At 42.8% G+C, this 144,179-nt stretch overlaps 4 protein-coding genes, 1 long non-coding RNA gene and 1 pseudogene across 5 annotated transcripts; 2 read left to right on the top strand and 4 right to left on the bottom strand.

Annotated features, from left to right (window-relative positions):
* Positions 1 to 46,265: 46,265 nt before the first annotated feature.
* Positions 46,266 to 47,808, bottom strand: LOC119826743. Its single transcript, XR_005287470.1, has 2 exons — positions 47,658 to 47,808; positions 46,266 to 46,564 (listed from the first exon to the last, which is right to left on the bottom strand). It is a non-coding gene; the product is annotated as an uncharacterized LOC119826743 (long non-coding RNA).
* Positions 47,809 to 73,945: 26,137 nt separating this feature from the next.
* On the bottom strand, positions 73,946 to 78,197 carry LOC119826021. Its single transcript, XM_038347066.2, has 4 exons — positions 77,383 to 78,197; positions 76,797 to 76,844; positions 76,167 to 76,367; positions 73,946 to 75,476 (listed from the first exon to the last, which is right to left on the bottom strand). The coding sequence occupies exons 1-3, from the start codon at positions 78,144 to 78,146 to the stop codon at positions 76,178 to 76,180; spliced, it is 1,002 nt and encodes a 333-aa protein (XP_038202994.2). The 5' UTR covers positions 78,147 to 78,197; the 3' UTR covers positions 73,946 to 75,476; positions 76,167 to 76,177.
* A 9,752-nt stretch (positions 78,198 to 87,949) lies between these two features.
* On the bottom strand, positions 87,950 to 128,529 carry LOC119826646 (translocation protein SEC62-like). Its single transcript, XM_042055990.1, is given in 7 exon segments — positions 87,950 to 88,008; positions 89,703 to 89,795; positions 100,565 to 100,678; positions 100,681 to 100,771; positions 120,508 to 120,613; positions 122,080 to 122,185; positions 128,245 to 128,529. Coding segments are annotated over 7 exon segments (594 nt in total). The 5' UTR covers positions 128,281 to 128,529; the 3' UTR covers positions 87,950 to 87,960.
* On the top strand, positions 93,389 to 95,007 carry LOC119826645 (non-POU domain-containing octamer-binding protein-like). Its single transcript, XM_038348073.1, has one exon. It carries the CDS (start codon positions 93,497 to 93,499, stop codon positions 94,943 to 94,945), a length of 1,449 nt encoding a protein of 482 aa, XP_038204001.1. The 5' UTR covers positions 93,389 to 93,496; the 3' UTR covers positions 94,946 to 95,007.
* LOC119826644 lies at positions 109,844 to 114,096 on the top strand. Its single transcript, XM_038348072.1, has 4 exons — positions 109,844 to 111,984; positions 112,523 to 112,570; positions 113,000 to 113,200; positions 113,892 to 114,096. The coding sequence occupies exons 1-3, from the start codon at positions 109,997 to 109,999 to the stop codon at positions 113,187 to 113,189; spliced, it is 2,226 nt and encodes a 741-aa protein (XP_038204000.1). The 5' UTR covers positions 109,844 to 109,996; the 3' UTR covers positions 113,190 to 113,200; positions 113,892 to 114,096.
* Positions 128,530 to 134,487: 5,958 nt separating the features above from the next.
* Positions 134,488 to 139,980, bottom strand: LOC121677355 (annotated as a pseudogene).
* Between the last annotated feature and the right edge of the window lie 4,199 nt (positions 139,981 to 144,179).

Genomic DNA, 144,179 nt, shown 5'->3' with positions numbered 1-144,179 from the left:
ATGTATTAGTTACTTTTCTATTCTTGTGATAAAACACCACGGCCAACACAACTTGTAAAAGAAAGCATTTATTTGGGCTTCTGCTTCCAGAGGGTTAGAGTTCATGATGGCAGAGTGAAATCATGGTGGCAGGAACAGCGGAGAGCTCACATTTCAAATGGCAGAGAGCACACTGGCATGAGTCTTTTGAAACTGCAAGGACTGTCCCAGTAACACAATACATCCAACACACTTCCTAATATGTCACAAACAGTTCCACCAGCTAGGGACCAAGTTTCCAAATATATGAACCTATGGGGACCATTCTTACTCAAATCATCACATTAAGAAAATAAGAAACTATATTGAATTTCTTAGGTGGTAAGCTACAACAAATTTAAATAGAACGTGGGTATAAGAGAATGTTACCAAAGGACTCCAGGTTTGAAGGGAAACCTGCAGAGACAGAAACCATGCAACGTTTTCATTTCTATAAAAGAACCATCTCATCTGATGCATGATAATGTACCCTATGTAGTCTATGTGTCAGTAGAGAGATCCCAAGAGCCAATGCACCAGGGCAGGGGTTCTCAGCCTTTCTAACACTGCCACCCTTTAGTACAGTTCTTCATGTGCTGGTGACCCCAGTCATAAAATAATTTCATTGCTACTCAGAACTGTAATTTTGCTACTGTTATGAATCATAATGTAGATATCTGTGTTTTTTGATTGTCTTGGGTAACCCCTGTGAAAGGGCCAAAGGGGTCATTACCCACAGGTTGAGAACTAATATTTTAGAAGATGGAGTTTAGCTTTGATTTCCTATAGCCACCCTTTGACAAGGCACTTTGCTCCAAAGGTCATCTTTCTAAGTCTCTGTTATATCCAGTTTCTGTCTTAATTGATGTTTTAAAAAAATGGAATAGCATGGGTTTCTAAATAGCATTAACTAAATCAGTATATTGTCTTTCTGTCACTATAACAAATAATATATACACTCAATTCATAAAGAGAAATGGTTTATTTTGGCCCACAGTTTTGGAGGTCTCACTTAATGAATTGACCTCATTGCTCTTAGGTCTGTTAGGAGGCTATGCATTAGGAGGACTGTGTGATATAACAAAACCACTTATGTCATGGCCTAGAAACAAAAGAGTGAACTCCTTCAAGCGGACATTCTTAGTGACCTAAAGACCTCCCTGTTAGCCTTACTATGAAAGTGTCTCCTTCCTCCTACTATTGCAACCTGGTATTATAGGCTTTAACAAGCAGGCCTTTGGGAAATAGTCAAGAGCCAGTGCATAGCTATCAACCGATACCTCCACACCAGCAAATTAATTTGAGTTCTATGATTTTTTCTATGGTTGCCTACCCTCTGTTTCCACAAGTAATTTCCATTTTTAAATATGGTGATATGCCCTTATTCTCAGTCAACGATTTTCTGCATTTTAGTTATTAATCACAACCAACCATGCTTAAAAATATTAAATGAAAAATTTCAGAAATTAGTAATTGATAAGTTTTAAATCATTGGATGTTTTGAGTGGAATGATATAATCTCATGCTGTCCTCCTTCCTCCTGCCAGGACATAAACCAATCCTTTGTCTGGTATATCCAATCAGGAACCATTTTCATTTCAGACCAACTGTTAAGGTATCTGTAATAGTCTGTACTGTTCCTTTAAGAGACAAGCCATGCCCACTCCCTCTGGTTTCTCTCTCTCTCTCTCTCTCTCTCTCTCTCTCTCTCTCTCTCTCTCTCCTTCCCCTTTCTTGCCTTTCCTTCCATAACCCACTAAATAAATATCCAACTTCACTCTGCATAGGTGCCTATCCCTCTCAGTCTCTCACCTGCCACACAGCTTCCTGTCTGGGACCTGTCTGCCTTCATGGCCTGCCATGCTGTTACTATAATGTTTCAGTTTTTTGCAATAGGGCATTTAATCTATATACCCACAGCCAATATATTTTTAACGCTCTTCAAGTCCTAGAAACCGTCCCACGTATTGGGACTAGCAATAAGCAAGTTAAAATGCTATTCCAGCAAATTCAAAATGCCAAGCAACAAAGAAAGTTGCCATACTTTGTAGGGCATATTATCTATTCCACCCTGACAGATGGACAAGATATGCAAGCGTACTTCTGCTCCTTCCTTTGAAACAGGAGGTTTGACCTTACGAGTGGCTGCCTTCAGGATTCTTGGTCTAGCTGGGTTCACTGCCTAAATAACAGAATGCTAATGAATGGATCAGTGGCTTAATGGCTCAAAGCCCCTATTTTTGTCAAAACTGCTCTCCAACACTATTTCCCTTAGGTAGTCCTCTCGTGCTTTCATGTCATATGTACCCTTTACTCTCTCCTCCATCACCTCCCTATTAGATAGAATACCAAAGCCATAATAAATCAGCAGCTGTGTGCTGGGAAAGGAAGCGACACACAAGTCCCTTCAGATGCTGTGTATTAGGAGAAGGGGCCTTGAGACCATGATCAGTTAGGAAGGAGAGCATTACGTGGAAATAGTCTAAACATGATGGGGCCCTAGAAGGAGGAGGGAGCCTTTTTAAGTATGAAGAGGAGCTTCAGTCAAGAGAGAGACTGAGGGTGGGAGAGGGAGCCAGTGAGACTAGACGGTAGGGTGGGAAATGTCCTTTTAGAATGAACTAATCCCCAGAACATTTTCTCTGCTCCCCTCCCTGCCTCTCCCATCCCCCCTCAATCTTCTCTCAAGTTCCCCATGCTCCCAATTTACTCAGGAGATCTTGTCTTTTTATACTTTCTACTTCCCATGTAGATTAGATCTATGTAAGTCTCTCTTAGTGTCCGCATTGTTGTCTAAATTCTCTGGGATTGTGGTTTGTAGGCTGGATTTCTTTGCTTTATGTTTAAAAACCACCTATGAGTGAGTACATGTGATAATTGTCTTTCTGTGTCTGGGTTACCTCACTCAAAATAATGTTTTATAGTTCCATCCATTTTCCTGCAAAATTCAAACTGTCATTTTTTTCTGCTGTGTGGTACTTCACTGTGTGAATGTACCACATTTTCCTTATCCATTCTTCAGCTGAGGGGCATATAGGTTGTTTCCAGGTTCTGGCTATGACAAACAAAGCTGCTATGAACATAGTTGAGCACATGTCCTTGTGGTACAGTTGAACATCCTTTGGATATATACCCAAAAGTGGTATTATTGGGTCTTGAGGAAGGTTGTTTCCTAATTTTCTGAGAAATTGCCATACTAACATCCAAAGGGGGTTGTACCAGCTTGCATTCCCACCAGCAATGCAGAAGTGTTCCCTTTCCCCACAACCTCTCCAGCATAAGTTGCCATCAGTGTTTTTGATCTTGGCCATTTTTACAGGTGTAAGATGGAATCTCAGAGTTGTTTTGATTTGTATTTCTCTGATGACTAAGGATGTTGAACATTTCCTTGAGTGTCTTTCAGCCATTTTAGATTCCTATGTTGAGAGATCTCTGTTTAGGTCTGTACTCCATTTTTTAAATTGGATTATGTGATCCTTTGGTGTCCAGTTTCTTGAGTTCTTTGTATGTTTTGGAGATCAGACCTCTGTCTGATGTGGGGTTAGTGAAGATCTTTTCCCATTCTGTAGGCTGTTGTTTTGTCTTGTTGGCTGTGTCCTTTGCTTTACAGAAGCTTTTCAGTTTTAGGAGGTCCCACTTATTAATTGTTTCTCTCAGTGTCTGTGCTGCTGGGGTTCTATTTAGGAAGTCGTTCCCTGTGCCAGTACGTTCAAGTGTACTTCCCACTTTCTCTTCTGTAAGGTTCAGTGTGGCTGGCTTTATGTTGAGGTCTTTAATCCATTTGGACTTGAGTTTTGTGCATGGTGATAGATATGGGTCTGTTTTCATTCTTCTACATGGTGATATCCAGTTATGCCAGCACCACTTTCTGTTTTCCATTTGATATTTTTTGCTTCTTTATCAAAGATCAGGTGTTCGAAGATGTGTGAATTGATAGCCGGGTCCTCTATTCGGTTCCATTGGTCCTCCTTTGTGTTCTTATGCCAATACCAGGCTGTTTTCAGTACCGCAGCTCTGTAGCAGAGTTTGAAGTCAGGGATTGTGATGCCTTCAGAAGTTCTATTATTGTGCAGGATTGTTTTGGCTGTCCTGGGATTTTTGCTTTTCCAAATGAAGTTGAGTACCGTTCTTTTGAGGTCTTTGAAGAATTTTGCTGGAATTTTTGATGGGCATGTCTAATTCTTAATAATTACATTTGTAAGATATATGACTTCAACTCAGGTAGATAAGTTGGGACTCTTCGATTGCAAGCAAAAACTGGTTTTCTCTAAAGTTAAAGAAAAAGTGGAGTTTAACGGAGGAGTATGAAATGCATGCAGCAGCTGAGGGAAAGGAGAAGACGATGCAGAAAGGAGCCAAGCAGACTCGGACATCTGAACAACAGACATGGTCCTCGTCACAGAAGGTTCAATTTCGGGTGGCCTGATTAGTTCTTTATCGGGGCTGTAATCAGTTTTTCATTACTACAGTGGTAACTTTGAATGGGAAGGGATTTCAGCAGTTCTGGAGGCTAAAATTCCAAGCAGCAGCTCTTGTGTGTGCCCCTTCATGGCCACATCATTTTATGGCACTCACATGCACACATGGGAAACTGTGTGAGGTCATATAACCAGTGCAGGGGACCTGGTGAGTATGAGTATAGTGAGAGACTGCTTCAAGACAAGGTGGATGTTAAAGAATGACACTCAAAATTGTCCTGTAGTCCACACACACACACACACACACACACACACACACACACAAACACACGCATGTACAGGCACACCTGCACTCACCTGCACTATATTTCTTCCCCAGCCCCCCCATACACATACAGATGCATTCTCCCCAAAACTGAGTGTATTAAACTTTTATTGTTTGTTTGTCTTGGTTTTGATTTTTTGAGACAGGATATCTCGGTGTAGCCCTGACTGTCCTAGAACTCACAGAGGTGCACCTACCTCTGCTTCTCCGGTGCTGGGATTAAAGGTGTACACCACCGCACCCGCTCAAACAAAAGTTTTTCTTTGTTTGTTTTGAGAGACAGGGTCTCACTATGTGGCTCTAGCTGTCCTGGAGCACTTAGAATGTAGACCAGGCTGGCTTCAAACTCACAGAGATGAGGCTTGCCTCTGCCTCCAGAGTGCTGGGATTAAAGGTGTGCGCCACCAGGTCTGGCTGAGTATATTGTACTTTTCAGTACAATCTATAATTTTTAGCATATTTAATTGAATTTGTAACCAGAAACAAGAACCAATTAAAACTATATATAAAATCAGTTTTAGTTGCTATTTTTGTGAGTACAATGATAAAAGTTATAAATTGCTAGTGCCAGAACCAGATGGGATGGAAATGTCCTGGGAGGATGAGAAACTTCTGAAAGAACAAGTACTAGATTTCTTTAAGACATGATTGATTAAAGCTAAAATTATAACACATTGGACCATATTGTAGAACAGAGGTTCTCAGCCTGTGTATCAGATATCCTGCATATTAGACATTTATGGTATGACTCATAACAGTAGCAAAACTGCATCTGTGAAGTAGCAAGAAAATAGTTTTGTGGTTGGGGTCACCACAACCAGAAAACCTGCGTTAAAGGATAACAGCGTCTGGAAGGCTGAGAAGCACTGCTCTAGAGTAGGTGTTGTATATGCAAATGAGGTATGTAGAATAAACAAAAGGTAGGAAGTAGGAGAAGCATGCTGTTGAAAAGTTTGACATTTTGCACTTGGTAGTGGGGAAGTAGTGCCTTCCAGACACAAGAAGGCTGATGCACATATGAACTCAGAGAATGTTGTAGCATGCATGGGGCTAAGCAGACGAGGTCCCAGTGCTGGGAGAGGAAGTGGACACAAACGCCCATCTCCAACCCCAAAGCTATTTCTGTCAACCACAACCAAAGGAAACTTAGTTTTCTGCAGGGAGCCTTGCTGAGTGCACAAACGACTCTTAGGGAGGCCCCAGGCCCAGCAGTAGATGGCTAGCACAAAACAAACTCCGTGATATTATTGGAGATGTTTTGTCTCATATGGCTTTTTTTGGATTTAATTTTTTTTTTACGTATCATTTACTTATCTGTTATGGTTTCTGATCTTGTTTTTAAGGGTTTTGTGTTTGTACATGTGTGTATGTGTGTGCATGTGTTTCCCTTTTTTAATCCTATGTTTGTTTGCTCTGTTTTCTTATGACTTGTTTTTATTGGCCTGTTAGTTTTCTAGGGAGAGAGAGAGAAAGTGTGGAGTTGGATGGGTGGGGAGGTGAAGACGATCTAAGAAGAGACCAGGGAGGGAAACTGTGATCAGAATATGGTCTATGAAAAAAAATTATTTTTAATAAAAAAGCTTTAAAAATTTTGCTGGAGAGATGATTCAGTTTGAGTTCCAGAACCCACATAAATAAATTCATATGTGATAGACACCTGTAATCAAGTAGTGGGAAGACAGACAAGTAGATCTCTGGGGCTTGCTCATTAGCCAGCCCTAGCCTGCTTGCAGAGAGATCCAGACCTACGAGAGACCCTATCTTACAACCATCACCAACAACAACCACCATCACCACCACCACCACCACCAACCAACAAGAACAACAACAACAAAACAGCAACATCTCCACCCCATGCCACACGGCTGAGGCTGGAGGATCTCAACCTAATGCAGCCCAGGCTTTCTTGCCCTGGCCCACGAGAGGACTCCAACAACACCTCCCCTCCAACAATACTTCCCCACCAACAAGGAGCTCTCCCAGCACTACTATGATCCCTTTGTGACGAGGAAGCATGGTCCTGCCCAGCACTATGACTTGTCTCCAGTGTGGTGATGGAATGGAGAGAAAGATGTCCTATGCCCTCTCCCTACAACTCTCAGCTGGCGAGGGAGCTGACCCTCCTTTTTACCAACTGCAACTCTGGAGAAAGTGGTCCCTGCACCTCATCTGGGTAGCACAGCAAAGCACAGCAGACCCTGTTTTCATGGGTGCAGGTGAGCCGGGCCCCAAGAACATGGGCATGCCTGAGGTTGGTGGGAGAGCTGGCCCTGAGGTCGTAAGAACGGGAAAGCTATCCCTGCCTCTCGTCAGCTACAGCACTCGGGAAGAGTGACCCCTGTACCTCACCAGGGCAACAGGTGAGGGAAAGTTGACCCTGAGGACATGAAAACAGGAGAACTGGCCATGCCCCTTGGTCATTACTGCAAGGGGTGAACTCGCCAGGGCAATGCAGGAGAGCTCACCCCAGTGGTGCGGACAAGGGAGAACTAGTGGACTGACCAACTCTGCAGCTTCCCAGACCCAGAACCATGGTTATGTGTTGGCTCACCCCAACATCCACCCCATCTGTGATCTACAGGAGCCAGTCCTGCAGACCTAAAACTGCAGGATCTCCACAACAAAGGGCAACAGCAGGATAACCAAGTGGAGTCCCAGTGAGGGACCAGCATCGATGGTGTAGCAGAAACCAGAGCCCCTGAACCAGACCAACGACTCTTTGCAATGAACATTTGCACGTAATATGGATAAAAGGGTTTTCTATGTGACTCACTGTGTCACACTACAATTCCATGAAGAAATTTTTTCTTTTTTTCTTTTTTGTTTTAAATTTTATTTTATTTGGGGACAGAGGTTGCAAGGACGGAGAAATGAATGGGATGCGGAAATGAATGGGATCGAGATGCATGATAGGAAAGAAACAAAGAATAAATAAAGAGAAAGTTAAAAAACAAAACTAACCAAACAAAAAACAAAATGAAAAGGAAAGCAAAACAAATCCAGGTGTATGATGCCTGAGAAGCAACACCTTAGACTGCCGTTTCCAGTCAGGAAGCAAGAGCACCACACAAGAGCTGTGATGTGCTCTTGTAATTTCAGGGATCCATGGCATCAGTGTGGCATTTGTTTGGGATATTAACCTTGAAGCCTTGGTTAATGTAATACCATTCATGATTCTCTGGCATTTTCCCTTTCCATGGTTTGTTTATTAGAAACAAAACCACAAAGTCTAATATGTATTGAAGAAGAGAAATTAAAATCCACCTCTTACTGGAATGAGCATCAAATAATTTGTGGATATTTTGAAGAAACACCTAGATTAGTAATAAATATGTTGAGGTACATATCCAGTCCTGTTTCTTAGTACCTGTTCACCTGTTGAATTGTTATTGTGGTTTTTGAGGAGTGGTATTCCATTGCTATTGTCTTTTCTTCATTTTTTACTTGAAAGTCTTTAAAATTGTTATATTTATTTATTTTGGCATGTAAGCAGTGTGTCACAGGTACACATGTAGAGGTCAGAGGAGAACTTGAAGGAGTCCTCTCTCCCCTTCCGCTATGTGGGTCCTTAGGATCCAACTCATGCCTCAGGTCTGCTGGCAAGCGCCTTTACCTACTGAACTATCTTGCTGACCTTTGAAATTCTTCTTAAAGATTTGCTACCAAATTAACTTTATTTATTTGGATCAGTATGTACTCCAGGGTATTTATTTTATCCTTTGGTATGCATGCCAACAGCATGATACTTTATCTTGTTCACTTTGGCCACAGGATAAGGTCTTGGTCGCTCTGTTTCCCCTTTCCTCCCTCCTCCCTTCCTTCCTTCCTTTGTATCTCTCCCTTTGTCTCTTCCTCCCTTCATTTCTGAGTTTATACACTACACCCAACTCGTCTTGTATGTTCCCTTCCCAGCCCCATGGTCAAATAGTTTGCACTTGCAAATATAATGATATAATCTTAACAAAGATCTGGTGCTACCAGGCCTGCTTCCAGACCCTTTCAATGGGCAGTGCAAAAGAGCTAAAGGTAGATGTATAAAACAATGTACCTTCATGTGTGTTGGGCATTCCCAAGAGTGCCTAGGTTCAAAATCACCATTCTCATGACTAGAAAGCAAAATAAGCAAAGAGAAAAATCATCTTGAAATGAAACCTGGAGGAGTTTAGTGGGAAACTTGGCCCGGTAGTTGGCCACAGAATGCAGAGTTGATTGCTCCAGCAGTGTACCATGACTACCCAGTAATATTCATGGTGTTGTCTACCGCGGAAGTTTGCCTGAGCCTAGAAATTCAGAGTTCTGATTGGGAGTCAGTCTTGTACACTCCCAGAGAAAGTGGTTTCTAAAGTTCCACATCTATGAAAGGAAAGCGTTTTGCACAAATCACACTGATTGCACAGATTATCTTGATTGCACACACTGTCTCAACAAAATACTGCAGGACTTCAAATCTCCCAGTATGCAAAATGCTCATCAGAACATCTCAGGAGCCAAGCAAGGGTCAGCCAGGAATGGGTCTTTTGGAATAGGAAAGGTTTGAGTAATAGTCCTCCTAAACTAATTCTTCATTGCACATTCATCTACACATTTATTTCATTTGATCATCGACATATTAAACAAGAGTTCATACTCATATTTCTGGCTAATACAAGATTTATTCTGCACTCTCATTGCTTGCTTCTCTGACAGTAAGATACAGTGTTCCTGTCACCTACAATGTATTCACTTGTTTAACTCTAATATATATGTAAAGTAGTTTTGAAATTGCCAGCATGTACTCTTCTGAGAAACACCAGGTAGGATACTGTTTTATTTCTTTTTCTTTTTCTTTTTTTTTATTAAAAATTTCCACATCCTCCCCACCTCCCATTTACCTCCCTCCCTCTCCCCCTCCACTCCCCCTCCCTCTCCTGTCCATAGAGCAGTAAGGGTTCCCTGCCCTGTGGGAAGTCCAAGTTCCTCCCTCCTCCATCCAGGTCTAAGAAGGTGAGCATAAAAACAGGCTAGGCCCCCTCAAAGCCAATGTATGTAGTAGGATCAAAATCCAATGCCATTGTTCTTGGCTTCTCAGCAGCCCTCATTGTCCGCCATGTTCAGGGAGTCCGGTTTTATCCTGTGCTTTTTCTGTCCCAGTCCAGCTGGCCTTGGTGAGCTCCAATTAGATCAGCCCCACCATCTCGGTGGGTGGGTGCACCTCTCGTGGTCCTGACTTCCTTGCTCATGTTCTCCCTTCTTCTGCTCCTCATTTGGACCTTGGGAGCTCAGTCCCGTGCTCCAATGTGGGGCTCTGTCTCTATCTCCATCCATTGCCAGATGAAGGTTCTATGGTGATATGCAAGATATTCATCAGTATGGCTATAGGATCTGGCCATTTCTGGCCCCCTTTCCTCAGCTGCCCAAGGAACTAGCTGGGGGCATCTCCCTGGACCCTGGGAACCCCTCTAGAGACAAGTCTCTTGACAAACCTAAAATGGCTCCCTTAATTAAGATATATACTTCCCTGCTCCCATATTCACCCTTCCTATATCCCAACCATCCCATTCCCCCAAGCTCTCCCCATCCTCCCCTTCACACTTTTCTCTCCCCATCTCCCCTTATCCCCATCCCACCCCGCCCCCAAGTTCCCAATTTTTGCCCGGCAATCTTGACAACTTCCAATATCTAGGAGGATAACTATATGTTTTTCTTTGGGTTCACCTTCTTATTTATCTTCTCTAGGATCACGAATTATAGGCTCGATGTCCTTTATTTATGGCTAGAAACCAATTATGAGTGAATACATCCCATGTTCATCTTTTTGGGCCTGGGTTACCTCACTCAGAATAGTGTTTTCTATTTCCATCCATTTGCATGCAAAATTCGAGATGTCATTGGTTTTTTTTCGCTGAGTAGTATTCTAACATGTATATATTCCACAGTTTCTTCATCCATTATTCCACTGAAGGGCATCTAGGTTGTTTCCAGGTTATGGCTATTACAAATAATGCTGCTGTGAACATAGCTGAACAAATGCTTTTGTAGTATGATAGGGCATCTCTTGGGTATATTCTCAAGAGTGGAATAGCTAGGTCCTGGGGTAGGTTGATCCCGAATTTCCTGAGAAACCGCCACACTGCTTTCCAAAGTGGTTGCACAAGTTTGCATTCCCACCAGCAATGGATGAGTGTACCCCTTACTCCACAACCTCTCCAGCAAAGGCTATCATTGGTGTTTTTGATTTTAGCCATTCTGACAGGTGTAAGATGGTATTGCTTTTGTCGTCTTAGCCTTCTAGACTCCCATTAAAACTCTGCTTTCAACAGTTGCTTAGTTCAGCCGATTTCTCCTGAGACTGCTGTAGTGAAGCTATATATCTATAATCCAGTTGGAGTCTTTCATTATAGTCTGTGTTGTATCTTCAAATTCTCCAAAATACTGATTGAATTCTAAATACTGGCCCATAATAAGTTTTCCTCCATGTCACACAGTTTGGTGGCTTTTGCAAATGTATAAGCCACACAGTTCAGTCATATCACCCTAAAGCTCCCTTTCTTGTCACTTAGTAATCAAATGCTTTCCCATTCTCAATCCTCTAGCAGCTACTGACTTGTTTCCCATCTTTGTAGTCTCATATTTTCCAGAATATCATATAAATGGAGTCAGAAACCATACTAGTTTTCTTAGCCTTTCTGGCTCTTTTATCTATCCAAAATGCATTTAAGATTAATCCATCTAGACATACAAATCAATTCTGTTCCTTTTTATTGAGTAGTATTTTGTGTTCTGAATGTGTTGTGTTTATCCATTGGCTGAAGGATGCTGTTCAGTTTTTAGAGAGTATTCATAAAGCTACAAGCGTTTGTGTATGGAACTTGGTTTATGAGTTCTCATTTTCATTTCTCTCAGAAATATAACTGGGATTGGGATTGCTGGGTCCTGTATTGAGAAGGAACTGTCCACATGTTTTCCAAAGTGGCTGTGCAGTCTCAAATGTCAGCCATGAACGAGCACTGGTTCTACATTCTTATCAGCATTTGTAATAGTTTTATTTTGGCTATTCTGTTGTTAGTTTTTCTTGTCAATTTGGCACAAGCTAGAGTCATCTGAGACGAGGGAATCTCAATTGAGGAAATGCTTCTATCAGGTCAGCGTGTTAGCAAGCCTGTGTGGGGCATTTTCTTAATGACTGATATGGAAGGGCCTAACACACTATGAGCAATGCCATCCCTGGGCAGGTATATATCCCTGGGTGTATAAGAAAGCAAACCGAGAAAGCCAGCAATCAGAACTCTTCCATGGTCTTGCTTCAGTTCCTGCCACCAGGTTCCTGCCTTGAATTCTTAGCCTGACTCCCTTCATGATGGACTGGAACTGTAAGGGAGGCAAACCCTTTCCTCCCAGCTTTCTTTTAGGCATGGCATTTTATCAACAAGGCACAACTGATATATTGCATTTTTGATATATTGTTTGTATACCCATTATAACAAAGGTGCCGCTTCTTTCCATGTAGCTATTGGGTTTGAGCTCAGATCTCTATGTACAGTCTTATCCAGCCGTTTTCTCATTGTTCATAAGAGCCAAGATCAGATTTGCACTTTAAACTCTCTCTTAGTTTGTGCCTTATCCTTTCAGTCTTAGGTGTATTTTGGTCACATCCTTCTCCCTCACTCCCTTTTCAAATGGTGCTGCAGATTATGGGGCCATCTGCATGCCAGGCAAACCCTGTACCACTCAAATATATCTCTAGCTCAAGCTAGTTTTGAGAAAGTTCAATTTATTAGTTTGTTCAGCGAGTGTGTTTGTGTGCACGTGTGTGTGTGTATGTGTGTGTGTGTGTGTGTGTACATATAGGTAGATGTCAGAAGTTAACCTTGGTATCAGGCCTCAGAATCTGTTCACCTTATTTTTCGAGACACTATCTCTCATTAGCTGTAAGCCAGACTATCTGGCCAGAGACATGCTTATCTCCACCTCCCCAGCGCTGGGATTTTAAATGTATATCACTATGATACTATGCCTTTTAAAATTTTTTAAATTTATTTTTTATTTATACCCTTTTTTCTATTTTTCTATTATTTATTTTTATTCTTTTATCTTTTATTCTTTTTATTTATTCTTTGTGTCTTTTACATAATACATCTTGACCCCATTCACTTCCTGTCCTTGTATATCTTCCCTCTGTCCTTGCAGCCCTCTCCCCGACCCTGAATAAAATTTAAGAGAGAAAAGAAACCAGAAGAGCAAAAAGGGAGAAAGAAATCTTTTCATGGAAGCTGTGGTATGACACAGTGAGTCACACAGTAAACCATTTCATGCATGTATCTTTACTTACAAGTGTTCATTGTAAAGAGTTGTTGGTCTGATTTGAGGCCTCTGGTTTCTGCTACACTATGGATGCTGGGCCCTCACTGGAACTCCTCTTGGTTATCCTGCTACTGACCTGTGTCGTGAAGATACTGCAACTTTGGGTCTGCAGGACCAGCCCCTTTACGTGTTCCAGCAGGTCACAGATGGGATGGACATTGGCGTAAGACAACCACTGATCCTGGTTCTGGGCCTGGGTAGTTGCAGGATTGGTTAACCAGTCCACTCTCTCTTGTCCTCACCACCAGGGTAAGCTCTCCAGCATTGTCCTGACAGGTTAACTCCTTGCAGTGATGAGCAGTGGGTGGGGCCACATGCCTGCCCTTGTGTCCTCAGGGTCAGCTCTCCCATAACTACACCTTCAGGGCCAGCTCTACTGTGTTGTTCAGGCACGGCACAAGGGCCACTCTCCTGAGAGTGGCAGCTGGTGAGGGACAGGATCAACTCTTCTACTCTTATGACTTCAGTGCCAGCTCTCCCACCTGCCTCAGGCACTGCCTGGTGGTGGAGTATCTTTCTTCCACTTATGCTACCACATGATAGGTGAGTAGTGGGGACAGCTCTTTCCATGCTCACAATATCGAGGCTGGCTCCCACACACCTTTGCCAATGGGGTTGGCTCTATTGTGCTGCCCAGGCATGGTGCAGGGCCTGCTATCCCAAGTGTTGCAGCTGGTGACCCTCCTGCCCTTCTATGGGGGAGAGACGGCATCTCTCTTTAGCCCATGCTACCTCATTACAGATGAGTAGTGGGGATGCTCACAACTTCAGGGCTGGCTCACCCACATCTCCACTAACAGGACTGACTCTCTTGTGCTGCCCAGGCAAGGTGCAGAGACTGCTCTGAGTGTTGCAGGCAGGCTGCCCCAACACCCCCTCATTGGAACCTATAATCTACAGGTCCCACTCCATCTCCAAACCCACCCATCTCTGGAGATCTCAGTGATACCCTGAGACACAGACAGCAACTGCAACAATCAGTTCAAGAGAGGATTCCTGAGACACACACCAACTGCAAGGATTGGACCAAGAGGCAAAGACACTGCCTGCACCTCAAAAGAGATAGGTATATGTCAATGCAAGAATATATTCAACAACCTAAAGAGCAATATGGCAACACCAGAACCTAGTGGTTCCACAGCAAGAAGACATGAACATCCTAATCCAGAAGAAGCATAAGAAAATGACCTTAAATATAACTTTATTAAAATGATAGAGATACTTAAATAGGAAATTAAAAATTTTCTTAAAGAAATAAAGGAAAAGACAAACAAAAATTGGAAGAAATCAATAAATCTCTTAAAGAAAGCCAAGAAAGTTAAGACAAAACAATTAAGCAGGTGAAGCAAATAGTTCAAGACTCGAAGACTGAAATAGAGGCAATAAAGAAAACATAAATCAAGGGGATTCTGAAAATGGAAAATCTGGGTAAACAAACAGAAACTATAGATGCAAACATAACCAACAGAATACAAGGGATGGAATAGAGAACCTCAGGTGTTTAGATTCATCAGTCAAAAACTGTTAAATCCAACAAATTCTTAACACAAAACATCCAGGAAATCTGGAATACCATGAAAAGTCCAAACCTAAGAATAATAGGGATAGAAGAAGGAGAAGAACTTGTGCTCAAAGGCACAGAAAATATATTCACCAAAATCATAGAAGAAAACTTTCCCAACCTAAAGAAAGATATACCTATGAAGGTACAAGAAGCTTACAGAACACCAAATAGACTGGACCAAAAAAAAGTACCCTTGCTATATAATAATCAAAATACTAAACATACAGAATAAAAAAAGAATATTGAGAGCTACAAAGGAAAAAAGCCAAGTAACATAAAGGCAGACCTATCAGAATTACACCTGACTTCTCAATGGAAACTCTGAAAGTCAGAAGGTCTTGGACAGACGTGCTGCAGACACTAAGCGACCCTGGGTACCAGCCCAGACTATTATACCCAGAAAAGCTTTTAATCACCATAGATGGAGAAAGCAAAATGTTCCGTGACAAAACCAGATTTAAACATACCTATCCATAAATCCAGTTCTATAGAAAGTACTAGAAGGAAAACTCCAACCCAAGGAAGTTAGATCCACCCATGAAGAAATAGGCAACAGATAACCTCACATCAGCAAACCCCAAAGATGAGAAACACACAAACACTACCATCAAAAAAGAACATAAATTAACAATCAGTGGTCATTAATATCTCTTAATAGTAACAGAATCAATTCACCTATAAAAAGATACAGAATGGATATGAAAACTGGATCCATCCTTTTGCTGCATACAAAAATCACACCTCAACTTTACCTTAGAGTAAAGGGTTAGGAAATGACTTTCCAATCAAATGGACCTAAGAAACAAGCAGATGTAGCTATCCTACCCTAATATTCAACAAAATAAACGTCAAACAAAAATCAATCAAAAGAGGTGGAAAAGGACACCTCATTCTCATCACAGGAAAAATATATAAAGTTGAAATCTCAATCCTGAACATTTATGACCCAAATATAAGAGCATCCATATATGTAAAAAAGCAGTACTAAAGCTTAAATTACATATCAAACCCCACACACTAATAGCAGGAGACTTCAACACTGACTCTCACTAATGGGCAGGTCTGCCAGACATATATTTAACAGAGAAATAAGAGAACTAACATGTCATGATTCAGATGGACTTAAAAGACATCTATAGAACATTTCACCCAAACACAAAAGAAAATACCTTCTTCCTAACCCCTCATGGAACCTTCTCTAAAATTGGCCACATACTCAGTAAAAAAAGCAAATCTCAACACATACAAAAAATTAGAATAACCCCATGTATCTTATAGGATCACCATGGCTTAAAGTTTGAACTCAACACTACTTGCAAAAAGCCTACAAACACTTGAAAGTTGAACAATGCTCATTTGAATCAGCCCTGAAATAAAGAAATTAAAGACTTCTTAGAATTCAATGAAAATGAGTGCACAACAGACCCAGACCTATGGGACACCATGAAAGCAGTGCTAAGAGGAAAGTTCATAGCACTCAGTGCCCACATAAAGAACCTGGAGAAATCTCTCACGAGTGACTTAACAGCACACCATTTGAAAGCTCCAGGAAAGAAAAGAAGCAGACTTACCCAGGAGGAGTAGATGGCAGAAAACAATCAAATTGAGGGCTGAAGTCAATAAAATAGAAACAAAGAAATCAATACAAAGAATTAATGAAACAACAAGTTGGTTGAGAAAATCAACAAGATGGACAAAATCTTATCCAAACTAGCCAAAAGGCAGAGACAGAATATCCGAATTAAGAAAATCAGAAATGAAAAGAGGAACATAATAGACACTGAGAAAATCCAGAAAATCATTAGGTCATACTTTGAAAACGTCCACAAAATTGGAAAATCTAAAATAAATGGGCAATTTTCTGGATAGGTAACACATATCAAAATTAGATCAAGACCATATGAACAACTTAAACAGACCTATAACCCTTAAGGAAATAGAAGCAGTCATCAAAAGTAAAAAAAGCACAGGGTCAGATGGTTTCAGCTCAGAGTTCTACCAGAACTTCAAAGAAGAGCTAATACCTATACTCCTTAAATTATTCCACACAATAGAGACAGAAGGAACATTGTCAATTTTTTTAAGAGACTACAATTATCCTGATACCCAAACCACAGAAAGACTCAACTTAGAATTACAAACCAATCTCCCTCATGAACAATAATGCAAAAATACTCAAAAAGAATCCAAGAACATATAACAAAAGTCATACACCATGATAAAGTTGGTTTCATCCAAGAGATACAGGGATGGTTCAACAAACAAAAATCTGTCAATGTAAACCACTATATAAATAAATTGAAAAAAACCCATATGATCATTTCATTAGATGCTAAAACAGTCTTCGACAAAATCTAGCACTCCTTTATGATAAAGGTCTTGGAGATCAGGGATACAAGGAGCATATCTAAGTACAATAAAGGATATATACAGCAAGCCAACAGCCAACATCAAATTAAATGGAGAAAACCTGAAAGTGATGCCAGAAATCAGAAAGGCTGTCCACTCTCTTCATATCTATTCAATATAGTACTCAATGTTCTAGCTAGAGCAATAAGACAACAAAAAGAGCCAATGGGATACAAATTGGAAAGGAAGAAGTAAAACTATCTTTATTGCAGATGATATAATAGTATATGTAAGTGAACCCAACAATTCTACCAGGGAACTCCTACAGCTAATAAACACCTTCAGTAATGTAGTAGGATACAAGATCAACTCAAAATAATCAGTAACCTTCCTATATACAAATGATAAAAGGTCTGAGAAAGAAATCAGAGAAACATCACCTTTTATAATAGCCACAAATAACATAAGATATCTTGTTGTAATACTAACCAAGGAAGTGAAAGACCTATATGACAAGCACTTTAAGTCTTTTAAGGAAGAAATTGAAGATATCAGAAAATGGAAAGATCTCCCATGCTCTTGGATAGGTGGGATCAACATAATAAAAATGTCAATCTTACCAAAAGCAATCTACAGATTCAATGTAATGCCCATCAAAATCCCAGCAAAATTCTTCACAGACCTCGAAAGAATAATACCCAATTTTATATGGAAAAGCAAAAAGTCCAGGATAGCCAAAACAACCTATACAATAAAGGAACTTCTGGAGGCATCACAATCCCTGACTTCAAACTGTACTATAGAGCTACAGTACTGAAAACAGCCTGGTATTGGCATAAAAACAGACAGGAGGACCAATGGAACCAAATCAAAGACCCGGATATTAATCCACATACTACGAACACCTGATTTTTGACAAAGAAGCAAAAAAATATAAAATGGAAAAAAGAAAGCCTCTTCAACAAATGGTGCTGACATAACTGGATGTCAACATGTAGAAGAATGAAAATAGATCCATATCTATTCCCATGCACAAAACTCAAGTCCAAATGGATCAAAGACCTCAACATAAATCCAGCCACACTGAAACTCATAGAAGAGAAAGTGGGCAGTAGCCTTGAACTCATGAACCCAGGAATCCACTTTCTTTTTATTTTATTTATTTTATTTTATTTATTCCAAGTTCAAAACTAATAACAGTAGTAACAAAAAATTTTCCTTAGTGTCTAACCATTAAATTTTCAGAATCAAGGTCATATGTGTTATTTTGGTATGAAACCGGATGTTATAACTAAGCCAATTTCAGAACATCTCCTTTTTACTAATTCCAAAAAAGTCTCTGATCCAAAATAGTGTAAAAGAAGCCTTCTGCAGTCTTGTTATTTTTACAGATGTAATTGCCTTAATAGAGGGGAATTAACCTCATTTTCATTGACAAACATTCCTACAATACAATGTGAGCAACAGACAATATTACTATTGCCAGTGAAATTCACATGGACTTTGAACTTCAATTATTGGTCAAGCTTCATAATGAAGCTCATGCTGATTATGATGAAATCACTAAATAAGTTTTTAAGTTAAATGTATGTAGATAGGTATGTGATGTTTTCACATATAACACCAGTAGCACAGACACTGAGAGCAACAGTAAATAAACGGGACCTCCTAAAACTGAGAAACTTCTGTAAGGCAAAGAACACATTCCATAAGACAAAACAACAGCCAACTGAATGGGAATAAAACTTCACCAACCCCATATCGGACAGAGGACTGATCTCCAAAGTATTTAAAGAACTCAAGAAACTAGATACAAATATACCAAATAATCCAATTAAAAAGTTGGTATAAAGATCTAAACAGAGAATTCTCAACAGAAGAATCTCAAATGTGTGAAAGACAAGGAATTGCTCAACGTCCTTAGCCATCAGAGCAAATCAAAATGACTCTTGAGATATTATTTTACACCAGTCAGAATGGCTAAGATAAAAAACACTGATGATAACTTATGCTGGAGAGGATGTGGAATAAGGGGAACATTTCTCTATTGCTGGTGGGAGCACAAACTTGCACAGCCTCTTTGGAAATCAGTATGGCAGCTTCTCGGAAAATCTGGAACCAGTCTACTTCAAGACCCACTAATACCACTCTTGAGCATATACCCAAAGGATGCACACTCATACCACAAGGGCATTTGCTCAACTGTGTTTATAGCATCATAATTTGTAATAGCCGGAACCTGAAAAACAACCTAGATATTCCTCAGCTGAAGAATGGATAAAGAAAATGTGGTATATTTACACAGTGGAGTACTACTCAGTGGTGAAAAACCAATGACACCTTGACATTTGCAGGCAAATAAACTGAACTAGAAAAAAACATCCCGAGTGAGGTAACCCAGACACAGAAAGACAATCACAGTATGTATTCACTCATAAGTGGATAATAGATGAAAAACAAAGAATAACTAAGCTATAGTCCGTGGTCCCAGAGAAGCTAGGTAATAAGCTGGGATGGGGAAATAGACAGGATCTCCTGAGAAAATGGGAGCTTGGGTGGGGAGGGGAGAACATGAGAGAATGGGATGGCTGAGATGGGGGAGGAACAGAGAGGGAGAGCAACTAAAGAGATATTTTGACTGAGGGAGCCATTATGTGATTAGCAAGAGATCTGACACTAGGGAAATTTTCAGAATTCTACAAGAATGACTCCAGCTAAGACCCAAAGCAGTAGTGGAGAGGGTACCTGAACTGGCCTTTCCCTATAATCAGATTGATGACTACCTTAATTGTTCTCATAGAACCTTCATACTAGCACTGGGCTGAGCTCCTAGAGTCCAGTCGAAGAGAGGGAGGAGTAGTAATATGAGCCAAGGAGGCAAGACCATGATGGGGAAACCCACAGACATAGTTGATCTGAGCTAGTGGGAGCTCACTGCCTCTGGACTGGCAGCAGAGGAACCAGAATAGACCCAAACTAAGCCCTATCAATATGGGTGACAGTTGTGTGACTGGGGCAGTATGTGGGGCCACTGGCAGAGGGACCAGGATTCATCCCTAGTGTTTGAACTGGCTTTTTGGAGCCCATTCTTTTTGGAGGGATACCTTGCTCAGCCTAGGTATAGTGCAGAGGGCCTTGGTCCTCCCTCAAAGTGATGTACCAAACTTTGTTGACTCCCCATGGGAAGTTTTACCCTCTCTAAGGAGTGGATGGGGGTAGGTGGGCAGAAGGTGACGGGGAGTGGAAGGAGAGTAGAGAGAGGGAACTGGGTTTGGTATGTAAAATGAGAAAAGGTTGTTAAACAAAAGAAAAAAAACTGAATAGGTAAAAAAAGAAGTTAGTTTTAAGAATCAATTTAAGGAGAATTGATATATTAATAATATTGAACCTGATCATCCATTAACAAAAAACATTTCTTGTTTACTTAGATATTAATTTTGTGTCAGAAATATTCTAGAGATCTCAATGTACAAGTTTTTGATATCTCTTTAGATTTATCTCTAAATATTTAGTGATTTAAAAATATCTCTTGAGTTTTGCTCCTAGTTCATAGATTTTTTTAAAATCTAGCATTTAGGCAGCCAGGCCATGGTGATCATGGCATCTGTCATCAAACAAGGAATCCTGGCAGGCCATGAAACAGATCTTTTTCTCTATATCTGAAATACAAAGTCTGGATATTAGCCACTCCTGTTGACAATAACCTCGAAAGAGCAGAACTCTCAGATCTAAATCTACGTGGGACCTTTGTTTGAGGTAGAAACAGACAATAACCTTGAAGGAATGGAAAGACATCTCAACACTCTGACCTGAAAATCTCTGACCTTCAGGCAAGGTGGGAAATAGGCTCACAGTTTTGGACCTTCATACTAAAGGGCCTTGCAACAGGTAGAATCTGCTCATGGTATTCTCAGGCCTTGTCCCCCGAAAGAAGTCACATGGTTCCTGAGATGACACCAAGAAAGCAAATAAAGAAGGATTTAAAAATAAGGGGCTGCTCTCTTGGATGGATTATTGAGTCTATTGGATGGTATGACTGAAGACTCATGCAGGTGTTTGGTGAAAATGAAACTTGTGTGGTAGAAGAATGCAGTGACCTATGATGATGTGCATGTGAAATTCACCCCGGAAGAGTGGGCTTTGCTGCACCCTTCCCAGAAGAATCTTTACAAGGATGTGATGCTGGAGACCTTCAGGAACCTCGCTGCTATTGGCTGCAATTGGGAAGGTCATGATATCGAAGAGTATTCTCAAAGTTCTAGAAGATGTGGAAGTCCTCTTGAATGGCATGAGAGGATTCACATGGAAGAGAAGCCCTGTGAAGCTCTTCAAGATGATGAATCCACTGCATGTCATAGTCGACTGCGACTATATAAAAGAGCACATACCGGAGAGAAGCCCTACAAATGCCATCAGTGTGGAAAAGCTTTTACATCTCCCATTGGTCTTCAAGTGCATAAAAGAACACATACAGGAGAGAAACCTTACAAATGTAAGCACTGTGATAAAGCTTTTGCATATCTTAGTTATGTTATAATTCATGAAAGAATACATACAGGAGAGAAACCTTACAAATGTAAGCACTGTGATAAAGCTTTTGCATATCTTAGTTATGTTATAATTCATGAAAGAATACATACAGGAGAGAAACCCTACAAATGTAATCAGTGTGCTAAAGCTTTTATAACTTCCAGTGATCTTCAAAAGCATAAAAGAACACATACTGGAGAGAAACCCTACAGATGTCATCAGTGTGGTAAAGCATTTACATATTCTAGTGGTCTTCAAAAGCATAAAAAAAAGCATACAGGAGAGAAACCATACAAATGTAATCAGTGTGCTAAAGCTTTTATAACTTCCAGTGATCTTCAAAAGCATAAAAGAACACATACTGGAGAGAAAACCTACAGATGTCATCAGTGTGGTAAAGCATTTACATATTCTAGTGGTCTTCAAAAGCATAAAAAAAAGCATACAGGAGAGAAACCTTACAAATGTAAGCAGTGCGATAAAACTTTTGCATATCATAGTTATGTTCTAATTCATGAAAGAACACATACTGGAGAGAAACCCTGAGTGTAATCAGTGTGGTAAAGCTTTTATACATTCCGGTCATCTTCATAGGCATTCAAGAACACATACAGGAGAGAAACCTTATAAATGTAATTATTGTGATAGAGCTTTTGCATATTCTCATAATGTTCTAACTCATGAAAGAACACACACTGGAGAGAAACCTTACAAATGCAACCAGTGTGGTGAAGCTTTGGCATATTATAGTGTTCTAATTCGTGAAAGAACACATACTGGAGAGAAACCCTTATGAAGGTAATCAGTGTGGTAAAGCCTTTTCACATCAGAATCTTCTCCAAATACATAAAAGTACCCATATGGGGGAGAGAAAAATTATCACTGTAATCAATGCGATAAAGCCTTTATATATCACAGTAGTCCTCTAAGGCATAAAAGAAGACATAACAGAAAGAAACCCTATGAATGAAATCAGTGAGGTAATACATTTGCAATTCATATTAATCTCCAAATATAAAGGAACACATACCGGAAAGAAACCCCATGAATATGACTAATGTTGAAAAACCTATGTATGTATCAGAAGTCTTCAAATTCATGAGAAAATATACTGTACAGACACCTTATAAATATAGTCAGTGTGATTTTTTTATTTTATGGTACTTTTTCTATAAGAATAAGGTTTTAGTGAAAAATTGGTTAAAATCTTTTCATATTATTCTTAGAGGAATACTGAAAAGATTCTAACTACTTCTGATTTTGTTAATTTGGATATTCTCTCTCTGCCCTTTGGTTAGGTTGGATAAAGGTTTGTCTTTTATTATGATATTTTAAGTAAAATCTTTTCCCACTTTCCATAGCACCCCCAATCTCCCTCCCTCCCCTCCTGCCATTCTACACTTCCACCCACCTCACCCTCATCCACTTCCCAGAACTGGTTCGGCTTCCCCATGGGGAGTCTACAAAATCTGACACTTCAAGCCAAGACCAAAGGACTCTGTCCTCTATCTAGGCTGAGCAATGTATCCCTTCAAAGAGAATGTGCTCCCAGAGGCCAGATCAAGCATTAGGGACAAGTCTTTGTCACACTGACACTAGTCCCAGAGAAAGTCCAAGCTTCATAATTGTCCCCCACTTTCAGTTGGCCTAGTTTGGTCCTATGTAGATTCCCCAACTATCAGTCCAGAGGCAGTAAGCTCTCACTAGCTCTGCTCAACTGTTTCTGTGGATATTACTAATGTGATCTTGACCACTTTGCTCATCACTCCTCCTTCCCTTGGGCTGGTCTCCAGTAGTTTGGCCCAGCACTTTGCTATAGATCTCTATCTGCTTCTATGAGTTGCTGGATAAACATTCTATGATGACAAGGAAGTCATCAGTTTGATTACAGGGAAAAGCCAATTTAGGCATCTCCTCCACTGTTGCTTAGGGATTTCGGTGGGGTTATGCTTTTGGATTTCCAGGAGTTTCCCAAGAGCCATGTTTCTCACAGGCCTTTCAACAACTCCCTCAGTCTAGATACCACTTTCCTTTCTCTCCCTCCCTGTTCTTCCCCCCTTTTGAGCATCCCGTTCCCTCATGATCTCCTTCTTCTTCTCACCTTCCCTTGCACTCCCTCTACCTAATTCCCCCCCCCCTCAGCCCCCCAACTCCCAATTTTCTCAGGGGATCTTGTGTGTGTCTCCTTCCCAGAAGGAACCATGTATATTTCTTTCTGGGTTCTTCTTGTTATCTGACTTTTCTGGGACTGTGGTCTATAGGATGGCTTTCCATTGGTTTATGTCTAATACCCACTTATGAGTGAGTATATACAGTGTCTATCTGGATCTGGGTTACCTTACTCATGATGATTATTGAAAGAAAATGTGGCATATTTGTACAATGGAGTACTACTCAGTGGTAAATAAAACAATGACATCTTGAAAAAAAAAATCTAGCATTTATTTGTTTGATATGTATGGGCGTTTTGTCTGCATGTATGATTGTGTACTGAATGCATGCCCAGTGCCTGCAGAGATGAGAAGAGGGCATTGGATCCCCTGGAACTGGAGTTTGAAATGTTTGTGAACTGCCATGTGAGTGCTGGGAATTGAACCTAGATCCTTTGGAAGAATAACCAGTGCTCTTAACAGCTGAGCCATCTTTCCAGCCTCTGTTATATAAAACTTTATTTTAAAGAACGATTAAATAAAAAAGTTCCACACCAAAATTAAGCAGACCTGAAGTGTGCACATCTCAACTGACCTTGATATAACAAGAATAGCAGTATCATTCCACCTTGCTTAAAAAAAATCATTAGAGGTTTGTAAAATCACCCGAAAGAATAGTAAGATAGCAGTTAAAGTATTTAAATGAAGGTAATCTGTGTTAGTGGGAAAGGACACTTCCAGGAGCCATAACTTTCTTGGGAAACAAAACAAACACACTACCAGGTTGAGCTACCTCTTAATAAATTAAAGAACATTCCCATTGCTGTTATTTGCATGCCCAGACTAAAAGTAAGTCTCTATTATTGAACACATCACATACTTTTGCTACAGGACATGGAGAAATCTGTCTGGTAATGATGTTTTAGTTAGAATTTCTATTTCTGTGAAGAGACACCATGACCACAGCAATTCATAAAGGGAAAACATTTAATTGGGGCAACTTACATTTTCAGAGGTTTAGCCCATTAGCATCATGGTGTGCCATGGTGGCATGCAGAAGTAGCTGAAAGTTTTACATTTTGACTTGCAAGCAACAGGAAGTGGTCTGAGACACCAGGTGTGACTTGAGCATATATGAGACTTCAAAGCCCACCTCCACAGTAGCACACCTCCTTCAAGGTTGTACTTACTCCATCTAATAGTGTCACTCCGTTTGGGGCCATTTTGTTTCAAACCACAAATGGGATCAAAGTTTCATCTTCTGCTGGCTACCCATTGTAATGCCAGGATGTGTTATATAATATGTTAGGAGAGAATTGTCACATGCTGGAGAAGATGTGCCTGGTGATATAATAGTCATACAACTGTTGTGGGTTAGTAACTCAAATTGGGTTCTCAGCACCCATGCCAGGAAATCAACAGCTACTGCTCCAGGGCACACGATGTCCTCCTTTGGCTCATAGGCACCCACATATATGCATGCAGTTTTTTAAAAGTCTTATTATTTGATATTTGACAATTTGTAGATAATGTCCAATAGTGAAATCATTTGGTTGAGTCTGGTCGGATTCTCTTGAGCTTCAGGCACCTAAATTTCAGGCACTAGATTTGGAAATCACTAAAATAAATGTTGTGTCCCTGTATTTCTTTCCTTTCTATAAATTTTAGAATATGAATGTTAGTTTTCCTGGTAGAATTACATAAATCTCATATTTCTTTCATTTCTTTTCATTCTTTTTTTTTTCTAGAGAAGGCTGATTGTCCTTCCCTCAGCAGTCACTGACTATCATTTGGTCTAGGTAGGGATGGACTATTGTGTAATATCTCCTGTCCAAGTCGGCATATCAACCAATAGTGTCATTATGCAAGCCTTGTTTACATAACCATATTGGTGAGATGTCATGAATACAGCATCCCTGTCATGTCCAGAAAGCATTGTCTAACAGTAGATGTCTGTTCCATTGGCTCTTACAATCTTTCTGTGAAGTTCCCTGAGCCTTATGTGAAGAGGCCATGTTATAGGTGTGTGAACTCTTTGGAACTGGACACCCAAGGTCACTTATTTTGTGCAATTGACTAGTCATGGATTTCTGTAGTATCCACTATTAGCAGCATAAAGGAGTTTCTTTGATAAGGAATGAGAGCTACATGTATCTGTGGGTATAAGGGTATTTAGAATACAGTTAAAAATTATATTGGATGGGCTAGAGAGATGGTTCAGAGGTTAAGAGCACTGACTGTTCTTCCGGAGGTCCTGAGTTCAATTCCCAGTAACCACATGGTGTCTCATGGTCATCTATAAGGAGAACTGATGCCAATACTGTGTATATAATAAATAAATAAGTAAATCTTAAAAAATTATATTGGTTTGTGAAAATGACAATAGCAGTTCTTCTCTGACTATATGACCATTTTAGCCATGAGTAGTTGGCTAGTATTATAATATCAGACATGAATTTTCTCAGATTTTCTTTATTAAACTTATTTTGGTTATATTAAGTTAATTTTTAAAATCAGTTTGAGAATTGATATCTTAATAATATTGAGTCCGCTCATCCATGAACAAAAAGTATTTTCAATTTATGTAGATCTTAACTTATGGCAGAATTTGTCAAATTCTACTGAGCAGGCCTTAGATCCAATTAGATGTTTCCTTCCCTCAAGATAGTGCCACTATTGCATCATTGGAGATATCTTGCTAGCCCAGTCATTGCTGGAGATTACGGATCTTATAGCTGTGCAGAACTGGCAATTGCTCTTTTCCCTTGGCAGCTTCCACAGCACTCTTAGATGCTACGAGAGCTGGTCCCCAGGGAAAAGGCTTCATCTCAGCTCCAGTTCAGTTGCCAAGCCCTCTGTCCAAAGTGTGTGGTGTCTTCAGTAGTAGGGCTTACCTTCATGTAGCACAAATTCCAATTGGTATTAATAATAAAAACCCAGAGTCAGATATAGTGGTTAATACTGAAGATCAGAGAAGCAGAGTGGCCAGCTACTAGGAGATCTTTTACCTGTACTAATGCTCAGATAGAAGGGGTGATTCTGTCCTTAGACTGCACCTCCTCATTGCATCTGTCCCACCAAACCTTAGATTGCATCTGTCCCCACCAAACCTCAGATTGCATCTGTCCCCACCAAACCTCAGACTGCATCTGTCCCACCAAACCTCAGACTGCCTAAGCTCCTGTCTCCTTCCACCTTATATTTCTCTCCACCTAGCCATACACTCCTGTCTCTGCCTCCCTAGTGCGGGGATTAAAAGAGTGTGATCACAAGTGCTGGGATCATTTTAGCCTGAGCTCTGTTTCTCTTTTAGGTAGATTCAATCTTGTGTAGCCCAGGGTGGCCTTGAATTAACAGAGATCCCTCTGCCTCTGTCTCCCCGACACAGTGCTGGGATTAAAGGTGTGTGCCACCACTTCCTGACCTCTAGTAGCTTAGCTCTGCACTCTGATCTTTAGGCAAGCTTTATTTGTTAAAACAAAACCAGCCAGTACAGATGTGAAGGTATAGTGATATTTTGTTTATGACACAAGCCAGAGTCATCAGAGAGGAAGGAGCCTCAGTTAAGGAAATTCCTCTATGAGATCCAGCTCCACAGGTATTTTCTCTATTAGTTATCAGTGGGAGAAGGCCCAGTCCATGGTGGGTGGTGCCATCTCTGTGCTGATGGTCCTGGGTGTTAGTATTCAGCTATCTGTATTGGCCTGCCCTTGGAATCCTCTTAGGACCCCAAGGCTCAGCTGTAGCCACTAAGAGCACCTCCTGGGCACATTCACTACATTCTCTTTTAAAAGGTGGGCCTTGCCCTCCTCCCATTTCTCTCTCTTTTTCTGTCTGTCTTTTCCTCTTTCTCTCTCCTTCTTCCCTCCCTCCCTCCCTCCCTCCCTCCCTCCCTCCCTCCCTCCCTCCCTCCTTCCCCTATCTCTCCCTCCCTTCCTCCCCCCTCTCTCTCCCCACCCTCTCTCTCCTTTCTCTTTTTCTCTGTCTCCCCCCTCTCTCTGCCTCTTTTATTCTGTTGCTCCTGTCCCCAGAGAATGGTCTCCCCTTTTCTTCCCTATTTTTATGTTCCCTTTCCCCTAATAAAAACCCCTATACCCGAACTCTGTTGCATAGGGCCTTTCTCTCTCATGGTGCTTTTAAAATTATAACACTGGGTTCTATAAGAAAGCAGGCTGGGCAAGCCATGAGAAGCAAGTCAGTAAGTAGCACCTCTCCATTTCTCTGCATCGGCTTCTGCCTCCAGGTTCCTGCCCTGTTTGAGTTTTTGTCCTGACTTCCTTCAATAATGAGCAGCAATATGGAAGTGTAAGCCAAATAAACCATTTCCTCCCCAATTTGCTTTTTGGTCATGGTGTTTATTTTATCTTAGCAATAGAAACCCTAACTAAGATAACATCTTAGGAGGCAATCAAGGGCAGCACAGTAACCAATATTGTATGGGCTCTGGTGAACTCTCCCAAGGACACACTGGACAGGAGATTTCCCATGCCTGGTCCTAGGGTTTTTGTTAGATTTGTTAGATAATCTATGACTCTTGTGGACAGCATTGTAATCCTTGTGTTAAACTCCATTTAACACACATACACACACACACACAAAATTAATAAAATCCTTAAAAATATTTCTATCTCTTTGTTGAAAATCACGTATTTTTTGTGATTTTATTGCTTATTTTGCTCCTTAGGTGTTTGTGAGGCTATTTTAAATTAGTTATTTTAATTAATTGTCAAACATTTTGTTACTTTCCATGTTTTTCAGTTTGGTTACTGGTCAAATCACTGTATTCCTTCAGTGGAGTCATATTTTGTTTTTTTCTTATCTCTTATTGCCTTATCTGATGTCTGTTTAATTGAATGGAGCAATTGTTATTTTTCAGTTCTTGTAGATGGATTTCAATGGAAGAGACCTTATCTGTATGTGGGTGTGAAGATGTTGGCAAGATGAGCCATGGCAGCTTTGGTTCTCATGAAGGACCAGTACCATAGTCTCTACCCAACTCTGTCCCTTGAGATTGATGAAGGTTGCATGGGTTCCCAAGACATCTCCAAGGATGTCCATGGTAGCAGGGACTTTGGAGGCCCTTGATAGGTCATTGGAATTCTTCTGATTTTTCTTTCTTCAATAGGGGAAGTCATGATTGGCGGTGTCTCTTTTGGTGCTGGGTCCAGCTTATTGGCAGTGATTGTGCCAGTGTCTGATGAGTGGTTCTTATGTGGCAGCAGAGAGCCAAGCAAGGTTTGGAACATGGACATGCGTATCTGAGCTGTAGAGGGAGGAGGTAGTACAAGTTTCTGGAAAACAGGCTCTCTTACTACTGAACTGGTAATGCCATGCAAGGGCGTGTGCTCATAGGAACATGGGAGAACCCGTATCTGAAGCACAGGTGCACACAGACCAGCTCTAGAGGCTCGAGTGGGTGCTTGTCTGATCTCCTGGAGCATTCAGTGTGGCCATTGGCCTGAGAGTCTGGAGCACAGATACACAGAGAGACAGTGGCCCTAGGCACAGGTGCAGGCTACCCTGCTGTGGCAGTGACTCTGACGTGTGAGACCTGGGTGTTCACTGAGTGTAGAGGGAGCTGCGGACAGGCCTGCTTTTTGTCCCACCCGGCTTCCGGCTGCCTGGCTAGCTTATGCCCTGAAATAACAACACACAAATTGTATTCTTTTAAACACTGCCTGGCCCATTAGCTCTAGCCTCTTACTGGCTAACTCTCACATCTTGATTAACCCATTTCTAATAATCTGTGTAGCACCACGAGGTGGTGGCTTACCAAGAAGGATCTCGGGTCGGAGAATCATGGCGACTGACTGACTCGGCTTTCTTTCTCCCAGAATTATGTTCTGTCTACTTCGTCTACCTAATTTTCTGTCCTATCAAAGGGCCAAGGCAGTTTCTTTATTAACCAATGAAAGTAGCTCACAGACAGATGATCCTCCTCCATCAACAGAGTGGGCACACTCAGAGCTGGGACAGTTGTATGGCCCAGAGAGGACTTGCCTGTAGCAGTAGCAGCTCCTGTGTCCACAGCAGGGGTGTACGCAGAAAAGCCTGGGCTCCAGGGCCCAGGATGCTCATGGAGCTGGGTAAGGTGTCAGTTTCAGGCGTGTGAGTGTTGCTTCTCTGCACTGTGTGTGCCGATGCCTACTTCTTTGTGGCACTCTTGGCAACAAGGTCTTTGGTTATCTCTGGGATGAAAATCGCCATTATCTGCTATAGAACAGGCCACTGGGGGAATGTGGTAGTGTGGGCTGATACCAATATCCTCCTTTTCCTCTGTTCTTCACCAGATATCTATGATGACAGGAGTCCCAGTAGTTTGTTCAATGTCCTTTTTCCTGCCTTTTGTTCTCCTCTGTTGCTGCACTTCTTAATTGGACTCTTGAGTCCTTTTGTGATTATTTTCACTTAGAGATAACTAATTACTTTGTTTTTGAAAGGAATGAAGCTGGTGTCTCCCACTGTGCCATATGCATGTCTTAAAATCATAGTTGTGTGTTTAATGGAAAAATGGGGATGACTAGCTCCATAGATTGAGAAGCAGATGTAAATTAGATACACATTGTAATAGCTATATGGCCACTAAAAGTTTAATCTGAAAAGTGTAAATAAAAGACAGGAAGATTAAAAAAATTTAAATTAAACAACTTATTTATATATTTAAAAAAGCAAGATAATAGAGACCCTGACTGTGATTTTAGCCAGTAGCTAGGAACTTTGAACACAAACCAAAAATCCTGGCTGTGATTGGAACCAGCAGGGAACAAAGTCAAACCCATAGGGTGTGTTCTGCTGGCTTTGCTTCCGTTTTCCTGCCTCTGCCTCATCAGCAAGGTGTGTGGGGGAGGAGATGGAGCATAGCCCTCTTGATGAGAGCCCTCTTGGCTTTGGTGGGCTCTCCATGGAGCCACTGATTTATCATTATTTTCTACCTCATTTGCTTACGGCCTGCCAATCAAAGTCTGGGCACAGCCTTTTGGCCACTCCAATCCCTCTTTCAGCCAGAGCCCAGCTTGCAGGTGGAGATTGCTTCCAGGTGTTCCTGCTCCTCGGAGGAAGACCCACTTAGCACCAGGCTGTCCAGCTCTTCAGAGCTGCCTGACAAGGGCACAGGAAACTGAATTTGATTGGATCCTCTGCAAAATCAGTGTATGCTCCTATCCACTGAGCAGTTTCTCCAGCTCTCCAAAGCAATCAGAGGCCAGTTTTCAACTAATAGTTTTGTAATTACTGAATGCTCACAAAAAAACCTTAGGACCTGTCTCACATCATATGCACAAATTGAGACCAATCATAGTCTTATACAAATTAAACCTATGAAACGTCTAAAAATATTTAAATTGTCTTTGGGGGTACGCATAAACTTTTTGGGCAGTATATGAAAAAGTAATTGTCATTAAAACAGCTTTTTTTGAGACAAGGTTTCTCTGTAACTGCCCTGGTTGCCCTGGAACTTGCTTTGTAGACCAGGCTGGCCTTGAACTCATAGAGATTCACCTGCCTTTGCCTCCTGAGTGCTGGGATTAAAGGCATGTGTCACCATACCTGGCTCAAAACAGATGAATCTGATCACATCATAATTAAACATTCATCATTAAGGACATAGAAAAATAAATACTATGGTTTTAGAGAGAAAAAAATCATCCACACACACATATTGATAGTTAATTGCATCTCACAAGGCTTAATAAACTACTTCCCTGTTCCTGATGCCACTGTGATCTATACTGTTTTCAAGTACAAAGTATCATAATGTTTTTCTCTATCTCATTTTATGTGCATTTTGAAGAATGTATTTATTTGCTTTGCTTTACAGTACACATAAAATAATCTTGAGATTATAGTGCTAGTGCAATTACATACTATATACTAAGTTCTAAAACTTTTTTTTTTGTCAAGAGAACAGATTTCACTCAGGATGTTTAGAGTACCCTGCTAAACTCTGCTAAAGTTAGTACCACATCTGCCTTTTCTGTTTGATTTCTTCTGTTAAATCATACATCTTAAAGGAATGCCAGTAACAGAAAACGATTGTCTTGCAATTCCCGGTGTCACAACTGACTCAAGTAAGAAGCATCAACACACGTTAAAATCTTGGTAAAAATGTGTTATAAGAGAAGATGTTCAGCTCTTTAAGTAGAGCACTTCTTATGACAGTAGTTTACAAGTTTTGAGGTCACCGCCTCAGGCAGATGACCAAATAGCAGCACCCATGTAGAACAGTCTGGCATTACTTTACCAAGTGCACTAGTAAGAATTTAAAAAATCACTCATAGAGGGTTCTTGTCAAAGCTTTTCAGATTAGTAACTGGGTGGTGACTGGACAAATCCAGAAAATGGGACATTTTACAAAGTTACTTACCTTAACTTTAAGTTAAGTAGTTACTTGCCGTCAGAACTCCATGATGTAATGAGACTCTTTCTAGACTGAGAGAGACCTCTGAGACACACCAGCAAGCACAAAGGAGAACATTTTACTAGATCCTGAGTTTGCAACTTACAAACGGCTTTTAATAGATGTCTGTTTGTGGCTGAGCAGTCTGCAGACACTTATTCTCTATGTTCTGACTAATTGTGAGTTTCTGTGTTATCCGTCATCCACACCCACGACAGCTTCTCTGATGAGGACTGAAAGCCCCACTACCCGTGGGTAAAAAAGGGTTCATATTTAGAGGGTGGTTTGATCCTAAGTCCATTAGCAAAACAGTAGTAGTGTTTCTGTCCTTCCCTGGAGTGTCTGAACTCCCAGCTATCTTAAATCTTTGTCAGGTTTCCTTCTTCTTAGCTTGTCTTAAATCTAATTAGAAAGTGATTGGTTACTCCATAATTAATACGCAAGCCATTTTAGTGTCTGTTATCTACTTGCAAAGTTTTAGCATATGCAAACACAAACACGTCAGGAGGAATATGGAAAAATAGTATTTATTGTAGCATTCTTTCATATTTTATGTATCTTCAAAACTTAAAAAGAATTGAGAAAAGCCTTCAGGACTATTGGGATTGTTCTGGGATGTTGACACCAGGGGGTGCTAGCGCTTTTCAAATAGAGCTGAACAGGCAAGCAGCTGAAGCAGACAGACCACGCTTAGGAACCATTTGGGTGGACGGAGCACAGTGTGCAACGTAAGCCTTTAATTTTGCAGCTCTCCACTCTGGTTTATATTATTTTCTTCTGTGTAACTTGAAGAATTGAAGGGATGCAGTTTCTCTGTTTCGCTGGGTCCCTTTTGACCGTTCTTATTCCCAGGCTTCTGTTAGCGTCTTCCCTGTCTAGGAGGACACTAAGATTCACACTATTGTCGAGCAGCTTCCTTGAAGATTTTCTCCTCTGCCAGCTCCCGCTTTCCTTTGGAATAGTTTCTTCTTCTTCTTCTTCTTCTTCTTCTTCTTCTTCTTCATCTTCTTCTTCTTCTTCTTCTTCTTCTTCTTCTTCTTCTTCTTCTTCTTCGTCTTCTTCTTGTTTTGCAGTGTTAGGGTTACAATAACCATTCCCATGAATTCTTGTTAATGCTTTTTATGAATCCTGCTTCTCCCGAGCCCCCAGGCTGTCGTGTGTAGAGGTCAGAGGACAACTGTTGCACTTTGGTGCTCTCTGTTCATCACGTGGGTTCTGGGAACTGACTGGATCACGAGGCTTAGTGAAAAGCACCTTTACCCCTGAATCTGAGGGAAAGGTTGTCCTCTGACTTCTATGTCACACACACACACACACACACACACACACACACACAGAGAGAGAGAGAGAGAGAGAGAGAGAGAGAGAGAGAGACAGAGACAGAGAGAGACCAGAGAGACAGAGAGAGAGACAGAGAGACAGAGAGAGAGACAGAGAGAGATTTACAGCAACCTAGGAACCGAATCTCTGGCATGCCAGTGAGAGTGCTTTCAGGGAGGTGTGACTGAGGGTGGAGGCATTGCTCTCTATGTGGGGGACACCATCCCATGGCCTGGGGTCCTGGACTGAACAGGAAGGAGGCTTTTAGTTGTTATTTAAAGTAGTTGCAGTCATCTCCCCTGCCTTCTTTTCCTTCCTAACTTCCTAACTAGCTCAAGAGAAGATATTAGCTCCTTTTCAGGATTCTCATTTTCAGAGATCATAACAAGCTTTCTGAGAAATGCCTGCTCTTGTTATCAATTGCTTGATCTATTGTTATTTTTTTGTGTTGTTCTACTATTGAATGAACGGTTTCTCTTTACAGTCTCAGGTCATGGAACTCTTAAATTGTTCTCCAGTAGCTCGTTCCTGGGCCACTGCCGTGCTTCCTCCCATGTGAATCTTCTTCTCAACACCTAACTGCCTTTCCTTCAGCTTCTTTAACACTTATTTTTACAGGAATAAACAACAACAAACTATTCCTGGACCCTCAGGACATGGGAAAGGAGACTCACTCTCCTGCCGTGTAGGAGGAAGAGTGAGGCTTGGTGCCTCCTACTGCTCCCTTCTACTTGGCATCTGCAGATCTCTTCAGTTCAGGCAGAGATGAACTTGTAACTCATTATAAATCAGAAGACTGTGAATTGGACATGCATTTGACACACCTACCAGATACTGTAGGTTACAACGCAGAATGCTGTCCTTTGTGGCCATTTATTCTCATGATCCCGGGGTTACCACACTGGCCACCACTGAGAGAGGGTCACACTGCATTATCACGAGGCAGAAAAATACCATGATTTGGAATTCAAAATGCAGATTCCCCTGCCTGCATTCTGCTTTCTCACTATTGTGAGAACCATCTGCTAACTCCAGCTTGGCCTTGTAGAAAGAGTTCATTTTCTGAAGCAAGAACATGCAAGGTGAAGTCTCCTAGCTACAGCTGAGCTCCTGCCTGCTGAACCTGCCTGGGATCCCTGGTGCCATCCTTCATGAGGAACACAAACATCCACTCACTGTAGAGGTGGAATTTATAGTGTGCAGTCCCTGATCTTCACTTCAGCGTTGGTCCAGCCAGTGTGCTAACTTATTTCATTGATGACACTGTCTATTTCTGTATTCTCTGCCCTTACTTTGTATTCAAACCTGGCACGCCATTGATATGAATCAGTGGTCCCCTTTTAAGCCCCATTGGATTGTGTTGTTCAGGATCCTATTTCCACCTCCCAGCCTGGACTGGCCACCTGCTCTCAGATCCCCCTGATCCCATTGGCTCTTGGACCTAAGTCTACTTCCAGGTTGTTCTCAGTTCATTTGCCAACCTTCCTGAGTGTTTTTACTTTGTTGCTCCTACTAAGACTTATCCTGGTGGCCAACTCTACCCTAGGGATCTTGGTATTCCTAGGTCTGTCTGAAGCTTGACAAAATCCTCCCTGCTAGAGCTATGGCTGTTCTTATTATTCAAATGGCATCTCACTTTTGACTGAACTATGTTATATGCTTCCAGCTGTTTCCACTGTGAGGAAACTGGCATAGGCTGCACTGTTAGTACAGGGTCTGGGTCCAGTGTAGTAAACCATGCAGGACCACATTGCACACAAGCACACAATCTCTTTCTTGTCTTCTCTCCAACTTTCTCTCTCTTTTCTCTTCCCCTCCCTTGTCTTCCTGTTCCCCTCCCATCCTCTCTCTTCCCTCCTAACCCCTCCCTTCCTTTTCCTCTCCTCTCACACTCTTTCCTCTGTAAGTCACTCAGCTTGGCCTGGAACTCATGATGCCCCACTCCAGACTCCAGAGTGTTGGGGCTACCAACATTGTTAACCTGCATGTTTCAAAGATTTAAAATGTGTTCTTTTTGTGTATGTATTTGTTATTTAAAAAAGATATGAAATACAACCAAAACAAAGAAAAAACCATGACACTTATACTGTTCAGAAATAATAATTCTTTAGCTCTACAGTTACCATATTTATGGAGTAATACACCTATTAAATTGAATTACATCATCTTATTCTTTTCAGCAATATATTGTTTTAAATCTGAATTTTATCAATAAATTACTTGAAGATAAGTGAGATTAAACAACACTAGAGAAGTTAAAATATAATGTAAAAGTCCCCTAAAAGGACACCCAGACCTCTCTAACATTTAGTTATGATATCCCTTCTGTACTTCTGAATAATTGGATCTTGAAATTTGTGTTCATAACTGAAATAATTGATATGAGCAGTCGCATAATAAATTTGCTTTCCAGTAAATAAATGTGGGGGATAGGTTAAAGAATTATTTTATGTATATGAATATTTGACTGCATGTATGTCTGTGTACCACATGTGTGCCTGGTGCCTGCAGAGTCGAGAAGAGGGAATCAGAGTTCCACACAGCTGTGAACTGCCATGTTTGATACTCAAACCAGAGGTCTGTGGACAAGCACCCAGTACTCTTAACTACTGTACCGTCCATCTTTCTAGCACTTTGTGGAGGCGAACTTTAATAAAATTACAACATTTTCTTTCACTTTTCAGTACCAAACTCACAGAATTCTTTTAAGTCTGTCACTGAATTTTGCATTTGACAGAAGAAATAACAGTAGCTACTGTCAACGACCCTGTTACATGTTTGCTGAGCTGAGCCTTTTACATCTTCATATTGTTACTGTCTAAAAACGAGAGAGAGAGAGAGAGAGAGAGAGAGAGAGAGAGAGAGAGAGAGAGAGAGAGAAGAAGGAGGAGGAGGAGGAGGAAGGTGCAACTGCTTCCTAATTGTGGTGGTTTAAATGAGAATGGCTCCCATAGACTCACATGGGAATGCCTAGTCACCAGGGAGTGGCACTGTTAGGAGGCGTGGCCTTGTTGAAGTAGGTGTGGCCTTGTTGGAGGGAGTGTGTCACTGTGGAGGTGAGCGATTTGAATGCACAACATCCTGCCCAGCATCTGAGTCCATCTCCTGTTGTCTTCTGATCAAGATGTAGCCAGCACCATGTCTACCTGCCTGCCGCCATGCTCGCTGCTATAAAGATAATGGACTGAACCTGTGAACTCTAAGCTGCCACCTCAATTAAATGTTTTCCTTTACAAGAATTGTTGTGCTCCTGGTGTCTCTTCACAGCAATAGAAACCCTAACTAAGACACATGGTCTAAGTAATTATATAGTATATAAAGTTTTTGTTTATTTGTTTGGTTGGTTAGTTTGTAAACCAAGCAGTGCCACCGACTGGGGACCCAATATTGAAGCATATGAGCCTATGGGGGCCATTATTGTTCAAACCATCACAATGTACAACAAAGACACCTGTACATCCATGTTTTCTTTTTTAATTTGTCCATGGCACTATTTACATGGGCCGTTTAGGAACCAGCTTAGATGCCCATCAGTAGATGAGTAAGTAAAGTTGTATATATACACCATGGAATCATATTCAACCATAAGATAAATGAAATTATGTTATTTGCAGGCAAATGGATGAAACTAGAGATCATCATGGTCAGAAAAAAACAGAATGAAAAACTCAAATACCATACATTTCTACATGGAATGTACATTTTTTTTTGAAGGAGAAGAGAGACTCTTTGAGAAGACAGGAACAGGGCAGGGATTGGATGGAGGACAAATGCAGGTTAATATACTTTACAACATGCATACATATGAGAAAATGTCATAATAAACCCTATCATCTTCTCTAACTACACACTAAAGACCAAAACCAAACACATTGTCTTTAAATAGTAAAAGATAAATTCATTATTTATTAAACTTTTGCATTTATTTTACATATACTTTATAATAAATTCATTTCTTAAAGAGGATAAGCAAATGTTGAATAATGATACAAAAAGAAAATGTATCAGTCATCAGGGAAATGAAAACCCTGAGTCCAGTTAAATAAATTAGTACATTAATTTAAAAAATAATACTAAAAAAGACCTTAAAACATCTCTTGTGCATATGATAGAGGTACATAACGAGGAACCAAATAAATCCCTTAAAAATATAAATAAGATGTTAACATCGTCCAAGAAAACACTGACAAAAAATTACCAACACAACAAAGTCAAAAGAAAGGAAGAATACATACATCATATATATGTATATATGTGTGTGTGTGTGTGTGTGTGTGTACATGCATGCATGCATGCACACACACATTCTCACACACACACATCACCACAACCACTATTACTACAGCAACAACAATAATAGGAATCATTGGTCATTGATACCTCTCAACCTCAACAGTCTCAATTCCTCAAACAAAGGACACAGACTAACAGAATGAATGCAAGTTCAGGCTCCATCCTTCTGCTGCATCCAAGAAACACACCTTAACATCAGGGATAAACATCACTTCAGGGTAAAGGGTTGGAAAAAAGACATTCCAAGCAAATGGACCTAAAACGCAAGCTGGTGTAGCCATTTTAAATCGGAAAGGAAGAAGTCAAAATATCTCTATTAGTAGATAATATGATAGTATACATCAGTGACCCTAAAATTTCCACTGGGGAACTCTTACATCTGTTAAACATTTTCAGCAAAGTTGCTGGGTACAAAATAAACTCACAAAAATCAGCAGCCCTCTCATATGCAAATGACAAACTGTCTAAGAAAGAAATCAAGGAAATAATACCTTTCACCACAGTCTCAAATAATATAAAATATCTTGGAATATCTCTAACTAAGCAAGTGAAAGATTTGCATGATCAAACTTCAAGTCTTTGAAGAAAGATTGAAGAAAATTTCAAAAGATGGAACTATCTCCCATCCTACCAAAAGCAGTCTACAGATTCAGCAGTTCCTATCAAAATCCCAACACAATTCTTCACAGGTCTTGAAAGGGCAATGTTCAACCTCATGTGGAAGCAAACACACACAAAAAGAAAAATAAACAAAAAATAAGGTAGTTAAAACAGTCATGAACAATGAAAAGAACTGCTAAAGGTATCAGTATTTCCAGTTTCAAGTTTTCTTACAGAGTTACAATAATAAAACCAAATGGTATTGGCATAAAAACAGACACATTGATCAATGGAATTGATGAAGACCCATTCATAAGTCCACATATTTATGGACTCTTGCTTTTTGATAAATAGTCCAGAATACATACTTGAGAAAAGTAAGCATCTTCCACAAATGGTGCTGGTCAAATTGGATGTCTGCATGTAGAAGAATGCAAATAGATCCACATCAATCACTGTGCACAAAATTAAACTCTGAATGGATCAAAAGCCTCAACATAAAACCAGACATACTGAAGCTGATAGAAGAGAAAGTAGGGTTGCCTTGAATGCCGTGGCATAGGAGACAACTTCCTGAAGAGAACACGGTTAGCACAGGAACCAAGATCAAATGATGTGTGAGTAATAAAAACTCATAGATGGGTATTGGGGTTCAACCTGAAGATTCAAAAAGCAAACCTCGATCTTAGTATGAAAATGGCGATCCTGCCTCCAGGAATCTCAAAATGAGACTGTGTTTGAGAGCTGTTTCCTCCTGTTTTATAATTTTCTCTAGGGCTGAGATTAAAGGCATGCACCTCCTGGTTTCTATGGCAACTAGTTTGGCTACTGGGATTAAACGTGTGTGTTTCCACTGCCTTGCTGTAAGGCTGACCAGTGTGGCTGTTTTACTTTCCCGATCCCCATGCAAACTTTATTAAATTACAATAGAAATGCTGCTACAACCAACAACAAATGAAACTGAAAAGCTTCTGTAAGGCAAAGGACACCATCAATCAGACAAAGTGGCCACCTACAGAATGGGAAAAGAGTTTCCTCAACTCCACATCTAGTAGAGGACAATATCCAAAATATACATTAAAAAAAACTCAAGCAACTAGATATCAAGAAAACAACCCAGTGAAAAGGGGGTACAGAGCTAAACAGAGAGGAAACTCAAATGGCTGAGAAACACTTAAAGAAATGTTCAACATCTTTAGTCATCAGGGAAATGCAAATCAAAACTACATTGAGATTTCATTTTACACCATTCAGAGTGGTTAAGATCACAGAACAAATGACAGCTCATGCTGTTGAGGATGTGGAGTAAGAGGAGCCTCCATCCATTGCTTGTGGAAGTACAAACTCATACAGCCACTATGGGAATCGGTGTGGCAGTTTCGTGGGTAGAAGGAAAACTACATTAAGATCCAACTATACTGCTCTTGGACATATACTTGAGGGACACTCCATTCTATCACAATGACATTTACTCAACTGTGCTCATTCCTGCTCTATTCACAATAGCTAGAAACCAGAAACAACCTAGATGCCCCTCAACAAATAATGGATAATGAAAATATGGTACCTTTGCACAATAGACTATTGCTTAGCCATTTTTTAAAAAACAACATCATGGTGCTGGAGAGATGGCTCAGCGGTTAAGAGCATTGCCTGCTCTTCCAAAGGTCCTGAGTTCAATTCCCAGGAACCACATGGTGGCTCACAACCATCTGTAATAAGGTCTCTTGCCCTCTTCTGCTAGGTAAATTTTGTTGAATGTGTAGATGTATATTTCTGCTCTTGATTAAGGTATTGTGTTTGTGCAGCTCATTTAAAAATGTAATGTATAATTAAGAAATACAAGTTAATAGTCATCTATAATAGTCATACTTGTAGTCATATTAGGTTTTCTAGATATATAGAGATATATTTCAGTTAGATTGGGATTCTTCGAATCTTTCAAAGTCCTTCAGAACATGGTGTTTAATATGTTTTAAGACCTTAGGACTTTTCATGACATTGAGACACATCTACTCCTGGCAGCACCAATCCTCTTCAAGAGGAAGATGGGCATTGAAGCGACTCCTCATGGAGTTTGTTACCCGTTTGGGCAAGAAACTGCTCTTGCCTGGACTGCTTGATGGTATGCTGTATGAACTGGACATGCAGGACCCACAGAGAAATGACTGCTGAGTTGCTTAAAAGTGAGATGATACTTTGGGGTTCCTGCTCCATGAAAGAGTCTGGCAGACATTCTGCTGGACACAGAAGAAAGTGACTGACAAACCGCCAATATAGGCAGAAGTGACTTTAAAATTTCCTGCTTTATGGAAAAGTCTGCTGGATATTACGGGTCTGTGTTTTATTTGACTCATTTCAGCAAAGGATGCTCAGGAGACAAAACTGTGGGAGTCAATAAGAAGTAAAGGGTGTGCCATTTAATCTTCAAACTCAAAAATGCTGTCTAAAATTTTAGCGTGCTGGAGTTCTCTATACTTCCATTTTATCTTTCGGCTTTGGAAAGGTTACAGATGAGATATTTTAACTTTTAAAATAGAAAGGCGGAAATTGACTGTGTTGAAACATTTGCTCAGACACTGACAGGAGCGACTTGTCCTAAGTGGGCTCTGAATTGGTAGACGAAGTAAGCAGCTCAGGGATCCCACCCGCACAGCGAAGGACGGGATCACCCAGACAGGAGGCTGGATTTGCCGTGTGTCTGTGCCTTTCTGCAATTACAGTTCTGGAGTCAGTGTGACCTTAGGACCTTGAGAAAAGGGCCTTTTAACAGAACACATCTCAAACACTGTGAGCAACTCAGATTTTCCCATAGGACGAACTTAGGTATTTTATTGTTCGAGTTTTTGCAAAGAAGCAGAAATAGAAACTATGTTATCTTAAACAGAAAACCTAAACTTAGCCACATTGCTGCTTATATGTTCTGACGAAGCAGGGAAGGCATGACGTCTATAAGCAAAGAAAGGGAAACCAGTTAAAACTATTTTTCAGAAACAGAAAGTGAGTTCCTGGAAGAGACCCCATTGTCGGCCATCTTTCTGTTCTGCTACCTGAGATGATCTGTCTAGGCAATAAGGGTTGATTTTGGCTCATGTCCACAAATAACTGGCCCCAAGGTTTTGGGCCTGTACTCAGGCAGGAGGCCAGTGAAGAGAAGAGACAGCTGTTGTCCCATCATCTCCTTTAAAGACATCCCCCAGGGACCTAAAAGCTTTTTAAGGGTTTGGTTAGCAGCCCCTAGTGACATTTGGGGGCCAAACTTTAACATTTGGGCTTTTAGGAGGACAGCATTGGAGATCTCAACTCTAACGGTATGTTTGATGGATATAGAAAAGTAAACTTTAGTTTTTGTTGTGCAAAATGAAAAGTAAAATAGAATTAGATAGAATCAGATTGCCCCTGGAAAGCAAATCAGTGTAGAATTTGTTAACTCTGTAGTAATAGACCATGTATACAAAGAAATCCATGTTTTTTGGATATTTCTGAATTATGTAATTTGGGTAACATCCAGGGAAATAGTTTTCCTTTTTTATTTTATTGACATGTTTTTGCCATTAAAAACAAATCTTCCAACAGGGAGCTGGGACCAATGAAAGAGTATTGACAGAGATTATTGCTTCAAGGACACCCAAAGAGCTACGGGCCATCAAACAGGTTTATGAAGAAGGTAAGCAGCTGGAGATTACTGCCTTCCTATCCTCATGTGGCTGTGGCCCCTGTAGTTCTGATTGTCGGCTGAATGAACTGTGAGTCAGTCAGGCTGTTCTTCTTCAATAAAAACAGACGGCAAACAAAATAATCAAGGAACAAACTTGACAACACCTGTAAGGGAGATGCAGTTTGTCTTTGCCTGCGACTTGCAGGCACTATAGGAATAGACTGGCCTTTTCTTCTATGTTAAGTTTCTTCAAACAAATTCAACTTTATGCTAGATGTTAAGAGCTATGTAGAAGACATTTTGGGGAACGGGAAGAAAGACTGAAACCCTTTTCCAGACTGGAGTTGTTAAGACATTGATAAAAGTATGCTCTTCATCTGCTGGGAGTGCTTGGCTAAAGTATCCTGTATTTTTGGATGTTATTTTTCATGTGATCTATTTTTTGTCTGTGAAAACAAAGTCTGTATTTTAGTCTAGTTCATATGTCAATTCTTTGAATGTATTCAAGTCCATGAAATAAAAAATAAAGAGAGTCTGATCTTGTTCGGTTTTTATGTTGTTGGACTCATCCTGGAATGTTAGCCAGTGGTCGTGGCTCTCTATGTTCAAAGTTTATAGAATTTAGATGTGATGTTGTTAACCCACCAGGTAAGAACAGTGTGAAATGTACAGTTACTAAACCATTACCTGAGTCTCTCTTTCCAGCTTCTCTTTGTACCAGAGATGGTCGCTCCCACTATGGCTGAAGTGACACATATATCTCAAAGTGGCAGGCAGTCATCTTCAGAGCTCTCTGTCTAGGTGTGCTGATGCTGAGGACTGAGCATCTCTGATGCTGTAATTGGCCTGGCTGCATCCTGCTTGGTGTGTTTCTGTGCATGGCTGTGTGTCCACTGCTGCCCCGAGGACATAGAAGGCATGCACAGCACAGTTCTTGTCCTTGGTGAGGTTAGAGTCAGTAGCTAAAGGATGATGAAATTTAGAAAGTCACACATGGAAATATTAATTCAGGATGCAGACAGGAGGGAGAGGGCATTGCAGCTTTTGGGCCTTCATAATACAAATGAGATATTTGGATTTCAAGAGTAGGTGACGTACTGAGTGTTCATTGAAAAATGTGTGGAAGGAATGAGTTGAACGTACACACAGTGCTGCGTTATCTAGCCTTAAATGCAGAACTTCCGACATTGGCGTAGCACAGGTCAACATGGAAGGCATTATGCAACCTAAGTGAAGTGAGCTGGTGCAGAAAGACAAACACTTCGTGATGTCTTCACTTGGGTAGGCTCCAACCAAGTGATAAAATGAGGGAGGGAGGGGAGGTATAGGTGGAGGGAAGGGGAGGGAAGGGGGAGAAGGAGGGGCGGGAAGGGGGAGGAGGAGCGGAGGGAGGGGGAGGAGGAGGGAAGGAGATGGAAATTTTTAAATATAAAAAAAAATAAACCATGAGAAAGAAAAAAAATAAAAAAAAACCTAATTATCCAAAAAAAAATAGGTAAAGCTGTAGAGTAGAAAGTAGTATGGTATTTGCCAAGGCCAGACAGGAGAGACGGTGAAGAGAGATGGTGGGAGATGGTGCTCACCAGACAGTGAGGTTGGGGGACAAGTTCTGGGGATGCGGCTGGAGCGTGGAGACTATTCATAGCACCGTATCGTACAACTGAAATTTGCTAAGGAACTAGAGTGTTATACCATTCACAGAAAACCACATGAGGGTGCCAGTAACCATTTCACAGTGTATCAAGCATGATGTATACCTTAAATACACACATTTATTTATTTATTATTTATTCCTTGTCAGTCAGCAAACTGTGGAGGAAAGGCTAAGATGGGTCTCCAGTACTAAAGGTAACTTTGATCATCAGTTAACATGGACCCTGTGCTGAGGAGCACAGACTGGGGGATCTAACGGAACCTGACCATAGGGAGGAGGGCACATGTGTGTGTGTTATGGGTTGGTAGGGAGTGTAGAGAATCTGCATGCCAGGAAGATAAACGTGGCTGTGAGTCAGTGGTATAGGGGCTGATCGAATGTTGAAGGAACAGTTGAAGGAGGGAAGGGGGTTTGGGGCTAGATGTGATTGGATCGATAGCTCTGTAGGGAGGCAGTGAGGAAGTTGTGTAGTAATTATGATGCCACCGAGGTTGCAGGGAGGTGGCGGCACAGAGTACAAATCAGAGCAGTGAATGTAGGGGAGGATTTGGTAACTAATTACGAGTACTGGAGTAGAGGAAAGAATCAGATGCTCACAGGCTTTGTATCTGGGTAGCTGTTTCTCACACATAGAATAGAAGGGTCGGGCTTTTAAAATATTCTGCTTTCAAGTGCTGATTAAATATTTTGATGCCTTATAGCAAGACCATTTTAAAATAGCAGCTTGAGAGTTAGCTAAAGGCTCCATGACTCAGAAGGTCTCAGTTCTTCCTTCCTGTGACCTCAAGTTGAGGATTTGGAACCTGAGGTGGGGGGGGGGTCATACTTTAAAATGTCATTGCTGTCTGTCAGAAGTAACTTAATCGTTGCAAAGGGAAAATATCTTATTAGTGGAAGATATGACCATGCAAAGACAAGAATTCTGAGGATGGAAAACATCTAGCAAAAAAAAAATCACATAAAACATTCGAAGAAGCAAAACTTCAGCTAACAATTACCATGCTTTTAAGCCTCATACTGTCCTTCTGTCTGTTCACTTACTAACATTTGGGGAGAGAGTTTCTAAGTGGCTGTCATAATTTAGGCTTGAGTGAATGCTTTTGGGGGATGTCAATAGAGCCCATTTTCATCCAGCCGCTCACTTACTGAATTTGCCATCCGTGTTTAGAGCACTCATTGATGGCATAGAGCAAGTTTTTGTTAATCAAATATACATGTCTTCCTGTATGTCTTGTTCATTTGGTAAATGGTTCAGGGTTTTTCTAGCTAAGAGATGCCATGACCAAGTGTGAAACCATTGTTTTGCAGAATATGGTTCCAGCCTGGAAGATGACGTGGTTGGGGACACCTCAGGGTACTACCAGAGGATGTTGGTGGTCTTCCTTCAGGTACTGGTAGAGACTTAACAGAGTTGACTAAGGGGCGGGTTGGAATGACATCCCATATTATGTTAAGGCCACTTCAAAATCTTTCAACAATTCCTGAACTGTACAGATTCCCACTCTGAAGCCCACATGCTGCCTGTACCTGTTTGCACTATAGAATATCTGATTCAGACTGCAAAGAGCCAAACATTCATTAATTTGGGGCAGCTATATGCAGCCTGTTCACTCATAGACTTTAGATTCAGCAAGGTTGTGCTGGTTTGGACACTGCTGTGTGCCAATGCAGCATGTTGTATGGGTGATATGATCTCAGCACTGTAGTGTTAATATGAACTCAGCACTGTAGGGTTGATATGATCTTTATATGATCTTAGCACTTAGGGGTGATATAATCTCAGCACTGTAGGGTTGATATGATCTCAGCACTGTAGGGTGATATGATCTCAACACTGTACGGTTGATATGATCTCAGCACTGTAGGGTTGATATGATCTCAGCACTGTAGGGTGTTATGATCTTAGCACTGTAGGGTTGATATGATCTTAGCACTATAAGGTTGATATGATCTTAGCACTCTAGGGTGATATGATCTCAGCACTGTAGGGTTGATATGATCTCAGCACTGTAGGGTGATATGATCTTAGCCCAAGCATAGTTTTCCTGGGAGAGAGCGTGCCTTGGCACAGGCATCAGGTGCATCTTTCCATCAGAACAAAGATGCTCTGTGGTCCAGTGTGTAATGTCCTTTCTCATAAGCAAATAGAAACTCAGATACTGCGATTGATGATGCTCAAGTTGAACTGGATGGTCAAGTAAGTAAGGTGTATTATATGACACTTTGTTATGACTTAGAAATAAAAAGAATTTATAATAATGAAAAATCACAACATGTATTTTAAGAACCTTAACAAATATATTTAGCATTGTATGTTTTACCTACAAAACATATAACCCAAAAAGGTACATTTTTCTTACTCTGATCTGGCCAACAAAATAATTGTATCCAAAGCTGAAATAAAATTATATTGCAAATTACAGCTAGACATGTTCTTTATCATCATTCACACAATAGAGAATTTTATTTAAAAAAAAATCCCTGTGTTACTGTTCCATTGCCATGATGGAGAAGGTATTTTAGTAGGATAAAATAAGGAAGAACAAATGAGGTGTTTATGGTACAATTGGCATTTTATTGCAATTGACGTGTTAGTTTATTTCAGCATTAGGAAATTCTGTTTCCCTTGACAGCATTGTAAACAGAATGACTGTTCTTTTGACAACTACTTTTTTTTTTATCAACCCCCCAAATGAAAAATTTCACGTCAGGGACTTCTGCATACCAGTGCGGTCTCCGTGTGGCTTATGAGACAGTCCCATGCGAGGAAGAAGGGTTAGGAGATGTGGAGCGTGAGCGCTGAAACCTGGCGGTTGGTCTTAGAGTCCTTGTGTTTCTAGACTCGTCCGCTGCAGCCCTGGCTCTGGCCTGCTTCAGTTACCGTGCCATTGAAAAGGGGAGATCTGGTTGATCACTCCATGCAGTTGACAGCAATAGTCATCTGGCTTTGCTAAAGAGGGAAAGGTTATATTTTGAGTGGCTGATTTCTTAACAGCTTCAATCATTGTGATCCCGCCCTCACTGGAGAAGAAAGGACGCATTTGCTGAGGGCTTCCTGTCCAGTATTTCACTCATGCCCGTCCTGCCTGGGAAATATCAGCTGTGCCATGTTCCTATCTAAGCCCTGCAAACTTAGGGGTTCCTTGTCCTCAGGATAAAGTCCAGACCTATGAATGTTTTTCCTTAAACCTTGTAATCCTTGTCTTTAGCCTCCCACCCCATCTTGAGTTCTTATTCCTTTTCCTGTTTCTACCCCGTCTTTTCAAAGGTCAGTCCCTTTTAGATGCTTCCAGTGTAGCCCTTCCTGACCTTGAAGGCATGAGTTAGGTGGCCCTTATGCAGAACTGAAGCACCCCAGGCTTCCTGTCCCTGTCTTCCTACCTCAGCTTGCCTATCTAGGGCCCCGTGTCAGTTCCTTGCCGGCCTTGGCTCCTACAATAGCGCTGGCATTCAGTCAGTCGCTGATGTGTAAGGGTCACACTCCGTCCAGGAGGCCTTTCCCAACTGTGATCAAGCCCAGGTCATCAGAATAACATTGGAGCTCTAATTCTCAGCCTGACTCTGTGACCCCAGCACCCTCTATCTTCCCCCAAACAAGCCTCATGGTCAATGTCAACTCCCTGTTCTGGTTTCTTATCTTATGAAGCATTTATTAACTATAGGTTAAAAGCTCAGATCCAACAACTCCACCTTCTCATAGAGGAACGGCAAGAACAGACATCGATTGAGTCATCGATCCCCCAGCTAGGGGCTTCACCCCGTTTCAGATGACCACATGGCTTTCCAGTCATGGGTTTCTTTAGGCTTTTGCGAGAGACAGTGTAGTTATGACATTCCTGCTCTCAGGACTAGGCGCTCTGGAGATTTTTCAGTGGCAATGGCTTGGAAAGCCAACTGTAGTCTCAGATGACAGAGGGGAGACCTACATTAGGGCTCCATGGGCAGACTTCCCAGCAGAGCTGATGTAATCGGCACTGTGTTGTGTGAGGCCTAGGGAAAACACTCCCCTTGAACCTTCTCATAGATTTTTTTTTTCCTCTCACCATATGTTGCATGGAACCGTCTCTCCTGTTCATGGGCTTCTGATCACTGGAGATCTTGGGCTTCAGTTCTGGCCCTTCAGGTCAGGGTGGGGCGATGGTTCTCATAGACTCCCAGGCACCAATGTCCTTATCTGGGGACTGTGTTGATTACCCAGCCTGTGGACACATCGGCTACCTGTCATGCAGCAGATGTGACCATTTAGGATACTGAAAGTGAGAATTTGCACGTGTGAATACTGCCTCATGGGGCGGACTTTACTATCCCCCGACAGAACCCAGGCTTTCCTTCCTTCACCATGGCCAGGACCAGCAGAGAGCAAGCTGCACTGGCCACGTCCTCTTGACTGTTCGCACCAGTGACCCAGCCTTGTGCAGTCTGCTTCTCTCAGGGCTGGGGAGCCACACCCCCTCTACCTGTTAGCAAAGGCAGCAAGACTGGCTTCAGAGGTGGGACCTGTGATGTCTCGGTGGGGCAGAAGTGGCGACAGAGGGCTTTGGAGGTTTTCTCTACTGATACTTGGCACTGAGGCAGGTCTGTTATCTTGGGAATCTGAAAAGCCACAGTGAGTCATTCACTTGGGAACTGAACTCACAGGCAATGCTTCACTTTTTCTTATTACTTTAAACACGTTAAATCAATTTCACATTTTGAAAAATGTTTTCTATAATTTATTTATTTTATGTGCATTGGGATTTTGCCTGTGTGTCTGTCTGTGTGAGGGTGTCAGATCCCCAGGAACTGGAGTTACAGACAGTTGTGAACTGCCATGTGGGTGCTGGGAATTGAACCCCGGTCCTTTGGAAGAGCAGCCAGTTCTCTTAACTGCTGAGCCGTCTCTACAGCCCTCAGTCTCACCTTTTTAAAATGTGTTAAATTGATTTAATATTTTCAGAATGTTAAAACTGATGTCTGTCATCTTTCTTGCCCAGTTTTTGCTCTGGACATAGGATTGGACTCTTAGAGAAAGGAGAGAGGAGGAAAAGGGAATTGTGTTTATTGAGCACAAGGATGTATGGAGGAGTCTTATCTTTTAATTTTCTGTTGGTAAAATAAAAAATAGCTCTAGATCACTATAACCACATGCTTGTACCATCAAGATCAATAGGCAAGTTATTGTCCTGTCTTGTCTTTATTTGGAGTGTCCTTGAGGAAGAAGGCCATCTCTAGGCAAATTACATTCCTTTGGTTTAACAAGGTTAAGTCTGTTAAAACAGTATCTAAAAGCCAGGTGGTGGTGACACAAGCCTTTAATCCCAGCACTCGGGAGGCAGAGGCAGGCAGATCTCTGAGAGTTCGAGAACAGCTTGGTCTACAAGAGCTAGTTACAGGACAGGCTTCAAAGCTAAAGACATGCTGTCTGAAAAACCAGACAAAAAACACAAAAGAAACATACAACCCAGTAACTAAAAAGGTATGACCTTGTAAAGGTTGGTACACCTCAGGTAACCTTAGATTTCATAACGTTCATGTATAAGTTTTGTAATTTATTAAATATAGGTTAAATTTATTTAACTTGTGCATTAACTTTGTATTTCTATTTTTTTCTTTTAATCACTGCCTGGCCCATTAGTTTCAGCCTCTTATTGGTTAATTCTCATATCTTCCTTTAACCCATATTTAGTAATCTGTGTAGCACCACGAGGTGGTCACTTTCCAGGAGAGATCTTAACTTGCATCTGTCTTGGAGAGAAGAAGCATGGCGAGTGCCTATCGCGAGTGCCTGAAGCGTCTGTCTCACTGCCTTCTACCCAGCATTCTGTTCTGTTTACTCCGCCTACCTAATTTTCTGTCCTATTAAAGGGCTGAGGCAGTTCTTTTCATATTTCATATTTTCATATTTGATAGCTGGATTTTTGATTTATGAACTTGTTGTATAAATATTTAATCATTCTGGTTGATTTTTCTTTTTTCTTTTCTTTTTTTTTTTCTTCCAACTTCTTGCTTATTCTGTCATTTGCTTAGAACCCATTTCATCTGCCTCCACGACTCACTCTGTTTATTTCCTCGACTCTCAGGGACACTTTGACATGGAGTTACGAGTAACTCTGGGCATTTTGCTGTCCTGACCCTGAGTTTATACCATAGGTTCTGTGGGCACCTCCGTGCTACTGTCCAGCCAGGCTGCATGGGTTCTGCCTAGGTGCTCTTCCTGCAGCTTGAGCAGGCTAGAGTTTTACAAGTCCTATATGTTACTCTATACTTGTTTGCTTTTCTACAAGACATGCTGAGGTAACTTCCTGAGAAATGGCATTTGACTTCTCTTTGACTTCTTGTTTGCCTCTTTAAAAACTGCTTTTATTCAGCCTAGCAGGGATTGATGCTTGGTCATGGAATTCTGGATTAATGGCATTTGTCCCTCAGCTCGGAAGAAACTGCTGTGACTTCTTTTCTTTTTTTTTTAAATTTTTTTTATTAAAAAATTTCTGCCTCCTCCCCGCCTCCCATTAACCCCCCTACTCCGTCCCCCCTCCACTCCCCCTCCCTCTCCTGACCAGAGAGCAGTAAGTGTTCCCTGCCCTGTGGGAAGTCCAAGTTCCTCCCCCCTCCATCCAGATCCAGGATGGTGAGCATCCAAACAGGTCAGGCCCCCCACCCAAAGCCAGTATGCGTAGTAGGATCCAAATCCAGTGTCATTGTCCTTGGCTTCTCAGCAGCCCTCATTGTCTGCCATGTTAAGGGAGTCCAGTTTTATCCCATGCTTTTTCAGCCCCAGTCCAGCTGGGCTTGGTAAGCTCCTAATAGATCAGCCCCACCATCTCAGTGGATGGCAGCACTCCTCGCAGTCCAGACTTCCTTGCTCATGTTTTCCCTCCTTCTACTCCTCATTTGGACCTTGGGAGCTCAGTCCGGTGCACCAATGTGTGGCTCTGTCTCTATCTCCATCCATCGCCAGATGAAGGTTCCCTCACAATTCTGACTTTCTTTCTCATGTTCTCCCTCCTTCTGCTCCTCATCAGGACCTTGGGAGCTCAGTCCCATGCTCGAATGTAGGGCTCTGTCTCTATCTCCATCCATCGCCAGATGAAGGTTCTACGGTGATATGCAAGATAATCGTCAGTGTGGCTATAGGATCTGGACTTTTCCAGCTCCCTCTCCTCAGCTGCCCACAGAACTACCTGGGGGCATCTCCCTGGATGCCTGGGAACCCCTCTAGAGTCAAGTCTCTTGATAATCCTAAGATGGCTCCCTTAATTAGGATATATGTTTCCCTGCTCCCATATCCACCCTTCCTATATCCCAAGCATCCCATTCCCCCCAGCTCTCCCTATCCTCCCCTTCACGCTTTGCTCTCCCCATCTCCCCTTGCCCCCAACCCACCCCACGCCCAAGTTCCCAATTTTTGCCCGGCAAACTTGTCTACTTCCAATATCCAGGAGGATAACTATATGTTTTTCTTTGGTTTCAACTTCTTATTGTCTTCTCAAGGATCACGAATTATAGGCTCAATGTCCTTTATTTATGGCTAAAAACAGATTATGAGTGAGTACATCCCATGTTCATCTTTTTGGGTCTGGGTTACCACACTCAGGATAGTGTTTTCTATTTCCATCCATTTGCATGCAAAATTCAAGATGTCATTGTTTTTTACCGCTGAGTAGTACTCTAATATGTATATATTGCACAGTTTCTTCATCCATTCTTCCACTGAAGGGCATCTAGGTTGTTTCCAGGTTCTGGCTATTACAAATAATGCTGCTGTGGACATAGTTGAGCAAATGCTTTTGTAGTATGATTGGGCATCTCTTGGGTAGATTCCCAATAGTGGAATTTCTGGGTCCTGGGGTAGGTTGATCCCGAATTTCCTGAAAAACCGCCACACTGCTTTCCAAAGTGGTTGCACAAGTTTGCGTTCCCACCAGTAATGGATGAGTGTACCCTTTACTCCAAAACCTCTCCAGCAAAGGCTATCATTGGTGTTTTTGATTTTAGTCAATCTGACAGGTGTAAGTGTCTTTTGTCCATTTTGATTTTAGTCGATCTGACAGGTATAAGTATCTTTTGTCCATTTGGACTTCTTCTGTTGAGAATTCTCTGTTCAGTTCAGAGCCCCATTTTTTAAAATTGGGTTAATTAGCATTTTTGAAGTCTAGTCTCTTAAGTTCCTTATATATCTTAGAGATCAGACCTTTGTCAGTTGCAGGGTTGGTGAAGATCTTTTCCCAGTCAGTAGGCTGCCTTTGTGTCTTAGTGACAGTGTCCTTTGCTTTACAGAAGCTGCTCAGCTTCAGGAGGTCCCATTTATTCAATGTTTCTCTTAATGTCTGTGCTGCTGGAATTATATGGGAAACGGTCTCCTGTGCCAATATAATTCCCATTTTCTCCTCTATCAGGCTCAGTGTGTTCCGATTAATATTGAGGTCTTTAATCCACTTGGACTTGAGTTTTGTGCATGGTGATAGATATGGATCTACTTTCATTCTTCTACAGGTTGACATCCAATTATGCCAGCACCATTTGTTGAAGATGCTCTCTTTCTTCCATTGTGTACTTATGGCTCCTTTATCAAAAATCAGGTGTTCATAGGTTTGTGGGTTAAGATCCGGGTTCGATTCCATTGGTCAACTTCTCTGTTTTTATGCCAATACCAAGCTGTTTTCAATACTGTAGCTCTGTAATAGAGTTTGAAGTCAGGGATGGTAATGCATCCAGAAGTTCTTTTATTGTATAAGATTGTTTTAGCTATCCTGGGTTTCTTGTTTTTCCATATAAAGCTGATTATTGTCCTCTCAAGGCCTGTGTAGAATTTTGTTGGGACCTTGATGGGGATTGCAATGAATCTATAGATTGCTTTTGGTAGATTTGCCATTTTTACTATGTTGATCCTCCCAATCCACGAGCAAGGGAGATCCTTCCATTTTCTGGTATCCTCTACAATTTCTTTCTTCAAAGACTTAAAGTTCTTGTCAAATAGATCCTTCACTTCCTTGGTTACAGTTACCCCAAGATATTTTATGCTATTTGTGGCTATTGTGAAAGGTGATACTTCTCTGATTTCCCTCTCTGCTTCCTTATCCTTTGTGTATAGGAGGGCAACTGATTTTTTGGAGTTGATCTTGTATCCTGCCACCTTACTGAAGGAGTTTATAAGCTGTAGGAGTTCTTTGGTGGAGTTTTTGGGGTCGTTTATGTACACTATCATATCATCTGCAAATAACGAAAGTTTAACTTCTTCCTTTCCAATTCTAATCCCCTTGATCCCCTTATGTTGTCTTATTGCTATTGCTAGAACCGCAAGCACCATATTGAAGAGATAAGGAGAGAGTGGACAGCCTTGTCGTGTTCCTGAATTTAGTGGGATGGCCTTGAATTTCTCTCCGTTTAATTTGATGTTAGCTGTCGGCTTGCTGTAAATAGCCTTTATTATATTTAGGAATGACCTTTGTACCCTAATCTCTCCAAGACCTTTATCATAAAGGGGTGTTGAATTTTGTCAAATGCTTTTTAAGCATCTAATGAGATGACCATATGGTTTTTATCCTTCACCTTATTTATATGATGGATTACATTGATAGATTTTCGTATGTTGAACCAGCCCTGCATCTCTGGGATGAAGCCTACTTGATCGTAGTGGATAATTTTTCTAATGTGTTCTTGGATTTGGTTTGTCAGTATTTTATTGAGAATTTTTGCATCAATGTTCAAGAGTGAGATTGGCCTATAATTCTCTTTCTTGGTTGAGTTTTTGTGTGGTTTAGGTATCAGGGTAACTGTAGCCTCATAAAAGGAATTTGGCAATGACTCTTCTGTTTCTATATTATGAAATACCTTAAGGAGTATAGGTATTAGGTCTTCTTGGAAGTTTTGGTAGGATTCTGCATTGAAAGAATCTGGTCCTAAGCTTTTTCTGATAGGGAGGTTTTTGATAACAGTTTCTAATTCTTTGTGACTAACAGGACTATTTAGATTGTTCACCTGGTCCTGGTTTAATTTTGGTATGTGGTACTTATCTAAAAAATGTCCATTTCTTTTACATTTTCCAATTTTGTGGCATACAGGCTTTTGTATTAAGATGTAATGATTCTCTGAATTTCCTCTGTGTCTGTGGTTATGTCCCCCGTTTCATTTCTGATCTTATTAATTTGTGTGTTCTCTCTCCGCTGTTTGATTAGTTTGGCTAGGGGTTTGTCAATCTGGTTGATTTTCTCCAAGAACCAGCTTTTTGTTTCATTGATTCTTTGGATTGTTTTCTGTGTTTCTATTTTGTTGATTTCTGCCCTCAGTTTGATAATTTCCAGTCTTCTACTCCTCCTAGGTGAGTCTGCTTCATTTTTTTCCAGAGCTTTCAGGTGTGCTGTTAAGTCACCAATTAGTGCTTTCTCCATTTTCTTTAAGTGGGCACTTAGTGCTATGAACTTTCCTCTTAGCACTGCTTTCATTGTGTCCCATAGGTTTGAGTATGTTGTGTCTTTGTTTTCATTAAATTCAAGAAAGACTTTAATTTCTTTCTTTATTTCTTCCTTGACCCAGGTGTGGTTCAGTAGTTGACTGTTCAGTTTCCATGAGTTTGTGGGCTTTCTGGGGGTAGCATTGTTGTTGAATTCTAATTTTAATCCATGGTGATCCGATAAGACACAGGTGGTTACTAATATTTTTTTGTAACTGTGGAAGTTTGCTTTGTTACCAAGTATATGGTCAATTTTTGAAAAGGTTCCATGAGCCTCAGAGAAAAAGATATATTCTTTCCTATTTGGGTGGAATGTACTATAGATGTCTGTGAAGTCCATTTGGTTCATTACCTCTATTAAGTCTTTCAATTCTCTGTTAGGTTTCTGTCTGATTGACCTGTCCATTGGTGAGAGAGGAGTGTTGAAGTCTCCTACTATTAGTGTGTGTGGTTTGATGGCTGCCTTGAGTTCTAGTAATTTTTCTTTTACATAAGTGGGTGCTTTTATATTAGGGGCACAGATATTCAGGATTGAGACTGCATTCTGATGGATTTTTCCTGTTATGAGTATAAAGTGTCCCTTTCCATCTCTTCTGATTGATTTTAGTTTGAAGTCAACTTTGTTAGAAATTAGTATGGCCACACCGGCTTGTTTCTTAGGACCATTTGCTTGATAAACCTTTTCCCAACCCTTTACTCTGAGTAGGTGTCTGTCTTTGTGGTTGAGGTGTGTTTCTTGTAAACAGCAGAATGTTGGATCCTGTTTTCGTATCCAATCACTTAGCCTGTGCCTTTTTATAGGTGAATTGAGTCCATTGATATTCAGTGATATTAATGACCAGTGCTTGTTAATTCCTGTCATTTTTTTTCTGGTAGTAAAGTTTGTGTGTTACCCTTCTTTGAGTTGTGGTGATGAAGGGTCGCTAGATGCCTGAGTTATTGTGGGCATTGTTGGACTCCTTGGTTTGTGATTTTTCTTGTATTCCTTTCTGCAAGGCTGGATTTGTGGCTATGCATTGTTTAAATCTGTTTTTGTCCTGGAATATGTTGTTTTCTCCATCGATGGTGAATGCAAGCTTTGTTGGGTATAGTAGTCTAGGCTTGCATCCATGTTCCCTTAGTGTCTGTAGCACATCTACAAGACCTTCTGGCTTTCATGGTTTCTATTGAGAAATCAGGCGTAATTCTGATACGTTTCCCTTTATATGTTACTTGACCTTTTTCCTTTGCAGCTCTTAATATCTGTTCTTTATTTGGTATGTTTTGTGTTTTGATTATTATATGGCATGGAGATGCTTTCTTTTGATCAAGTCTATTCGGTGTTCTGTAGGCTCCTTGTATCTTCATAGGAATATTCTTCTTTAGGTTGGGGAAGTTTTCTTCTATAATTTTGTTGAGTATATTTTCTGGGCCTTTGAGTTGTAGTTCTTCTCCTTCTTCTACCCCAATTATTCTTAGGTTTGGTCTTTTCATGGTGTCCCAGATTTCCTGGATGTTTTGTGTTAAGAATTTGTTGGATTTGTTTTGTTCTTTAATCTGTGAGTTTATTTCCTCTATAGTATTTTCACAGTTCAAGATTCTTTCTTCCATCTCTTGTATTCGGTTGGAAATACTTGTCTCTCTAGTTTCCCTTCTTAGGCTCATTACCTCATCATCACAAGGTGGCTGCTGTGGCTGCAAACCTCGTTTTCACAACAGGAAGAGGAGAAAAGGTTAAATCAGTTCTACTTGTTGACCACCTTTTAGAAGGAAGGATAATCTCTCCCAGCAGATTTTCCTGTTGCTCTCACTGATTAAAACCAGCACAAGGCTAGGAAATCAGCATCTGTGAAGCGATGTTTAGAAGCCAAGTGTGGTGCCTTATGCCTAAATATAACCTCCATGCTTAAGCCTGCCCAGATCCTCAGGCAAGCCACTTTCACATCTTGGCCTCATTTCGACATTCATCCTGGCTAACCGGGCTCTGTCTGTTAACTTTAGACAGAAACTAAAAGTGTGCAACTCTGTGACATTGTAAAGATTGGCCACATCTCAAGTGAGCCTTTGGAGAGCAGAGACAGGAGAGTCAAAGTTGAGGCCAGCCTGTGTGACACTCTAAATTCTTTTATTTATTTATTTATTTATTTATTTATTTATTTATGTATTTATTTATATTCATTCATTCATTTATTTATTTCCATGGTATTTATTGAGCTCTACATTTTTCTCTGCTTGAATATCCCCTTCTCCCTTCAATCCTCCTCCAAAGTCCCCATGTTCCCAATTTACTCAGGAAATCTTATCTTGTTCTACTTTCTACTTCCCATGAAGATTATATCTATGTATGTCTCTGTTAGTGTCTGCATAGTTGTCTAAGTTCTCTGGGGTTGTGGTTTGTAGGCTGGCTTTCTTTGCTTTATGTGTTAAAGCCACCTATGAGTGAGTCCATGTGATAATTGTCTTTCTGTGTCTGCATTACCTCACTCAAAAAATGTTTTACAGCTCCATCCATTTTCCTGCAAAATTCAAGCTGTTGTTATTTTTTTCTGCTGTGTAAATGTACCATTGTGTAAATGTACCACATTTTTGTTATCCATTCTTTGATCGAGGGGCATTTGGGTTGTTTCCAGGTTCTGGCTATGACAAACAAAGCTTCTGTGAACATACTTGAACACATGTCCTTGTGGCACGATTGAGAATCCTTTGGATATATACCCAAAAGTGGTATTACTGGATCTTGAGGAAGGTTGTTTCCTAATTTTCTGAGAAATCGCCACACTGACATCCAAAGGGGTTTTACCAGCTTGCATTCCCACAAGCAATGCAGAAGTGTTCCCTTTTCCCCACAACCTTTGCAGTATAAGTTGTCATCAGTGATTTTGATCTTGGCCATTCTTATCAGTGTAAGGTGGAATCCAGAGTTGTTTTGAATTGCATTTCTCTGATGACTAAGGATGTTGACCATTTCCTTAAGTGTTTTTCAGCCATTTTAGATTCCTCTGTTTAGAGTTCTCTGTTTAGGTCTGGACTCAATTTTTTTATTGGATTACATGATCTTCTGGTGTCCAATTTCTTGAGTTCTTTGTATATATTCTGGAGATCAGAACTCTTTCTGATGTGGGGTTAGTGAAAATCTTTTCCTATCTGTAGGCTGTCCCGAGCAGCTTTCAGGTTGCATGGGGTGTCTTGAGTTTGAAATCAGTCAGCCCCAGGATGACCATGGGATGAAGTCAGCTCATAAACACAATATCGAGAACACACTTTACATTCTTATTTCAATCCACATATTCTATTGTTTACATTCTAACAGTGAGAATACATTTTGGTGCCAGGATTGAGAATATATGCTCCCTCGATGCCAGAGGAGTCTGTGAGTAGTTTATTTTTGGTCTTGTCCACCACTCAGAATGATAACACAGCTTTAAGAGCGTGGTATCTGAATTTGGCGACTCACAAATGTCATCGTGAGCAAAGGAAATTTTGTCAACGAACACTCCAAGTCAATCACGCCGCACATGAATTCAAGGAACTTAAGGAAAATAAGAGGGCAGCGAGGACGCTGAGAGCCCTAAGGCTAAGCATGAGCGGTCATGATTGTCTTTGCAGGTCTTTTCAGCCCTGGGCCTGCAAGGGGCAGATGAGAAAGTATGAAGGCATGGAAATGCTCATGCAAGGACACTCCTGGGGGATGGAGAAGGGGCCAGGAAAGAGTCTTGCTATAGTGACACAATCCTAGCCCTGGGTGGAGGAGGGAAGTTGGGTCCTAGACTGTCCTGTAGTCCCAGGCAGGGACAGCTAGGTATCAGGGTGTTGCTTGAATCACAGCTGCCTGCAAAGTGAACCCATGTCTTCCAGGAAAGGGTGTGTTGGTGTCTACTAAGGTTGGCACTGACAGGGACAGTCAGGGAGTTCTGGGAGATACAGCCTCAATCCTCCACCACTGCAGCAGCTTCCAGAGGTTTTCTTTGGTGCTAGTACAAAGTTCCAGGGGACTTGGGAGGTTCTCAAGATTGCAAGCATTCAGGACACTGCTCCTATAAGGGCAGGGACATCTTAAATCCTAAATCCTAATATTTCCAGAACAGGGGCAGCCTCTGCGTGCAGGTGCTGTGAGAGCTGCGCCTAGGAATTGAGCTTTGGAGTTCTGTACATGGGAGCTGACATTATCTGTGGTTGAGCCAAGTTCTGTGTGAGGCAGAGTGCCTCAGGAGTGAGCCTCACAGTAAGTGGGTAAGGCAAAAAGACTCTCCCAGGTTAGCTTTCTTTTTCCTAGCTGAACCACGCTGCTCTGAAAGGAACAGACATCCTGGCTGATTTAAGCTCCTCTTGCTCCTTAAATATGCCACAGCAGACCCATGCCAGGCTCAGTGGAGCAGAAGGAGTCCAACCGCAGCCCTGGCAAGGAGCCTGCAGGACCCGCAGGACCAACCAGCTGCAAATTTTAGCCAGGGAAGGAAGTTAGGGAGTGCACCTTCTGCCATCTCAATGGCAGTGATTCCCAAAGACCACAAATCACTCTGTAAAACAAGAAAGCACAGATACACACACAAATTCAATTAACAGAGGACAATTTGGTTAAACTTGGAAATGACCTCAGAACTGCCTGTGGGGAAGTCAACCCATTGTCTGTTTACAAACCTATTTCTCCCATCCAGCTGCAGAGCCAGAGGAGTCACACTCGCTTTTCTGTGCACGTATTTTTCCTGGTGCCTGGCATATGGTATGTTCCCAATAAACGTATGAAAAAAATATAAGGGTTTTTAAAGTTAATTTATTACTGAGACTTACATGTCAGGAGAGCCATAGGAAATTTTGCTGTTTCCAGTTTTTTAACTTGCGTAAAATAAGAGTTTCATGATACTATTTCATCTGCCTAGCATCCACTTTCCTCCCATCTCTCTTCCAGCCTCCTCTCTTCCCCTTCCACACTCTTGTTAGCTCCCTCCCTTCTCCCAGATAGCTCCCCCTCTCATCTGCTCTCCGTATCAGACACAGCTTTTCTTTCAATGCTTTTATTGGGTAATAGCTGTTACATAGTACACTGCACATGTATGAAGATACCACCCGCTAAGGTGTGGCACTCCTGCGACTCCGCCATCATGTCGAGGCAGCAATCATCCCCCCAGAAGACTGCACTCTCCCCTTGTAGGTTTCCCCTTCTTTCCAGGCTCTCTTTCCACTCTCTAGGTAACTTACCCATCTGCTCTCTGTCACTGTAGATTACATCTTCCAAATTTTATAGAAAAAACAGAACAGTAGGTGGCCCTTTGCATCTGTTTGTTGTTTTTCCATTTATGAATCATTCTGGAAGGCCCTCCTGGTTGCATCATATTTTGAAACTTTGTGTCTTTTTGTCATTTTAATAGTATTCTACTAAGCAGATGTGCTGGAGTCTGATACACATGCTGAGAGATATTTGGAGTGTATCCAGTTTGGGCTACTCTACAGAAAATGGTTGCAAACCCTGGTGTCTAAGTCTTGGGGACAAGCTTTTCTGCTTTCTAAATAAACTCAGAACTGTGGAACCATTTAGTAGGTATTAGTTACATTTAACGTGTCCAGTGTGCAACAATGTACCCGTTACAAGGACAGGATGAGGATGGGAGGTTCTGAGGGGGACTTCGTGTGCATTTCAGCACAGGCAGCCAGATGTTCTCTAGTGCATTTACAGACGGCCATGGAGGTCAGGTCTTCAGCTCTAACCTGCTTTCTTTTGTTTTTGGTTTTTCGAGACAGGGTTTCTCTGTAGCTTTGGAGCCTGTCCTGAAACCATATCTTGTACACCAGGCTGGCTTTGAACTCTGTCTCCCAACTGCTTCTAACCTGCCTTCTTACATTTGGCTGACTGTCATGTTCTAGTCCTAGTTTTCCATGGCCAGGGCTTCCCGCTTTATTGGAAGGAATCTCCATGTCTCTCTATCCCTGTGTGGTGATCTCTAAGTATGTCAACAAGACAAGGAGGAAACCATGAAACGAGTCCAGAAGGATGCTTGCTGCTCCCTCCTCTCAGCTGATAAGTAAGAACACCTAAGATGGCTCCTGTCCAGGGACTGCATTCTGATATCATCCGTCATCACACTCCCAGGGTTTTAGGGGTTTTATGTACATTATTCAAAATTCTCCCTTGTAATTCTCCTTTGCACTTAAATTATAAATACCAAAGTGAAGCTTCTTTGCTATCCCCATCAAACAAATGTCAAGGGCTGTGGGAGGGTCTTCTGTTTTAATAAAGATCCTGCCTTGACCAGCCCTTAGGTGGGTGGAGTAGACAGAACAGGAAGAAGGAAGTGAGGTAGTTGGCTCAGTCAGATGCCACGCCTCTCCTAAGTGAGATAAATCACCATGCCTCGCCTCTCTGGGGCAGACGACTGTGCCTCTCCTCAGGGAGACAGACGCAACGAAGCTCCAGCCCAAGATAGATGTACACTAGAATCTTCCCGGTAAGGCACCACTTCGTGGTGTTACACAGATTATTAGATATGGGTTAATCAAGATGTGAGTAAGAGGTTGAAATTAATGGGCCAGGCAGTGTTTAAAAGAATACAATTTGTGTGTTGTTATTTTGGGACATAATCTAGCCAGGTGGCCGAAAGCCGGGTGGTGCGAATGCAGCCCGCCGCTCCCAAACACTACAAAGGGCACAAGAAAGTGTGTGTGGGGAAAGGGTATAATTTGAAGGGAGTCATGGACTACATGCTGAGTCGTTCCCCTGTACTGGATTTCTCAGTAGCCTGTATATGAGCAGAGTTCCTTAAGATATACAAAGGGATATACTGGTGCCTAGCCTACCTCCCAGAGTGCAGTCCCCTCAGAGCAGGTAGCAATGGGGACAGTGAGGCGCTGGGCTGAGGTGCCAACACAGCAGTGCGGGGAGTCAGCTGCGGTCCTCACTCTCTGCTCCTTTTCTGGATTTTTTCCAGAGGTCTAGACAATAAAAATACTCCCAGAATGTGTATGTTCCAGCAAATGACTGTTTCTAGTGTTGGCTCAGGCTTGTAATGTGACAAAGATGAGAACATGGCTCTCTTGTTCCTGAATTTACAGTTGGCACACAGAGTGGCTTCAGAACATGAGAGAACATCAAGACACTCCCTGTATGGGTGGTGTCAGACAGGAAACGGAGAAGAGCTGGAAGTGGAGGGTCAGCATGAAAGGTCCCTGTGCTGTTCTAATAGTGCTCCAGTGCCCTCAGGACTTGCTATTTCTCCAGCCATTTCCCAAAAGCCTAGGAACAGAGCATTTCTGGAGCATGAGGAAGCAAGGCTCTCTGCTGCTAACTGCCATGGTAGGGGTGGACTGGAATGACCTTCAGGCCCAGGGTGCTTTGTGGTGGTGTGACAGTTCACACATTTGAAAAGAAATGATGGCACCAAGCTGAGAGGGCTCCAGGCCATCCTTCACAGAGAGAAAAATTACAGCGCAGCCAGGCTCACTTCTGTTTCTGAGTTTCTGTTCAAACTTTCTCACATGGAGGAGAGGTGGCAAAGAGGACAGACCCACGGGGATATGCAAGCTGGCCTCTCTTTTCTCCCTCCACCTTCTAGAAAGTCTGGATCTTGGCAGCTTCCTTCTGCTGTGCCAACCACTGGCTTTTCTCGCGTTAGCCGCTCACACAGGAGATGGTCCTCACCATGTTGTCTATTGACACATCACTAGTTTAACGCAGTCTGTGTTCTTTATGCCCTTTGCCTCAACACATAATGTACACACACACTCAGGGTGGGGACAGGGAGAAGGAGAGAGATGGAGAAGGAGGGAGATGGAAAGAGGGAGAGAAAGAGAGAGAGGGAAGGAGGGGCACTAAGCCTGTGATTTGTTGGTCTTTGTTTTGTTGACTGGACAGTATGGTAGATAGTAAACTCTATTTAGAGATGTGATGAATGAACAAAGAAGCAGCTATGATCCAGGCTGCCTGCTGTCTTCACAGACCTCCTTCCCCCAGATCACTGAGTCCATATAGAAAATGGAGCTGGCTCTGTTATCACAATGCCAGGTCTTGAGAATTTATCTTTAAGTTAGCAACCCATAAATAATTGTCCCTGACTCTAACTTTGTCTACTAGTGAAAGAGGTGTTGGTAAAACAAAGGAATAGAGATTCAGTGACGTCCCATTCCTGTGCTGCAAAGCTTGCCTTAGCTTCCTAGAGGAAATGTAGGTTGGTAGAGAGAACAAGTTTCAAAAGCAGTCACAGCCAGATTTGATTCCATGTTCCTGATTACTGACGTGCAGAATGCTGCCCATCTTAGCTTTCTCAATGGCACAGGAGGTGCTGGTGGCACACATGTATGCAGAAACACTGCTTAGCACAAATTCTGATGCACAGCGGGGCTCAAGCATATGGATTTTTCTTGCCTGTACTGTTGGGTGAGGGTCCTCGGTCTCCTGGTTTGGTTGTCATGGTTTTCTCCCATGCAGTTGTGGCAGCCATCATTTGTTGGCTAACCTGAACCCCACTCCCATTGTCACTTCCATTTCATGGTACTCCAAAGGTGCACTTGTGTATCCTGGCACCCCAGCAGTGGGTTACATTTGTGGCCAGAACTATGACCAATGAAACATACACAAACAAGCCTGGGAGCTTGTGCTTTCCCAAGATAAGGAGCTAATGCAGGTGGTGGTGTCCTACAAGCTCCTTTCAACTTCTTCATGCCTTGAATACAAACAAGGTGTCTAGAGTTATAGCACCCGTCCGCAACCTGAGGTCATATGCCAACTTATGAATGACACCAGGGAAGAAAGGTGGCAGGCAGAGTTTCTGAAGCTATGCTCATCACATCAGCTCTGGACAGCATGACTCCAGATGATTCCAGGCTAAGATATTTGCAAATGATCATATGTGTGTGTATATGTTTGTGGGTGTTTATAGCTGTGTATATGTGTACATGTCTATGCATGTATGCAAATGTTTATAATATGCCTAGGTGTTCATGTATGTACATGTAGTATACATACATATATGCATGTATATACACAATAATAGTAGAGGAAATATGAAGAGAAAGAGCTTGACTGTAGGAAATTGGGAGGTCTCACCTGCTAGGCCTTCCTGGAATTGTACCGCAGGAAGAAGGCATGGTTAGTAAAGAAAAAATGACTTTTTCTTAAGCTTCCTGTTCACATCAGAGCTCCTATCATCCCATCCCAACCTCCTGTGTATCTTTCTTGTCTAGTCACATGGCCAGGCCAGTCACTTGACTACTGCTTGATGAAGACTTTATTTCATATTACTGTCGGTATCATTTTGTACTGGAGTTATTCCATTTTTAAAAGAGAAATAGTTATATTCTTAAATTCTTGATCATATAGACCCAAAGCTGCTTATAAGCTTTGTGTTGGGGGGTTCTATAAACGTTCCTGACAGGCCCTGTTTAAGCTTTAGATAAATTAGTGGATCCAAAGACACTTCAGAACTTAAATAAAGGGGAAATGCTCACATTACCCCTGGCAAGACAGAGCGCTGGAGATGAGCAGGGAAGAGAGCATGATAGGAGAGCGAGGCAGAGATAAGTCTCCTTCGTGTCTATGGTGTGACTCGTTTTGGCAGGCATTGGGCAATTCATTATTCCAGTGGTGCTCTGCCGCCTGGCCAGCAGCATGATTAATGGCCCATCCCTGTGCGCATTACAAACAGAACAGAGACAATTCCAGGTGCCTCTGAGAAGGCAGGCACAAGGTACAGTTTCTGGCCGAGGCCTGGGGACAGTTGACACACAGTAACTTGCATAAAACAAAAGAACATTCTTCCTTATCTGGGCTGCCCAGCTCAGTGGAAGAGAGCTTCCATACCCTTAAATTGCCATGCAAGGAGAGGAATCACATAGACACACATCTAGTGTGCTCTACTGCAGGCACGGACCTAGCTGAGACTCAGCATGGTCACTTGGTGACAAGACAAAGGCAGTAACAGCCTGGAGACCATTTCTGAGCTACAATGTGAAGGGAATGCATAGCTTGCAGGGTTGATAGAAGAATTCAACAAGTTGATATGTTCCATGGTCCTAACAGGGCACAGGGCACAACAAGCAGCAGACAGACTTTGGGGGTCAACTTTGGCCAACTGACAGTTCAGTCCCTATACCCGAGCCAGGTGAGAAGGCAATGAGTTGCACAGCCCAGTGGCATAAGGCAGGCCAGGCAGAAACCGGGAGCCCAGAAGAAGCTGACTCGGCATTGCCTGTCCTCCAGCATCTTTGTGGTCTCCCTCTGTGGCCCCCTACTGGCAGACCTGATCAGATATCAGGTGGACAAACAGAAATGGGAATGGCCCAAGTATTTCAAAGTAAGGACAGCATGGTGTCTTGATGTGGGAGAGTCTTCTGTTTGTGTTGGTTTCATTGGCTAATAAAGAAACTGCCTTTGCCCATTTGATAGGCCAGCCCTTAGGTGAGTGGAGTAGACAGAAAAGAATGCTAGGAAGAAGGGAAGTTAGGCAGATGCTTCAGGCAATCGCCATGCCTCTCCTCTCTGAGACAGATGCAATGAAGCTCTGGCCCAAGATTGATGTGGGTTAGAATCTTCCTGGTAAGCTACCACCTCATGGTGCTACACAGATTATTCAAAATGGGTTAACCAAGATGTGAGAATTAGCAAGTAAAAGGCTAGAGCTAATGGGCCAAGCAGTATTTAATTGAATACAATTTGTGTGTTGTTATTTCGGGTGTAAAGCTAGCTGTGCGGGAGCCAGGTGGGAAGAAAAGCAGGCCTTCTGCAGCTCATCACTACAGAATGGCGCCCACGTGGATAACTGAATCCACAGAAATCTTGAGAAAGATTGGGAAGGAATAGAGTAAAGCATGTTTTCTTGGTAGCAGCAATTTCTCAGGTCTGCTCTGCTTCCTAGAGGCAAGCAAACACTCTCATCTAAGAGAGGCTTCCTGACTCAGCTTTAGCTGCAAAACCTTGCAGCTCTTTTAAGAGGTCCTGCCCCAAAACACTTAAATGGTATTGATGAAAAGCTGAACGCATGCTTTTCGGTTTTCAGCCATAGCAGGAAAAAAACTGTACCATTTTAAAATGCTGTCTTTCTGGGCCGTCCTGCCAGGACAAACTCTGACTCTTTCAGGCAGGCAGTCTGACTGACTGTGGTCTGTGAGCAGAATGCTGCAGCTTGCTTGCTGGTAGGGACCTTGAAACGCTATAGAGTTGTGGCAATAAAAATGGCTACAGCCTGTACCTCTGCCATGAGGCTGAAAAGCTAAGGAATGGGCTGGATCCAGCCTGCAAAGCCACTGCTTTAATCCTCTCCTTAAAGACTCATGTAGTCAGAAAAAGAGAGATATATAGTAACGAGAGATTCAAAGATGAAGAAAACCTCTAAATGTTTTACAGTGTGTTAAAAATATACGCAGGCTAAAGGTTAAAGTTCTTAAAAGTAAAAAAGAAAAAGAAAGAAAGAGAGTAGTTTGGGTGTGGTGGTACACACCTTTAATCCCAACACTTGGGACGCGGAGGTAGATTGACCTCTGTGACTTCAAGGTGGCAGGACACACCTTTAATCCCAATGCCTGGGAGGCAGAGACAGAGGGACCTCTGTGAGTTCAAGGACAGCCTGGTCTATAGAGTTATTCCAGGACAAAGATATGCAGAGAACCGTCTCAAAAAATAAAAGTAAAAATAAAAGAAACAGAGGTTAAAACAAAGCTGCACGAAGATGAAAAAATACACAGAGAATCTTGATACTGTATGCTATTACGCTCTCTTTGAATTGTTTGAATGCTGAGGAAGGAGCAACAGCTGCTAAAAGATATTTGTTTATAAATGCTCCTGAACTAATTCAAGACAGATATTTTGAAAATACATTGACTTCAAAATTTGGATCTAAGGATATGATACTTTGGAAAAGAGATTCTTCTTTTGTTTTTACAGAGGATGAGACCCTGTGGATTGCTTCTATCCCAATATGGTATGATAGACCATGCCCTCCTGAAAGGTTGCTGTGAACACCCTCAAGAAATTACTTTGTTCAACTGCTGACTGAGCTGAATCTAGCACACAGGTTATATATCATGAAAGACCTGATTAACAGCGCCCCCATACAGCAGGAAGAAGTTTGGAGAGATAACTATGTCCATATTCCCAAATATTATTCATAAATGTTCTTTTACATTTAAAGGGGAATATGATATGGATATGAATAATTTACATTGATATGGATTTTGCTTTAGTGATTTAAATTTAAGGTCAATTTTGTTATATGTATATATACTTCTGATCTTGATTAAGGTATTATGATTGTGTAGTTCATTTAAAAATGTAATGTGTAATTAGGAAATATATGTTGCTAATGGATAATCATCGATAATAGTAAAGCTTGTAGTCATGTTAGTTCATTTTCTAGATATATAGAGATATATTTAAGTTAAATAGGCATTCTTCATATCTTTCAAAGACTACAAAATATGTCATTTTAAACGTTTTAATAACTTAGGTCTTTTCATGACAATGAGACACGTCTGCTCCTGGCAGCACCAATCTACTTCGAAAGGAAGATGGGCATCGAAGAGGCTCCTTATGGAGTTTGATAGCCATTTGGGCAAAAGAAACTTCTCTTGCCTGGACTATTGCATAAACTGGACACAGACAACCCTCAGAGAGAGGACTGCTGAACTTGCCTAAAGGTGAGATGATCTTTCAGGGTTCCTGATTCATAAAAGAGTCTGCGAGACATTCTGCAGGACACAGCAGATACTAACTGAACTGCCTTTGAAATTTCCTGCTTCATGGAAAAGTCTGCTGGATACTATGGGCCTGTAGGCCGAAGATGGATGCCCCAACGGTACAGAGGAACTGTGGGTGACTGTCCAGGCAGTGAGATGTCTCTGTGATTTCTAGAGTTTTGTAAGTTGCTTACTTTTCATTTACTTAGGTAATATTATATCCTTCTTGAATCTTTGATGGAGTTGAAGAATAGATAGTTAAAGTTGTTTTCCTTTGTTATGATAAAAGATAAAATAGATATAAATATTGTAACTGTAATTCTTACTTGATAACAGTTTTGTTATATGTAATTTTGCTATGTTAAAGTTAAAGCCTTCTTTTTTTTGTTTAAATGGAAAAAGGGGAAATGATATGGGAGAGTCTTCTGTTTGTGTTTTTGTCATTGGTTAATAAAGAAACTGCCTTGGCCCATTTGATAGGCCAGCTCTTAGGTGGGTGGAGTAGACAGAACAGAATGCTGGGAAGAAGGGAAGTTAGGCAAACGCTTCAGGCAATCTTCATGCCTCATCTCTCTGAGACAGACGCCATGAAGCCAGCCACCAGGTCATACATGCTGAATCTTTCCCAGAAACACACCACCTTGTGGTGCTACACACATTACTAAATATGGGTTAAAGCAAGACATGACAATTAGCTAATAAGAGGCTGAAACTAATGGGCTAAGCAGTGTTTAAATGAATACAGTTGTGTGTTTTTATTTCGGGTTTTAAGCTATCCATGCGGGAGCCAGGCAGGAAGAAAAGCAGGCCTGCCTGCAGCTCATCACTATAGTGTCTAGAGAGACAGACAATAGCTTGATAAGGAGCATAACCAGCTGGATTGTACAATGCTCCACAGACATGGAAACAGTCTTGCAATTGGAAACATACTTGCAATTTGTCTATTTTTTTAAAAAAAGTATTTCAATTGGGAAATAAAGAAATCATATGCATGTGTGTGGTTGCTATAGAGATCAGTTTAATCTGGTGGATAGACTTTAGTGATGTGAGTTCTAGCTCAACCGTAGGCACCTAGAGATGGGCAACACACAGAGACTGAGCTGCGTGAAACTGCTTGTTTCATTGAATCAAAAAATGGCTACAAAAATCTGACTTTCATGAGATACATGAGCACAAAGCTTTCCTATAGCACTTCTTACCACATGCCAGACACTATATGATACCTTTTTAAATATAATATCATAGGTTGTGATACCATAATGTGGTGGGACAGCCTAACAATGAACACAGCTAGCTGGGTTCTACAATGCCGCACACAACATGACAATAGTCTTTTATTTGGATACGTGTGTGTGTGTGTGTGTGTTAGTATTATAATATCATTACAAAGTGGTTTTGCAACCTGAGAATATATAACTGATTATGTACCCATATACCAAGCAGAACTGAAGTAAGGGCCAGGGAGGACATCCAGGCAGCTGCAGCTCTGGACATTTCACATTCACATTCCCACTTCACAGAGAAAACAAAGGCAACACAGGCACCCCCATCCCTGCTACCTACACTTGCTCTCTGGCACAAAGGAAACTGTCGGAAGATGCATCATCCATGGGATTGGTGCTGTGCCTGAAGGGAGTAGACCAGCTGGGACTTCTGAGACAATCCCACCTGGTGGCACTTGTCTTCTGTCTGAGTGAACTTGGAAGGAGCCCTGTGTGGAGCATAGTACACAGGACGCAGGACATGTCTACAATTGGAATTGCCCCACTTGGGGGCAACCTACATACTGTGTTCTCGTTAGCACCTGCAGTCAAGATTCTCCCTCCAGACTGCTCCCCACCTGATTTCTAGCTGACCCTCGTGTTCAAAGGAACATTTCCACCTTGCCTAATAAAATCCATGCCTGGGACACTAAAGGAGCTGAGCAAAAGCACCTGCACCTGCAGACCTGCCACTGATGGGGGACAAGTCTCTCAAATGACACATAGTGCCAGTAAAAGTCAGGCCGAGAGGAAGGGACCCACGTGGCATGGGATGTGTGTGTGTGTATGTGTGTGTGTGTGTGTGTGTGGCATTTTCTGGGACATTTATCACCTCACTAGCTCAATTAAAAGAGCAAATTCTGTTTATACAAAAACATCCAAACAGGGCAGAACGACATGCAAAATAAGAATTAAGAATGCATCATCCATGTGCTCCAATGCTTTCTAGGCTATTTGCAGATTGTACACCCCCAACAACATGGATGTGCATGCACGTCCATGTATGTGTTCATACATGTGTGTAGTGTGTTGTGTATCTGTGCATGTACAGTATTTCTACATCAGGCGAGTGGGAGTGAGGCTAGAGTAAAAGGAAGATGCTTTGGTAGTCACATTTGGGTACCAAACACACAATACTCTCATGCCTCATTGCTAAAGCAGTGCATAGTATTCCCCTGGACAGAGAATTAGGTCTTTACTCTGTCAGATTCCAATGGATATGGGCCTGGCCACACGGAACTTTCTTTAGTGGGTGTCTCTGTTACCTGTCAGATTCCATCCTACTGAAATATAATTTACAGTAACTTTAAAAAATACCAGTTTAAACATCCTAGGAATTTTGAACAGCTTTATTAATTTCAAATCTCTTGAATGCTTATTATTAAATGGGAAAGCTTTCATTAATTCCCTGCATACTTACCAGGGAAGGAAACCTTTCCTTTTGCTTGAAGTGTTTTGACAGAATTTCTGGAAACAAGAAAGGAAGAGCTCCCAGGAGAAAGTCAGCAAAACAGGCAAATGCAATGCAGTCTCTCCTCCTCACATTCTGTGGGTTCCTCCCTGAACACATCGATTCCACACAAAACCAGACTGCAGTGAGATCCCCAACTCTACAGACTCCCTTTCCACAGAGGTCCTTAGGCTAGTCAACTACTTTAGCCTTCATAAGAAACTTCAGGGACTGGAGAGATGGCTCAGAAGGCTCAGTAGTCATGAGTATAAACTGCTTTCTAGATGACCTGGCTTCAGTGCTTGGAACCCACATTATAGGCTCACAACCACCTGTAACTCTAGCTCCAAGGGATTTGGCAGCATCTTCTGGCCTCCAAAGGCATATGCAATTATGTGCACATACCCACATACACACGTATACACAACATTAAAAAGAAATCTTTTTAAAAGGAATTGGGAAAATAGAAACATCTACCAGTTTTTAAAAGCATCTCAAAATAAATCAAATAATAATCAATAATAATAAATGATAAATCCTACAACAAAACTAAACTCTAGTCTCCATTTCACTTTCATTTTAAAGCCAGAGCTGTCTTGGTGAAGCTTACAGAATCTAGTGCTATTCGAAGCATCTTTTATTTGATACACGCCATCTTGAAATGTTGGGAGCAGACATTTAACCTACACGAGAGCCCAAAATGTTGAGGTCATTGCCAAGGCTAAGGCTCCTGTCGTCTCAAATGGACTATTCCCTGCACAGACCAAATCCTCAAATTTTATATGTCTCCAGTAAAAAATGGCTTACGCTGAGAGCTTATCTAATCCCTCTCTCCCTCTCTCTTTCTCTCTCTCTCTCTCTGATGCATGCACACACACACACACACACACACACACACACACACACACACCAGTGCGAATTCAGTAAGCATACATAGAGTGAATGAAAAAATAGTTTCAAAGTCAGCTTGTTGTCAAGTCTTCCCCTGGTGGCAGATCACATTCCTGGGCACTCTGAGCAGAAAACAGTAGGCTACAGTGCCAGTGCATGACCTGAGAACTCTACAGTTGCTCTAGTTCTCATTGTCCACAGTTTCACTTTCTCTTAACAGGGATGTATACAAAAGCAATGTTGTCAGGCACTGTAGCTCTCCAGGGACTTGTAACTGTGACGCTTGTCAGATCATTGGCTAGAGGAACTGAGTCAACGAGAGCTGCCAGGAGAATCCTACTGAACGTGGCCTGAAGGTTGAATGTTAGTGGCATGCTTCCAGTCTATAATGAAAGTACCAAGGGATACATCAGATTTCTGTGAAATGCCATGCCACACTAGAGGAAAACCAAAGCATCCTCCATCCCTCTTCATTCTCCTACAGAGAAGAAACGTCTGTGTACCTAAGGTTAGCACTGTGGAAATGAACAACCTGATGTCTTGTAACTACAAGAAGATGCCCCACCCAATATTCATATTTTGGTTTAACATGTGCTGTGCTCTAATTGGCTAGGAGCATGGAGTTCCTGTGTGCTATTGCGTGGTTGGCAAGTGTAATTACAATAGTGTGCTGCCAGGTTCAAAAAGCTAGAAGAAAGAGTTCTCAAATGTTTGTGAGTGAGCGAGTGTGTGCAGGTTTATGTCTGCTGCACCTGGGTGCTTGTGCATGGGGAGGCCAGGAGTCAATGTTGGGTATCATTTTTCAGGAGCCTTGATTCTTGAGACAGGGTCAGTCACTGGTTTGGACCTTTCCAGTATGGCTAGGTTGGCTGAATTGGCCTGTGAGGCCTAGGAATGAGGCCTAGGTTTGTAAACCTCCATTGCCATGGCTGGCTCTTTATGTGGGTTCTGGAAGACTGACTTGGGTTTTTATGCTTGTAAGGCAAGTACTTTACCAACTGAGCTACTACTTTGGGCCCTCTGAGATTTGTTTACCTTAAAATGGTATTCATTAGCAGATGAATATATTTATCCTGGTTTAAACATTGTGCCTGTGTGCACATATGAAAATATTACATGGAATGTTTTTATGTCTCAGTCAAAATTAACCAAAAGAATAGAAGACAAATGGTAATAAGAATCTATTCTTTGCCAAAACTTAAATATAACCCCAAACATAAACCTTATCTATTTCCCAAGAATAAAATAGAAGAGCGAATTTAAAAGCATAGGAAATAATCTCAGTATCAAGCTGGCCATCCAGAGGCATGCCACCTAAGGGGCTGTATCTATCCCTGCATCATTTCCGGGACAAAACTCCTGACAAAGCCTACAACTAGAGAAGGGACACAGTCTGTCATGAGGGGAAACGAAGGCCGTGGGGGTGTGAAACACTTGTCACACTATGTCCACAGTCAAGAGCCAGAGAGAGGTGAGTGCTGATGTTCAGGTGTGCTGCTCCTTCCTCTTCATTAAGACGGAGACTCTAATCCGTGCACAGTACTGCCCACGTTCAAATCAGATCTTCCCCCCTAGATTGCACCTGCCATCTGGTCGTGCCCTTACCACCACACTCGGCTATATGTCTCGCAGGCGATTCCAGGTCTCCGTAGGCCAGCAATGAAGATGAAACACCTCAAGTCCACCCTTGTCTGCTGGACACCCATATCATTTAAGCTTTAAAATTCCACCCGTGGGCCTCAAAGACTCATGATCATCTCATGGAGCAATGTAGATTTAGTTCCTCTATAAGAGTCCACCAAATCTAAACAGTTTGAGATCTAATTGCTCAAAAGTCCAAAGTCTCTGGTGATACCCAAGGCAGTCTCTTATCTGTGATAACCTGTAAAGTTAAAAACTAAGTCAACTATTTCTGATTTACAGTGCACAAAATGAAAGTTTTCATTCTAAGAGGAAAGGAATATGGACACAGAAAGGAAAAATAGGACATAGGCCTGGTCTCTCCTATGGGAAACAAATCCCATAGCTCCATTCCAAGCATCTCACACTGTGGTAGTGTCCTCTGGTCTCCACTGGCCTTGCCTCTCTTGCTCTATCTCCAGCACACACAGCCTGTCTCAGAATGGCTTTCCTCAGTGAACACCCGACAATCCTGGCTCTCTGACATCCTGAGTGAGGCTTCCTTTCACAGCCCTATGTCGGGGCTCATGGGGCCTTCCTGAAGAGGATCTGACTCTGCCACCCATTGCCTGACCTCAGCAGCTTTTAAAAACCTTGCTACAAGTCCTCCATGCCCACAGGGAGCTGGGTCCTCTCATATCAATCATTAACCAAGAAAATGCCCCAATAAGACTTGCCTGCAGGCCAATCTGGTTGAGGCATTTTCTCATTTGAAGATAGCTCTTCCCAAATGACCCTAGCTTGTATCAAGCTGACAAAAAAGCTAGCCGGTACACACATAACCCATTATCTGTCTTAATAACCTCAGGTTTGCCCATATAGGCAAAAGCAGAGAGGCAGTGTGCAATGGTATCTTTTGCTCGTTCTCCCAAATGCAAGGATGTGAAAATTACTCCTGAAAAGGTGCCTACTGATACACGGACAAACTTAAGTTTCCCTGCGGCAGGCAGGTGTGTAACATCCCTCTGCCCAATGGGCCCCCCCCTTTACACTGTGGGCACTTTCCTGGTCTGACGTTAGCTCCCTGAGGGAGCTGTGGACATTTTTTTGTTATGTTTAGGGGCACCACAGTTAAAGTAGATTTTATCCCCAGTTGTCCGGGATCCTTGCCCTGGCAGCGGCAATCACCTGGCCCTGAATTAAGTGCCCATCAATATCCAGGCAGATCCAGATGTATTCATTTAAGCTTTTTACTCGTTGTGGCCGCAAGGCTTCCTTACAGTGTGTGTTTGCATTCTCAAACGCCAGCTGCTTAACTATGGGCATAGCTGTGGTCACATCACCAAACAATTTCCCTGCCAACTGCAATAGCCTATCCACTTAGTCCTGAAATGGTGCTGAAGGCCCTTGTCAAACTTTTGACAGCTGATCCCCTGCAGCCCTGTTTGGCAGGGCTTTCCAAGCTTTGGTAGCCGCAGCGGCCATTTGGAGATATACGGCAGGATCGAGCACAATTTGATCGGCCAAGTCAGCATAAGCTCCTGCTCCAGTTAGCATGTCTAGATTGCGCCATGCCAGTCCCGCTTGAGCATTTAACCTAGCCGTTTGTAAACAATTTTCTTGATATTCTCCCCTCCACAATAAGTAATCTCCTCCCGATAGAACTGCATGGCATAGCTGCTGTCAATCGCTAAGTGTAAAATTCAATGCCGCAAGAGATTCTACCATGGCAAGAGTGAAGGGGGCCTGAGTGCCATATGCCACCATGGCCGCTTTCAACTGCTTCATCTCCTTAAAGCTCAAGGCCACATGTTGTCTCAGCATCTGTCGTGGATTGTTAGGATCAGGTACCTCTATGACAGGAGGTACCTGAATTCAGTCAAATCGCAGCAGATTCAAACCACTCTCTTGTGAGTTGGGTCTGTCTGTCATCGCCGACCTCGTGCCTTCCTGAGTATCAAGACCCTGCTTCTCCCACTGTCTAAGTGGCTCCACTGAGCCGGTCCATGGCAGGGTTACAAACTGGATAAATACAACACACAGTAAAGTGTTTCCATCTTTATTTAAAGCCAAAAGAGTTATTTTTCTTTTTCTGATAGAGTTCACACTGTAGCCCAGGCTGGCCTGGGACTCCCAGCTTTTGTCTCAACTTTCTGTGTTGAGTTACAGGTGTGAGCCACCACACCCAGCTCGGGGCTCGTGGGTAGGTCAGCCTTTGTTGCCCAGCTGATGTATGTAATGTGGAACGTGGCTCTGCACCTGTGGAGCTTGGGAGGGGAAACCCAACTTTACATGATCTCACACACAATTTTCACAGTTTGCTTAGTGATTTTGTAGAGCACTGAAGGCTTTGAAAAGATTGCTGTTATTTAAATTTTTTGAAGGGAGATTAGTATTTTACTTAGAAGAAAAAAGATAACCCTGAATACGTAGCGTAAGTACAAATAGCAAATAACTCCATGGAAAAGCACCCTGGATGCAGGAAACTGACAGGCAAATAGTAGGAAAGCTGAAGAAATGCTTCTAAAAATACTGTCTGTGCTATTACTTCAAAGGGGAGAGGGCAAAGAGCAAAAGTGAAAGCTGGCACTCTGAAATTTTAGATTGTGCAAAAAGTACTTTTTCTGCTAGTAAGAAACACACAGGATTGTGAGCTGATGAGGAGATAAACCTCTTCCCTCTTCATCGCCAGGAAACTCACACACACACACACACACACACACACACACACTCAGGCATATACGCATGCACACACATACCCACACCCCACATGTGTATGCATGCACACACACATACACACATACACACCCACACACACAGAGGCACATGCACATGTGCACGCACGCACACCATTCCACACACGTGTGTACAAATGTACCTGCATGCCAGTCCACCCCACGCCCAGCCAAGACACCTCCCTAACCCCCCATTCCTTCACCATCCTTCATCTTGCTACATTAGGAAATTTGGTTTGCAGGGCTGCATTTTCAGTCCTCCAAGATGTACTATAATTTTAGCTTTTACTAATACCACTGTCAAATGCCAGGTTTCAAAAGAGCATCAACGCTAGATAAGCTTTGTCGATGCACACAGGATTCCGAGGGAAGGGAATGTTTGTCATTAATCTTCCTGATATGACCGTCATAATGTTGTAGGTCTGATAAATCACTGAGCCTGATTGGCAGCATTTCCAGGAGTTCACAATTTCACGGCTAAGGTTCCGATCAAGGTCATACAGTTATTAACTTAATATAAAAGAAGCTTTAAAAAGATTATAAAAAGCAATCTGACCCCGCTACAGACAATATTAATAACTCAGACTTAGACACACGCAGGAGTTAAGGCCAGCACTGATGTCAACAGGGAGATCAGGAGGATTGTCATCTATTGTCATCTGTGACACATCTGGTGATTAGCATACTAGCACGAGTAAGGCAGGTGGTCAGGCACAGGAAGGCAACACGCTGAGGGATGCTGATGGAGGCTGCGGCACCATGTGCTCCTGGCTCCCTCAGTCGTCCTCTCCTCCACAGAGCAGCAGCAGAGTTTTCTTATGGTCTCCAGATGTGTCACCCTGGAACCAGACACAGTTAGCTCGATGACTCACAAACGCCACAGGAAAAAAGAGATCAGGAGCTATCTGGGCCTTCCCCCAAGCTCCTCTTTCTAAGCCTTTCTTTATCTTATCTAGTGACCAAATATGCCTGACAGCTCTCTGCAACTGCCGAAATCTACTTTTTTTGTACCTTCTTATGCAGCAGACACCATGGGGCTCGGGATCTAGCAAGCCTATCCATAAAATTCAAAGTATATTATATCACTCTTTGTCCATCGATATTAACCCGTCTATTCCCCAGCTCATCATACACCCCCATGTATGGTGGTAAGGGTTCTGCTGTAGTCTTATACATTCCCACACTGTGCTTCCCTATCCCAGAGCTGTTCCCGAAGAGATAATCCTTGTCTTGTAGATATAAAGAATATCATTATCATAAAAGAGGTCGTGCAAAGCCCATATCCTGCATAGCCAGCTAATCGAGAAACCCTTCTGTGCCTCAACAGCGGCCTATACCGGGCCGTCTGCCACTGACCTCCAGGAAGCCTAGTCTCATAGGACATGTAGCACCCGTCCGGCATAATGACATATGTCATGTCACACAGACGACCCTGGAGTTGGTGTGGCAATCCCCCAATCATTCCTGAGACCTGAGACCTGAGACCAGAGACCAGGTCCTGAGACCTCCTCACAGTGTCAAGCACCTACCTGGCTTGTTGTTAATCGCTCTCCTCCGATGTTTCTGAGAGCAGGCTCGTAAGGAGCTCGTGCACACGTATGAGGACGTCCGAGTACGGACAATGAATGATCAGGTACGCCTTCATCTTACTGAGGGCGCACAAGCCTGATCTTGTGGAGAAGTCCCCGGGAAAGATGCTCGTCCACGTGTCCAGGAGGGTGCAGATGGCGCTGGTGGAAAGGGACAGACAGGACATTTAGTGGCCTGGACTTTCCTTTGCCACCCCGCCCAAGACTCCTTGCATGTGAGACTGCAAAGGAGAGGATAGCCAGTCCTTAGCCATACAATGAGCTCCATACGCCCCATGCTCAGGCTCTAATGGAGCACAGCTGAGCGAGCGAGCCTTCATGCCGTGGACTGAGATGAGGATAGAGTCTCAGAGGGCCACCAGAGGCCACAGGCTTTCCCCATATCCCTACTTGGCAAGGACTGTGCCCATGCAATTCTTTTCACCCTCCAGTCAATGCTTAGACCTCAGTATGGCGGTAGAAATGTGGAGCGTGAGCCCCAAGCATCGGCCATCCCTCACCCTTGGTACCCAAGGGAGCCCACCCTGCAGAGCCAAGGCCTTTCTTTCTCATGTTGTAAAGCTCACTTACTTCTTGATCCCCTCATCCTCCTGGCAGCCGGGGCGGAAGTGTGCATACCTGGAGGAGATCAGGAAGGATGTTACCTGTGGAGTCCCGGTTCCCTACCTAAAAGACATCTGGGGGGCCTGCTGACTCCTGGAGCAGAATCAAAGTCTCAGGTTATTAGTTCACCTGCATTCTGTAGGTGCTTCAAATATGTTTGTGCAGTATGTCTACCCGGACATCTCAGTGGACACAGGTTCCCTCGGATTATCCTCCACGGGTCTCCACTCAAGACCCATCTCTATCGGGTGCTCCAATATGAATTCTAGAACCTCCTTTACAATGGGAGAAGCACTTTGACCAATGCTTCAGAAAAACTGGCCAAGGATAGAGAGCTTCCTGAAGGTGCAGAGGACACCCACACTCCCACTCATTAGGGTCTCAGCTGTGGACACAGCAGTCCCTAGGGCCCAACCTGGAGGTAGTCATGTCTGACTGCATGCTGCTGGCTTCTGACAAGACACTAGCAACTAGGTAGGCTCAGAGAAAGGCAGAGGCTTCCCATAAACGACAAGAGGATGTGAGGCCTCTGAGCTCGGAAGTGGGCACTCACCGCCTGAAGATGACATCCAGCACCTGCTCGATGGTGGTATGAGCAGGGTAGGTACTCAGGAAGGCTATGAGATGGTCGCGGTCCCCGTTGTGAAGGGATGTGATCAGGTCTTCGATCACTTTTTTCAGATCCCCGAAGTCTAAGATCTTAGGGTCCCCAGGGACCAAGTCCAGCTGGTCCCCCTGTTCCTCCGGCGTGGGGCCCATTTGGTCCCCAAGGACAGACTCAGTCGGGTCCCCGGGGACAGTGTCTAGCTGGTCCTCCGGCGTCGGCGTGGAGCCCGTCGGGTCCTCCAAAACAGAATCAGTCGTGTCCCCCTGGTCCTCCGGCGTGGTGCACATCAGGTCCCCAAGGACAGACTCAGTCGGGTCCCCGGGGACAGTGTGCAGCTGGTCTTCCGGTGTCCGCGTGGAGCCCGTCGGGTCCCCCAAAACAGAATCAGTCGGGTCCCCCTTGCCCTCCGGCGTGGTCCCCATCGGGTCCCCGGGGACAGTGTCCAGCTGGTCCTCTGGCATCAGCATGGAGCCCATCGCGTCCCCCAACACAGAATCAGTCGGGTCCCCCTGGTCCTCCGACCTTGTGCCCATAGGGTCTCCAAGGACAGAATCAGTTGGGTCCCCGTGGATAGACTCCGGCTGGGCCTGCAGGGAGGAGCCCATGTGCTCCCCAGGGAGGGACTCCAGCTGGGCCTCCAAGGAGGAGATCATCAGGTCCCCACAAACAGAATCAGTCGGGTCCCCCTGATCCTCCAGCGTGGGGCCCATAGGGTCCCCAAGGACAGACTCAGTCGGGTCCCTGGGGACAGTGTCCAGCTGGTCCTCCGGCGTCCGCGTGGAGCCAGTCGGGTCCCCCAAAACAGAGTCAGTTGGGTCCCCCTTGCCCTCCGGCGTGGTCCCCATCGGGTCCCCGGGGACAGTGTCCAGCTGGTCCTCTGGCATCAGCATGGAGCCCATCGCGTCCCCCAACACAGAATCAGTCGGGTCCCCCTGGTCCTCCGACCTTGTGCCCATAGGGTCTCCAAGGACGGAATCAGTTGGGTCCCCGTGGATAGACTCCGGCTGGGCCTGCAGGGAGGAGCCCATGTGCTCTCCAGGGAGGGACTCCAGCTGGGCCTCCAAGGAGGAGACCATCAGGTCCGCCAAAACAGAATCAGTTGGGTCCCCCTGGTCCTCCGGCGTGGGGCCCATCAGGTCCCCAAGGACAGACTCAGTCGGGTCCCTGGGGACAGTGTCCAGCTGGTCCTCTGGCATCAGCGTGGAGCCCGTCAGGTCCCCCAAAACAGAATCTGTCGGGTCCCCCTGGTCCTCCGGCCTGGTGCCCATATGGTCCCCAAGGACAGACTCAGTCGGGTCTCCGGGGACAGTGTCCAGCTGGTCCTCCGGCATCGGCGTGGAGCCCGTAGGGTCCCCCAAAACAGAATCAGTCGGGTCCCCCTGGTCCTCCAGCCTCGTGCCCATCGGGTCCCCAAGGACAGAATCAGTTGGGTCCCCGGGGATAGACTCCGGCTGGGCCTGCAAGGAGGAGCTCCTGTGCTCCCCAGGGAGGGACTCCAGCTGGGCCTCCAAGCAGGAGCCCATCGGGTCCCTGGGGAGGGCCTCCTTCTGGTCCCCGGGGGCAGACTCAGTAAGGTCCCTGGAGGCCGACTCCTGGTCCTCTGCCACCTGAGGAGAGATCAGGGTGGGTGGTTCAAACTGGCACAGGACTGCAATGCCATGATTGGTTATTATCATTCCATGTTTTCCTGACCCTTTCACTCTGCCAAACACCAAGAGTGAAATTTGGGAAAACCGAGATTTCAGAGTGCTTACCTGACCTACATCGGCCTGGCTATGGCTGCCGAATGGCCAGAGGTGCTGGAGCCACGAATGAATCCTTCGTCTCCAGGTACCTCTGACGCAGTGGCCTCTGTGTTTCCCCGTCCTATAGTTGTCCCTGTCGTCGGAGCTCCCACTACTCCCCAAACAGCAACTCCAACAGCACCAGGACATCTCTACTCGCTCTCTTGTCTCCAGACAAGTGATCCTTCTGAGCTGTCTCTATTCAGTTGGCTGCCTGGTTGCAGGTTTCTGCATTGTGATGTCACTGTTAAGGAAGTGACGTCACTCCTGGGGTCCCCATGCCTGAGTCTTCTCCTGACACAGGGCTTCCCCAAAAGCCTCTTAGGGCCCCTCCCTCCTCCCACGTGCACTAACTGACACAGAAAGATAGAAAGGTGCTTCCCATTCCACTGCTCCTAGGGATGTCTGGGTACAGGCAGCACCTCGGCTTTACAATCTGAGCTCCTATTGTTGACCTGCATCTGGAATTCTAAACCCAACCCTAATTGCCCCAGCACACCTTAAACCTTTGCCATGTTGCCTTGCTTCTAGGCTACTTTGTGTGTTGTGTTCTCTGTGAAATATGAACACACATCACCTGTGTGTTGGGTTTCCATGAGGATCTAGAGTGGGACTTTTTTTAGCAAGTTTTTTTTTTTTTTTTTTTTTTTTAATTGTTTTGTTTTGTATCGTTTTGTTTTGAGACAGGATTTCTTTGTATAGCCATGGCTGTCCTGGAACTCACTTTGTAGACCAGGCTGGCCTGGAACTCCTAGAGATCCACCTGTTTCTGCTTCCAGTGTACTGGAAATGAAAGCATGCACCATAATCAGGGTCAAGAGTGAGGCACTTGTATAGTTATTTATAATCGCGTGCTTTTTTGAAATTTTTGTGGTTTGTTTTTGATTTATGTTACATGCTCCTTCAGGTCTCTTCACCTAGTCATCACCGATGTCTCCTCCTTTATTCTGAAAGTTTGCCAGCAAGGGAAGGGGTGCAGGGAAAGACACTGGGGAAAGATCCAGCCAGGAGGCCTGGAGCCTTCAGCAGCTCCTCCCCACTTCCCATCTTCCCCAGTGACTGCTGAGCTTCACTACTTCCCCCGTGTGGAGGAAAGGGACACAGCTGGTGAGAATGCCAGCGGAAAGTGCAGTGGGATGTTTCTAAGTACAAGTCTGAGGTGTGGGTAGGCGAGATTTCTCAGTGGTTAAGCGCACTAGCTGCTCTTCCATAGGTCTTGAGTTCAATTCCCACCAACCCCATGGTTCCTCACACCCATCCGGAATGAGATCTGGTGCCCTCTTCTAGTCTGGCATGCAGACATACATGCAGGCTGAAGACCTATTCATAATAGGCAAATAAATCTTTTAAAAAATGTAAAACTAAATAAACTTTAAACTTAAAAAATGGTAAAAAAGAAGTCAGGGCATTGTTAATAATATCCCAAATATATACATGAATTTATACAAAACAGTAGCATCATATGAATTTGTAATCTATTTGTGTCCCATATTGGACAATTTACATGAAAATTTATTTCTGTACTTAAATTACAAGGGTTCAAAGTAATTATTCGTGCTTAGCAGGCAGAGCACTGGCCAGCTCTCCTTTACTAAGGAGGCAGCGGCACATCCCTAGAGGAGGGCCCTGGCAGTGGGGGTGTAGACAGGGCTTCAGCTGGTGCAGCCCTGTGGCTCCTTGCAAGGCTCAAGAGTATTCCCAGGCCACCCCGCATCGGTGGACGATGTTGCCTCATCAACATCCTCACACAGGGATGCCGACAGGCCCCATCCCCGCCGGGAATTGAAGGCAACCCCCCTGTGGCAAACTTGCCATCCCTCTCCCTGAACGCCATTGTTCATATGACCATGGTGTCTAATTCATACTGCCGGGTGCTCCTCACTTTGCCCCCAGCATCAGGCACCGGGCCTCACTTGCCCATGGTTCAGACCCTGCTCTGCTTGCGTGCAGCAGAGCTGGGCACCAGGGCCTTGTTGTGCACTGCAGGGAGGTCAGAAGAACCTTGCTGACATCAGAACCGAACTGACCATGTCTCAGAGGAAGCAGTTCTCTTCCTCGTTTTACAGGTGAGAACAGGGAGACTAGGGGATGTTAGTGTATTGGTTGTCAATTCCACATAAATAACCACTCAACAGTGGAGTGACTAAGGAAATTATTGTTACTGTTATTGTGAGATTATTGTTCACACTTCCACGAGGCATCACTTTCAGCCTGGCTCCACTGAGGGTTCCTTAGACCATGCTCACGGGAGTCACTCCTGAGACTATGTTTTACCTGGTGAACTCCCAGGCACTCATTGTGTTGGGTCTCAGAAAGAGGCAGGCCATCCTGTCTAGAGTTTTCTGGATCAGGGTAGCCCAGGAATCTTCACACAGTCACTGTGTTCCCAGAAAGAGAACAGAGGCATCAAAGCATCTGCAGATGCAGTACAGGATGCTGCACACCACTCCTGTGACCATGGGAGTCCCTCACTGCTCCAGCCGTTAAGAGGGTCAAAGGGGCCTGAAATTGTGATGGATTTGTAGCCTTTGTCCTGTCTTAAAAATCTCGTCCAGCAAGGAAACTCTCTAACCTCACCGAGGAAGTGCTGGCATGCAGATTCGGGCCTGAAGAGTCTGCTTCAGTCTGTGGGTTTGACCGCAGTGGTTACTGTGGGAAAGGAAGGCCTCTTTTTCTTCAGTTCCTCATGCTTTCTGGATGCTTCTGCTCCCGCACCCAGCCCCACAGTGTGACTGCATCAGTTTTACCTGTATGCTCAGGTGCTAGTTCAGAACTTATAGGAACGTTCCTGTGGTGAAACTCTGATGTGATCTTTTCCTTAGAAACATTCATGAACGTTTATTCCTGTCCACTGACTCCTTGGTCCTGACTGGGGAGCCAAGCATTTACACTCACGCTCACAAAACTCTACACCGACTCAGACACGTGAGCAGCTCACATCCCACTCAAGGACACTATGTGAGTTTAAAAACCCTTCTTTCCTGTGGTATCTAGAAACAATCAAGGATGTACTTTTGAGAGGAGGAATTTCATTTCATTCAAAGCTAATCTAAGTGTCTCGTGAGCTAGACGCAAGAAGCCATTTTCTTAGGAGGTTCTGAGCAATACTGTGGAAGAGTAGCTTGGGGGCTGTCTTTGGAAACAGAGGGACCAAGCCTCCAAGTCAGTGCTGGCCACCTTCTTGCAACAAATCATGATGAAATAAAACAAAATCGAGCAAGATATAGATTCTTTTGAACAGTTTAAATTACCTGCTGGTTAATGCAGTGAACACATTATTCAAAATTCAAGTCATATTCAAAGTATATTTTCGTAATTGAAGAAATAAGTTGTCTGAATTTTGTAACTAAAGACAGTGTATATTTTTTCAATCTAATACTCATTTTGCTTTTCGGCACATGGAAAGTTGAGAGTAATAGATACGAAAACTTATAAAACTTTTTGAAAGAATCAAAGAGTGTCATCTTGTTACCGTATTAGTATTTGACACTTTTTAGATAGCTATATTTGGTTTTATGATGTACATAAGAAGAAGATTGCAGCCAGGCTGTGGTGGCGCACGTCTTTAATCCCAGCACTGGGGAAGCACAGACAGGTGGGGAATCTCTGTGAGTACAAGGCCAGCCTGGTCTATGAAGGGAGTCGAGGACAGGATCCAAGATACAGAGAAACGCTGTATCAAAAAAAAAAAAAATGAGATTGCATCTTGTCTTTGTTACTTTTCTATTTTTTCTATTGCTGTGAGGAGACACTATGCCCAAGACAAACTTCCAGAAGAAAGCTCTAAACGGGACTGACAGTTTCAGAGGATGCGTCCATGATGGTCATGGCAGGGAGCACGGCAGCAGGAAACAGGCATGATGCGGGAGCAACAGTTGAGAGCTCACATCTTGAAACACTGAGGCAGAAAGAGAGCTGACAGTCACGCCTCTTCCAACAATGCCACACCTCCAAATCCTTCCCACATAGTTCTATGAACTGGGGGTCAACTATGAGAGTCATTCTCATTCAGACAGCCACATTCCATACCTGTTCCTGTTGGCTTGTGGCCAACATATCAGAATGAAAAAAATGCATTTAGTTCAACTCCAAAAGTCCCCCTAGTCTTTCAGTCTGAACAATGTCACAGTACTCTCTTAACTGTAATCCCCCTGTAAAAAAATCAAACTACATACTTCTGATATACAATTGCACAGTTATACATTACCCTTCCAAAACGCATGGTAAAATAATAGAGGACAGTGAGGAAATACTGGATCAAAGCAAGACCAAAACCCCCAAACTCCAAATCCTGTAGCTGTGTCTAACGTCAAAGGGCTGACTTAGACAGCCCCACCCCTTTAGCTTTGCTGGCTGCAGCACAACCCTCTTTCTTGGGCTGTGCATTAGTCAGGGTTCTCTAGAGAACAGGATTGATAGAACGTGTGTGTGTGTGTGTGTGTGCAGAAAGTGAATTTATTTCATCATAGATTTATGATGTGACTTTCTTCTGCCCAACTTTTCTAGGTGTCTGATATGAAGTGCTATCTCACTGCCTAATCCCATCCTAGTGTTTATTGCAAAAATCTTCAACTCTTCTAAATATTGCACTCATTTGGGCACCTTTCCCAGAGCTGATTTAGTTATATGAGAGGAGCTTTATTTTTCTGTTGATTAAAACTAACATTTTCAACTTTTTTACACATTTACCTGGTAATTTGACTAATGCTGCCCTAAATTTACATATTGCTTGGAAAAAGCTGGCCACTTTGCAGCGTCACTGTGAAATGTTAAGTGGGTGTGCTGATGGGTTTTTGTTTTTGTTTTTGTTTTTAAGACAGAGTTTCTCTGTGTGGCTCTGGCTGTCCCGGAACACATACTGTAGACCAGGCTGGCCTCAAACCCACAGAGATTCCTCCTGGCTCTGACTCGCAATGATAATGATTCTTGAAAGACTTTCCAGTTGCTACAGCCTGTGACTATGCTGTCTTCTGTTGTAAAAGAGTCTTTATCAATACGAATAAGTTAAGGACTAGCGGCGAGGAAGTTGCCCTGGATCTTGCAGAGAGTAACTAACAAATACCCCCATGAGAGGGCGACCAGAAGCAGACAAGGAGATGTGAAAGTTGTGTCAGAAGGTGGGGTAATGCTGGGCCACAAACCAAGGTGAATGTAGACAACTTCTAGAAAATGAAACAGGTATGGGAATGACTTCTCTCCTAGAGCCTCGAGAAGGAAGGCAGCTCTATTGACCCTGTTTAAATTCTGACTTCCATAACTTAGTTGCCAACAGGGCTAAGGAGGGGATGGATCCCTATGCAGGAGTATAGAATAATCGTCTACACACCTCATACCTGTTTCATGTTATTCTTCACTAACAGAGGAAGAAATGTTTAGAAATTGGGTAGGCATGCTTGTCCAGAAGGGATTAAGTTACTTTTTAAAATGTAATTTCCCTTCAAAGATTTTGAAAAAAGAGTGCAATCAGTTCTGAGTGCGGGGTCTGAACTTTATAGTTTTATGAAGGGTGTTGTGGTACCAATGTGAAATGTGTCCACAGGCTCATGTGCTCCATCACTAAGTCCCCTATTACAGTAACTGTAAATGTATTAGCAAAAGACAGGGGTTCACAGGTTGTAGTAAAAAAAAAAAAATAAAACAGCCATGACCCAAAGGTGTGCTATGTATCAGAAACTACTTATCCATTTATTATGGATAAATTATGTTTTTACATGTCAACCACAGTTTCTCCTCCCTCTTCTTCTTTTTCCTCTAAGTCCCTCCCCAACTTCCCATCTTCCCCCAAAACAAACAAACAACAGAAACTACCACCAAAGCACTTAAGCTGTACTTCCCTTACATCCACACTTTGTTCTCTGAGTGTGTATACACATTTTATTTAATAAATGAAAACTTTGTTTCAAAAAAAGAGAGAGAAGCTCACTTAAAACTATAGTGATAATTTATGTTAGAAGTAAAAGTGTGGGAAAGACATTCTAGGAAAACACTAATCAAAAGAAGTCAGGACACATATATCATTATTTGGAGAGCGACCCTTAAAACAAGGCAATCATTGGCACAGAGAGAGGCAACACACACTGATGACTGCATACCACTTCAATGTGTGTATTCATAAGACAAAAATCTACAAGATATGTGGACTAACTGACAATTGAATTGAAAGTACATCTCCAAGAACAGATGATGAATACCCCAATATTGGCAGCAGCTTGACAAATACTCAGGAACCTTTGATAATACAAAGACAGATCCTCTACCTTACAGATCTGAGTGCTGAGGTTGCTCCCACAACCCCAACACACTTGCTGAGCACCGAGGAGGATTGTCATTTTTCGGGACTTAGAGTGTTGAGTGCGCTCAAAGTCTTATCTAAAACAATAAGACAAGAAAAAGAAATAAAATGGATGGAGATTCGAAGTTAGACATCCAAGTCTCAGTTTTTGCAGATGGCATGATCCCTAAAAGAGTACAACTTACAGGGTCAAGGTATTGACACCTACAATTTGAAAAGTATTGTCAAACTGCCTGATGTGTGTGTGTGTGTGTATACACACACATACACACACACACACCATCAATTGTTGGAGTGTGTCCTCCCTCCCCTCACACTTTCACTGATACCTTTTGTAACCTTAGTCCTCACTACTTCACTGTTAAAACTGAGTCTTACTCAAAAGACTGGTCCTGTGTTTCCTCCTATGTGTGGCTACACCTGTCTCTATTTAACCAGGCTGCTCTACCATGTTAATCTCTTAACAATATTTGTTTTAGTTGTTGCAAAAAATTTTAGTTTATTACTTATACTCCAATTTTATGTAAAGTATCTTCTTAAACAGTTCTTACTTTGTATTAAATTTAGAAATATTTACCTTTGGGGTGCTACACTTTGCCCTCTAAACTCTAGATTACACTGAAAAGCTACTTATATCTGCCTACTTACCCCAAGAATTAATCCTATGACAAATGTTTTAATGTGAACTGGGTCATAGATCCACACATAAACCTACAAGAATCAAGAAACCTCGGTGCTTAAAAGTTCTACGGTCATATTGTAGTCAAGTTTATTCCACACTGTAGCTCCTCGAAGGCACCCCAACCTCCTAACACCCAAAGAACTTTTTCCTTTCAAGATCAGAACTACACTCAGTCATTAAAAGGCTCTTAGCTTGAGCTCTCAGTTTCTGTAAAGTACAGCATTCTTCCATTTCCGAGTTCTATTTTAAACTTTTTATTGTTTTTATTCTGATCTATTTATATCTCTAACACTTGGGATTTCAACTCAACCTTTATTATACTGTTTACATATTCCCTGGGAATTAGATTCACAAACATTAGTTTTGTTACTCACCACTAAATAAAACCCTAAACCGCTATGTTTTAAAAAGAGACATTTTCTAATTTTAAAAGTCCAGAGACATGGTGTTTCTTGAGTGTGTGGGTATGTGTGTAAACACTTAACCTTTTCAAGATGACAAGCGTTCACCTTTTGTTCAGCCTGCTTCCTCCCGGACACACCTATAATTCCTTGCTGGTACATGGGCAATCTGCCAGTGGGTTCTGAAGACTTACGTCAGGTGTCTACCGTCTCCAGACTCTCCTTATCCTTCCTGACTAAATTAAGCCTACCTAACTGGTAACCAGCAATGCTTACTACCTTATACAGAATACAGAGAGATGTGTAGGCACCTATGTCTTTAGCGGACTCTAAAATTCTTTACAGAGGATTGCGCTGTATTTTACTACACCATTTCCAGCATCTGCCAAGCGTCTGGCACATACTGATGTACTCAGTGCTTAACTCAGGATATCTAAGCTCTTCCCATTGCAGAATTTCAAACAGAGAGCCCTAGGAGCCACTGCTTTTTACATATTTGGTAATCGGTATCAGTGAATTAAGAAAGACTATGTCTTGAAATTCACATCAGTTCAGCTGCAAAGACATAGTTACTATTTTTTAGTAGTCAAGTGACTACCATAACAAGGTAAATTCATGCAAGGCCATCACCACATAAATCCCACTACAAAACATAGAATGGAACTATGTCCTTGAACAAAGCATTAGCAATGTTGAAAATTTCAGGCCTCTCAGGAGCTGAGTCTGATGAAACACTGTTGAAGAGCCAGAAACCAGTAGGTGATTCCCATGAACCATTCTGCTGTTTCTCTCTATGATAATAGAAACTCTGCATTTTGACTGGGCAAATTAAACCCTCAGTATAAAAAGTGCATTTTGAAGACTTTATTTCAGGTAATCATAGAATGTATCAGTGCTTCATTGTTTATTATTATTATTATTATTATTATTATTATTAAAAATTTCTGCCTCCTCACCACCTCCCATTTACCTCCCCACTCCACTCCCCCCCTCCCTCTCCTGTCCGAAGAGCTGTAAGGGTTCCTTACCCTGTGGGAAGTCCAAGGTCCTCCCCCCTCAATCCAGGTCTAGGAAGGTGAGCATCCAAACAGGCTAGCCCCTCCCCCAAAGCCATTGTATGTAGTAGGGATCAAAATCCAGTGCCACTGTCCTTGGCTTCTCAGTGCCCTCATTGTCCGCCATGTTCAGGGAGTCCGGTTTTATCCCGTGCTTTTTCTGTCCCAGTCCAACTGGCCTCGGTAAGCTCCGATTAGATCAGCCCCACCATCTCGGTGGGTGGGTACACACCTCGTGGTCCTGACTTCCTTGCTCATGATCTCCCTCCTTTTGCTCCTCATTTGGACCTTGGGAGCTCAGTCCGGTGCTTCAATGTGGGGCTCTGTCTCTATCTCCATCCATCGTCATGTGAAGGTTCTATGGTGATATGCAAGATATTCATCAGTATGGCTATAGGATCTGGCCATTTCCGGCTCCCTCTCCTCAGCTGCCCAAGGAACTAGCTGGGGGCATCTCCCTGGATGCCTGGGAACCCCTCTAGAGTCAAGTCTCTGCCAACCCTAAAATGGCTCCCTTAATTAAGATATATAGTCCCCTGTTCCCACATCCACCCTTCCTACATCCCAACCATCCCATTCCCCCAAGCTCTCCCCATCCTCCCTTTCACACTTTTCTCTCCCCATCTCCCCTTACCCTCATCCCACCCCACCCCCAAGTTCCCGATTTTTGCCCAGCAATCTTGTCTACTTCCAATATCCAAGAGGGTAACTATATGTTTTTCTTTGGATTCACCTTCTTATTTAGCTTCCTTAGGATCACAAATTATAGGCTCGATGTTCTTTATTTATGGCTAGAAACCGATTATGAGTGAGTACATCCCATGTTCATCTTTTTGGGTCTGGGTTACCTCACTCAGGATGGTGTTTTCTATTTCCATCCATTTGCATGCAAAATTCAAGATGTCATTGTTTTTTTACCGCTGAGTAGTTTTCTAACATGTATATATTCCACACTTTCTTCATCCATTCTTCCACTGAAGGGCATCTAGGTTGTTTCCAGGATCTGGCTATTACAAATAATGCTGCTATGAACATAGCTGAACAAATGCTTTTGTAGTATGATTGGGCATATCTTGGGTATATTCCCAAGAGTGGGATTGCTGGCTCCTGGGGTAGGTTGATCCCAAATTTCCTGAGAAACCACCACACTGCTTTCCAATATGGTTGCACAAGTTTGCATTCCCACTAGCAATGGATGAGTGTACCTCTTACTCCACAACCTCTCCAGCAAAGGCTATCATTGGTGTTTTTGATTTTAGCCAATCTGACAGGTGTAATATGGTATCTCAAAGTTGTTTTGATTTGCATTTCCCTGATAGCTAAGGAGGTTGAGCATGCCCTTAAGTGTCTTTTGGCCATTTGAACTTCTTCTGTTGAGAATTCTCTGTTCAGTTCAGTGCCCCATTTTTTAAATGGGTTAATTAGCATTTTAAAGTCTAGTCTCTTGAGTTCCTTATATATTTTGGAGATCAGACCTTTGTCTGTTGCGGGGTTGCTGAAGATCTTTTCCCAGTCAGTAGGCTGCCTTTGTGTCTTAGTGACAGTGTCCTTTGCTTTACAGAAGCTGCTCAGTAAATCCAAGTGTGCGTCCATAAGATGGTTTGCTGCAAAGGAATAAATGTGCCTCTCATTCCTCTTCTCTGTGGATGTAGTTTTAGGGTTGATGGTCTTCATGGATCATGAGGCACCTTGGCTGGAAGATTCTAACATGGGGAAAAAGAAAGGAGGCTCTCAGGCCCGCCATGGAGCTCCATGCCTGTGCTGCTCAGCCCTAGACTACACTAATGAGAAAGACACCAGCATCTGTTCTATACTAAGCGATCGTAATTTCAGGTTTCACATTACTCATAGCTAGTCAAATCTGATTCTAACTTCTTATAAAAGTAGATTAGAAAAGTGAATATTTTGAAAGTTACTTTCATGTACTTAAATTTAGTATTAGATTTTTCTAAATTATTTCTTTTCATAGTGATGGTATCAAATATATTTCGAAGATTTTCTATGAAAAACTGGTGTGTTCTATCATACTCAAACCCAATATTCTAATCTCACCTCATCTCCATCCAGAAAAACTTGATCATCATGTGGCTCAAGTTTCAATTTTCTCTTAGTTTCCTTCTTATTTGGAGTTCCTGAAGTTTCCTCCTATGAACAGACAGGTGAATGGAATAAATGCTTCAGACAGAAAACACTGTAACATTAATGAGGGGAGAAATCTGACGATTTCAACATTAATAAAAATCCTTAAGATCAGTATTTACAGCCCCTCGGCAGCAGCCTGGGAGACAGATCACAGCCACTTCCTGACCGGCTACACTTTCTAGTCTTCCGGCTGGGGCTAGTCTCACTAGCTACTGCCTCCATCTTCTGACCCCACCCAGCTTTCACCGAGAAAAACCTGTCCCTTCTACCTCCCCTCTTCGGGTTCATAACATCTCCAGCTCAGCCCAAGCAGGGCGCTGGGACTGCTCAGGGAGTGCAACCGGTGGGTGGGAGCTTCTTTGTTTCATTAGCCTGCCTGCGGCAAGGTAGGCCCTCTCCAGAACTCCCTGGCCAGCAAAGACACTGGACATTAAGACCAGAAGACACATCTGGGAGGACCAGAAGACACATCTAGGAGGACCAGAAGACACATCTGGGAGCAAAGACACCAGATCTTATAACTGGAAGACACATCTTGGGGGCGTCCCTCAGCCACAAGGAATCCCTGATTCAGTGCTGTGGAGTCCCATCTAGACGGCCTTCCCTAGTGTATTCAACTGTCCTGACCCTGTCCCAAGGCCACCTAACCAGAGGGGGGAAGAGGCTGCCCTCCAGGCAGGTCTGAGGAGCCCTGCAAGGGAGTGCGGGCTCCTTCAGACTGTGCTGCAAGGAATAGCTTCTGCCCTGGCACTGAGGAGATCCACCCAGATTCAGTCAGAGCAAGGATTGGAACAAGTCACCAAGTCTCTCCTAGCTCCATTTGAAGGAAGAGATGGGCAGGCGCCAATGCAAGAACTCCTCCAACAACCCGAAAGGCAACATGTCATCACCAGAATCCAGTCATCCCGAAACAACAAGAATTGAACACCCTACTCCAGAAGAAATAGAAGAAATCGACCTTAAACAGTACTTCATGAAAATAATAGAGGACCTTAAACAGGAGGTAAAAAACTGCCATAAAGAAATGGAGATGACAAACAAAAAAGTAGATGAAAGAAATCTCTCAAAGATACCCAAGAAAAACAAAAAAAGCAGGAAAAAGCAATCAAACAGGTAAGGGAAACAGTACAAGACCTGAAAAATGAAATGGAGGTAATGAGGAAAACACAATCTGAGGGAAGACTGGAAATGGAAATTCTGAGTAAATGAACAGAAACTCCAGAGACAAGTATTTCCAACCGAATACAAGAGATGGAAGAAAGAATCTCGGACTCTGAAGATACTATAGAGGAAATAAAATCGCAGATTAAAGAACAAAACAAATCCAACAAATTCTTAACACAAAGCATCCAGGAAATCTGGGACACCATGAAAAGACCAAACTTAAGAATAATTGGGGTAGAAGAAGAAGAACTACAACTCAAAGGCCCAGAAAATATATTAAACAAAATTATAGAAGAAAATTTCCCCAACCTAAAGAAGGATATTCCTATGAACCTACAAGAAGCCTACAGAACACCAAATAGACTGGATCAAAAGAAAGCATCCCCACGCCATATAATAATCAAAACATACAGAATGAAGAACAGATATTAAGAGCTGCAAAGGAAAAAGGTCAAGTAACATACAAAGGGAAACCTATCAGAATTACACCTGACTTCTCAATGGAAACCATGAAAGCCAGAAGGTCTTGGATAGATGTGCTACAGACACTAAGGGAACATGGATACAAGCCCAGACTTCTATACCCGGCAAAGCTAGCATTCACCATCAATGGAGAAAACAAGATATTCCAGGACAAAAACAGATTTAAACAATACGTAGCGACAAATCCAGCCTTGCAGAAAGTAATAGAAGGAAAATCACAAACCAAGGAGTCCAACAATGCCCACAATAACTAGCGACCCTTCACCAGCACAAGTAGAAGAAGGGAAACACACAAACTCTACTACAAAAAAAATAACCGGAGTTAACAACCACTGGTCATTAATATCACTTAATATCAATGGACTCAATTCACCTATAAAAAGGCACAGGCTAAGAGATTGGATACGAAAACAGGATCCAACATTCTGCTGTTTATAAGAAACACACCTCAACCACAAAGACAGACACCTACTCAGAGTAAAGGGTTGGGAAAAGGTTTATCAAGCAAATGGACCTAAGAAACAAGCCGGTGTGGCCATACTAATTTCTAACAAAGCTGACTTCAAACTAAAATCAATCAGAAGAGATGGAAAGGGACACTTTATACTCATAACAGAAAAAATCCTTCAGAATGAAGTCTCAATCCTGAATATGCCCCTAATATAAAAGCTCCCACTTATGTAAAAGAAACACTTCTGGAACTCAAGGCAGCCATCAAACCACACACACTAATAGTAGGAGACTTCAACACTCCTCTCTCACCAATGGACAGGTCAATCAGACAGAAACCTAACAGAGAATTGAAAGACTTAATGGAGGTAATGAACCAAATGGACTTCACAGACATCTATAGAACATTCCACCCAAATAGGAAAGACTATACCTTCTTCTCTGCGGCTCATGGAACCTTTTCAAAAATTGACCATATACTCGGTAACAAAGCAAACTTCCACAGTTACAAAAAAAAATTAGTAACTACCTGTGTCTTATCGGATCACCATGGATTAAAATTAGAATTCAACAACAATGCTACCCCCAGAAAGCCTACAAACTCATGGAAACTGAACAGTCAACTACTGAACCACACCTGGGTCAAGGAAGAAATAAAGAAAGAAATTAAAGTCTTTCTTGAATTTAATGAAAACAAAGACACAACATACTCAAACTTATGGGACACAATGAAAGCAGTGCTAAGAGGAAAGTTCATAGCACTAAGTGCCCACTTAAAGAAAACGGAGAAAGCACTCATTGGTGACTTAACAGCACACCTGAAAGCTCTGGAAAAAAAAATGAAGCAGACTCACCTAGGAGGAGAAGACTGGAAATTATCAAACTGAGGGCAGAAATCAACAAAATAGAAACACAGAAAACAATCCAAAGAATCAATGAAACAAAAAGCTGGTTCTTGGAGAAAATCAACCAGATTGACAAACCCTTAGCCAAACTAATCAAATGGCAGAGAGAGAACACGCAAATTAATAAGATCAGAAATGAAATGGGGGACATAACCACAGACACAGAGGAAATTCAGAGAATCATTACATCTTACTACAAAAGCCTGTATGCCACAAAATTGGAAAATGTAAAAGAAATGGACTTTTTTTAGATAAATACCATATACCAAAGTTAAACCAGGACCAGGTAAATGCTCTAAATAGTCCTGTTAGTCGCGAAGAATTAGAAACTGTTATCAAAAACCTCCCTACCAAAAAGAGCCCAGGACCAGATGGTTTCAATACGGAATTCTACCAGAACTTCCAAGATGACCTAATACCTATACTCCTTAAGGTATTTCATAATATAGAAACAGAAGAGTCATTGCCAAATTCCTTTTATGAAGCTACAGTTACCCTGATACCTAAACCACACAAAGACTCAACCAAGAAAGAGAATTACAGGCCAATCTCACTCATGAACATGGATGCAAAAATTCTCAATAAAATACTGGCAAGGTCGCCGTTACTCTGAGGAAAGAACTGTGGGCAGAGGAAGTCGGGGTTAGAGAGGATTGGGAGACAGACACTTTGCTGTGCTCACATTGAAGTCAAGGTGCAAACATGCAGAGCAATAAAACCTTTAACTGGGAGAAGCAGAACCATACTCCAAGGAAGCACCACCAACATCACCAGCAGCAGCAGCAGCAGCAGCAGCAGCAGCAGCAGCAGCAGCAGCAGCAGCAGCAGCAGCAGCAGCAGCAGCAGCAACCACCTCCACCAATACCTGCAAATGGACAGCAGGCCAGCAGCCAGAATGAAGGTTTAACCATTGACCTGAAGAACTTTAGGAAACCAGGAGAGAAGACGTTCACTCAACGAAGCCGTCTCTTTGTGGGCAATCTTCCTCCTGACATCACTGAGGAGGAAATGAGGAAACTTTTTGAGAAATACGGGAAAGCAGGCGAGGTTTTCATTCATAAGGATAAAGGCTTTGGCTTTATTCGCTTGGAAACACGAACCCTAGCGGAAATTGCCAAAGTGGAGTTGGATAATATGCCACTCCGTGGAAAGCAGCTACGTGTGCACTTTGCCTGTCATAGTGCATCCCTTACAGTCCGCAACCTTCCTCAGTATATGTCCAACGAACTGCTGGAAGAAGCCTTTTCTGTGTTTGGCCAGGTGGAGAGGGCTGTGGTCATTGTGGATGACCGAGGAAGGCCCTCAGGGAAAGGTATTGTTGAGTTCTCAGGGAAGCCAGCTGCTCGGAAAGCTCTGGACAAATGCAGTGAAGGTTCCTTCTTGCTAACCACATTTCCTCGGCCTGTGACTGTGGAACCTATGAACCAGTTAGATGATGAGGAGGGACTTCCAGAGAAGCTGGTTATAAAAACCCAGCAATTTCACAAGGAGCGAGAACAACCACCCAGATTTGCACAGCCGGGGTCCTTTGAGTATGAGTATGCCATGCGCTGGAAGGCACTCATTGAGATGGAGAAGCAACAGCAGGATCAAGTGGACCGCAACATCAAGGAGGCTCGTGAGGAGATGGAGATGGAAGCAGCACGCCATGAGCACCAGGTTATGCTAATGAGGCAGGATTTGATGAGGCGTCAAGAAGAGCTTCGGAGAATGGAGGAGCTGCATAACCAAGAGGTTCAGAAACGAAAGCAGCTAGAGCTCAGGCAAGAAGAGGAACGCAGGTGCCGTGAGGAAGAAATGCGACGGCAACAAGAAGAAATGATGCGGCGACAGCAGGAAGCATTCAAGGGAACCTTCCCTGATGCGAGAGAACAAGAGATACGGATGGGCCAAATGGCTATGGGAGGTGCTATGGGCATAAACAATAGAGGTGCTATGCCCCCTGCTCCTGTGCCAACTGGTACCCCAGCTCCTCCAGGACCTGCCACTATGATGCCAGATGGAACTTTGGGATTGACCCCACCAACAACTGAACGTTTCGGCCAAACTGCTACAATGGAAGGAATTGGAGCAATTGGTGGAAATCCTCCTGCTTTCAACCGTCCAGCTCCTGGAGCTGAATTTGCTCCAAATAAACGCCGCCGATACTAAATAAAAGTTGCAGTGTCTAGTTTCCCGCAACCCTTAAAAGAAAGGTTTGTTTTGGACTAGCCAGAATTCTACCCTGGAAAAGTTAGGGGTTTTTCCCAATAGATAGGTCTTCCCTGCCTGTAATACTCTAGGGAGTATGCTTGGAGGCAGAGGGCAGGGGAGGGGTGTTATTTAACAAATCAAAGTCTGTGGTATATTGCTTTCTCAAGTCTGTCTGGTGCATTCCTGAAATGTATTGATTGTTGAGGGCCTTGAATCATAGCAAAGTGAACTCAGAGAGCTCCATTAATCCTGATCATTCCTGTTTCCTTCTTTCCTTCCTTGCTTTCTTCCTTGCATCCCTCCTTCATTCATCATGTTTTCATTACTTTTTCATCTTTATTCCCCTCAACCCCAGAGACACTGCCACATATATACCACAAAACCTAAACATGCTCCAATGACCTAGCCCAATTCCTCCACTCACTCCCAGGTGAGAATTCAGACAAATGTCCGCAGAGGTTACAACATACATACGGTTCTGTTATATCTCGTATATAATCCCTTCATGTCCTAAGGAAGACATTTTCTCTTAGAGGTTTTCATTTTAGTATATCTTTTTTTAAAAAAGTCTTGTGTTAACTTGCCTCCATGTTTTTCTTGGGTAAGGACTACTCAAGAATGAATGCCCTTTTCTGTCTGATATTGCTGTTCACAGCTTTTCTTGATAGGCCTAGTACAATCTTGGGAACAGGGTTGCTGTGTGTTGAAGGTCTGACAGTAGCTCTTAGCCTTGCCTATCTTAGGTAGTTACGCTATGCATTTTTTATTGGTGTACTCTTTGATTTGTTCCTGATACTTTCAATTTGAATTTTTTTCTGAGAAATGGAGCAGTTATGCAGCATCACCTTATTAAAATACATTTGAAGCCTTTAAAAAAATAAATAAGTACTGGCAAACCGAATCCAAGAACACATGAGAAAAATTATCCACTACGATCAAGTAGGCTTCATCCCAGAGATGCAGGGCTGGTTCAACATACGAAAATCTATCAATGTAATCCATCATATAAATAAACTGAAGGAAAAAACCATATGATCATCTCATTAGATGCTGAAAAAGCATTTGACAAAATTCAGCACCCCTTTATGATAAAGGTCTTGGAAAGATTAGGGATACAACGGTCATTCCTAAATATAATAAAGGCTATTTACAGCAAGCCGACAGCTAACATCAAATTAAACGGAGAGAAACTCAAGGCCATCCCACTAAATTCAGGAACACGACAAGGCTGTCCACTCTCTCCTTATCTCTTCAATATAGTGCTTGAAGTTCTAGCAATAGCAATAAGACAACATAAGGGAATCAAGGGGATTCGATTTGGAAAGGAAAAAGTTAAACTTTCGTTATTTGCAGATGATATGATAGTGTACATATGCGACCCCAAAAACTCCACCAAAGAACTCCTACAGCTGATAAATTCCTTCAGTAATGTGGCAGGATACAAGATCAACTCCAAAAAATCAGTTGCCCTTCTATACACAAAGGATAAGGAAGCAGAGAGGGAAATCAGAGAAGTATCACCTTTCACAATAGCCACAAATAGCATAAGATATCTGGGAGTAACTCTAACCAAGGAAGTGAAGGATTTATTTGACAACAACTTTAAGTCTTTGAAGAAAGAAATTGAAGAGGATACCAGAAAATGGAAGGATCTCTCTTGCTCGTGGATTGGGAGGATCAACATAGTAAAAATGGCAATTCTACCAAAGGCAATCTATAGATTCAATGCAATCCCCGTCAAGGTCCCAACAAAATTCTTCACAGATATTGAGAGGACAATGATCAACTTTATATGGAAAAACAAGAAACCCAGGATAGCCAGAACAATCTTAAACAATAAAGGTACTTCTGGAGGCATTACCATCCCTGACTTCAAACTCTATTACAGAGCTACAGTATTGAAAACAGCTTCGTATTGGCATAAAAACAGAGAAGTCGAACAATGGAATTGTATAGAAGACCCGGATCTTAAACCACAAACCTATGAACACCTGATTTTTGATAAAGGAGCCAAAAGTACACAATGGAAGAAAGAGGGCATCTTCAACAAATGGTGCTGGCATAACTGGATGTCAACCTGTAGAAGAATGAAAGTAGATCCATACCTATCACCATACGCAAAACTCAAGTCCAAATGGATTAAAGACCTCAATATTAATCTGAACACAGTGAGCTTGATAGAGGAGAAAGTGGGAAGTACTCTACAACAAATGGGCAGAGGAGACCATTTCCTACGTAGAACCCCAGCAGCACAGACATTAAGGGCAACATTGAATAAATGGGACCTCCTGAAGCTGAGCAGCTTCTGTAAAGCAAAGGACACTGTCACTAAGACACAAAGGCAGCCTACTGACTGGGAAAAGATCTTCACCAACCCCGCAACAGACAAAGGTCTGATCTCCAAAATATATAAGGAACTCAAGAGACTAGACTTCAAAATGCTAATTAACCCAATTAAAAAATGGGGCGCTGAACTGAACAGAGAATTCTCAACAGAAGAAGTTTAAATGGCCAAAAGACACTTAAGGGCATGCTCAACCTCCTTAGCTATCAGGGAAATGCAAATCAAAACAACTTTGAGATACCATCTTACACCTGTCAGATTGGCTAAAATCAAAAACACCAATGATAGCCTTTGCTGGAGAGGTTGTGGGGTAAGGGGTACACTCATGCATTGCTGGTGGGAATGCAAACTTGTGCAACCACATTGGAAAGCAGTGTGGTGGTTTCTCAGGAAATTTGGGATCAACCTACCCCAGGACCCAGTAACTCCACTCTTGGGAATGTACCCAAGATATGCCCAATCATACTACAAAAGCATTTGCTCAACTATGTTCATAGCAGCATTATTTGTAATAGCCAGATCCTGGAAACAACCTAGATGCCCTTCAGTGGAAGAATGGATGAAGAAAGTGTGGAATATATACATGTTAGAAAACTACTCAGCGGTTAAAAAACAATGACATCTTGAATTTTGCATGCAAATGGATGGAAATAGAAAACACTATTCTGAGTGAGGTAACCCAGACCCAAAAAGATGAACATGGGATGTACTCACTCATAATCGGTTTCTAGCCATAATTAAAGGACATCAAGCCTATAATTCGGGATCCCTGAGAAGATAATAAGAAGGTGAACCCAAAGAAAAACATATAGTAATCCTCCTGGATATTGGAAGTAGACACGATCGCAGGGCAAAAATTGGGAACTTGAGAGTGGGGCAAGACGGGGCCAAGGGAAGATGGGGAGAGAAGCATGAAGGGAGAATGGGGGGAGCTTGGAGGAATGGGATGCTTGGGATACAGGAAGGGTGGATATGGGAGCAGGGAAACATATACCTTAATTAAGGGAGCCATCTGAGGGTTGTCAAGAGACTTGACCCTAGAGGGGTTCCCGGGTTTCCATGGAGATGCCCCCAGCTAGTTCCTTGGGAAGACGAGGAGAGGGAGCCTGAAAAGGCCAGTTCCTATAGCCATACTGATGAATTTCTTGCATATCACCATAGAACCTCCACCTGGCAATAGATGAGGAAAACGACTGAGCCCCATATTGGAGCACTGGACCTAGCTCCCAAGGTCCTGATGAGGAGCAGCAGAAGGAGGGAGAACATGAGAAAGAAAGTCAGGACCGTGAGGGGTGCGTTCACCCATGGAGACAGTGGGACAGAACTAACGGGAGATCACCAACTCCAGTTGGAATGGGACTGATGGAACATGCGACCAAACCGGACTCTCTGAATGTGGCTGACAGTGGGGGCTGACTGAGAAGCCAAGGACAATGGCGCTGGGCTTTGATTCTTCTGCATGGATGGGCTCTGTGGGAGCCTTCTCAGCTTGGTCGATCACCTTCCTGGACCTGGGGGGAGTTGGGAGGACCTTGGTCTTAACAAAGAGTAGGGAACCCCGATGGCTCCTTGGCCTGGAGAGGGAGGGGGGGGGGGTATGGGTGCAGGGGAGGGGAGGGGAGGGGGGGAGGAGGAGGGGAGGGAATGGAAATTTTTAAATATAAAAAAATAAACCGTGAAAAAAAATAAGATCAGTATTTACAGTATCATGCGGCTGTAAAAGCTTTATGATCATAGGCCAATTAAAAAATCACATGTACAGATGATTTTTACTTTTTTAATTTGTGTATGGATGTTTTCCCTGCATTTTTGTCTAAAACATGTGAATGCAGAGCGTTTAAGAGAGCCAGAAACAGATCCAACACAATGCCCATAAATAAATAAAAAAAAGACCTCAACATAAAGCCAGCCACACTGAACCTTACAGAAGAGAAAGTGGGAAGTACACTTGAACGCACTGGCACAGGGAACGACTTCCTAAATAGAACTCCAGCAGCACAGACACTGAGAGAAACAATTAATAAGCGGGACCTCCTAAAACTGAAAAGCTTCTGTAAAGCAAAGGACACGGCCAACAAGACAAAACAACAGCCTACAGAATGGGAAAAGATCTTCACTAACCCCACATCAGACAGAGGTCTGATCTCCAAAACATGTACAAAGAACTCAAGAAATTGGACACCAAAAGATCACATAATCCAATAAAAAATGGAGTACAGACCTAAACAGAGATCTCTCAACAGAGGAATCTGAAATGGCTGAAAGACACTTAAGAAATTGTCAACATCCTTAGTCATCAGAGAAATGCAATTCAAAACAACTCTGGAGATTCCATCTTACACCTCTAAGAATGGCCAAGATCAAAAACACTGATCACAACTTATGCTGGAAAGGTTGAGGGGAAAGGGAACACTTCTGCATTGCTGGTGGGAATGCAAGCCGTTACAACCCCTTTGGATGTCAGTGTGGTGATTTCTCAGAAAATTAGGAAACAACCTTCCTCAAGACCCAGTAATACCACTTTTGGGTATATACCCAAAGGGTGCTCAATTGTGCCACAAGGAAATGTGCTCAACTATGTTCACAGAAGCTTTGTCTGTCATAGCCAGAACCTGGAAACAACCCAAATGCCCCTGGATCGAAGAATGGATAACAAAAATGTGGTACATTTACACAATGGTACATTTACACAGCAGAAAAAAATAACAACAGCTTGAATTTTGCAGGAAAATGGATGGAGCTATAAAACATTATTTTGAGTGAGGTAACCCAGACACAGAAAGAAAATTATCAAATGTACTCACTCATAGGTGGTTTTTAAACATAAAGCCAAGAAAGCCAGCCTACAAACCACAATCCCAGAGAACTTAGACAACAATGCGGACACTAGGAGAGACATACATAGATATAATCTTCATGGGAAGTAGAAAGTAGAACAAGACAAGATCTCCTGAGGAAATTGGGAGCATGAGGACCTTGTGGGAGGATTGAAAGGGGAGCAGGAAGACAGGGAGGGGATCAGAGAAAAATGTAGAGCTCAATAAATATCAATAAAATGAAAGAAAAGAAAAAGGGAGCCAGAAGATATCCCCGGAACTGGAGTTAACAGAGGGTATGAGCCTCCACGTGGGTGTTGGAAACTGACTGTGGGTCTCCAGAAAAAACAGCCTCTGCGCCTACTGCCAGCCCCCACAGTGACTTTTAAAGTTTTAATTTAACTTCAGGAAACTTACCTTTTTGGACTCTTCCTTTTCAACATCTTTCTTTTTCTCTTTTTCCTTTTCTGTCTTTTCTTCTTTTATATTTTCTTTCTTGCTCTTTTTATCTTCTTCTTTCCCACTTTCAGAAATTTTCCTTTATCTTTTTCTATTTTTATGTCTTTATCATACTTCATTTTCATTACTTTCAGGGCCCGATGAAAACACTGTTTCTTTAAAAGCCTGTGGGAAAAGTGACAGTTCTAGTATTACAACTCCCATGAATTACAAAGACACAAACTTTTTAAAAAAGCAAAAATATCAAGACCCAAATAAAATGAGCAAAGGAAGATATGAACTGGCAACTCATAAAAGAAATTATCACCAGTAAGACTATGGAAAAATACAGTCAAGTAGAACAAGCATACAAAAGAGTATGAGGAATTCCACAAAGGAAAAAAGCCAATCAGACTGAAAAGCTGTCAAAACTGTCACTTGAACTAACATAAGGGACGTAACTGCTTTGAGACTTACCCGCATAGTCTCTATGACAGTCTCAGTGACATTAATTAAGAGTCATTCTCAATGTTATGTCTCTAACACAAGAGTCAAAGGGAAAATAAAATAGTTTATTGAAGAAATGTCAACACGGGAATCTCTGTTGACGACTGCTTCGTACTACTCATGTCTTTCCAGCTGTCTTATGGGGGGCTGTCTCTCGACATGTCCTTCATCATTACTGCTGTGATAAAGTATCTTAATTACATATACTAAGATGACCGTCCTGCACGTTGACAAGGATTATCACACCAAGAATCTAAACACTGTGCAGTGTATGAGGCAAACACTGCATTCCCAGGTCAGCCGTTTCAAAGACTGTTCCCACCATGTGGAATATCCTTCCTCCAAAAGGCATGAGCTCTGGTTTCACTCGGACACCTTTCAAGGTTTCTCTGAATTACAACCTAACTGACTTAAAATACATATGCCCATTTTATCCCCTTTCTGCAGTGATATTTTGCTTGTAATCTAACTGCAACAGGTAATGTTTTTTGATAAAGCATGATAGTTAATATGTCATTTGTTTCCATAGTGCTGAAGCCTCTTAACTTCTTTTGTTACTAACCATAATGAGCTTTATATGTGACCTGGATTTTATCAGTGGAAATATAGGTGTTCTTAGATCGACAATATTTTAAAATGTACGTAATTTGTAATTATGTTCTTTTACTGTTGCATATTTGCCAGGGCTTCTAAATGAAAAAATCAAGAAAAAAAGCTTAAACAAGTTTACATTGAACAAGTTCTGTGTAGAAAATGGTCAGAGAAGGTTTTTTCTGGGGTTGGCTATTAACTCTGTCACCCTTAGCTTTTAGTGGCTTTACTCCCGAATAAGCCAAGCTTCCTTGGTGTTTTCAGTGATTGCTAATACCGTGTTCTTTTTAAAAATCAAACAGCTGGGGGCTGTAGAGATGGCTCAGAGGTTAAGAGCATTGCCTGCTGTACCAAAGGTCCTGAGTTCAATTCCCAGTAACCACATGGTGGCTCACAACCATCTGTAATTGGGTCTGGTGCCCTCTTCTGGCCTGCAGGCATACACTCAGACAGAATATTGTATACATAAAAAATAAATATATAAAAAAAAATCAAACAGCTGCACTCTCCACGCAGGCTGTTCTTGAAGACTCAGGATGAAGTATGCACCCCTTGGTGACTCACAGAGTTTTCATTTAGTTACTTTTCTTTGTAAAGAAACTTGTGGTAACGAATTTATACCTAAAAAAGCAAACCAAATTACCTTCCTCTTTCTGTTTAATATTTAAAGAGTATACTTACTAATCTGTATTAGCTAAATTTTGCTTTATGGTACCAAAGTTTAACATCTGAGTATTTGAGATTTCAGATTAAATGTTTGCATGGAAGGTACATATAGCACTTAATGATGACAGTGCTTAATAACCCTTAAGTACCCACCATCTATCAGGTATAGTGGTGCATGCTCATAAACCAAGAATTTGAGGATATTCTTGCCTACAAAGTGAGTTGGAGGCCAACCTAGACTACTTGAGATCCTTTCTTACAAAAAAAAAGGAAAGAAAGAAAGATATTATTAGGGTTTCTGTCCTGCCCAGTTCCCACAGCCGTTTAACCACCCCCCCCCAAAAAAAAATCACACAGAGAGTCTTCATTAGTTATAAACTGATTGGCCCATTATCTCAGGCTTCTTATTAACACTTATATTAGTGTATTATTCTAGTATTTGTTAGCTACACGGCTCGGTACCTTTTTCAGTGTGGCAGGTCACATCTTCCTTCTTCCCTCTCTGGCCAGGACTGGAAAGGAATGGGCTTCCTCCTTCCCAGAATTTTCCTGTTCTCATTTACCAGCCTGTACTTCCTGTCTGGTTGTCCTGCCTATACTTCCTGCCATGATACTGGCCAATCAGTGATTATTTAAAATATAGTTGACAGAATATAGACAATTGTCTCACACCAATCTGAGAACCCTCTTTAAAAACTGAATGACTGGAGATGAGTAATGAGCATTTCAGAAACAAGTTTTATTTGGGGAGTAGGACTGATCTAACAATGATGCAGTTTATATTTACTGTCTTGTGTAGTGATTTGTCTGATGAGAATTTCAAAATACAAACTTCCTTCTCTGCTTCCAGTTGTGTGATTGTGTACACGCATGCACGAGTGTGCACGAGCAGTATAAAAAGTTAAGAGCTGCAGGAACGGACACATAGCAAAGTGAAAAGCCTACCTGAGGTCAGAAAACAGCAGCACAGGCTAAAGCTCGAAATGGAGCCTTCAGGCCCCTACTCTCCATCCTTGCAGCGTATCTCCTCCAGCAAGTTCATGATGCGTTTATTGGAGCAGAAGTTAATCTGTGTCAGCTGCCAATATTACTACTAAGGATATTAAATCTGTGAGCCTAAATATCTCATCAGGAGAGCAGCTAGTATTACTTCACATACTGTGGCCATTTAGGAACCTTAACACATTGTTATATGAAAAGTTGTAAAAGATACTGAGGCTGAAGAGATGGCTTTGGGGTTACCTTGCTGCTCTTGGGCAGGAGCCCAGTTTGTTTCCCAGCACCCACATGACAGATTATGATCCTCTGCTACTCCAGTTCCAGAGGATCTGGTACTCTTTCTGACCTGTGAGGACCCCAAGTGTACACTTACAGTACACTTACATAGTGCAGGACACTCGACATACACATAAAAAAAACTCTTTAAAAAAAGAGAGAGATCTGGAACTTGGGAGAATGACCTAGAGACGAAATCACATTGAATTGCTAGTTCTTCCTATTCATGTCCAGTTGTTTCTGTTCTTTCTGCACCAAAATAAAGGGTTGGACCTAAGATGGTATTGGTCAAGCTGCTGAATATTTTTCAAGCTGCTGCCAGTATTGGGGTATTCATCATCTGTTCTTGGAGATGTACTTTCAATTCAATTGGCAGTTAGTCCACATATCTTGTAGATTTTTGTCTTATGAATACACACATTGAAGTGGTATGCAGTCATCAGTGTGTGTTGCCTCTCTCTGTGCCAATGATTGCCTTGTTTTAAGGGTCGCTCTCCAAATAATGATATATGTGTCCTGACTTCTTTTGATTAGTGTTTTCCTAGAATGTCTTTCCCACACTTTTACTTCTAACATAAATTATCACTATAGTTTTAAGTGAGCTTCTCTCTCTTTTTTTGAAACAAAGTTTTCATTTATTAAATAAAATGTGTATACACACTCAGAGAACAAAGTGTGGATGTAAGGGAAGTACAGCTTAAGTGCTTTGGTGGTAGTTTCTGTTGTTTGTTTGTTTTGGGGGAAGATGGGAAGTTGGGGAGGGACTTAGAGGAAAAAGAAGAAGAGGGAGGAGAAACTGTGGTTGACATGTAAAAACATAATTTATCCATAATAAATGGATAAGTAGTTTCTGATACATAGCACACCTTTGGGTCATGGCTGTTTTATTTTTTTTTTTTTACTACAACCTGTGAACCCCTGTCTTTTGCTAATACATTTACAGTTACTGTAATAGGGGACTTAGTGATGGAGCACATGAGCCTGTGGACACATTTCACATTGGTACCACAACACCCTTCATAAAACTATAAAGTTCAGACCCCGCACTCAGAACTGATTGCACTCTTTTTTCAAAATCTTTGAAGGGAAATTACATTTTAAAAAGTAACTTAATCCCTTCTGGACAAGCATGCCTACCCAATTTCTAAACATTTCTTCCTCTGTTAGTGAAGAATAACATGAAACAGGTATGAGGTGTGTAGACGATTATTCTATACTCCTGCATAGGGATCCATCCCCTCCTTAGCCCTGTTGGCAACTAAGTTATGGAAGTCAGAATTTAAACAGGGTCAATAGAGCTGCCTTCCTTCTCGAGGCTCTAGGAGAGAAGTCATTCCCATACCTGTTTCATTTTCTAGAAGTTGTCTACATTCACCTTGGTTTGTGGCCCAGCATTACCCCACCTTCTGACACAACTTTCACATCTCCTTGTCTGCTTCTGGTCGCCCTCTCATGGGGGTATTTGTTAGTTACTCTCTGCAAGATCCAGGGCAACTTCCTCGCCGCTAGTCCTTAACTTATTCGTATTGATAAAGACTCTTTTACAACAGAAGACAGCATAGTCACAGGCTGTAGCAACTGGAAAGTCTTTCAAGAATCATTATCATTGCGAGTCAGAGCCAGGAGGAATCTCTGTGGGTTTGAGGCCAGCCTGGTCTACAGTATGTGTTCCGGGACAGCCAGAGCCACACAGAGAAACTCTGTCTTAAAAACAAAAACAAAAACAAAAACCCATCAGCACACCCACTTAACATTTCACAGTGACGCTGCAAAGTGGCCAGCTTTTTCCAAGCAATATGTAAATTTAGGGCAGCATTAGTCAAATTACCAGGTAAATGTGTAAAAAAGTTGAAAATGTTAGTTTTAATCAACAGAAAAATAAAGCTCCTCTCATATAACTAAATCAGCTCTGGGAAAGGTGCCCAAATGAGTGCAATATTTAGAAGAGTTGAAGATTTTTGCAATAAACACTAGGATGGGATTAGGCAGTGAGATAGCACTTCATATCAGACACCTAGAAAAGTTGGGCAGAAGAAAGTCACATCATAAATCTATGATGAAATAAATTCACTTTCTGCACACACACACACACACACACACGTTCTATCAATCCTGTTCTCTAGAGAACCCTGACTAATGCACAGCCCAAGAAAGAGGGTTGTGCTGCAGCCAGCAAAGCTAAAGGGGTGGGGCTGTCTAAGTCAGCCCTTTGACGTTAGACACAGCTACAGGATTTGGAGTTTGGGGGTTTTGGTCTTGCTTTGATCCAGTATTTCCTCACTGTCCTCTATTATTTTACCATGCGTTTTGGAAGGGTAATGTATAACTGTGCAATTGTATATCAGAAGTATGTAGTTTGATTTTTTTACAGGGGGATTACAGTTAAGAGAGTACTGTGACATTGTTCAGACTGAAAGACTAGGGGGACTTTTGGAGTTGAACTAAATGCATTTTTTTCATTCTGATATGTTGGCCACAAGCCAACAGGAACAGGTATGGAATGTGGCTGTCTGAATGAGAATGACTCTCATAGTTGACCCCCAGTTCATAGAACTATGTGGGAAGGATTGGGAGGTGTGGCATTGTTGGAAGAGGCGTGACTGTCAGCTCTCTTTCTGCCTCAGTGTTTCAAGATGTGAGCTCTCAACTGTTGCTCCCGCATCATGCCTGTTTCCTGCTGCCGTGCTCCCTGCCATGACCATCATGGACGCATCCTCTGAAACTGTCAGTCCCGTTTAGAGCTTTCTTCTGGAAGTTTGTCTTGGGCATAGTGTCTCCTCACAGCAATAGAAAAAATAGAAAAGTAACAAAGACAAGATGCAATCTCATTTTTTTTTTTTTGATACAGCGTTTCTCTGTATCTTGGATCCTGTCCTCGACTCCCTTCATAGACCAGGCTGGCCTTGTACTCACAGAGATTCCCCACCTGTCTGTGCTTCCCCAGTGCTGGGATTAAAGACGTGCGCCACCACAGCCTGGCTGCAATCTTCTTCTTATGTACATCATAAAACCAAATATAGCTATCTAAAAAGTGTCAAATACTAATACGGTAACAAGATGACACTCTTTGATTCTTTCAAAAAGTTTTATAAGTTTTCGTATCTATTACTCTCAACTTTCCATGTGCCGAAAAGCAAAATGAGTATTAGATTGAAAAAATATACACTGTCTTTAGTTACAAAATTCAGACAACTTATTTCTTCAATTACGAAAATATACTTTGAATATGACTTGAATTTTGAATAATGTGTTCACTGCATTAACCAGCAGGTAATTTAAACTGTTCAAAAGAATCTATATCTTGCTCGATTTTGTTTTATTTCATCATGATTTGTTGCAAGAAGGTGGCCAGCACTGACTTGGAGGCTTGGTCCCTCTGTTTCCAAAGACAGCCCCCAAGCTACTCTTCCACAGTATTGCTCAGAACCTCCTAAGAAAATGGCTTCTTGCGTCTAGCTCACGAGACACTTAGATTAGCTTTGAATGAAATGAAATTCCTCCTCTCAAAAGTACATCCTTGATTGTTTCTAGATACCACAGGAAAGAAGGGTTTTTAAACTCACATAGTGTCCTTGAGTGGGATGTGAGCTGCTCACGTGTCTGAGTCGGTGTAGAGTTTTGTGAGCGTGAGTGTAAATGCTTGGCTCCCCAGTCAGGACCAAGGAGTCAGTGGACAGGAATAAACGTTCATGAATGTTTCTAAGGAAAAGATCACATCAGAGTTTCACCACAGGAACGTTCCTATAAGTTCTGAACTAGCACCTGAGCATACAGGTAAAACTGATGCAGTCACACTGTGGGGCTGGGTGCGGGAGCAGAAGCATCCAGAAAGCATGAGGAACTGAAGAAAAAGAGGCCTTCCTTTCCCACAGTAACCACTGCGGTCAAACCCACAGACTGAAGCAGACTCTTCAGGCCCGAATCTGCATGCCAGCACTTCCTCGGTGAGGTTAGAGAGTTTCCTTGCTGGACGAGATTTTTAAGACAGGACAAAGGCTACAAATCCATCACAATTTCAGGCCCCTTTGACCCTCTTAACGGCTGGAGCAGTGAGGGACTCCCATGGTCACAGGAGTGGTGTGCAGCATCCTGTACTGCATCTGCAGATGCTTTGATGCCTCTGTTCTCTTTCTGGGAACACAGTGACTGTGTGAAGATTCCTGGGCTACCCTGATCCAGAAAACTCTAGACAGGATGGCCTGCCTCTTTCTGAGACCCAACACAATGAGTGCCTGGGAGTTCACCAGGTAAAACATAGTCTCAGGAGTGACTCCCGTGAGCATGGTCTAAGGAACCCTCAGTGGAGCCAGGCTGAAAGTGATGCCTCGTGGAAGTGTGAACAATAATCTCACAATAACAGTAACAATAATTTCCTTAGTCACTCCACTGTTGAGTGGTTATTTATGTGGAATTGACAACCAATACACTAACATCCCCTAGTCTCCCTGTTCTCACCTGTAAAACGAGGAAGAGAACTGCTTCCTCTGAGACATGGTCAGTTCGGTTCTGATGTCAGCAAGGTTCTTCTGACCTCCCTGCAGTGCACAACAAGGCCCTGGTGCCCAGCTCTGCTGCACGCAAGCAGAGCAGGGTCTGAACCATGGGCAAGTGAGGCCCGGTGCCTGATGCTGGGGGCAAAGTGAGGAGCACCCGGCAGTATGAATTAGACACCATGGTCATATGAACAATGGCGTTCAGGGAGAGGGATGGCAAGTTTGCCACAGGGGGGTTGCCTTCAATTCCCGGCGGGGATGGGGCCTGTCGGCATCCCTGTGTGAGGATGTTGATGAGGCAACATCGTCCACCGATGCGGGGTGGCCTGGGAATACTCTTGAGCCTTGCAAGGAGCCACAGGGCTGCACCAGCTGAAGCCCTGTCTACACCCCCACTGCCAGGGCCCTCCTCTAGGGATGTGCCGCTGCCTCCTTAGTAAAGGAGAGCTGGCCAGTGCTCTGCCTGCTAAGCACGAATAATTACTTTGAACCCTTGTAATTTAAGTACAGAAATAAATTTTCATGTAAATTGTCCAATATGGGACACAAATAGATTACAAATTCATATGATGCTACTGTTTTGTATAAATTCATGTATATATTTGGGATATTATTAACAATGCCCTGACTTCTTTTTTACCATTTTTTAAGTTTAAAGTTTATTTAGTTTTACATTTTTTAAAAGATTTATTTGCCTATTATGAATAGGTCTTCAGCCTGCATGTATGTCTGCATGCCAGACTAGAAGAGGGCACCAGATCTCATTCCGGATGGGTGTGAGGAACCATGGGGTTGGTGGGAATTGAACTCAAGACCTATGGAAGAGCAGCTAGTGCGCTTAACCACTGAGAAATCTCGCCTACCCACACCTCAGACTTGTACTTAGAAACATCCCACTGCACTTTCCGCTGGCATTCTCACCAGCTGTGTCCCTTTCCTCCACACGGGGGAAGTAGTGAAGCTCAGCAGTCACTGGGGAAGATGGGAAGTGGGGAGGAGCTGCTGAAGGCTCCAGGCCTCCTGGCTGGATCTTTCCCCAGTGTCTTTCCCTGCACCCCTTCCCTTGCTGGCAAACTTTCAGAATAAAGGAGGAGACATCGGTGATGACTAGGTGAAGAGACCTGAAGGAGCATGTAACATAAATCAAAAACAAACCACAAAAATTTCAAAAAAGCACGCGATTATAAATAACTATACAAGTGCCTCACTCTTGACCCTGATTATGGTGCATGCTTTCATTTCCAGTACACTGGAAGCAGAAACAGGTGGATCTCTAGGAGTTCCAGGCCAGCCTGGTCTACAAAGTGAGTTCCAGGACAGCCATGGCTATACAAAGAAATCCTGTCTCAAAACAAAACGATACAAAACAAAACAATTTTTTAAAAAAAAAAAAAAAAAAAAACTTGCTAAAAAAAGTCCCACTCTAGATCCTCATGGAAACCCAACACACAGGTGATGTGTGTTCATATTTCACAGAGAACACAACACACAAAGTAGCCTAGAAGCAAGGCAACATGGCAAAGGTTTAAGGTGTGCTGGGGCAATTAGGGTTGGGTTTAGAATTCCAGATGCAGGTCAACAATAGGAGCTCAGATTGTAAAGCCGAGGTGCTGCCTGTACCCAGACATCCCTAGGAGCAGTGGAATGGGAAGCACCTTTCTATCTTTCTGTGTCAGTTAGTGCACGTGGGAGGAGGGAGGGGCCCTAAGAGGCTTTTGGGGAAGCCCTGTGTCAGGAGAAGACTCAGGCATGGGGACCCCAGGAGTGACGTCACTTCCTTAACAGTGACATCACAATGCAGAAACCTGCAACCAGGCAGCCAACTGAATAGAGACAGCTCAGAAGGATCACTTGTCTGGAGACAAGAGAGCGAGTAGAGATGTCCTGGTGCTGTTGGAGTTGCTGTTTGGGGAGTAGTGGGAGCTCCGACGACAGGGACAACTATAGGACGGGGAAACACAGAGGCCACTGCGTCAGAGGTACCTGGAGACGAAGGATTCATTCGTGGCTCCAGCACCTCTGGCCATTCGGCAGCCATAGCCAGGCCGATGTAGGTCAGGTAAGCACTCTGAAATCTCGGTTTTCCCAAATTTCACTCTTGGTGTTTGGCAGAGTGAAAGGGTCAGGAAAACATGGAATGATAATAACCAATCATGGCATTGCAGTCCTGTGCCAGTTTGAACCACCCACCCTGATCTCTCCTCAGGTGGCAGAGGACCAGGAGTCGGCCTCCAGGGACCTTACTGAGTCTGCCCCCGGGGACCAGAAGGAGGCCCTCCCCAGGGACCCGATGGGCTCCTGCTTGGAGGCCCAGCTGGAGTCCCTCCCTGGGGAGCACAGGAGCTCCTCCTTGCAGGCCCAGCCGGAGTCTATCCCCGGGGACCCAACTGATTCTGTCCTTGGGGACCCGATGGGCACGAGGCTGGAGGACCAGGGGGACCCGACTGATTCTGTTTTGGGGGACCCGACGGGCTCCATGCCGATGCCAGAGGACCAGCTGGACACTGTCCCCGGAGACCCGACTGAGTCTGTCCTTGGGGACCATATGGGCACCAGGCCGGAGGACCAGGGGGACCCGACAGATTCTGTTTTGGGGGACCTGACGGGCTCCACGCTGATGCCAGAGGACCAGCTGGACACTGTCCCCAGGGACCCGACTGAGTCTGTCCTTGGGGACCTGATGGGCCCCACGCCGGAGGACCAGGGGGACCCAACTGATTCTGTTTTGGCGGACCTGATGGTCTCCTTCTTGGAGGCCCAGCTGGAGTCCCTCCCTGGAGAGCACATGGGCTCCTCCCTGCAGGCCCAGCCGGAGTCTATCCACGGGGACCCAACTGATTCTGTCCTTGGAGACCCTATGGGCACAAGGTCGGAGGACCAGGGGGACCCGACTGATTCTGTGTTGGGGGACCTGACGGGCTCCATGCTGATGCCAGAGGACCAGCTGGACACTGTCCCCGGGGACCCGATGGGGACCACGCCGGAGGGCAAGGGGGACCCAACTGACTCTGTTTTGGGGGACCCGACGGGCTCCACGCGGACACCGGAGGACCAGCTGGACACTGTCCCCAGGGACCCGACTGAGTCTGTCCTTGGGGACCCTATGGGCCCCACGCTGGAGGATCAGGGGGACCCGACTGATTCTGTTTGTGGGGACCTGATGATCTCCTCCTTGGAGGCCCAGCTGGAGTCCCTCCCTGGGGAGCACATGGGCTCCTCCCTGCAGGCCCAGCCGGAGTCTATCCACGGGGACCCAACTGATTCTGTCCTTGGAGACCCTATGGGCACAAGGTCGGAGGACCAGGGGGACCCGACTGATTCTGTGTTGGGGGACGCGATGGGCTCCATGCTGATGCCAGAGGACCAGCTGGACACTGTCCCCGGGGACCCGATGGGGACCACGCCGGAGGGCAAGGGGGACCCGACTGATTCTGTTTTGGGGGACCCGACGGGCTCCACGCGGACACCGGAAGACCAGCTGCACACTGTCCCCGGGGACCCGACTGAGTCTGTCCTTGGGGACCTGATGTGCACCACGCCGGAGGACCAGGGGGACACGACTGATTCTGTTTTGGAGGACCCGACGGGCTCCACGCCGACGCCGGAGGACCAGCTAGACACTGTCCCCGGGGACCCGACTGAGTCTGTCCTTGGGGACCAAATGGGCCCCACGCCGGAGGAACAGGGGGACCAGCTGGACTTGGTCCCTGGGGACCCTAAGATCTTAGACTTCGGGGATCTGAAAAAAGTGATCGAAGACCTGATCACATCCCTTCACAACGGGGACCGCGACCATCTCATAGCCTTCCTGAGTACCTACCCTGCTCATACCACCATCGAGCAGGTGCTGGATGTCATCTTCAGGCGGTGAGTGCCCACTTCCGAGCTCAGAGGCCTCACATCCTCTTGTCGTTTATGGGAAGCCTCTGCCTTTCTCTGAGCCTACCTAGTTGCTAGTGTCTTGTCAGAAGCCAGCAGCATGCAGTCAGACATGACTACCTCCAGGTTGGGCCCTAGGGACTGCTGTGTCCACAGCTGAGACCCTAATGAGTGGGAGTGTGGGTGTCCTCTGCACCTTCAGGAAGCTCTCTATCCTTGGCCAGTTTTTCTGAAGCATTGGTCAAAGTGCTTCTCCCATTGTAAAGGAGGTTCTAGAATTCATATTGGAGCACCCGATAGAGATGGGTCTTGAGTGGAGACCCGTGGAGGATAATCCGAGGGAACCTGTGTCCACTGAGATGTCCGGGTAGACATACTGCACAAACATATTTGAAGCACCTACAGAATGCAGGTGAACTAATAACCTGAGACTTTGATTCTGCTCCAGGAGTCAGCAGGCCCCCCAGATGTCTTTTAGGTAGGGAACCGGGACTCCACAGGTAACATCCTTCCTGATCTCCTCCAGGTATGCACACTTCCGCCCCGGCTGCCAGGAGGATGAGGGGATCAAGAAGTAAGTGAGCTTTACAACATGAGAAAGAAAGGCCTTGGCTCTGCAGGGTGGGCTCCCTTGGGTACCAAGGGTGAGGGATGGCCGATGCTTGGGGCTCACGCTCCACATTTCTACCGCCATACTGAGGTCTAAGCATTGACTGGAGGGTGAAAAGAATTGCATGGGCACAGTCCTTGCCAAGTAGGGATATGGGGAAAGCCTGTGGCCTCTGGTGGCCCTCTGAGACTCTATCCTCATCTCAGTCCACGGCATGAAGGCTCGCTCGCTCAGCTGTGCTCCATTAGAGCCTGAGCATGGGGCGTATGGAGCTCATTGTATGGCTAAGGACTGGCTATCCTCTCCTTTGCAGTCTCACATGCAAGGAGTCTTGGGCGGGGTGGCAAAGGAAAGTCCAGGCCACTAAATGTCCTGTCTGTCCCTTTCCACCAGCGCCATCTGCACCCTCCTGGACACGTGGACGAGCATCTTTCCCGGGGACTTCTCCACAAGATCAGGCTTGTGCGCCCTCAGTAAGATGAAGGCGTACCTGATCATTCATTGTCCGTACTCGGACGTCCTCATACGTGTGCACGAGCTCCTTACGAGCCTGCTCTCAGAAACATCGGAGGAGAGCGATTAACAACAAGCCAGGTAGGTGCTTGACACTGTGAGGAGGTCTCAGGACCTGGTCTCTGGTCTCAGGTCTCAGGTCTCAGGAATGATTGGGGGATTGCCACACCAACTCCAGGGTCGTCTGTGTGACATGACATATGTCATTATGCCGGACGGGTGCTACATGTCCTATGAGACTAGGCTTCCTGGAGGTCAGTGGCAGACGGCCCGGTATAGGCCGCTGTTGAGGCACAGAAGGGTTTCTCGATTAGCTGGCTATGCAGGATATGGGCTTTGCACGACCTCTTTTATGATAATGATATTCTTTATATCTACAAGACAAGGATTATCTCTTCGGGAACAGCTCTGGGATAGGGAAGCACAGTGTGGGAATGTATAAGACTACAGCAGAACCCTTACCACCATACATGGGGGTGTATGATGAGCTAGGGGAATAGACGGGTTAATATCGATGGACAAAGAGTGATATAATATACTTTGAATTTTATGGATAGGCTTGCTAGATCCCGAGCCCCATGGTGTCTGCTGCATAAGAAGGTACAAAAAAAGTAGATTTCGGCAGTTGCAGAGAGCTGTCAGGCATATTTGGTCACTAGATAAGATAAAGAAAGGCTTAGAAAGAGGAGCTTGGGGGAAGGCCCAGATAGCTCCTGATCTCTTTTTTCCTGTGGCGTTTGTGAGTCATCGAGCTAACTGTGTCTGGTTCCAGGGTGACACATCTGGAGACCATAAGAAAACTCTGCTGCTGCTCTGTGGAGGAGAGGACGACTGAGGGAGCCAGGAGCACATGGTGCCGCAGCCTCCATCAGCATCCCTCAGCGTGTTGCCTTCCTGTGCCTGACCACCTGCCTTACTCGTGCTAGTATGCTAATCACCAGATGTGTCACAGATGACAATAGATGACAATCCTCCTGATTCATCCCTGTTGACATCAGTGCTGGCCTTAACTCCTGCGTGTGTCTAAGTCTGAGTTATTAATATTGTCTGTAGCGGGGTCAGATTGCTTTTTATAATCTTTTTAAAGCTTCTTTTATATTAAGTTAATAACTGTATGACCTTGATCGGAACCTTAGCCGTGAAATTGTGAACTCCTGGAAATGCTGCCAATCAGGCTCAGTGATTTATCAGACCTACAACATTATGACGGTCATATCAGGAAGATTAATGACAAACATTCCCTTCCCTCGGAATCCTGTGTGCATCGACAAAGCTTATCTAGCGTTGATGCTCTTTTGAAACCTGGCATTTGACAGTGGTATTAGTAAAAGCTAAAATTATAGTACATCTTGGAGGACTGAAAATGCAGCCCTGCAAACCAAATTTCCTAATGTAGCAAGATGAAGGATGGTGAAGGAATGGGGGGTTAGGGAGGTGTCTTGGCTGGGCGTGGGGTGGACTGGCATGCAGGTACATTTGTACACACGTGTGTGGAATGGTGTGCGTGCGTGCACATGTGCATGTGCCTCTGTGTGTGTGGGTGTGTATGTGTGTATGTGTGTGTGCATGCATACACATGTGGGGTGTGGGTATGTGTGTGCATGCGTATATGCCTGAGTGTGTGTGTGTGTGTGTGTGTGTGTGAGTTTCCTGGCAATGAAGAGGGAAGAGGTTTATCTCCTCATCAGCTCACAATCCTGTGTGTTTCTTACTAGCAGAAAAAGTACTTTTTGCACAATCTAAAATTTCAGAGTGCCAGCTTTCACTTTTGCTCTTTGCCCTCTCCCCTTTGAAGTAATAGCACAGACAGTATTTTTAGAAGCATTTCTTCAGCTTTCCTACTATTTGCCTGTCAGTTTCCTGCATCCAGGGTGCTTTTCCATGGAGTTATTTGCTATTTGTACTTACGCTACGTATTCAGGGTTATCTTTTTTCTTCTAAGTAAAATACTAATCTCCCTTCAAAAAATTTAAATAACAGCAATCTTTTCAAAGCCTTCAGTGCTCTACAAAATCACTAAGCAAACTGTGAAAATTGTGTGTGAGATCATGTAAAGTTGGGTTTCCCCTCCCAAGCTCCACAGGTGCAGAGCCACGTTCCACATTACATACATCAGCTGGGCAACAAAGGCTGACCTACCCACGAGCCCCGAGCTGGGTGTGGTGGCTCACACCTGTAACTCAACACAGAAAGTTGAGACAAAAGCTGGGAGTCCCAGGCCAGCCTGGGCTACAGTGTGAACTCTATCAGAAAAAGAAAAATAACTCTTTTGGCTTTAAATAAAGATGGAAACACTTTACTGTGTGTTGTATTTATCCAGTTTGTAACCCTGCCATGGACCGGCTCAGTGGAGCCACTTAGACAGTGGGAGAAGCAGGGTCTTGATACTCAGGAAGGCACGAGGTCGGCGATGACAGACAGACCCAACTCACAAGAGAGTGGTTTGAATCTGCTGCGATTTGACTGAATTCAGGTACCTCCTGTCATAGAGGTACCTGATCCTAACAATCCACGACAGATGCTGAGACAACATGTGGCCTTGAGCTTTAAGGAGATGAAGCAGTTGAAAGCGGCCATGGTGGCATATGGCACTCAGGCCCCCTTCACTCTTGCCATGGTAGAATCTCTTGCGGCATTGAATTTTACACTTAGCGATTGACAGCAGCTATGCCATGCAGTTCTATCGGGAGGAGATTACTTATTGTGGAGGGGAGAATATCAAGAAAATTGTTTACAAACGGCTAGGTTAAATGCTCAAGCGGGACTGGCATGGCGCAATCTAGACATGCTAACTGGAGCAGGAGCTTATGCTGACTTGGCCGATCAAATTGTGCTCGATCCTGCCGTATATCTCCAAATGGCCGCTGCGGCTACCAAAGCTTGGAAAGCCCTGCCAAACAGGGCTGCAGGGGATCAGCTGTCAAAAGTTTGACAAGGGCCTTCAGCACCATTTCAGGACTAAGTGGATAGGCTATTGCAGTTGGCAGGGAAATTGTTTGGTGATGTGACCACAGCTATGCCCATAGTTAAGCAGCTGGCGTTTGAGAATGCAAACACACACTGTAAGGAAGCCTTGCGGCCACAACGAGTAAAAAGCTTAAATGAATACATCTGGATCTGCCTGGATATTGATGGGCACTTAATTCAGGGCCAGGTGATTGCCGCTGCCAGGGCAAGGATCCCGGACAACTGGGGATAAAATCTACTTTAACTGTGGTGCCCCTAAACAAAAAAATGTCCACAGCTCCCTCAGGGAGCTAACGTCAGACCAGGAAAGTGCCCACAGTGTAAAGGGGGGGCCCATTGGGCAGAGGGATGTTACACACCTGCCTGCCGCAGGGAAACTTAAGTTTGTCCGTGTATCAGTAGGCACCTTTTCAGGAGTAATTTTCACATCCTTGCATTTGGGAGAACGAGCAAAAGATACCATTGCACACTGCCTCTCTGCTTTTGCCTATATGGGCAAACCTGAGGTTATTAAGACAGATAATGGGTTATGTGTGTACCGGCTAGCTTTTTTGTCAGCTTGATACAAGCTAGGGTCATTTGGGAAGAGCTATCTTCAAATGAGAAAATGCCTCAACCAGATTGGCCTGCAGGCAAGTCTTATTGGGGCATTTTCTTGGTTAATGATTGATATGAGAGGACCCAGCTCCCTGTGGGCATGGAGGACTTGTAGCAAGGTTTTTAAAAGCTGCTGAGGTCAGGCAATGGGTGGCAGAGTCAGATCCTCTTCAGGAAGGCCCCATGAGCCCCGACATAGGGCTGTGAAAGGAAGCCTCACTCAGGATGTCAGAGAGCCAGGATTGTCGGGTGTTCACTGAGGAAAGCCATTCTGAGACAGGCTGTGTGTGCTGGAGATAGAGCAAGAGAGGCAAGGCCAGTGGAGACCAGAGGACACTACCACAGTGTGAGATGCTTGGAATGGAGCTATGGGATTTGTTTCCCATAGGAGAGACCAGGCCTATGTCCTATTTTTCCTTTCTGTGTCCATATTCCTTTCCTCTTAGAATGAAAACTTTCATTTTGTGCACTGTAAATCAGAAATAGTTGACTTAGTTTTTAACTTTACAGGTTATCACAGATAAGAGACTGCCTTGGGTATCACCAGAGACTTTGGACTTTTGAGCAATTAGATCTCAAACTGTTTAGATTTGGTGGACTCTTATAGAGGAACTAAATCTACATTGCTCCATGAGATGATCATGAGTCTTTGAGGCCCACGGGTGGAATTTTAAAGCTTAAATGATATGGGTGTCCAGCAGACAAGGGTGGACTTGAGGTGTTTCATCTTCATTGCTGGCCTACGGAGACCTGGAATCGCCTGCGAGACATATAGCCGAGTGTGGTGGTAAGGGCACGACCAGATGGCAGGTGCAATCTAGGGGGGAAGATCTGATTTGAACGTGGGCAGTACTGTGCACGGATTAGAGTCTCCGTCTTAATGAAGAGGAAGGAGCAGCACACCTGAACATCAGCACTCACCTCTCTCTGGCTCTTGACTGTGGACATAGTGTGACAAGTGTTTCACACCCCCACGGCCTTCGTTTCCCCTCATGACAGACTATGACCCTTCTCTAGTTGTAGGCTTTGTCAGGAGTTTTGTCCCGGAACTGATGCAGGGATAGATACAGCCCCTTAGGTGGCAGGCCTCTGGATGGCCAGCTTGATACTGAAATGATTTCCCATGCTTTTAAATTCGCTCTTCTATTTTATTCTTGGGAAATAGATAAGGTTTATGTTTGGGGTTATATTTAAGTTTTGGCAAAGAATAGATTCTTATTACCATTTGTCTTCTATTCTTTTGGTTAATTTTGAATGAGACATAAAAACATTCCATGTAATATTTTCATATGTGCACACAGGCACAATGTTTAAATCAGGATAAATATATTCATCTGCTAACAAATCCTATTTTAAGGAAAACAAATCTCAGAGGGCCCAAAGTAGTCGCTCAGTTGGTAAAGTATTTGCCTCACAAGCATAAAATCCCGTCAGTCTTCCAGAACCCACATAAAGAGCCAGCCATGGCGATGCAGGTTTGTAATCAATCCTAGGCCTCACAGGCCAGTCAGCCAACCTAGCCATAGTGGGAAGGTCCAAACCAATGACTGACCCTGTCTCAAGAATCAAGGCTCCTGAAAAATAATACCCAAGATTGACTCCTGGCCTCCCCATGCACAAGCACCCAGGTGCAGCAGACATACACCTGCACACACTCGCTCACTCACAAGCGTTTGAGAACGCTTTCTTCTAGCATTTTCAACCTGGCAGCACACTATTGTCATTACACTTGCCTGCCACGCAATAGCACACAGGAACTCCATGCTGCTAGCCAACTAGAGTACAGCACATGGTAAACCAAAATATGAAATTTGGGGGGCATCTTCTTGTAGTTACAAGACATCAGGTTGTTCATTTCCACAGTGCTAACCTTAGGTACACAGATGTTTCAACTCTGTAGGAGAATGAAGAGTGATGGAGGATGCTTTGGTTTTCCTCTAGTGTGGCATGGCATTTCACAGAAATCTGATGTATCCCTTGGTACTTTCATTATACACTGGAAGCATGCCACTAACATTCAACATTCAGGCCACGTTCAGTAGGATTCTCCTGGCAGCTCTCGTTGACTCAGTTCCTCTAGCCAATGATCTGACAAGCGTCACAGTTACAAGTCCCTGGAGAGCTACAGTGCCTGACAACATTGCTTTTGTATACATCCCTGTTAAGAGAAAGTGAAACTGTGGACAATGAGAACTAGAGCAACTGTAGAGTTCTCAGGTCATGCACTGGCACTGTATCCTACTGTTTTCTGCTCAGAGTGCCCAGGAATGTGATCTGCCACCAGGGGAAGACTTGACAACAAGCTGACTTTGAAACTATTTTTCCAGTCACTCTATGTATGCTTACTGAATTTTCACTGGTGTGTGTTTTTGTGTGTGTGTGTGTGTATGTGTGTGTATGTGTGTGTGTGCATGCATCAGAGAGACAGACAGACAGACAGACAAACAGAGAGAGAGAGAGACAGAGAGAGAGAGAGGGAGAGAGAGATTAGGTGAGCTCTCAGAGTAAGCCATTTTTACTGGAGACATATAAAATTCGAGTATTTGGTCTCTGCAGAGAATAGTCCATTTGAGGCAACAGGAGTCCTAGCCTTGGCAATAACTTCAACATGTTGGGCTCTCATGTAGGTTAAATGTCTGCTCCCCACATTTCAAGATGGCGTGTATTGAATACAGATGCTTCGAATAGCACTAGATTCTGTAAGCTTCACCAAGACAGCTCTGGCTTTAAAATGAAAGTGAAATGGAGACTAGAGTTTAGTTTTGTTGTGGGATTTATCATTTACTGTTATTGATTATTATTTGATTTATTTTGAGATGCTTTTAAACACTGGTAGATGTTTCTATTTGCCCAATTCCTTTTAAAAAGATTTCTTTTTAATTATGTATATACATGGGTATGTGGGTATGTGCACATAATTGCATATGCCTTTGGAGGCCAGAAGATGCTGCCAAATCCCTTGGAGCTAGAGTTACAGGTGGTTGTGAGCCTATAATGTGGGTACCGAGCACTGAAGCCAGGTTTTCGAGAAAGCAGTTTATACTCATGACTACTGAGCCTCCTGAGCCATCTCTCCAGTCCCTGAAGTTTCTTATGAAAGTGAAAGTAGTTGACCAGCCTAAGGACCTCTGTGGAAAGGGAGTCTGTAGGTTTGGAGTTCTCACTGCAGTCTGGTTTTGTGTGGAATCGATGTGTTCAGCGAGGAACCCACAGAATGTGAGGAGGAGAGACTGCATTGCATTTGCCTGTTTTGCTGGCTTTCTCCTGGGGGCTCTTCCTTTCTTGTTTCCAGAAATTCTGTCGAAACACTTCAAGCAAAAGGAAAGGTTTCCTTCCCTGGTAAGTATGCAGGGCAGTAATGAAAGCTTTCCCATTTAATAATAAGCATTCAAAAGATTTGAAATTAATAAAGCTGTTCAAAATTCCTAGGATGTTTAAACTGGTATTTTTTAAAGTTACTGTAAATTATATTTCAGTAGAATGGAATCTGACAGGTAACAGAGACACCCACTAAAGAAAGTTCTGTTTGGCCAGGCCCATATCCATTGGAATCTGACAGACTAAAGACCTAATTCTCTATCCAGGGGAATACTATGCACTGCTTTAGAAAGGAGGCACGAGAGTAGTGTGTGTTTGGTACCCAAATGTGACTACCAAAGCATCTTCCTCTTACTGAAGCCTCACTCCCACTCGCCTGATGTAGAAACACTGTAAATGCACAGGTACACAACGCACTACACACAGGTATGAACACATACATGGACGTGCATGCACTATGGAAACAGCTGACATATTAACTGTCATGCTTTATCAAGAAACATTACCTGTTGCAGTAGTCAACCACAGACTCCCTGGTTGTAAATAAAACTTCCTCTCCTTTCTTGGTCTTTGCCCACTTTGACTCCAAGAGGCAATCCACTACTTTTGAAACTACAGAAGAAATTTGTTATTTAAAATTCAGTATACATAAGTATGGCTAATGAAATCATTTTATAAACACAACATTCTGACAACAAAAATAAAACAGAATAGAATATTAAGTCTAATGACTACCATTAGTGTTATTTTAAGGCCAATCCATGAAATATATTAATAAGCATCTCCACAGCAATGTTGACAAATAAATAAGATTATTTAAAGCAAAATAAATTAATGGGAAAATGTTTTAAACAAAAAAATCCTCTCAAAAATATTCATATATAATCATCAATCATTGAATAATCACAATAAAAAATAACCTCAAATACATCCTTCTTCCGTCAACAGTAACGAAAACTCTCAATTTAAAAAAAATCACTGAAGAGTCCCTCTGAACAATCTACTACTATCACCAGCAAATAAATCCATTAGATTTAGAGATTACTGTGTTTATTTTTTCTAAAATTTTAAGGACTATCAAAATCATTAATAACATAAAAAGAAGGAATTCCTTCTGTATAAAGAAATTAAAGATGGGTGCTGGTGGCACGCCCCTTTAGTCCCAGCACTCAGGAGGCAGAAGCAGGTGGATCTCTGTGAGTTTGAGGCCAGTCTGGGCTACAGGAGCTAGTTACAGGCTAGACTCCAAAGCTACAGAGAAACCCTGTCTCAAAAAACCAAAAAAGGGGGCGGGGGAGAAATTCAAGCGTAACCAAGAAGAAAGAAATATTTATTTCTTTATAAGGTATTTGGTGTAGGAGTTCCTTCTGTTTGTGTGTTGGTTTAATTGGTTAATGAATAACGAAACTGTCTAGACCTAGTTGATAGGGCAGAACTTAGGTAGGTGGAGAAAACAGAACTGAATGCTGGGAGGAAGAAGGGCAGAGCTAGAGAAGCCATGGATCCCCTGCCTAAGACGGACACCGGTTAGAATCTCCTGTAAGCCACTGCCACGTGCCGATACACAGATGAAGGAAAATGGGTTAAACTAATATGTAAGAGTTAGCCAATAAGAAGTTAGAGCTAATGGCCAAGCAGTGTTTTAATTAATACAGTTTCCATGTGGTTATTTCGGGTATAAGCTAAACAGGTGGCTGGGACAAACAAGCAGCCCTCACCCTCCTTGTAACAGGTATTGGGCTTTATTATAGATGACATCAGCTTATGAGGTTGAAAGGATATATATGAACAATGTACTAGCTAGTTCCATGTAATCATACTATCTAAACAAAAGGTAGTATTTCATACAAACACTGAAAATAAATCCTATTTTTAAAATTTCCAACAAAACTAATTATAAAGCACTTTATCTTTTTTCTTTTCAATCATAAAGGAAAAATGAAGATTATCAAATGCCGCATGCCCATCGCCCAGCTTTAGTAATCACACATGCAAGCTCTTTCATAACTTTACATATCCTAATTCAGGGAACTTCATAGCATTCTTATAGTAGTGAGACTTTAGAGATGTAATCCTACCAATAAAATGTTCAACGCCATGACCCATCATATTGGTGGACTTTGTTGGACAGTTGAATCGAAGATACTTGAATACAGCCTTCTCTTCTGACGGCTCACCAACTTCCTGCAACATAGGAATATTAATTTAGTGTGCTTATGTACTTGAGAAATTCAAGCTCCACAGAGTAATGTGCACATCTGTGGAGCAGATCTGATAACATTCAAAAGAAAAACTGAACACTCTTCACAACCTTTTCTAAATACAAACCGTCCTATATGTTTGCCTCAATTACAGATCATTAGGCTGTTTATCCACTATAGTAACCATTTTATATAGTTTTCTTCAATTTTGTATGGCTTCTTCTAATACTCACAAAGCAATAACATAAAAGATAAGATGCTGCCAATAATTACAGACTACATGGCACAGTAAGTAGAAGCAGGTGCCATTAATAAATGTTATAACACAGTCAAAGCTATGTGTCTTGATCAATGGGTGAGTTTGTAAAAACTCCCAAGGCAGTGACCAGAAGAACTGAAGTGCTGACGACTGGCACTGAGTCCCTTCCTTTCTCCCAGGACACAGATGGTGTCTGGGACTTCTCTTCACCAGTAAGACAGGCAAGAAGAGAAATGTACAAAGGGATATTCCTATTAAAGGTAGTGCAGTAACACAGAGCAGTTTGGAGAAACTGCTGTATCCTTTCCTATGTCTCTTCTTCTGTATCTATTCCCAAATTTTCTATACTAACTCAGCTACCACCATATAAATAATCGTGGCAATAAAAATTAGAAGTTCAACCAATTCTATTTTATAACACCAACAACATCTACTAAATGTTTTTCCTCATTCACTGGACCTGCTGTTAACTTGTTTCCAGGATGAACTTGATTTGAAATCAAAGGAAGGAAGCCCGATTAAATAACTAGGTCTCAATAAATGCAAGGCATTCATTAAATCGAATACATACTTCCCGAGTGTTTATCCTATAATCTTTGGATGCTACACTATATATTAGGACAGCAGGATATCTGTGCTTTGTTACATAAATGCCCCGAACAGCACTTGCTGTTTTCCCAAAGGAATGATAATAAAAATGTTTTGAAAATATACAAAGTAGAAGTGAAATTATCTGTGCACAGGGTCTTACAGAGATCTTGATTTTGAAAGACAAGCTCCGAGTACACTGAATGAACAGCATAAACAATGAAGATGAAAATGAGCAAAGACTTGACTTTAATGAGACCAGTTATAATGTACTAGGAAGCTAAATTTGTACAGAGAGAATAGAGAGTCCTTAAGGCAAGCTGAGAAATTTTAACTTTATTCCATATGGAGCAGAAGGTCATTATGTTTTTCAACAGAACACAAATAGGAAAGCAACAAATATGATTTTTTATGATTGCAGGCAAAAGCAAGAGGGGAAAAACATGAAAAGTAGTTAGGAGACTATGGTAAGACTCAAATAAATGTGATGTGATACTAGTCTAAGAATCAGAAGGAAATATACCTATTTGAAATATTTCAAATGTAGAGTACATAGGATTAATAGTAAAGAGTAAATGAAATGAGTAGATACTAAGTATCAGATTTCTATGTTAAACAGTAAAACAGAAACCAAAGTTGGGTAGGCAGGGCGGTAGGAAGGGATCTTGGAGGACTTGGGTGAATATGCTCAAAGTATTTTCTTTTAAGTTTTCAAAAACAGAAAATGTGTAAAAAAAATGTGATTCTAGAGAACAATCATGACTTTTTGGGCATCATATATGAACCTTCAATTAAACCATTAGCACAGATAAATGATTTATTTTCCTGACTGGTTAAATATCAAGACATAAAAACCCAGGAAAGTTGATTATGTAATAGTAAGTCAGAGTAAGTATCTGAAAAATTCTTTACATTTCACTTTAACAATGAAGTTAATCAACCTTCCCCCAACTCTATATGTTCCTTGGTAAAGGCACTACTAAACACCAAAAAAAAAAAAAAAAAAACAAGACAGAAAGAATCAGAAAAGGTAACAACTGAAGAACTTTTTCAAGTGGATACAGAATTCAATTGTCTACTAGTACTCTCCTAAAGTATCAGTACCTCATACTAGTTACTGCAGACAGCTCTTCATGAAAATGTATCATTTGGAGCACCTGCTGGGGTTTTAGTATCAGAAAGACTGCCTTAAGACAGTAGCATCAGCAATTTGCATTATAGAAAATGCAAACAGGTTAATAGAAGATATTCTGAAAACTAGAGGGGATCTTAAATTATTTGCTTAAAGTCATAGAGCTCTGTAAGCTAACAATAGCAGTACCCTCCCAATTTGCTTCTTGTATAGTTCCTGTGGCAACAGGTTTGCTAGATACTGCAAAATTCTTTATTAACCGTGGATGTTGCAGTGGGGGAGAGGATGAAGTTTCAGACTGAGGATTGGATTTAGAGGGTCTTTCATTCCCTTTAGAAGGTCCTAAGAAGTCAGACCTGGAGTCTGGCTGAACAGTTCCAAACATTTTTCTTCTCTTTCCTGAAACGAGGCATATAAATCCATGGTAAGTCAGGATTTTACTGCCAGGGAAACAGATGGGCAGAACAAAAATAATTTACGGAGGTTATACAAGTTCTAAGATACAGAAGTCACCTGAAGATTTCAAAGTTGAGCTAGTTTCTATATACAAGCAGAATACTAGATGGAATGATTCTCTGAGCAGGAATAAGTGACACTAAATCTTTGCTAAAATATTTTATATTCTGAATTTGGGGGACTGGAGAGATAGCCCCGTGGTTAAGACACACACTAGCATTCTTCCCAGCACCTGTCCTGGGTGGCCACCACTGCCTGTAACTCTAGTTCCAGATCTGATGCCCTTTTCTGTCCTCAGGTGCAAAAAGGTGCACATATCTCCACAAAGATACACAGGTATACACAAAATTAAGCATATGTATGCAAAACAGTTTGGGATTAAAGTATTTCAAAACTTATTTTTTAATCAATGATAAAATGGGAATTAGATGATTACTCTAATCTAATTTTACTAACTTAAAAGGCAATCCTAGTTCAAGTCAAACAACCTCATTGGACATCAGTTTGTCAGTAAAATGAGGGTGAGATCAGTAAGCTCCAAGCCTACTGGACTGAATGTATTTCTCTCTCTCTCTGTCTCTCTCTGTCTCTGTCTCTGTCTCTCACTCTCTCTGTGAGTGTGTGTGTGACATGTGAGAGAGAAAGAGAGAGCGAGTGAGCGAGCGAGAGAGAGAGAGACAGAGAGAGAGAGAGAGAGAGGGAGAGAGAGAGAGAGAGAGAGAGAGAGAGAGAGAGAGAGAGAGAGAGAGAGAGCATGTGCAGGTAGAAGTCAGGACAATTCTAGAGATCAGTTTTCTCTTGCCACCTTGTGGGATCAAACTCAAGCCATCAGGCACATGCCTCTGCCCCGAGCCATGTCATCTCCTGAGACTAAATTGAGGACAGAGAATTCCGAATAAGTTGTATCAGATCCTTTTCCATTTTTAAACCTCATGATACTAGAATTCTAAATCAATGCTTCTAGTGCCTTGTTCATCTATAAAGTCACGGTATTTCCTAAAAATGAGTTTTTGTTTTAATTTTAAATATTTCATTAGTTTGGCTTAACATCACTTTCATTAGAGAATCTCAGTTGTTCAAATTCTACAGCACTATGTCAATTAACATATAAGCTCACTTCACAGTTTAAGTGACCTGATCTGAGTCCAAGAAAGAAATGTGAATACAATTCCCATGCTTCCAACTCTGATGGGGCACTAGATTTTAAAGTTGTTCTGTCCTGAAAAAAAGAATGAATTGGCTACAAATATAAAACAAAACAAAACTCTCAACCTAAGTGTTTATATCAAACATCCCTCCCCTCCCAACAAAGTGACTGTAATTCAAGATCAATAGAATCTATTTAAAAATCATTTCTAAACAAAACCGTCAAGTAACAACAGGAAACAATTAGTGTGCAAATGCTTTTTCCTGTAACAAACTCTGAATTTAGTCATTACACTTGATCTTTTAATCTCAAGTAATGCCAATGTGAGAGCTTTTGATTCTTGACAAGAATAAAAGAACTGAGGAATGCCCTCCTTGAAGAGTTGGAAGAGGCCGAAACAATGTCTCAGTGTTAAGCACATACATCTTTTCCAGAAGACATCAGCTTGGATGCTAGCACCCACTGTCAGGAGGCCTGTAACTCTAGCTCCATAGGAGCTGACACCCCTTCCTGGCCTGCACTGGCACCTGGACTCCTGTGCACATAACCACACATAAGCAAAAGATAAGCATTAAAAATTATTGGGGCTGTATAACAATGGTACTGTCAGATCTCCCACAAACATTCTATACTGCCATATAGAAATTAATGTACAGAATAAGAAAAAATTTAATTTCATAATACCAAGCTGACTTTTAATAACTAGAGTCTCAAACAAACTAAATAGCCATATTTCATATAATTTACAGCCTAGTGGTTAATTTACCAAATAGGTGGCTGCTAATTATATTTAAGTTTAGTAGTAAGGAGTGATAAACAAAAATCAATATAACCTAACCCAATTTCTTTATTCTGGTGAAGGAGGGCAAGAAAGAGGTTATGTACCAAGCATTTTTAATAACTTTTAATAAGTCATTCATTTACTTAATGTTTTCATATCAACTCTACAACTCTAAAAAATGTTTTCTTAAGATAAACAATTCCTGCAAAAGCAGAAGTGGAAGCTAAAAAAAAAAACAAAACTTACAAGCCCTTGCTAACTAGTGGAGCTGGAGTACAAACAAGTCCACGATGTCTTGAGTAGCCCCCACCTTAGAGGACTATAAAGCCTCTTCACCGTGCTACTTGCTACTTAACCTAAGTTCATCACTGAAATATGAGCATCCATTTAAAAAGCACATTATTACCTTTATGACAATATTGAAGAGCAGATAAAACTGTAAAATAATGTGTATTAAGGAGCAAAAAAGTACAGATTTGTACTGCCAGGGGTAAATATAGGCAGTACAGGAGGTACAACTTCAACAACTTCAAAACAAACTGTAATACAATAACTATCCATGTTAAACCATGATACTAAATTTCAAAAGCCTAGGGATAGCATAATTAGAAACTGCTGTTTCTTGACACTTTGGTGTAAAGACCTATGTGAAGTTGGAATAGTCTCTAATTCCCTTCTGTACCCTGTTCAAAATTACTGTTACGGCAGCCAAATTCCACTTACTGAGGGTTAGTATCTTTCCCACAGTATTTTTAAAAGGTTTAAACTTTAACTTACATAGTTCAAAAGACCCGTAGGTTAGTTAATCAATAAAACTTTACAAATAGATATAAAATGAAAAAAGAAAAGCCACCTTGAGCGAGGAACAGAAAGACAAGAGTGAGACAGCTTGTGACTGGTTTATTAACAATTCAGCACATACCATCAACTTATTACACCTTTGGGTTTCTGGGTGAGGCCGTGAGCCACTCGTCTGTCACATCGATATTTCACCCTTATGGATGTTCAACAAAGAACGTACAACTGGGAGAGAACTGCGGGGAAGAGATGCACAGATGACATCCATCCTTGCAGGCTGAGGGGCATGGTATGCAGGGAGGAGGCTGCCGAGCTGGCATAGGAAAGGTGCCACCAGCTCAACTCAGCACCAACCAGGCTGGGTTTGTTTACATCGCGTAGCCTGGAAGAAAGCCTGCAAGTGTCAAGTAGGCTGTGCGGTTTAAAGAACTCCTGAGAGGGAGGGGAGGGCCAAAGCCACCTAACATCTGGACAGGGAGCCCACAGGCCGGGTCAGGGACAGGTGACCCGGAGCACAAAGCAGCAGCTCGGCCCTCAGGTCCGCCCTCCGCCTCCCACCCCAGCCACCGTGGCCTTAATTTCGGCAGCGCCAGGAAGAACAGGGAAGGGACAGGAGGCCCAGAGCCCCGCGTCCGCGCTCGGGAGGAGGCCGGCCTCGCCTCAGGAAGCACCGGGCGCGGGGTTCCGAGCGCCGCTCCTCCCTCCCTTCCTTCCCCGCCACCCCACAGACCCCGCAGCCGAGTGGCCGGCAGCACAGCCCCGCCACAGGCCCGCCGAGACATCCAGCCGCCTTCCGCCCCTTCCGGCCGCTCGGACGTCTTCCCCGCTCCCTCTGCCTCCAGGCGCGCCCAGGCCCCCGACCCACGGCTCCGCCGAGCTACCTGGATCCGCTTCTTGAGTCTCCTGGGTCCCGCCATCTGACGTGAAGTCGGGACAGGGAGCAAGCGGAATAAATCTCGCGAGAGCCCGACGGCTCGCGGCCAGTTACGAAACTTGCCACGGGCTCAGGGCTGCGGGAGGCTCTTTGGTCGCTTAGGGCTCCGTGCTCGCCCAGGGCGGCGGAGGGGGAGGCGGTCCCTGAGTGGGTCGGGGGAAGGCAGGCTGCGATGAGCCCCGGCTCTCAGCCCTGACTGGGCGTCCGAGACACCCGGCAGGTTCCCGGGTCCCAGCCCTCAGAGTCCCCTTCGCCGGGGTGAGGCCATTCCGGGGAAGACACTGGACCGCGGGGTCGCATGGCATCCCTTGTGGCGCTTCCTGCCCCAGCGAGCCCCGCCGCGCCTCTCTCAGTTCCGTGAGGTTCCACGTAGAAGATGAAAGACAGCGGCGGAGTCAGCTAGAAGCGCATTTAGTGATGCATGGTTGGGACCCTCAGTCACCAGCACTTTCTCCCTGTGAGGGGTTGGTTACACAGCTGCCTTCCCAAAGCTTGGGATGTGTTCCACTCCCCTAGGAGCCTGCTCAGAAGTCATCTTCAGAATCCAGAAGGCAGGAAGAGCCCAGGGCAGTTAAGATGGAAAGAGCAAGGCTGATTTGGGATGAAGGAAACTGCAGGCCACTTCAAGTCTGGCATTTGTTTACTAGGTGACTTATTATTTTAGAGCCTTCAAGACCAGAGAGAAGTGGTCAAATTGATAGCGCTTAGATGCAAGTTCCCATGACACTGTGGGAATTTTAGACCGTTGTAGCTGTAGAAAGTTGGGAATACAGACAAGATATAGACAGTAAAGTTGAATTCTGCCCTCAGGTCTGTTAACCATTTTAATTTTCTGTAGTCGTTTATTCCCACTTAATGTGTACTCCTGATGCGTGTATGTTGACTTTACCCATTTTCTCTGGTCCCAAGCATCATGCAATATGGTGGTCTGCTTTTTCACTTTTACACTGTAAACACAGTATTTCAAAATCCTCGAAGTCTCGATTTCATATGTCCAATATAATGATTGATATGTAATTAAGGTGAATTGCAGCAGCTTGATGCCTGATCCTTTTGTAAAGTAAGATAGTTAAAGGTCTCTTTTATTTTATTTTTTAACCATTCAATTCTACTCTGAAGGCAGTCATTTCTTTTCCTTCCCACTGTGGTCTGTAATTTGGTTATGTGCTGTCAGGGAGCAGGAAAATTAAGGACTTCTCACCAATTAGCCCACAACTTAGAACATAAATTATGTTTTGATTTGTCTAGTCCTTCCTACCCAATGATGATTCTGTTCTGTGCTGTTTTATGTGGAAGGCACTGGAATGTTTCTATAGGTCAGTTGATCTGTAAATCCAGGACAGGATCCAAGATACAGAGAAACGCTGTATCAAAAAAAAAAAAATGAGATTGCATCTTGTCTTTGTTACTTTTCTATTTTTTCTATTGCTGTGAGGAGACACTATGCCCAAGACAAACTTCCAGAAGAAAGCTCTAAACGGGACTGACAGTTTCAGAGGATGAGTCCATGATGGTCATGGCAGGGAGCACGGCAGCAGGAAACAGGCATGATGCGGGAGCAACAGTTGAGAGCTCACATCTTGAAACACTGAGGCAGAAAGAGAGCTGACAGTCACGCCTCTTCCAACAATGCCACACCTCCCAATCCTTCCCACATAGTTCTATGAACTGGGGGTCAACTATGAGAGTCATTCTCATTCAGACAGCCACATTCCATACCTGTTCCTGTTGGCTTGTGGCCAACATATCAGAATGAAAAAAATGCATTTAGTTCAACTCCAAAAGTCCCCCTAGTCTTTCAGTCTGAACAATGTCACAGTACTCTCTTAACTGTAATCCCCCTGTAAAAAAATCAAACTACATACTTCTGATATACAATTGCACAGTTATACATTACCCTTCCAAAACGCATGGTAAAATAATAGAGGACGGTGAGGAAATACTGGATCAAAGCAAGACCAAAACCCCCAAACTCCAAATCCTGTAGCTGTGTCTAACGTCAAAGGGCTGACTTAGACAGCCCCACCCCTTTAGCTTTGCTGGCTGCAGCACAACCCTCTTTCTTGGGCTGTGCATTAGTCAGGGTTCTCTAGAGAACAGGATTGATAGAACGTGTGTGTGTGTGTGTGTGCAGAAAGTGAATTTATTTCATCATAGATTTATGATGTGACTTTCTTCTGCCCAACTTTTCTAGGTGTCTGATATGAAGTGCTATCTCACTGCCTAATCCCATCCTAGTGTTTATTGCAAAAATCTTCAACTCTTCTAAATATTGCACTCATTTGGGCATCTTTCCCAGAGCTGATTTAGTTATATGAGAGGAGCTTTATTTTTCTGTTGATTAAAACTAACATTTTCAACTTTTTTACACATTTACCTGGTAATTTGACTAATGCTGCCCTAAATTTACATATTGCTTGGAAAAAGCTGGCCACTTTGCAGCGTCACTGTGAAATGTTAAGTGGGTGTGCTGATGGGTTTTTGTTTTTGTTTTTGTTTTTAAGACAGAGTTTCTCTGTGTGGCTCTGGCTGTCCCGGAACACACACTGTAGACCAGGCTGGCCTCAAACCCACAGAGATTCCTCCTGGCTCTGACTCGCAATGATAATGATTCTTGAAAGACTTTCCAGTTGCTACAGCCTGTGACTATGCTGTCTTCTGTTGTAAAAGAGTCTTTATCAATACGACTAAGTTAAGGACTAGCGGCGAGGAAGTTGCCCTGGATCTTGCAGAGAGTAACTAACAAATACCCCCATGAGAGGGCAACCAGAAGCAGACAAGGAGATGTGAAAGTTGTGTCAGAAGGTGGGGTAATGCTGGGCCACAAACCAAGGTGAATGTAGACAACTTCTAGAAAATGAAACAGGTATGGGAATGACTTCTCTCCTAGAGCCTCGAGAAGGAAGGCAGCTCTATTGACCCTGTTTAAATTCTGACTTCCATAACTTAGTTGCCAACAGGGCTAAGGAGGGGATGGATCCCTATGCAGGAGTATAGAATAATCGTCTACACACCTCATGCCTGTTTCATGTTATTCTTCACTAACAGAGGAAGAAATGTTTAGAAATTGGGTAGGCATGCTTGTCCAGAAGGGATTAAGTTACTTTTTAACCTGTAATTTCCCTTCAAAGATTTTGAAAAAAGAGTGCAATCAGTTCTGAGTGCGGGGTCTGAACTTTATAGTTTTATGAAGGGTGTTGTGGTACCAATGTGAAATGTGTTCACAGGCTCATGTGCTCCATCACTAAGTCCCCAATTACAGTAACTGTAAATATATTAGCAAAAGACAGGGGTTCACAGGTTGTAGTAAAAAAAAAAATGAAACAGCCATGACCCAAAGGTGTGCTATGTATCAGAAACTACTTATCCATTTATTATGGATAAATTATGTTTTTACACGTCAACCACAGTTTCTCCTCCCTCTTCTTCTTTTTCCTCTAAGTCCCTCCCCAACTTCCCATCTTCCCCCAAAACAAACAAACAACAGAAACTACCACCAAAGCACTTAAGCTGTACTTCCCTTACATCCACACTTTGTTCTCTGAGTGTGTATACACATTTTATTTAATAAATGAAAACTTTGTTTCAAAAAAAGAGAGAGAAGCTCACTTAAAACTATAGTGATAATTTATGTTAGAAGTAAAAGTGTGGGAAAGACATTCTAGGAAAACACTAATCAAAAGAAGTCAGGACACATATATCATTATTTGGAGAACGACCCTTAAAACAAGGCAATCATTGGCACAGAGAGAGGCAACACACACTGATGACTGCATACCACTTCAATGTGTGTATTCATAAGACAAAAATCTACAAGATATGTGGACTAACTGCCAATTGAATTGAAAGTACATCTCCAAGAACAGATGATGAATACCCCAATATTGGCAGCAGCTTGACAAATACTCAGGAGCCTTTGATAATACAAAGACAGATCCTCTACCTTACAGATCTGAGTGCTGAGGTTGCTCCCACACCCCCAACACACTTGGTGAGCACCGAGGAGGATTGTCATTTTTAGGTACTAAGAGTGTTGAGTGCGCTCAAAGTCTTATCTAAAACAATAAGACAAGAAAAAGAAATAAAAAGGATGGAGATTCGAAGTTAGACATCCAAGTCTCAGTTTTTGCAGATGGTGTGATCCCTAAAAGAGTACAACAACTTACAGGGTCAAGGTATTGACACCTACAATTTGAAAAGTATTGTCAAACTGCCTGATGTGCATACACACACACACACACACACACACACACACATACACACACACACCATCAATTGTTGGAGTGTGTCCTCCCTCCGCTCGCACCTTCACTGATACCTTTTGTAACCTTAGTCCTCTCTACTTCACTGTTAAAACTGAGTCTTACTCAAAAGACTGGTCCTGTGTTTCCTCCTATGTGTGGCTACATCTGTCTCTATTTAACCAGGCTGCTCTACCATGTTAATCTCTTAACAATATTTGCTTTAGTTGTTACAAACAATTTTAGCTTATTACTTATATTCTCATTTTATGTAAAGTATCTTCTTAAACAGTTCTTACTTTGTATTAAATTTAGAAATATTTACCTTTGGGGTGCTACACTTTGCCCTCTAAACTCTTGATTACACTGAAAAGCTACTTATACCTGCCTACTTACCCCAAGAATTAATCCTATGACAAATGTTTTAATGTGAACTGGGTCATAGATCTACACATAAACCTAGAAGAATCAAGAAACCTCGGTGCTTAAAAGTTCTACGGTCATATTGTAGTCAAGTTTGTTCCACACTGTAGCTCCTCGAAGGCACCCCAACCTCCTAACACCCAAAGAACTTTTTCCTTTCAAGATCAGAACTACACTCAGTCATTAAAAGGCTCTGAGTTTGAGTTCTCAGTTTCTGTAAAGTACAGCATTCTTCCATTTCCAAGTTCTATTTTGAACAAACTTTTTATGGTTTTTATTCTGATCTATTTATATTTCTAACACTTGGGATTCCAACTCAATCTTTATTATACTGTTTACATATTCCCTGGGAATTAGATTCACAAACATTAGTTTTGTTACTCACCAGTAAATAAAACCCTAAACCGCTATGTTTTAAAAGGAGACATTTTCTAATTTTAAAAGTCCAGAGACATGGTGTTTCTTGAGTGTGTGGGTATGTGTGTAAATACTTAACCTTTTCAAGATAACAAGCATTCACCTTTTGTTCAGCCTTCTTACTCCAGGACACACCTATAATTCCTTGCTGGTACACTGGGCAATCTGCCAGTGGGCTCTGAAGACTTACGTCAGGTGTCTACCGTCTCCAGACTCTCCTTATCCTTCCTGACTAAATTAAGCCTACCTAACTGGTAACCAGCAATGCTTACTACCTTATACAGAATACAGAAAGATGTATAGGTGCCTATGTCTTTAGCAGACTCTAAAATTCTTTACAGAGGATTGCGCTGTATTTTACTACACCATTTCCAGCATCTGCCAAGCGTCTGGCACATACTGATGTACTCAGCACTTAACTCAGGATATCTAAGCTCTTCCCATTGCAGAATTTCAAACAGAGAGCCCTAGAAGCCACTGCTTTTTACATATTTGGTAATCGGTATCAGTGAATTAAGAAAGACTATGTCTTGAAATTCACATCAGTTCAGCTGCAAAGACATAGTTACTATTTTTGTAGTAGTCAAGTGACTACCATAACAGCCTTCATGCAAGGCCATCACCACATAAATCCCACTACAAAACATAGAATGGAACTATGTCCTTGAACAAAGCATTAGCAATGTTGAAAATTTCAGGCCTCTCAGGAGCTGAGTCTGATGAAACACTGTTGAAGAGCCAGAAACCAGTAGGTGATTCCCATGAACCATTCTGCTGCTTCTCTCTATGATAATAGAAACTCTGCATTTTGACTGGGCAAATTAAACCCTCAGTATAAAAAGTGCATTTTGAAGACTTTATTTCAGGTAATCATAGAATGTATCAGTGCTTCATTGTTTATTATTATTATTATTATTATTATTATTATTATTATTATTAAAAATTTCTGCCTCCTCACCACCTCCCATTTACCTCCCCACTCCACTCCCCCTCCCTCTCCTGTCCGAAGAGCTGTAAGGGTTCCTTACCCTGTGGGAATTCCAAGGTCCTCCCCCCTCCATCCAGGTCTAGGAAGGTGAGCATCCAAACAGGCTAGCCACCCTCCCAAAGCCAGTGTATGTAGTAGGATCAAAATCCAGTGCCACTGTCCTTGGCTTCTCAGCTGCCCTCATTGTCCGCCATGTTCAGGGAGTCCGGTTTTATCCCGTGCGTTTTCTGTCCCAGTCCGACTGGCCTCGGTAAGCTCCGATTCGATCAGCCCCACCATCTCGGTGGGTGGGTGCACCCCTCGTGGTCCTGACTTCCTTGCTCATGATCTCCCTCCTTTTGCTCCTCATTTGGACCTTGGGAGGTCAGTCGGGTGCCCCAATGTGGGGCTCTGTCTCTATCTCCATCCATCGCCAGATGAAGGTTCTATGGTGATATGCAAGATATTCATTAGTACGGCTATAGGATCTGGCCATTTCCGGCTCCCTCTCTTCAGTTGCACAAGGAACTAGCTGGGGGCATCTCCCTGGAAACCTGGGAAGCCCTCTAGAGTCAAGTCTCTGCCAACCCTAAAATGGCTCCCTTAATTAAGATATATACTTCCCCGTTCCCACATCCATCCTTCCTACATCCCAACCATCCCATTCCCCCAAGCTCTCCCCATCCTCCCCTTTCATACTTTTCTCTCCCCATCTCCCCTTACCCCCATCCCACCCCACCCCCAAGTTCCCAATTTTTCCCCAGCAATCTTGTCTACTTCCAATATCCAAGAGGGTAACTATATGTTTTTCTTTGGATTCACCTTCTTATTTAGCTTCTCTAGGATCACGAATTATAGGCTCGATGTCCTTTATTTATGGCTAGAAACCAATTATGAATGAGTACATCCCATGTTCATCTTTTTAGGCCTGGGTTACCTCACTCAGGATGGTGTTTTCTATTTGCATCCATTTGCATGCAAAATTCAAGATGTCATTGTGTTTTACCTCTTAGTAGTACTCTAATATATATATATATATATATATATGTATATATATATGTATATTCCACAAATTCTTCATCCATTCTTCCACTGAAGGGCATCTAGGTTGTTTCCAGGTTCTGGCTATTACAAATAATGCTGCTATGAACATAGCTGAACAAATGCTTTTGTAATATGATAGAGTGGAATTGCTGGGTCCTGGGGTAGGTTGATCACGAATTTCCTGAGAAACTGCCACACTGCTTTCCAAAGTGGTTGCACAAGTGTGCATTCCCACTAGCAATAGATGAGTGTACCCCTTACTCCACAACCTCTCCAGCAAAGGCTATCATTGGTGTTTTTGATTTTAGCCACTCTGACAGGTGAAAGATGGTATCTCAAAGTTGTTTTGATTTGCATTTCCCTGATCGCTAAGGAGGTTGAGCATGCCCTTAAGTGTCTTTTGGCCATTTGAACTTCTTCTGTTGAGAATTCTCTGTTCAGTTCAGTGCCCCAGTTTTTAATTGTGTTAATTGGCATTTTAAAGTCTAGTCTCTTGAGTTCCTTATATATTTTGGAGATCAGACCTTTGTCTGTTGCGGGGTTGGTGAAGATCTTTTCCCAGTCAGTAGGCTGCCTTTTTGTCTTAGTGACAGTGTCCTTTGCTTTACAGAAGCTGCTCAGTAAATCCAAGTGTGCGTCCATAAGATGGTTTGCTGAAAAGGAATAAACGTGCCTCTCATTCCTTTTCTCTGTGGATGTAGTTTTAGGGGTGATGGTCTTCATGGATCATGAGGCACCTTGGCTGAAAGATTCTAACACGGGGCAAAAAGAAAGGAGGCTCTCAGGCCCGCCATGGAGCTCCATGCCTGTGCTGCTCAGCCCTAGACTACACTAATGAGAAAGACACCAGCATCTGTTCTATAGTAAGCGATCGTAATTTCAGGTTTCACATCACACATAGCAAGTCAAATCTGATTCTAACTTCTTATAAAAGTAGATTTGAAAAGGGAATATTTTGAAAGTTACTTTCATGTACTTAAATTTAGTATTAGATTTTTCTAAGTTATTTCTTTTCATAGTGATGGTATCAAATATATTTCTAAGATTTTCTATGAAAAACTGGTGTGTTCTATCATACTCAAACCCAATATTCTAATCTCACCTCATCTCCATCCAGAAAAACTTGATCATTATGTGGCTCAAGTTTCAATTTTCTCTTAGTGTCCTTCTTATTTGGAGTTCCTGAAGTTTCCTCCTATGAACAGACAGGTGAATGGAATAAATGCTTCAGACAGCAAACACTGTAACATTAATGAGGGGAGAAATCTGACGATTTCAACATTAATAAAAATCCTTAAGATCTGTATTTACAGATAGCCCTACAGTTACCTCATGCGGCTGTAAAAGGTTTATGATTATAGGCCAATTAAAAAATCACATGTACAAATGATTTTTACTTTTTTAATTTGTGTATGGATGTTTTCCCTGCATTTTGTCTAAAACATGTGCATGCAGAGCGTTTAAGAGAGCCAGAAACAGATCCAACACAATGCCCATCAAAATCCCAGCAAAATTCTTCAAATAACTCAAGAGAACGGTACTCTACTTCATATGGAAAAGAAAAATCCCAGGACAGCCAAAAATAAAAGAACTTCTGGAGGCATCACAATCCCTGACTTCAAACTCTGCTACAGAGCTGCGGTACTGAAAACAGCCTGGTATTAGCATAAGAACACAAAGGATGACCAATGGAACCGAATAGAGGACCCGGCTATCAGTCACAAGTCTTCGAACACCTGATCTTTGATAAAGAAGCAAAATATATCAAATGGAAAACAGAAAGCATATTTAACAAGTGGTGCTGGCATAACTGGATATCACCATGTAGAAGAATGAAAATAGACCCATATCTATCACCATGCACAAAACTCAAGTCCAAATGGATTAAAGACCTCAACATAAAGCCAGCCACACTGAACCTTATAGAAGAGAAAGTGGGAAGTACACTTGAACGCACTGGCACAGGGAACGACTTCATAAATAGAACCCCAGCAGCACAGACACTGAGAGAAACAATTAATAAGCAGGACCTCCTAAAACTGAAAAGCTTCTGTAAAGCAAAGGACACGGCCAACAAGACAAAACAACAGCCTACAGAATGGGAAAAGATCTTCACTAACCCCACATCAGACAGAGGTCTGATCTCCAAAACATATACAAAGAACTCGAGAAATTGGACACCAAAAGATCACATAATCGAATAAAAAAATGGAGTACAGACCTAAATAGAGATCTCTCAAGAGAGGAATCTGAAATGGCTGAAAGACACTTAAGGAAATGGTCAACATCCTTAGTCATCAGAGAAATGCAATTCAAAACAACTCTGGAGATTCCATCTTACACCACTAAGAATGGCCAAGATCAAAAACACTGATGGCAACTTATGCTAGAAAGGTTGTGGGGAAAGGGAACACTTCTGCATCGCTGGTGGGAATGCAAGCTGGTACAACCCCTTTGGATGTCAGTGTGGTGATTTCTCAGAAAATTGGGAAACAACCTTCCTCAAGACCCAGTAATACCACTTTTGGGTATATATCCAAACGGCGCTCAATCTTGCCACAAGGAAATGTGCTCAACTATGTTCACAGAAGCTTTGTCTGTCATAGCCAGAACCTGGAAACAACTCAAATGCTCCTCGACCGAAGAATGGATAACAAAAATGTGGTACATTTACACAATGGTACATTTACACAGCAGAAAAAAATAACAGCAGCTTGAATTTTGCAGGAAAATGGATGGAGCTATAAAACATTATTTTGAGTGAGGTAACCCAGACACAGAAAGAAAATTATCAAATGTACTCACTCATAGGTGGTTTTTAAACATAAAGCCAAGAAAGCCAGCCTACAAACCACAATCCCAGAGAACTTAGACAACAATGCGGACACTAGGAGAGACATACATAGATATAATCTTCATGGGAAGTAGAAAGTAGAACAAGACAAGATCTCCTGAGTAAATTGGGAGCATGAGGACCTTGTGGGAGGATTGAAAGGGGAGCAGGAAGACAGGGAGGGGATCAGAGAAAAATGTAGAGCTCAATAAATATCAATAAAATGAAAGAAAAGAAAAAGGGAGCCAGAAGATATCCCCGGAACTGGAGTTAACAGAGGGTATGAGCCTCCACGTGGGTGTTGGAAACTGACTGTGGGTCTCCAGAAAAAACAGCCTCTGCGCCTACTGCCAGCCCCCACAGTGACTTTTAAAGTTTTAATTTAACTTCAGGAAACTTACCTTTTTGGACTCTTCCTTTTCAACATCTTTCTTTTTCTCTTTTTCCTTTTCTGTCTTTTCTTCTTTTATATTTTCTTTCTTGCTCTTTTTATCTTCTTCTTTCCCACTTTCAGAAATTTTCCTTTATCTTTTTCTATTTTTATGTCTTTATCATACTTCATTTTCATTACTTTCAGGGCCCGATGAAAACACTGTTTCTTTAAAAGCCTGTGGGAAAAGTGACAGTTCTAGTATTACAATTCCCATGAATTACAAAGACACAAACTTTTTAAAAAAGCAAAAATATCAAGACCCAAATAAAATGAGCAAAGGAAGATATGAACTGGCAACTCATAAAAGAAATTATCACCAGTAAGACTATGGAAAAATACAGTCAAGTAGAACAAGCATACAAAAGAGTATGAGGAATTCCACAAAGGAAAAAAGCCAATCAGACTCTGAAAAGCTGTCAAAACTGTCACTTGAACTAACATAAGGGACGTAACTGCTTTGAGACTTACCCGCATAGTCTCTATGACAGTCTCAGTGACGTTAATTAAGAGTCATTCTCAATGTTATGTCTCTAACACAAGAGTCAAAGGGAAAATAGAATAGTTTATTGAAGAAATGTCAACACGGGAATCTCTGTTGACGACTGCTTCGTACTACTCATGTCTTTCCAGCTGTCTTATGGAGGGCTGTCTCTCGACATGTCCTTCATCATTACTGCTGTGATAAAGTATCTTAATTACATATACTAAGATGACAGTCCTGCGCGTTGACAAGGATTCTCACACCAAGAATCTAAATACTGTGCAGTGTATGAGGCAAACACTGCATTCCCAGGTCAGCCGTTTCAAAGACTGTTCCCACCATGTGGAATATCCTTCCTCCAAAAGGCATGAGCTCTGGTTTCACTCGGACACCTTTCAAGGTTTCTCTGAATTACAACCTGACTGACTTAAAAATGTATTTTTTAATGTATGCCCATTTTATCCCCTTTCTGCAGTGATATTTTGGTTGTAATCTAACAAATAAAGATTGCCTGAATATCAGAGTACAGAGCTAAGCCACTAGTTAGCCACAGAGTCCAGTGAGTGGAGGCACGCACCTTTAATCTCAGAGGAAGAAATGTTTAGAAATTGGGTAGGCATGCTCGTCCAGAAGGTTTAGGACTCTTATTTGTCCTAGGGAAAAGATTTGATCGTTACTTTTTAAATTTTAGTCTCCCTGTCAAAGATTTTAAAACCAAGAATGCAATCAGTTCCGAGTGTGGGGTTTGAACTTTATAGTTTTATGAAGGTTGTTGTGGTACAAACATGAAATGTACGCACAGGCTCATGTCCTTGATCACTTTGTCCCCAGTTGGTGGCACCATTTCGGCACTTTTATTAGGAAAAGCCTCTCTGGATGAAGTAAATCAGCTGTGTGTGGCCTGAGTGATCGGCTGGCCCAGCCTTCTGCTTGCTTTCTGATTCCTGGCGGCTGATGCTTTGGGTGTGGTTTGCCTCCCACTCCTGCTGCAATGCCTTACCACCATGATGGAATGTTTGCCCTCAAATTGTAAGCAAAAACAAATCTTCCTTATCCTGCTTCTTCTCGGGCATTGTTACAGCAATGAGAAATGTGACTGTTGTCATTGCTCAACCATTATCCCCATCAGGTGCTTCTTCCAATTAAGGTGTATTAGACCATTGTTTCCGTTATTAAAGCAATGTTTTCAGTCTTCTGTACAAATGAATGGTCCTGAAATTCCTGCCCTTCCCACACGTGCCCTCTTTGAAGCCATTGCTACACCACAGTCAATACAAATTATGTCTATATTCAAGCATTATGTTTTCAGATAAGGTGGCTTCTGTTTAAATCTGATTAAATTATGTTTTAATCAGATAAGGTGGCTGCGGCGTGTGGTGGATCCAGAGGCAGGCAGAGTAGGTAGGATGCTGACCCTAGTCCCATTGAGACTAAGCGGTCCATGCTATGGGAAATAAGAGTATATGTGAGCCGAGGTTGTAATGGGAAGCAGCGGATGATAAAAGCAAAGTATGTGTTCCCTAACCAGTAGGCTGTGTGAACCATTGCACATTTCATGCCAGACTCAGATGCTGTGGATGTGAAACAGAAGTGGTGGCAAACTGCAGCAGGAGGCTCTGATTATCTAGGGGTTGACAGGACACAGGAGGGACAGCCGCCTTAGTGTGCTACATGCCAGGAAGTCTACTTTCCGAGGAAAGGGCAGCAGAAAAGCACAACAAGTAACTTTATGTGCTTACGAGCAACAAGTTGACAAGGAAGTAGCTAAGAGAATGTAATAGGTGGCTACTGGAGGCCCGTGGGTTCTATCTGAATCTGGAACTTGCCATTAGGAGGAATGCAGGTGGGTGCTGGGTCGTCAAGAGAGGAGCTATTTGTTATAGACGGGTTTTAAGAAGAAACTGATATTAAAATCAGATAATCACAAAATGGTGTCCCAAAGAAGGAGCTCAGGGTTATCCTAGTTTTAAATAGCTATTTACAAGTCCAGCCAGGGAGTCAGAGAGGCAATGAGTAGATCTTCACCTCTCCTTCCGTCCCTCCAAACCCAATTCCCCAGTCTCACCCCCAACTCTGCAACAGAACACCTGCTGCCACCCTCTCTGCCCCATCTGTAGTGGATCCCATATATCTGAAGCTTTCCTTTAAGTACTTCATTTAAGGATGAGGACCTGCAGCCAGGAGAGCAGTTCTACGTTCCCATAACTGTGATCCTGTCATTCAGACTTCCTTCCCTGGCTCTGAAATTGTGCTCTCTGTACTTGCTGTCCACCAGGGAAATGGGACAAGCATTTGCTGGGCTGGAAAGTGAGAGGAAAGGAAAGGCCTGATCCACAAGAAAGCTTGTGACCCTAGAGGGGTTCCCAGGTTTCCAGGGAGACGCCCCCAGTTAGTTCCTTGGGCAGGTGAGGAGAGGGAGCCTGAAAAGGCCAGTTCCTATAGCCATACTGATGAATTTCTTGCATATCACCATAGAACCTCCACCTGACGATAGATGAAGAAAATGACAGAGCCCCACATTGGAGCACCGGACTGAGCTCCCAAGGTCCTGATGAGGAGCAGAAGGAGAGAGAACATGAGAAAGAAAGTCAGGACCGTGAGGGAACAACCACCTGGCGACAGATGGGGAAGGTGACTGAGCCCCACATTGGAGCACTGGACTGAGCTCCCAAGGTCCTGATGAGGAGCAGAAGGAGCGAGAACATGAGGGAGAAAGTCAGGAACGAGAGGGGTGCGTTCACTCATGGAGACGGTGGGACAGAACTAATGGGAGATCACCAACTCCAGTTGGAATGGGACTGATGGAGCATGTGACCAAACCCGTCTCTCTGAATGTGGCCAACAGCGGGGGCTGACTGAGAAGCAAAGGACAATGGCGCTGGGCTCTGATTCTTCTGCATGGACGGGCTCTGTGGGAGCCTTCTCAGCTTGGTCGATCACCTTCCTGGACCTGGGGGGAGTTGGGAGGACCTTGGTCTTAGCATAGAGTGGGGAACCCTGATGGCTCCTTGGCCTTGAGAGGGAGGGAGGGGAGGTATGGGTGGAGGGGAGGGGAGGGAAGGGGGAGAAGGAGGGGAGGGAAGGGGGAGAAGGAGGGGAGGGAAGGGGGAGGAGGAGGGGAGGGAGGGGGGAGGAGGAGGGAAGGAGATGGAAATTTTTAAATATAAAAAAATAAACCATAAAAAAAATAAAAAAATAAAAAAATAAAAAATAAAATAAAAAAAAAAACTAATCGGCTGTACGATCCACAATCCCAGAGAACCTAGACAACAAAGAGGACCCTAAGAGAGAAATACGTGGATCTAATCTACGTGGGAAGTAGGAAAAGACAAGATCAAGATCTCCTGAGTAAATTGGGAGCATGGGAACTATGGAAGAGGGTAGAAGGGGAGGGAAGAGGAAGAAAGGGGAGTGGAGAAAAATGTATAGCTCAATAAAAACAATAAAAAAAATCTAATAGGCTGATCAAAAAAAAAAGAAAGCTTGTGATCCAACCATCTTGCTGGACAACAACTGTGTCCATAATAGATGTATACAGGTGCATTTAAAGAGCTGTCTGCTGTGGGGCCGGTGAGATGTCGCAGCATTAAGGGCACTTGACACCATGCTGGATTATCTGAGTTCTATCCCCAGGTCCTAGATAGATTCTATTACTCCCCTCCCCCGCTACCTCTACACACGTGACAGGACATGCTGCCCCTCAAATAAATGTAATGTAAGTATTTAGAAAGATATCTGGCACACAGTATACAATTAATTCATGCAGTGGTTGTCTTAAAAGGGGACTCAAAGGCAGCAAAGTATTTGGATTGTTGAAAGTCAGTCTAGGGTTTGGTGGTTAAAAGCCTGTGGTGCTCTTACAGTTCCCAGGGTGCATGTCAGGCAGCTCACAGCCTTCAGGTCCAGAGGAAGCTAACACCAAAACCTCCAGTCCCTCCGGGCACCTGTATCCACATGCATATATCCTGCACCCACACATACACACAATTTAAGAAAAATCAAATCTTTGAAAAGCCACTCTGAAAGGTGTCTGTGCCCCGGTGTTAAATCTCTCTGCCAATGCAATAAATCAGATCAGGCTGAATTAAAAGTTCAGGTTTAATGAGTATAGTGTTTGCAACTTCCAGGTGGTCTCTGGAGAAGGAGAAAACCACTGAGGGAGAACTACATGGAGGAGGCTTTAAATACCCTCCAGGGGTGGATCCACAGGTCGCAGGACTTTTCTGGGTGAGGTAGAGGTAGGGCAGTCACAGGGAGCTGCTGCTCGGCATGCTGAGTGTGGGGTCTGGAATGGGGCCTCCAAGCTGGAGTTCTCAAACACACTCTATGATGGGCTGAAATTGAGCACTTACAGATTTTTCTCTGGAATGTATTCCCACCTGACAATGGAGGAGATTTCAGCAAGGCAGGTTCCAGTTCTATTTAAAGAAGCAGTTTTCAGCATTTAGAGGAACTAAAGGAAGTGAACTCCTTTTGTGAGGGATGGAGGGGTAGTTTTTAAAATAAACTTTTAAAGAATTTTTTTTTTTGCTGGAGTTGCAGGTGATTGTTAGCTGCCATACTGGTGCTAGGAACCAAGCTTGAACGCTCTGCAAAAGTAGTAATTTCTTTTAACTACTGAACCATCCCTCCAGCCCATAGATTTTAATCTTCAATTAATTACTTATTCATTTAATTTTAGTTTCAGAGCAAACTTGAGAGGATGCCTCCCACATTCCCAGTGTTCCACACTGGAGTGAGGTGCTTGCTGCAATAAACCAATTTATAGACAGACCCTTATCACCCAAAGACTGTGGATGGTGTCGGGGTTTGCTCTTAGTGTTGTGACATTTTAGACAACTGCAATGATGTGGATCTACCCCGGAGTATGGTATGCAGTCGTTAGTTTCACTGTCCAAAAAGTCTTTGTGAGATCCAGTGATTTCACAAGACAAAATAACAGACACTTGGTTGCAGAATCGCCCGGGGCAAAATCCACGATGAGCGATTTCAGGTGTTATCTGGGCAGCAAGTGAACTCTGAAACGCACTGAGAAAGCACATG

This window comes from Arvicola amphibius, chromosome 11 (genome assembly GCF_903992535.2).
Source record: "Arvicola amphibius chromosome 11, mArvAmp1.2, whole genome shotgun sequence".
Taxonomy (NCBI): domain Eukaryota; kingdom Metazoa; phylum Chordata; class Mammalia; order Rodentia; family Cricetidae; genus Arvicola; species Arvicola amphibius.
The sequence above is the reverse complement of the archived record's forward strand: the minus strand, read 5'-3'. Positions and strand labels throughout refer to the sequence as shown.

Coding starts and splice junctions, on each gene's coding strand:
- LOC119826645 (XM_038348073.1), top strand. CDS start 93,497: ATGCAGAGCAATAAAACCTTTAACTGGGAGAAGCAGAACCATACTCCA.
- LOC119826644 (XM_038348072.1), top strand. CDS start 109,997: ATGTCCTGGTGCTGTTGGAGTTGCTGTTTGGGGAGTAGTGGGAGCTCC. Junction 111,985..112,522: donor CTGGATGTCATCTTCAGGCG/GTGAGTGCCCAC, acceptor GATCTCCTCCAG/GTATGCACACTTCCGCCCCG. Junction 112,571..112,999: donor GAGGATGAGGGGATCAAGAA/GTAAGTGAGCTT, acceptor CCTTTCCACCAG/CGCCATCTGCACCCTCCTGG.
- LOC119826021 (XM_038347066.2), bottom strand. CDS start 78,146: ATGGGCCCCACGCTGGAGGATCAGGGGGACCCGACTGATTCTGTTTGT. Junction 76,845..77,382: donor CTGGATGTCATCTTCAGGCG/GTGAGTGCCCAC, acceptor GATCTCCTCCAG/GTATGCACACTTCCGCCCCG. Junction 76,368..76,796: donor GAGGATGAGGGGATCAAGAA/GTAAGTGAGCTT, acceptor CCTTTCCACCAG/CGCCATCTGCACCCTCCTGG.